Source organism: Scomber japonicus, chromosome 3, assembly GCF_027409825.1.
Source record: "Scomber japonicus isolate fScoJap1 chromosome 3, fScoJap1.pri, whole genome shotgun sequence".
Classification (NCBI taxonomy): Eukaryota; Metazoa; Chordata; class Actinopteri; order Scombriformes; family Scombridae; genus Scomber; species Scomber japonicus.
In genome coordinates, this window is record NC_070580.1 from 20985328 (window position 1) to 21124127 (window position 138800).

Sequence of the window (138800 nt, forward strand, 5' to 3'; positions counted from 1 at the left end):
TTGGCTCTTAATTTTGATCCTTTAAAAAAGATTAGGTTATGCTACACAAGTTTCCACTTAACTGCACACTTTCCATGTCCATATTTCTCTTTTTGTAGTAAACCAAACATTCAGCCCGTAATCATATAATTGAGGATAATTTACGACTGATACCTATATGCTGGATCTGGCTGGCACAAACTATTGGATGCAGTATCATTCCTAAACTGTAGGGGGAAGCACTGCCTCAAGTGGCGCTTTCCTTTTCTACACACAAAAACAATACAGTCTCAACTTCCGGGCAGGGGTTTTCAAACAACACTAGCTTGCTAGTTAGCCGTGATACATTTTCGCTCAGGGAACTACGGCAAATTTTGCTGAGTTTTGGGTAAGATTGCATTTTGTAAGTGAATTTATTTTTGTTTGATTACTTCCGTGCACATATTTTAAATAAAGTAAGTATATTTAGTTTCGCCGTGTTGTTGGGAAAGCGGTAAGCCAGCTAGGATAACAAAGCTAACAGCCGTTTGTCCTGCTTTGTTTCATTCAAGCGGCTCTGACGCTCACCGGTTTACACTTGCCCTAACCCTAACCCTTCTACTTTTAGTCCTGTTATTGAAACAGAAGATGGACTGTTGTTGTTCTCGATAACACTGATAGATTTCACGCAAATCCGACCAAAATCCAAAGTAATTTTAATCTCGTCTCACTGTTGCAGCTAGCGGGCTAGCCTGTTGTTGTTTAGACCATGTCTGCGAGCTCTAAGAGGAGAAGAGCCACTTCACCCTCCAGCAGTGTGAGCGGAGGAGGAGACCTCGACGATGCCTCCTCCTCTACTCCTGGAAGTGCCAGAAAAAGAAGAAGAATCTCCAATGTTCCTCCCGTAGACACGGTGAATACACTAGATTTGTTCATTTATCGGCGTTTATTGGTGTTTTAAAAATGTTCAAAGGATTGGATCTCCTGCGGCTTCACATGTGTGTTTATAAAAATATTGAATCTGATATTAAGGATTTTAAATGATTTCTGCTCTGCAGATTGCTGTATGCCATGAGCTCTTCAACGCTGTAAGGGACCACAAGGATGACCAGGGGAGGCAACTTAGTGAAGTTTTCCTAAGGGTACCAAAGAGAAGGTATTGTGATTGAACGGCATGGATCAAGTTTAACTTATATATAACATACAAAGCATAATGTACGGAATAATCATATAGGGGAGATTATAGTAATGTTTGTTTTGTTTTTTCCAGGAATCAGCCTGATTATTATGAGATGGTGTCCCAGCCAATTGACATGACAAAAATTCAGTATAAGCTAAAGTCAGAAGATTATCAGGATGTGGAGCAGCTTACTGCGGATTTCCAGCTCATGTTCAGCAATGCCAAATCATTCTACAAGGTAGAGAGAAAATATTACTTCAGCACTAAACCTTTTTCTAATTGAATGTTCTTAAGCAAAAATGTCAAACATTAGCTGGTTTTAGCTTCTTTGGGTTTTGGCTTGTTATTCATATTAAACAAAACATTTTAAGAAGTTACCCCAGCCTGTGGGAAAGTATAACTGACATGTCATAGACAAGTTTGAGAAACGTTTGAGAAAACCAGTAATTAGTAATTAGACATAGAGGTAATAGTTCATTCTGTTATCATTGCTATGGTATGTTGTTTGTTAAAGGTGGATTACATTTTTCTGACATCATAATATAGTTTAACGGGACATGTTTACCTTTAAGCCACTCTTTCAAGAGTCAGCAACTGTGTCTTCACATCCCTGTGACAGTCCTTTATGTTCATCAATCTAGAGTGACAGTGAGGAGTATCGAGCTGCCTGCAAGTTGTGGGAGGTATATTTGCAAACAAGGACTGAGTTTGTGCAGCCTGGAGATGGAGATGATGACGACGAAGATGGTGATGACATGATGGATACTCCAGGGATGTCAACTGAAGATGAAGTAAGTTTGTTTGCTCATTAGATGTATTGTTGCTGTTACGTATGTGCTTTATTTATATATGTAGCATATTAACACATAGAAAAATAACATCTGCATCTTTTTAATGAATACAATTTCAATCCGTTTTTCATGGAAAGTGTTTGTTGTAATAAATCATAAATCAATGCTGCGTCAGAACTAACTTTTATATAAACATCCTTTAGACCTCAACTGGCAGTTTGAAGGAGGTGTTAGAGCAACTCTTGGAGGCTATAGTGTCACACACTGATCCCTCAGGGCGCCTGGTCAGTGAACTGTTCCAGAAACTGCCTTCCAAAGTGGTAAGTCCCCGAAGAGTTTATGGACCTCAAATGATGCCCTTAAAATGATTACTCAGCCGATGAGACACTAATATCAGAATATTTACCGTAGCTGAACTTATAACTGCTTTTACTGTACTGTTGGCCTTTTTGGAAGTAGTAGTTACAGTCTTACTACATTTTTATGATTTTATTTTATCAGTCTACAGCACTGCTCTGTATTTTCTCACTCTGGGCGTCTCTGTCTTACCTAGCATTATCCAGACTACTATGCCATTATAAAGGAGCCAATAGATCTGAGAGCTATCGCTCAAAGAATACAGGTATTTCACTCACATATATTTTTGTGTGTCAGTCTTCTTAAAAATTCACATAATTCAGAACATCAGTCATGTTCTTTTCTAACGGCACTAATTTATCTTATTTGCATAGATTGGATATTATAAGAGTGTCAATGCCATGGCCAAGGATATTGACCTGATGGCCAAAAATGCCAAAACATACAATGAACCCGGATCTCAGGTTTTTAAGGTAAACTCTTTTCTTAGTCTTGATTTGTTTATTTTTGGTAGAAAGTAAAAGTAGCAAATCTAAATGTTAACAAATGTTCTGTTATCATGTAGGATGCTAACACCATAAAGAAAGTTTTCATCCAGAGGAAAACTGAACTTGAACACGCTGAACCCACTAAATCTAGTCTTCGCATCAGGTATTCACTTCAGTGAGTTTTTAGTGTATTATTTTCATCATCAACTTCAGTAAATTATTGACTGAAAAGTAAATCCTGACGATCCACTTGCTGTGTTTCTTGTGTCTGCACTGTGCCCATTCAGAAATCGCAGGTCTGGTCAGGGGGATCGACTTTCCGGCGTCAGCATAGCGCTTCATTATGGCTCAGAGAGTGAGGACGACCCCATGCTCTCTGGTAAGTATCAGCATTTTAGGCAGCAGGAAAATGTACTTCATGTTAATGTTTAAAAGAATAAAATTTTACTATGCAAATGTTTGTAGGCTCTGTGTGCTATGACGAAGTCGAGTCGGAGGCTGAGAGTCAGAGTTCTAGTATGGAGATGAGCAACCCGATCTTCCAGCTGTATGAGGCCGTGAGGGGCGCCAGGAACAACCAGGGGCAACTCTTCTCCGAACCTTTCCAGCAACTGCCCTCTCGCAGGGAATATCCCGACTATTATCAGCAGATCAAACAGCCCATCTGTCTGCAACAGATCAGGTTAGGAGAAATCATTCAGTCGATTTGGACAGTATTATTTCAAGAAGCAAAATGGCAGATTGTTCAAAAATAAGTCAGTCAATTTGATTGATTGGAATATTTAATTACATCAACTGTTGGGTTATGAGCTCACACTGAAAGACTTAGCTTTGGAGGACGTTCAAATCTTAAACCGCCTTTTGTTTCTTTTTAGGGCAAAAATGAAGAATGGAGAGTATGAGAGTGTGGAGCAGATGGATGCTGACCTCACTTTGATGTTTGAGAATGCAAAGCGCTACAACATGCCTAACTCAAGCATTTATAAACGGGCCTTTAGGCTTCAGCAGATCATGCAGGTAATGACTTCTGCATCCTGCTGCGTCAGCTTGTGCTAGAAGATGTTTTCTGAGTTATCTGAGTCTTTTGATCTGTTTGTATAGGCAAAAAAGAGGGAACTTCTGAGGAGAGATGATGATGATGGAGACAGCATTCTGTCATCTGATGCAGGCAGCATCAAGAGGAAAAGGTATGAACAATTTTTTCTCTCCTTCTGTTAGTTCTGCTTTTGCATGCATTGCTATTTCTGAGAAGCGTAAAGATGGTTTTTCAAGACAACAAAATACATCAGTCCTGATTTCTTGGTTTTCATGTTCTTCTTTTCATACTTCTGATGTCAGCTGTGCTTATAGTTGTTCTACTTTGCCTCTTTTCAAGTCACAAGAAAAACATCAAAAAGAACCGAATGAAAACCCTGTATGCTTCAGTGACTGAGGCGAGGGAGGCAGGCACCAGTCGCCGTCTTTGTGATCTTTTTATGGTCAAGCCATCCAAGAAGGACTACCCTGACTACTATAAGGTTATCCTCGAGCCGATGGACCTGAAGACTATTGAGCACAACGTTCGCAGTGAACGCTATGCCACAGAGGAAGCTCTAATGGATGACATGAAATTGATGTTCCGTAATGCCCGGCATTACAATGAAGAGGGATCTCAGGTAGGATATGTGTGTGTGTGGGAGGGTAAAAAAAACAAATTACTCAACTTTCATGTTTGCTATTAATAAAGCACAGCAATTTTTACTTGTGCTGTATTTTTCTGACTCTCTTATCTATTTATAGGTATATAATGATGCTGACATTCTAGAGAAGATACTGAAGGACAAGCGCAAGGAGTTGGGACCTCCGCCTGAAGAGGATGATTTGGGATCTCCCAAATTGAAACTAAGTATGTTTGATCATACCACTGTTTTTTTGCATGTTTACACCTAACATTACTACTGACCATTTTCTAAACACACTTAAATATTTGAATAGTGTTATTCCTAGCTTGAAACATGCTGGAGTTGACTAATTCATCACAGTAAATTTGTTGCCGTGATATTTACATTATTGTTTGGTAGAACAGTGCAGACTTTTGAAATTAATCTGGTATTAATGCAACACTGGACAGCTGCATGCACACTTCCAAGTGGAGGAACTTTGTTGAATTGATAACCCCATGAGGGATCACCCCTTATCTCTTGTGCCCACCATCAGACCAAGTTTTAACCACCCCGTTATACCATCAATACAATGGCAACTATTGGGTTGAAGAATTCAGTGGTTTCATATTGCTATTGGTTGCACTGTGTCAAATATTATCTAATCTAATTAATTCTGTGTGTTTTGTTTCTCTAGGAAAGAGTGGTGTTTCTCCAAAGAAGTCCAAATACCTCACCCCTCTCCAGCAGAGGTTAAATGAGCTCTACGATGCTGTGCGAAATTTCACTGACCGCCGAGGTCGCCGCCTGAGCACAATCTTCCTCCGGCTGCCGTCTCGTGCAGAGTTGCCTGACTACTATGCTACTATCAAGCGCCCCATCGATATGGAGCGCCTGCGAAGCCATATGGCAGCAGGCCGTTACCAGGATGTAGAAAATCTGGTGGAGGACTTTGCTCTCATGTTCAACAATGCCTGCATTTACAATGAGCCAGAGTCTCTGATCTATCGAGATGCTCTTGTGTTGCACCGCGTGCTACTGGAGACACGCAAGCAGCAGGAGGGAGGCGAGGACAGTGGGGCTCCTGCTGTGGGACCTCTGGTACGAGAGCTGATCAGGAACCTGTTTGTGTCCATGATGGGTCACCAGGATGAAGAGGGCCGATGCTACAGTGACTCACTGGCTGAAATTCCTGCTGTGGATCCTGCTGCCCCTGAAAAGCAACCACTTAACTTTGATGTCATCAGAATGAACGTGGAACGTGGCCGCTATAGGAGATTGGATGTCTTCCAGGAACATATGTTTGAAGTTCTGGAGAAGGCAAGGAGGCTGCACAGGTATGCATACATTTGCACCAGAAAACATCAAGTGTTGGCTCTGTTCAGTCTATGTACAAAAACAACATTTTCAGAAAGGGGTTAATTTAAACCTCACAAACAAACGGCTAAAATGTGCACCAATGTTTACACACTGTCCTATTTTCATTTGCAGGACTGACTCAGAGATATTTGAGGATTCAGTGGAACTACAACAGTTTTTCATTAAGATCAGGGATGAGCTATGCAAGAATGGAGAAATTCTGCTGTCCACTGCACTCAACTACACATTAAAACACCTGCACAGTGATGTGGATCAGGAAAAGAGGGAGAAAATTCCCAAAGAGATTGAGGAGGACAAGGAAAAGAAGGGTGATGAAGAGGAAGAGGAGAACAAAGGTGAGCTTTGTTTTCATTATACACAGTTTGAGGAGTATCATAAAATGTTGATGTGACAGTAATTTGAAATAATGATATTTCTCATTCAAAGACGGTGCAAAAGCAGAGGACCAGCCAGGAGACGCTTCAGAGTCCGAGTCGGAGCGGGTGTATAGTCAGGACTGTAGTTTTGAAAACAGGACCTACCGTGTGGGAGACTTTGTCTACGTGGAGCCATCAGAGCCGAACCTTAAACCACACATTGTCTGTATTGAACGTCTGTGGGAGGATGAAGCAGGTTAACAAATCATTTACTTTTTTGGCAACATGTTTTATTCATATAAATCAGCTGGATACAAATCAGATATCAGTGTACATGTATGAAACAGCAAATGTTAGATATGATCTGTTACAAGTTGTCACAAATCATAGGACATAATATATTCTGAGAACCAATCAAATTGTCAAATACAGCACTAACCAAATAAATATTTCTCATTATGGATTATTTTATTTAGACAGAAGTTGTTGTTTGTTTTTTGTTTTTTTAATACATAAAAAATATCAAATGATTTCAATTGTATTTTTGTGATTTTATTGCTAATATGACCATGACTATGTCTTTTTGTGTGAAGGTGAGAAGTGGCTGTACGGCTGCTGGTTCTACAGGCCCAGTGAAACCTTCCACCTGGCCACACGAAAGTTTCTGGAGAAGGAGGTCTTCAAGAGTGACTACTATAACAAAGTGTCCATCAGTAAAGTCCTGGGCAAATGTGTGGTCATGTTCGTGAAGGTAGGTTCCAAAGTGGAGTCTGAACCACACAAAGAACATTTAACGCAGTGATCTGTTGACCTACTCATGACTTTTTTTTCTTGTTTCTGTAGGATTATTTCAAACTTCAACCTGACGGCTACAGAGCCGAGGATGTCTACGTCTGTGAGTCCCGCTACACAGCCAGGAACAAATCATTCAAGAAGATCAAGATATTTGCCATGCCCCCAAGCTCTGTGAAACTTGCCTCTCGAGAGGTGCCGTTGCCTGTTGTCCGTGTTGCTTCCATGTTTGCCAAGCCTGACCAGGAGACATTCTCATATACAGACAACAACAGTTATGTGGACAAGGTGAGATGACAATGTGTTTTCAAGTGTTTAAATATGACATTACTATACATAATATAGCTCTATTGTATAATTCCAATTTGACCTTGTGTGCTGCTTATAATCCAGTGTGCGGCAGTGTTTAATTTATTTTCATGGGAAATGGGTCATTGTAGCAGCATATAAAATGATACAACAAAGATAAATTGTGGGTTCAGATAATTGTGACACTTTAATATTTTAGCTACTTTTGGACTTCCCAGGAGGTCTGCTAAATCAGGATGCTGTAACCCACTAGCCAAGTTCAGTGTAACACATCTGTAGTCAAGTAAAAAAAAGAAATAGAACACTGAGTGTTTTGTCGCAGAGTAAGAACCGTCAGTTGACCTCGACGACAGGGGATTAATTAACTCGTAAATGTTTATCAGGCAAGTCTCGACAAGGAGCCAGCTAGCATTCAGAGTAGTTAATACCAAGTCTAAAAGTTTGTCACATATAAACAAACACCTGAGTCCTTTGTGTGGGCATGTTTATTCATTTAGGAGAGAGAGGATGTCCCCATGGAGATGAGTGGAGCTGAGCCTGGCTGTCAGCACTATGAGCAGTTGCGCTACAACAACTTGTGGTTTAAAGTGGGAGACTGTGTTTACATCCAGTCACATGGTCTATCCAAGCCCCGGGTTGCCAGGTGAGTGGAAGTTTATTTATGCTCCCTGTCATTGAAATGGATTATTAATATTGGTTATATCATGATTATGATGGAGTCATTAACTATTGATAACATGACTCCCTTGTCTGGGCTGCAGGATAGAGAAGCTGTGGGTGCAGAATGGAACTACTTTCTTTTTTGGACCCATCTTCATTCATCCGGAGGAAACCGAACACGAGCCCACAAAGATGTTCTACAAGAGAGAGGTGTTTCTGAGTAACCTGGAGGAGACCTTGCCCATGACCTGTTTCATAGGTATTGCATTCATACTTCTTGTAAATCAGAACATCCATCATGTACTGAAACTACATTTTTACCCTGGTGTTTTTTTAATTTATGCTACAGAGTTTGAGTCCCAAATACTTCTAATAATGGTTGTTCATTAACTGTCATCAAATGTCTTATTTATGAACAAGTTTTCTCCTTCTCTATGCTCTCAGGCAAATGTATGGTGTCCTCCTTTAAGGACTACCTGTCATGCAGACCAACCGAGGTTCCAGAAGAGGATATCCTGCTGTGTGAGAGCCGCTACATCGAGACTGAGAAGCAGATGAAAAAGTTCAAGGGGCTAAAACGTTTCTCATACTCTTCTAAAGTGGTGGAAGATGAGATCTACTATTTCAGGTCAGTAAGTTAAGCAGAACACTGATTTTGATTTAAAGCTTACTTTTTTTTTTTTGCCCAGTAAGAATTTCTGTTTTCTCTTGTACTGGTACCATGCATAGGAAAGTCATAGTGCCACAGAAGGAAGCGTCCCCCTTTTTGGATAAGAAGATAGAAGAGCTTGAGGTTAAACTGGCAGATATTGAGGATGCAGATGATGATATGGAAGACATGGATGAGGAGGAGGAGGCTCCAGCTACACCTTCTATGCCTCAGATGCAAACCCCAATGACAACTGATATGGATGTCATGCCATACACACCTTCCCAGGTACCCATACATCTCCAAAGAGACTATAGCCTTCTCCTGAACCCCAAATCTTATGTCCAAAGGCTTCAAAGTCCTGTCCCTAATATTAACACCCAACCCGTTTAATTTTTAACTAGTCTTGTTAACTTTTTTTTTTTTTCATGAAGTCCACACCTAAAGTGAAGGGCTTGTCAAAGAAGGAAGGGGCCAAGAGGAAGATCAACATGAGTGGCTACATCCTGTTCAGCAGTGAAATGCGGGCAGTCATCAAGGCTCGACACCCAGATTTCTCCTTTGGGGAACTGAGTCGACTGGTGGGCACCGAGTGGAGGAACCTCGAGGCTTCCAAGAAAGCAGAGTATGAAGGTGAGAGGAGAAGATGTGATTGGGTGCAAAAGCTCTTTGATGTGAAGTGAAGTCAAGACATAATTATTTCTGTATGTTGCAGAACGTGCAGCCAAAATAGTGGAGCAACAAGAGCGTGATCGGCCACCCCAGAAGCAAGTGTCCCCAAGAGCAGGTACCCCCGTAGGGGCACTGATGGGGATGGTGCCTTCGCCTAGCACTATGGGCATGATAAACCAGACCATGACACCTGTGTCAGGTAACCCCTCTCAGAGACAGCACGAGTGCTTGACAACATGGCAGCAGGGAAATGAGGCTGGACTGTTTACGAATCGTAATCTTCTAGTTTTCTAACCATTAGACTCAAAACTACATTCTTAAAGCAACATTTTTCTTCTTTTGCTGCTGTTTCATATTTTTTGTTGTATAATTTTTATTATCATTAGCTTCATATTTTACATTGCATGTCATTGACTGCATGAATAACTTTATTTATTTATTTTTGTTTAACTTTCATGCCTGTTTTGCCTGCTAACATTTTAAAGCCCATTTATATCATCGGGCCCTTTCACACAAGAACCCTCTAACATCACCTCTTTAATGGCAAAGTTTACTGGGTTATCATGACCGTTGATTATTTTCTGTGTTGGCACAGCTGGAGAAACAGAGATTTTTTGCAGAAGTTGCATAAATAATGGACTTCAAATCATATTGTTTAATCATTTAGTCATCTGATCTACTTTGAAGTTATGTACAACCATCATCAGTAAGACAAGACAATGAATATGCTTTACCTGGGATCATTTCTGCTTTTGTAATTATGAAAGTTAAGTAGAAATATTTTTAGATATTTGAATATTCCTAAGCAAACGTAGAAAATCAGCTTGGACACATAATGCCACACCATTTATGGCTTAAGGTGAATGTGTGAAAGGGGCCGCTGTGTACAGAAGTAGTGCATGTTATTTCATAGTCAGGTGCATGTCACTTATGCATGGTTATGTTGTCCTCTCCTCGCCCTCTTCCCCCAAGGCATGATGGGAGCTTACGGCCCACCTTACATGGCCATGCAGGGCCCCCATGACGGTTTGTTGAGTGTGGCCCCAATGCCACCTCATCCCGCCGGGGGCCCCCACCTGCCTCCTCACCATCTCCAGCAAGGTATGCCTGGGTACCCTGGCATGCTTCATCAGGGTAAGGGCCACTGTCCTAGCCACACCTGCTCAGTCACATCCAGTCGTGTCTCTCCTGCTGGAGGGGTTTACCTGGTCCACAGGCTGCACAGCCTGATCCACTCACAAAGCACTCAAAGTTTTCTGATATCAAAATGTATTCACATCGCACACCTTAAATATACAGGATCCACATTTACACATGTAATGCATGGGACACCACTGATACCCAACAATTAACATTCAACTAATGTTCCAAAACTAACATTGTATACAAGTAACTGTAAAACCAACACTTAATATTTGTTTTTGCACAGTGTTAACTCTGAACATAAAGCACACCATCCCAAGTTTATCATAGTTACCAGACAGAAATGATTATTATTCTGATTTAACAGGTATGATGGGTGCTGGTATGAATGGCATGGCAGGAAGTCCAGCATCAGGAAACTTTATGCAACAGGTGAGCCCTGCTTGGCCCTACAGTTTTACATACATAGTTAACATACTTTTGAACTGTAGATGAATTACTTGCCATAAATACTGATAATTTTGTTTCCTGCATAATCCATCAACATGCTGGTCATCTGTGCTGCAGTTACAGTGGCTTTAATGATAGTCTTGTGGCAGTTATGACTAGCATGCTGACATGGTTTATGTGTTTTTTTTATTTTATAATTTAGTATTCCACATATTGGCCATGTGCTAAGAAAAAACATTTTTTTTCCACTTCAGCCTGGGATGTACAGCCCAGGACAGCTTGCTCCTCCACCGTATCCAGGGCAGGGCCAGTTAGGCCAACCTGCACACCTACAACCCACCTCGCCCATGTTTGTGGCTCCACCACCAAAGACCCAGAGGGTGCTCCACTCAGAGGCCTACCTCAAGTACATTGAGGGCTTGAATTCAGAGTCTACCACTGTCAGCAAGTGGGACCAAACACTCAAAGGTGTTGTGCTGTGTTTTGTATTCATATTTTTACTTGCGACTGCTCGGGTCATCTCATTGTCCGTCTGTGTGTGTTTAGAAGCCTCAATGTTGACAGAAATGAAACATCATACAGCATTTGCAGCACGTGATTTAATATTGATTTAACATTATTTAATATGTTTGCCGTTACTGGTTATATGATTACTGTTCACATTTAAGTCAACAACAGTGTATAATAGATAGATGCATAGATACAGATTACTTAATCGTAATTGGTGTTTTTCATAGCATGGCTGTTATGGAACATGACACTGCTCACAAAAATAAATCAAGAACTCTGTGTTTCAGCGCAAAGGCGAGATGCTCACCTGACCAAAGAGCAAGAGAGCCGTCTGCCAGCTCATTGGCTGAAGAGCAAAGGAGCGCACACCACCATGGCAGATGCACTGTGGCGCCTGCGTGACCTGATGCTGAGAGACTCTCTGAACATCTGCCAGGCGCACAACCTCTAACCTGCAGGACTCTTACCACTTGTAACCAGCTCACTCACTCACTGCTCTTTCCCTGAAGCGACTGAGTTTAGGAAGGATTATAGACCATAGAAGCAATATTTTATAGTGAATCATGATGAAATTTATATTTATTAGCTAGCCTAATGAGCTTGGTAGTTATTTGTGTGTGCATTTTCTTTTTTCTTTTTTACACCATGGGGATTCATTTTGCTGCAAAACCAGTGTTTTTGGCTGATTGATACTACCAAAATAAAATTCCGAACACCATGTTCTTATTCTGTGGGCGTGTATGTGTGTGTTTTATATTGCTTTAGCTACCAGTTACTCTTTGTGTCAACGAATGAGCATGTGTCAATGACCAGTTGCACAGATAAATCAAGAGAAACGCGTTAAAGGTGCTTTTCCATCGTCCACTCAGTCCTGCTTTATTCTGGAAGCACTTCCCGTGTGTGATGTCACTTCCGGAAGAAAGAATCCAGCTCGGGCCATTCTCTTTAGTGTTTGCCCTGTCTTCCCAATGTCCACCTCCTCGCCGCCCGCATTTTGATATAAAAATAACATAGACTGACTCTTGAAACTGGCCACTAACAAAAGCAAACGACACTAAAGCAACGTGTCCTATGGAGTAACTAAAAACTGAACAAAAGGAGCGACGAGGTGAGGCTTATTTCGTGCCTTGACGAGGGTTAGCTAGCTTAGCCAGCAGTTTGAACGGCTCTTAAGACTAACTGGGGAAAAAAACCTTTGCTTTAGTTAATAAACGAGTGTTAGATACTACCTCTTATGAGCTGAGAGTACATCCTCCTGAAGATACAATTGCTGCTGTCAATGAAGTGATACTCTTAGTTTCTGCAGAGGCTGTCCCATTATCTCCATCCCTGATTCTGTAGCTAGTTGGCTAACATGGTCCTTTTGGGAAGCTTTTAGCCACCCGGCGGCCTGACTTCATCAGAGACAGCTAATGTCTTAATGACAGCAAATGTGTTATATAGATATTTTCACACATATCGTCAAACCATTAGGAAATGTACGAGCCTAGTTAGGTGTAGGCATTACCGTGTCTGCATTGATGCGAGCAGTTTACACCCCGTTTATACCAGCTAGCTTGTATCTTGTTGAAAAACAAGCTAATGTTTAGGTTAACGTTTTCTCAATGAGTCCGGCTTGAAAACCTTAAGTGGCATGATGTAGTACATGTTTAAAACCACTGCATGCGAGTTTTAGTTGTATCATATCACAGTATGCAAAGGCTCAAACGGCCCCCAACACTGTGATGAACACCTCCCAACCCTGCACCTGAAATGAAAATATAATAATATAAGTCATATAATCATTTATCTGTCATTGTATCAATTGCATCCTTAATTTACACATGATGTTAATGAAGAAAAAAAGCATAAACCGAGCTCACAGTGTTTGTATTGTTTCAGCTAATGCAGGCTTGGCTCTATCAACACGGCATATGCAGTATTGGCCATGCCACTGGTGACACAGATGTGTCCGCCTTGTTTGCTGTGACTGATGAATAATGTTGCCTTTTTTAATGTTGATATGCCGGCTGACCTATGTTTGGTCTCTACAGTCGCCACTGGTTTATGTTTTTGCATATTTTCAGCTACTTTAAAGACCTGCGTGAATATTATGATGCAGTGAAGCAAAACTTGAAAAGGGCAGTGCTGTCATTAATTAGGTTTGTTGTATATGCATTAATTGTGTTGAAGTCACACTGAAATTTTTAACTGCATAATGAACTCTGTCAGTGTGTTCACACACGGGGGGCCCTGTCACGTGCACCTTTGTTGCTGGGAGCTCCAGCAACTGTCACCCTAAGTTGTTTAGAAGACAACTGAGCGGAGCAACCTCTGCTCTCCTTTGTATGTAGATATATACTCATCTGTGTTACTTATTTTATATCCTCACTTTCCAGGCAGAGACCATCAGACCTCCTCAATCAAACAGTTCCCCTCGCCATTTCTGCATTGCAAAATTAACTCAACTTCAGCCTACCATTGACTAAACAAGACCAACAAGGATGTCCCAGCTCCAGTTTCAGTGTCCAGCTAGCCCCATGCCTGCTGCTTCTGCCCCAATGCAGCTAGGGCAGCCACAGCCCGGCTACAGCATCCCTTGTGCCTCAGGCACGCTACCCTCGGAGAGCGCCAGCCAGCCCATCAGGAACTCTGCTCTCCCTGCGGGCTCAGCTACTCCCTACAGTACCACCACAGGTTTGTCCTTTTTGCTGCCATTTGATTATTTTTTAACATTGCTATGTTTTGCTAAGCCACTTACATTTGTGTTTGCACATGTCACATTTTTCCATAAAGGTTTGCAGAAGTGTATTTGTCACACTTTGTTGTTCAAACCCCTCCCACATATTGTACTGTCTATGCAGAGCTTTGTGTATGTCACAGTAGCTGCATCTGAAATATTTAGGATTTAATATTTATTGTTTTCAAAGGTATTTCATTCCTCGCATGTCTTGCTGATGTGTGTATTTTCTGTCCGATTTTGGGATGAGGAGGAACCTTTTGTGTTAGTGGCCATACCTATTTGTTTATTGTGAGTATTTAGGATCTTTTTTTGTTACAGTATCTAACATGGCAAACCCTAAAGAGAAGACCCCCATGTGTTTGGTGAATGAGTTAGCCCGTTTCAACAAGATCCAACCTGAATATAAGCTACTTTGTGAGCAAGGGCCAGCTCACTCCAAGGTATGATGGGAGTAGCCTTTACAAACAGACCTATGTAGTGTTTCCATCTGTGCTGTTATCACATTTTATCACAAATTCATGCTAGCAACAGAGAATCTCATCATTTTTCTTGTGGCTCTTGCCTCTGTCAGATTTTCTCAGTGAGGCTAACACTGGGAGATCAGCACTGGGAGGCAGAGGGGACCAGCATCAAGAAAGCCCAGCATTCCGCTGCTGCATCTGCCCTCGATGAGACAACACTCCCCAAGCCCACCATGAGGACACCCCGCAACACAGGCAAGAACCCAGGTGGGCTGCTCCCACTGGTTTGGTTGCAGTCTTTTTCTAATGCTTGTTCAAGATTTGCAGAGTTGACTCATATATTTTTATCTTGGCTTTATTGACCTTATAGCAGATGGCATAACGCATACCATGGAGTTGAATGCACTATGTATGAAACTTGGTAAGAAGCCTATGTTTAAACCCATCGACCCATACCCGGGGATGAGACCACCAAACTTCAACTACAATGTGCGGGCTCCAGGGCCTTACCAGCGCTCTATGCAACAGTGAGAGCATTCTGCCATTTCGTTTCATCAAGTTTTTTTTCTGGGATGGAAAAACGATTGTATCTGACAGTTGAATATGCTGATGTGTGTCCAGGTACTACTACCCATTTCCTCCAGTTGGACCAATGATATACCACATGGAACTATCAATTGGAGGCCAGCAGTTTATTGGGAAGGGACGCACGCGGCAGTTAGCCAAACATGATGCTGCTGCCAAGGCCATGAAAGTGCTGCAAAAGGAGCCAATATTGCAACATTTGCCAGTGGTGAGAACAGATGTGCACAGTCAGCATGAAATAGTGCTCGAAAGCTTTTGAGCAATTTTATCCCAGCTTATTGCTTTTCTTTTTTAATATGTTTTTTGTTCTCGGCAGATGAACGGAGAGCCTGAGGAAGAGAATCTCAACAAATCAGAAATCAGTCAAGTGTTTGAAATTGCACTTAAACGTAACTTACCAGTAAACTTTGAGGTGATGTATAAATGTATTTGCTATAAACCTTGCATACATATACTGTACATCAAGTCAGTAATAATTAGATGTTTAACTGAGTTGCTTATCCAGTTCAATCATGAAACATAAGAGCCTCTCAACATGCTAATTTGTGACATCTTGGTTTTTACAGGTTTTAAAGGAAGAAGGCCCCCCACACATGAAGAGTTTTGTAGTGCGTGTTATAGTTGGGGAGTTCACTGGAGAAGGCGAGGGAAAGAGTAAAAAGATTGCCAAGAAGCTGGCAGCAGCAGCAGTACTGGGGGAGTTGAAGAGGCTACCCCATATACCCAGTGTGGAAAAGACGCTGCCTCGCATCAAGAAGAAACCTAAATCCATCATCAAGGTAATAAAACTGCTGAGCTGAAATGAGGATAAATCAGCACAGAACCAAAGACTCTTCACGAAGTAATGTTTAACCTGTCTTGCCAACAGCTGCAGACGAGCCCAGAATACGGTCAGGGTATGAACCCTATCAGCCGTCTGGCTCAGATCCAACAGGCCAAGAAGGAGAAGGAGCCAGAGTACAGCATGGTGACAGAGAGAGGTCTACCGCGGCGCCGGGAGTTCGTCATGCAGGTGAGTCAACTGCAAATTAAACATGACTTCTCTGCCATAGCTTTTCACCTTTTCAGTTATTTGATCTGTGAACATGGCATACTTTCTGGCACAGGTGACAGTGTGCGGCCAGTCTGCAGAGGGTATGGGACCTAGCAAAAAGGTGGCCAAGAGAAACGCAGCAGAGAAAATGCTTGAGCTCTTGGGATATAAAGTGCCTCAGCCTCAACCCCCCAAACCGGCACTCAAAACTGATGAGAAGGTACTTCTAGACATTTATTAAGGAAGTTTAATAAACATGGCAGACCAGATCAACCTTGATGTATGTATATTGTGTTTGTAATATTCAGACCCCAGTGAAAAAACCTGGTGATGGGCGCAAAGTGACCTTCTTTGAACCTGGCTCTGTAGAGGATGTGGCATTGGGTGAGTTGTGTTCTTGATAGAGATCTCCTTTACCAGACTCCCAGTCAGTGCTCATAGAGTACAATACAATACATTGTACTCTATGCAGGGGGGGTCCTCAACTTTTTGCAAGCTGGGCCCCCTCAAAGCTGGTTCAATGCAGGGCCCCGCCACCCACTCCCCACACACACACACACACACACACACACACACACACACACACACACACACACACACTGTATTATTGTATTGCTCTTAATTGAGCTCCTCTTTAAAACTCTTTTGAAGGTTCCAAGGAGGAGGACTTCCGCCTGCCTTACCTGAGCCACCAGCAGCTGCCTGCAGGGATCCTGCCCATGGTGCCTGAGGTGGCTCAAGCAGTCGGGGTCTGCCAAGGATCCCAGGCCAAGGACTACAGTCGAGCTATGCCCAACCCAGGAAAGGCCACAATCACTGCCATGATTGCCAACGAGCTGCTTTATGCAGGGACATCCCTGACTGCTGAGACTATCCTAAAGAACAAAAATATCATGACCCAGCTGCCCCATGGACCCCTCACCAGGCCCTCTGAACAACTCGGCTTTCTTGCATCTGTGCAGGGCCTGCAGGTAACCACCTGCATATGGTGCTTTGATGTACTTTCAACTTGTGTGTATGCATTCCTTTGGACTAAAACTTTTGAAATTTTTCATCTGCTTGCAGGTGGAATACAAAGATTTTCCTAAAAACAATAAGAACGAGTTTGTGTCATTGATTAACTGCTCCTCCCAGCCCCCGCTCATCAGTCACGGGATTGGGAAAGATGTAGAATCCTGTCATGATATGGTGAGTTGGGGTTTTTTTTGGTTTTTTTCAAAGCTACACATGAGAGAACATCCCAGAGTAGGAATGATTAGAAATTAGAAATTTAGGAGTGTTTAAATTAATAAATGAAGCAAAGTTGAAGCATGGCAGAGAGCTTCATGAAAAATACCAGCAGATTTATTATAACTTAGTATTTCATTGTTATGAAGGCCTATTTTATCCACAGTCAGTATTGCTCAGAACAAAGCAGTGCCAATATGACTGCTTATCTGATTTTTCTTTTATTTCCTCAGGGCAGTAGGAGAAGCCCTCAGAAGTGATCCAGTTTACTTTCTCAGTGTGCACACCTTATGAGCAAGCCTTATGGATCCAGAAAGAGAAGCATGTTAGAAGTAATTTATTTAAAAATAAAAACATATTTCCCAACTGTTTTCAAGATGTTTCAAGAACATACAATGAAGTGACTTTATCATATATCTTTAGAGGATATGTGATGCCAAGTGAGGGTAACCAAAATAAGCACAGTTTAGGTCAGGCTGATGTATGATGATGGCACACAGAAGACTGTAGCACAGCTGTGTCCATAGTAGAAGCCGTACACACTGCTACACTACCTGCACTTTTTTATTGAAGAATACCTGCTACCACGGAAATGTGCTTTTGACTTTACAGAGTAGTAGTAAAGTGAGTAACCGTTCACTGCAGTTAACTCATACTGTTCTTCACCACTACAGGCTGCTCTGAATATATTGAAGTTGCTCTCTGAGTTGGACCAGCAGTTAAATGAGAGAACAGGAAACGGACCAGTCTCTGGGTAACACTTTTCTTTACTTATGTCTGTTAATAGTAGGACTTTTATTCCACTGAAAATCAAAGCAAGTACTCAGAGTAAAACTGTCTTACTTAAACACTAAATAAAATGACTTTCTCTAAAGTAATTTCTATAGTTTGTTATTTACTGGCATTTCCTACCACTTATCCAGGTGATGCATTTTTTTCCCAGTGATATCTTTTCATTTTTGGAAAGTAAATAGAAGACTCACCTTTTAATTCCAGTCATATACTGTACTTGGGTAAAACTTACTTTAATACCAAAAGCATATAGTAAAATATTCAACACATTTATTTAGATTTTACATTTTACATTAGTCTTTTCATGTGTAAAAAAATGTGTTTACACTGCACAGTTTATCAGATCACACATGTAAATGATCAGATTGTCAAAATATTATTTAAGTATTAACTATAAATGATTAATCTGGTTTCATTTTTTACAGCTGTGGCAAGCAGGAGATCGAAAGTGATCTGCACCTCAAACAGGCTAACTCAAGCACATTGGCACAGACGCTGGATGGCACTGTTTAGATGATCAGGTTTGGTTGTCTGTAAAAGCACTAGAGAAAACTCAGACACTGTGTTCTTAGTCTGTTTTAGACGTCTACAGGATGCTTCAGGCACTGTACGCTCTAAACCATCACTGTTCATATCCATTGTTTCCCAAATGTTCACAGTTAAACAAGATCGATTGGGAAAAAAAAGTTTCTTCTCCTTGATGTTGTTTAATTGTACACATTATTTATTCTTTCGTTGCTTTGTAGAAAAAGTAGCTGCATCCTAGTCAATGAATTGGGGGGGTTTACTTGGTGAAAAAATAATGAAGCGATTAACTGTGAACTCTGTTTTGTTTTGCCTAGAACTTGTTTCCTCTCTGTGAGACCTGCTAACTCTTGTTTTTAAGTGTTTTATGTTTTATCTCCCACTGAGGTAGTTCAAAATGTACTTAAAGTTTGAACCTCATCTTTGTCTAGGGTGCAGCTGGCAAAACTCTGATTTTCCTAGAGTGCTTTATATCAACAACCACAAGTGAAGTGTTATCGACATTACCATGTAGGGCTGGGAAGAATTTGTTACTAAATGTAGCGTGTGATGTAATGTGATGTCTCCACTGTGTGTGGCAGGGAAGTTTCCCTTTGGCATCAGTTTCCCTGATGCTTCCGTTTCCTCCCTCATGTCAAACTCCCTTCTCTCTCTGCTCCCCATGGTAATTAAAATTGCGTGCTGTTATGCACAAAACAAAGATGGGTGTCATCTTGTCTTTTTCTGTGTTACCTGAAAGGGTTTTAGGGTATAAGATGTCAGTGGTGTCATGTTATGATGGTAAAATGATTGTGTAAATGTTTTACAAAAATCTGTTGTAAAAATGAATTATTCCAAGCAGATTTTAAGTATAAACTAATGACATGGGTTATTAAAGACCAAGAGTTTTTTTTTTCTTCTAATTTTAAGTATGACAGTGGAACACTATTGATTGCACTAAACATCAATTAGATTAATGAGTTACTTTGTTTACAATAGCTATATTGTAATACTATAGTATATAACATTGGAAATAATGTAAACACTATCAACCATATCATCCACCCCTGGGGTCTTTTATAAGTTAGATTCATTCTGATGCTGACACATTTCTTTTAGTTATGAAAAGGTCAAAATATTGAAAGCAAAAAACACTGTTCAGGTGTCTATAAACATAATTTAAAAACCAAAAAGTCAGCTATTTCTTTTCTGATAAATGGCTTAAAACAAGAAAAATAAAAATATCTTGGCATGGAAAAGCATAGTATTTTTTGTTTTAAGTCTTGCTTGTATGCCCTGACAAGCTCATTCTGGGGCATTATGACTTCATTCAAAGCACACCATTCTTGGGTTACGCTGTACGACACACATCATCGTTAGTCATACTTTCTTCCTTGAAGGAAATATTTTGGGTGATTACAATCTTCCCAATCTCAGCTGTCTTTTGAGATTAGCCACACTTCTGAGCATGTCTAAAATTAGCCACTGCAAGCTCAGTTTTTAAGAATTGGGGTTTAAAAAAATGAAAAGTATGTTTCATAGCCATTATACAGCTGGATCCTGTTCCTAATACCCAACTCTACATAGTGTTAGCATCATTATACTGAATATCAGTTTAACACAGTGCTGCACACAAATGATCTGTTCTGGCCAGACAGAACGTGTAGAATAATTTTATTTTATGTAAACATCATACAGGACTATATTCTGGTACATCATTAAGTTACAGATATTAAAGGCACTTCCCATTTTGGTCAGTCAAGGATTCAATCACTGTCATGAATGTAGTCGTTTCACAGGTTTATAACGAGAACAGCTGGAATAGACTTAAAAGCTTAATCTGATCATTATTGAAATTGTTTTGAGGACTGATGACCACTTGGCTGAGTCGGCATCTAGGCTTCTGAATGATCAGTCTTACAATATAAAGTCCCTTCCACCTGACCTCTGTAACCTTTGACCATCCACATGTGATTGAATCCTGGCTGTAACTGGGCTGTTAGGCCCTCTGCTGTCCAGACAAGCAGAAGGATTTTTTTCTTTTTTTTTGCATCATCTGATCTTTTCAATCATTTTAATTTTAGGTTTTTTTTTTAACTTTTTTCTTCTTCTTTTTTTAGGTTGTCTTACAATACAACGTTAGTGACACCATTTGACACTTGTTTCTTCATGGTATCAATGAAGGGGTACATGCACTTGTCAGACCCCATGAAACGATACACAACTGCATTGGATTCCCATGGCAATAACCTGAAAGAGAGCAGAACATAAACTCATTGTCTGCAGAATACTGAATATTAGCTTTAAATCCATGCAGATACATTTATGAAGAAATGTTCAAAACCCTGCAAAGAACAAGTATCAGTCAGCTGTCTTGATACTCACGCTCTAGAGAGGAAAGGCAGATAGGTGAGACGCGGGATGCACACCAATGGCTGGTCTATCAGAATGGCATTCATGGCCTGCTCAACACAGTATTGGGGATCCAGAGAAGGCAGAAGCAGTTCCACTTCCTCCCTGTTAGAGGCACCAAAGGACAAAGCCTGTCACTTATTAGTTGGTAGAGTAAGCCCATATTCCAGTCAGTATTCAACTCTAGTACAGAGACCATTGTCGCTGCCTATTATAATTGCAGCCAATGCAGCAAAAATCACATTCAGCTCAAAAAATGAATAGAATTGCCCCAGTTTCATATTTCAGCATTTCAGAACGACCAATTAAAGAAACCTTTTATATGAAATACATCATACACGTATTAGAAAACAGCAACCAGGCATTCTAGGATGAAGGAACATAATGCCAAAGTTAATTATTATTTCTTTGTAATTTGCAGTTGCTTTTTTTAAAAGCGTTTTTTAACTTATGTTAACAACAGAATAATGCATATATTCAAATTACAATCAAATGTCTTACAATATTTTCAGATTGTATGTTTGTGGTTGAATGTGATTAAATGTGATGAATTAAACATAGGATAATAATATAATGTGATTATTTTGTTGACATACCGTATCTTGCAGCCCTCAAACATGCCCGTGTCCACAATGTAGGGGCACACAAGAGTAGTCTTCACTCCTTCAACCTCATCAGCCAGCAGCTCATGGGCCAGAGACTCGTGGAAGCCCACTGCAGCAAACTTACTAGCACAGTAATCCTGTCTCAAATGATAAAACACACACACACATCAACACTTGTCTACTGTATCATTACAAGTAATGAAATATTTATGAACCATTATTTACAAGTGGTGTACTCAGACTGCTGAATGTGTTATTGTATGAGTTCCTTAATTTGACTGCAACAATAAAAGTGTCATATCTTGGTGTTGTAGTGATGTTTCTCCCTCATTGGTTCACCTCAACACAAGCTGTGCTGAAGAGGCCGAGGACGCTGGCAATCGTCACAATGTGTCCGTGATTCTGGGCCTTCATTTGAGGGAGGAAGGCCTTCACAGTCTGAGGTGCGCGCACACACACACACACACACACACACATATACACATATTATAATAGTGCAGTAAGCCGTTGTTATACTATGAAGCAACAAACAATAGTGACTTAAATGTTGCTCAATGTGAAGGAAGCTTATGTTGCATGAGCAGCTTCACATTAAGAGGATTGATTTGGGAATCCAGTAGTACATAGCGTGAAGGGGATAAAGCAAGACGGAATTCATTTTACATGTCATGTGGTGCATTATTTACAATAACCTGCTCTGTATAGGAGTTAATGATGGAAACCATCTTAACTCATACATTTTGCAATTCAAAGCTTTAAATCCAACTTTCCAAATGTCATTCAGTGCTGAGTCATTGTCTGCGTTGGACTAAAAGGAGTGAATCACATACAAAGCAGGCCTAACTTGATTGAAAGACTAATTAAATCGTTTTTGCAAATCATTTATCATAGGGGGCACACCATCATAAGAGTCCAAGTCTCAGAGCATGCATGTGTTCAACAGCAAGTCACATGTCATATTAACAAGACAATTACTCCACATGTGTACTTTTCTTGATTGTCTTATGTAACGTTGAATGTATATTTTTGAATATACATTCAAAGAGGACAAATAAACAAAATACACAGAGCTTTAATCAATATTTGTCTGTCATTCACTACAAGAGTTCCTGATCAGAACACTCAGGCATGACTTACTCTCTTAAGTATTGTTTTTTTCTGGACAAACAGATCTAAAAGACAGTTGCAAATAAAAGTGCCTGTACTGACTAAACATCCAAAAGCACACATTGACATCCATATCCATATGTATGTCCTGCAATTTACAGAAAATAATATTCTTAAATCAAAAGCATCCACACTTCCTGTGTTGTCTTGAAGATGTTTCACCACTCATCATGTCTGGTCTGACATGACAAATGTCTTCAAGACTACATGTAAATTCACACCGTGACTTAATAGGCCTCACCCAGAAGAGAGCATGGCAGTTGACCTTCATGGTCCTCTCCATCAATTCGTCTGGACAGTCCAACATACGTTGGCCAGCCACCACTCCAGCGTTGTTCACCAGTATTGTAACATCTCGGCCCAGGTCCTTCCTCACAAGTTCTGCATTGCGATACACATCCTCCCTGTTGGTCACATCCACTGTGTAGGTGTATGCCTTACCCCCCATCTCATGCACCAGCTTGGCTGTCTGCTCATTGGAACTGCTGTTGATGTCCCACAGCACCACTTCTGCTCCGTGCTTGGTGAACTCCTGAGCAAAGAGACGACCCAGGCCACCACCTGCTCCGGTGATAAGGACCAGCTCACCATCAATAGGTTTTGTACGTGGACGCAGGAATATGCGTACAGTATTGCGCAGAATAAAGTAAATCACATCCAGCAGCATCATCTGGAGGTCCATTAGAAAAATCATTTTGCCCTAATTAATATGCTAAATATCTTGATTGCAAAAACGGTCTAAAGGGGATTTAACTTCACACCTATGTGTTTCCTACTGCCTAAAGTTTGCAGACAGCCAAGCTGGTGTTTCCTTCCTTCTGTGACCCTCAGCCTCCATAGCGTTTTTAAACACTCTCCTCCCGGATTAGAGAAAATACTTTGAGCTCTTAATATACACACTTTTGTTGTAAGCTGTGAATGTATGCATTTTTCACCCTTACTGAGAAAAAAATAACGTGCTTGACAGTATTACAATGAGTACAGATTCTTAAAGTTTGATGGTCTTTGAAGGTCATTTTCAAGTTCATAGCTTGCACATATTGCACACGTGAAACTCACACACAATATAGGCTATCTATCATTCTTAGAGAAATGAAACACTTATCTGAATTACATGGCTGAGTACACATCAACCAGAATAATGAGCAGGATTAATGAGAATTTTTCATATTCTGAAGTAATACAGAAGTAAGAAAGTGAGCTGAGTAAAAATGAGTAAAAATGTAGAGCTGCTAATTAAGCATCAATGCACAAAACCTTGTAGATTCCAAGCCATTTTATACACAAGGATAGTACAGTGCTGCTGCCTCCCAGCAAAGTTATGCAGTGAAATAGTCATTTAAGGACAATGTTTAGTCTCAGTTCTACCATCACCCTTTAGCAGTGAGCATCACATTAAATGAGAACATAAGGAGATTATGTATATGAACTGTAAATCTCTGCAGAGTTACTTATGCCCCAAGAAGGCTGCTCGTTGTGTATCACATTCTTGTTTTTCTAGGTGAACACTGCCAGCCTTGTTTGCTCCCAACACTGGCATGTGGGCTATGAGTTTGCATGTTTTAGCCAATTATAATTTATTATATAAAATCATCACTCATCACTGACCATTTCCCAGAGCGTCGTGTTTACCTCCCAACCATCCATTTTTAAATATTTTCTGTGCACAACAGAATTGGGAGAGACTGGTCCGAGAATTACACTACTACAATGATCATTATCATAACATCTTATATATAGTACTATATTATATTATAGTTGTATATTAATGTATTTATTAATGCAGATTACCATGCAACAGTAATATTTACAGTATTTGATGACAATAAAAGCAGATTCTCATGTAACTGGTTACCTGATAAGCAACTAGGTTATAAGAATCTAAATAAAAAACAATGGTACAATGAAAAGTACATGTGCACAATATGTGTATGCCCATAATGAGTAATGAGATAATTGTTTTTACCAAACAGCAACATCTAGACAACAATATAATCTTTCAATAAATGTCCGCTTTTAAAGAATATCCAATATATTTACAGAAAAGGGTGAAGGCTATAAGAGGGAGAATATTACCCTATTGTGTGTCTATGGAGCAACACTTGGAAATAGCAGCATTGATCACGTTAAAGCGAGCACTTTAAATCTAGTGGTAATACCTGATGTCGCCATGCAGCTCATGTGATGTAGATCCTATGTGGAGTTGTATCTGATTCTTTGCTAGTCAGTTCTTTAAAAGATTCATAAATGTTTGTGTATTCTACTAATGGATCAACCCTCGGCTGAATCTGTGCCACTTTCAAGGCACTGCGTTCACTCCCAAAATGACTTTCACCTGCCTTGATTACAAAAACAAATTTTATTTTAAAAATGTTTGTGACTTAATTGTGGTATTATTCTAAAAAGAAAATCATCTTTTACTATTAAAAATATTTGATAGGATGAGAAACACATTACAGGAATGGGGAAGTCTATATAAGCTGTGGCTGTATGCAGTTCATGCTGACTGGCTCTTTACTGAAGTGAACGTGGTCCTGTCCCTGCAAGTATTACAGTTTTGTACATGCACATTGGAGCCACAAGGTAGGGCCACATAGGGACAAGGAGTCACTGCTGTCACATTCATGCTTTTCACTGTGTCTATACATATGTTTCTGCCCTAACATATACAAATCTTTGACTTGTGATGGTTGTGTTTTGAGCAGTATTTCAGCTGCACCCACAATTGCGTATCTCTACCTCTTTCTGTTTTTCATCTCCTCTCTTCCCCTCTTCCACACACACACACACACACACACACACACACACACACACACACACACACACACACACACACACACACACACACAATAGCAGGCTACTGGGAATCTGAGTTTGAGTGAGTGGAGGCCTGCACTGTCCGCAGTGTTGTTCTTTTTGCATGAATAACCCCAGCCATAGGAGTTTCATTAATCCACCCTTTTCACATGTTGAGGCACACATGGCCAGGGAAGCTTGCTGCTTCACCAACAGATCTGTAGAGAGGCCACAAAAGCACACAATTCAAGCAAACTGAATTATTATTTTCTATAGACACACTTTTTATTCACTAATAAACAACAATAACAAGCAAGCAACGAGGAAACACAGACACGTAGTGAGCATTTTTTAATCATATTCATGAGGTCAAAGAAATATGAGAGTACTATACAGTTTTACGTCACATTGCAAGAGGTTCCATGAGTTTGCGGCACTAATACAAAAAGTTCAGTCCTGGCATGAAGAGCCAGACAGTCACTGGAACAGAGTTCCAGTGCAACAGAGATGGGTTACATGACAGTCATTTTACAATCGGGGTTTTACAGATAGACACAAGTGATCATTGTGTCTCTCAGTCAGACAAAAGCCAGCTGACCTTTTAATAAAGGATACAGTCTGTCAGATTATTGTGGCTCATTGTGTCATAAATCTAAGGGTGGAGTGATAAACTGAGTCTAAAGGCCTAAGTGTGTAGGCAGCAGCATTCCTGTAAATTACATCACAACAATTTGATACTGGTTCAACGATCCTCTTCCTACAGATCGGGGGTAAGTTGTATTTATTTCTATGAAGCCAATTCTGTCAGCAAGGTTCTTGATATGATAATGAAAGTGAATTTTTGTCAATCCAGATACTAACATATTTGTATTCTGTGACCCTTTTGGTGATTGAACCATTGATAGTAGAGAAATGCAGATATGATTGCTTTTGTCTGAATTTTTGGACCTTGAAAAATCATTAATAGACACAGTATATAAATGGGACCTAATAAGTCTAAGCTAATAATTGTCTAACAAGTGATTGCAAAGTGTCAAGAAGTTTAGTTTTGTGGGTAGCCTAAAGCACTAGACAGTCTGCGATCTGTCTAGTGCTTTAGGCTACTTTATCTATATTGGTGAACTGTTCCTTTAAGAGATGTGAAGCTGACACAACCCACTGACCTGTGCTTCAGCCCTTGTAGGTCGCAGTGTGGCTGACTGACTGCAGATGAGAGGAGTAAGTTTTAAAACTATTGGAGATTTTATCAGGACCGTTTTTTAAAACCCTCTTCAGGTGCATCATTGTTCAATTAAGTGCACTACACCAGTTGGAGAGCATCACCAGGTTGTCATGATGACAGTCTGGAGGAGCAGCTCTGTCACTTTGGCTTGTCTTGGTGTGTTTTTATTCCTCATCTCTCCGTGCCAGTCAACATGTGAGGAAGCAGGGATTTGCTGCACCGGCCGGGACCCATCATGCATCAGTAAAGGATGGAGATATGACCGATCATACGGCACCTGCTACTGTGACCAGGCCTGTATGTCCACCCTGGACTGCTGCCATGACTATGAGACAGCCTGCCCAGGTACTGTAGCTGACACTATAGTGCTAAAGAGAGTTTATCACTAAAATATTGAAACTTCACATAAATGTTCATTATTGGACAGTGTAATTATATTTTGTCAGTAAAATTATAATTATATACATGAGGAAAAACATAAATAACTCAACATGTAACTACTAACAAAATTACTTAACAAAATTTTATCACACTATTGTAAAAATTACATTTTAAATGCTGTTTTTGGCAGGTTAGGTTCACCGATACGGTATCAGTGATACCTTTATTATATCTACCTCCACTAATCCTCTCCAAACACAACCAGTGAAGCGTTTCAGACCTCTGATGTGAAATGCTCTGACTTCCTTAAATTCATGTGGAAAATTGATTTGTAGATATATCATGAAGAATATCAAATGAGATCTATGATGCAGTTTTGTTTTTCTCCTCAGCTGTGTCCTGTGTGGTGAGTGAGTGGACACAGTGGTCGGGTTGTGCTGAGCCCTGCAGGGCCACAGTCCGCAGGAGGAGCAGGACTGTCCTGCAGGAGCCACTCAATGCAGGCACACCCTGTCCACATCTGGAGGAGCACGCTGGCTGTGCAGAGTACTGGTCTCAGCATGGACACTGTCACAACTCACTTGGTGAGAAGAAATCTTCCTTGATCCTTCTACTCTCAGCAGTCCTCTCATAAATGATCATCATCTGACAGTTTTTAAAATCAGAATGAGTTTTTTGAAAGTTATATTATGAAAAAGTTGACTTTCCCAAATGGTTGCTCAGTCAAACATGGTGACTGTATGTGTAAAAGAGTGGGGTCTGTTTTTGTCTGTGTACACAAAAGTAGAAATAACAAAAGTAGTATATATAAAGTACGAATAGTAGACACTGCCCTCTGCAGGTCAAACATCTTATACAAGAAATAACCAGTAGATTTATAGATGAAGCCTATATGAGTGAATGTGTTTCTCTCCTTCCAGCTTGCCAGAGCGCCATTTTTCTTTCTTTGAAATAAATCAAACAAAATCTCAAAAGAGCATTTTTTCCTTCTTCCTTTATCTGGGAATGACCCACCAGAGTATCCTACTTTTCTCAGCTCATGCTCATTTTAAATGCATAAGGCCCAGTATTGAAACATGGTCACATGTAATGTTGTTATCATGGATGCTCTCCCTGCAGTCCCAGCACTCATTACCACTGGTGGCTATGGCAACGCCAGGAAGAAACGAGACATTCCTGACAGCAGCGACATTATAGGGTAACACAAAAAAATGTATTGTTCTTGCCCTTTTGTCTGAAGTACTGTCACTGTGTACTTAGGCTCAGTTGTTTTGTGCATGTATGTGTGTCTCTATCTTAGAGATAAACAATTTCAGTTTTGACCAGTCCTCAAAACTTTACAAAAAGGCAATTTTAGGGCTAAAGTTAATGTTAGAATTGGATTTAAGTTCAGTTTAGGGTAAGAGTTAGTTTTAGGCATCTAGTTGTGATTTTTAAGGTTAGAGATGGTTAAGGTTAGTTGCATTTTGTCAATGAGTGTCCTCACAAGAACATAAACACAAACGTGTGTGTGTGTGTGTGTGTGTGTGTGTGTGTGTGTGTGTGTGTGTGTGTGTGTGTGTGTGTGTGTGTGTGTGTGTGTGTGTGTGTGTGTGTGTGTGTAAAATAGGTATTGTGTCCAGTTCCAGTTGACCTCTATGACAAAAGGATGCCAGCAGAGTGCAGGCCCACACACTCGATGGATGCAGTACCTGATGGAGGGTCACCATGTGTGTGTCGAGTGCCAGCCGCCTGCTCTCGCTGCCGGACAGAAACACTGTGCTGGAGACGGAGAGGAAAACAGTGAGGAGGGCAGGTAAGAATAGAGAATGTGGTTTGTAACAATGTAAGATTACTTGTACTGCATTAAGATTGTGGTTGAGGTACTGTCACATCACAGCTTTGATTTCTTCATAAAGAATCCTTTTTTGTAACAAGTAATACAAGTTATGTTTGACATTATCAGAATTCAGAAAACATCATATATAGTTTGTATTTTCCATGACTTGTTATTGACCAAAAGAGACAGATGAGTTATTTGTTTTTGAACACCAAGTGTTTATTCAACCATGAAATTAGGTAGTTAATTCTGCTCATAAGTAAAGAAATTTTATTTTAAACATAATTAACCACACTAATGAAATGAAGCAATGATCCTGTGGCACAGACATAAATATTCAGTAATTACCATCTTAAAACGGTAAATTTGAAGGTAATTACACCTGCTGGTGGTACTGAACAACACACTTGCCCCTCAGCAAGCCTAATTATTAGAGAAAGGTGATCGTATTTACACAAAAAATTTGTTACTAATGTCCCATATTGGTTTAAATGCCCTGAATATTGCTCATAACACTCTTTTGTTTGGGGCTCAGTGCACAGGAAATGGGAACATGATGTAGTCTGGGAATGCTGTTCACATTTTCATCAGAGAAAATCACACTGTTTTTGTTCATGTGACAATATTTACATATTATGGTGGCAGAGAATTACTTTATCCTGCAGGAGAAAGGGAAAAGGTGCACCAATGAAATGGGTCCCTCTCTGTTGCCTCTGCCTTGTTAAGGGAGCAATGCAGTTTAACTATCTACTGTCTATGACTCAAAGGAATACTTTGACATTTTGGGAAACTTATTCACTTTCTTGCTGAGAGTTAAATGAGAAAATTGATGGAACTCTCAAGTTTGTAAGACAAAACTGAAGCTACAGTCAGGGCATAAGCATCAGAAACAGAGGAAACAGCCTGTCTGGGTCTGTCCAATGGTGAAAGAATCCATCTAACAGCACCTCTAAAAAGATCAATAATTGACAGATCACATCTCTGTAAAAGAAAAAAAAAGTGTAACAGTGAGAAGTGCTGGTAGGTGTATTTTGTTACCTTTGGGAGCTGTTTAGACTAGTTGTGTCCTACTGTTTCCAGTCTTTGTGCTATGCTAAGCTAATCGGCTGCTGGCATTAACTTCATATTTATCATTGGTAAGAAATTGAATAAGGATATTTCCCAAAATAAAACAAAAGATATAAATTAGCATTAGGATACCTTATCACATTACCATAAAATGCAAATCAAAAAAGACCCAGTACAACATCAGTACTGGTATTTTCTGTAACTGAATTTTTAGAGAAAGGTGATTGGACAATGCCACCCATCTGTAGGCCTCACTCATACTTGTTTTAACTTAAACCACACCTGCATTCAGTGGGTATGTCTATGAGTGTGCTTTTATTGAACAGAGAGTTTGCACACTGAATATACATGAAGTTACCTATGCTACCAATAATAGCTGTCTCACTTTATTAAAATAAGATCCTGGGTTCAGACCCTGGCCCATGTATCTGCTAGTGGATGGAATATATAGGTCAGTTGTGATGGATCTCATTTCAAGGATTTTTTGTTTGTTAGTTTCTTTTTCATCTCTGGACAGGATTGATCTGCACCCTATATCTTAGATTTAATAGCTAGCGGTGAGGACTACCACTAGATGGCAACATTGTTTATCATTTAGATTTAAAGAGAAATCTTGGACCATTAACTCGTTCCTCCCTCCCCTCTGCAGAAAACAGTCTCTCCAGTGGCAGGCAGTGGGAAACCCTCAATGCAGGGGTGTGTGGAGACGTGTGGGTAGGTTGGAGGCCTGCTCCTGCCCAACAGTCCACAGCTTCCTCTTTATCTGACCTCCTTCTTCCTTCTGTTAGCCATCTTGCTGAACATACCTACTCAGACGCATGTACAAAGAATAGCATAATTAAAAACACTGGTCTATTGTCACTAAATCTATTAGTAATGGTCAATGGTCAGTTATGTCTTTTTAGTCATAATGACCTGATCTAATCTTCTCAATGTTAGTGCAACTTTGTATAAACCTTTTCATTAATATGGCTGGTTGAGTGTGTGCCAGTGAAAACTCCTATTTCTTAGTCAGGACATAATACAATTACTGTCTTTACCGCAGAACAAAAACCTCAACAATAAATACTCCTTATTTCATCAACAACTTAAAATGAAAGTCGACCATTCTTAATCAAAATGTAAAGTGATCTGATTTATTTCATTTAGAGTCATCCAAGGGAAATGTTGCTTTTCTTAAGAAATAGAAATATTTTGGGACATTGAGACACTTTTTTTTTAACATGACAAGTTCTGGCATTGTGTGAATCACAACCAGTCACAACGCCAAAGTTACAACATGCACCGAACAATAGAACATTTATACAGAAACAACAGCATAGAAAGTCAACAGGTAAAAATGTCTTTTTTACAAAACAGACAGCCTCGGGACCTACAAACAACATTGTATAAGAGCTGGCTAAGGTCGTTCAAATATCTTTTTTTCAATTCCCTGGAAACAGTGTACTTTACAAAGACTGATGGCTTAGGCAAGGTTGGGGTCAATTCCTCTGAGAGTTTTAAATGTAAAAAAAATATATAGGTTATGTTTTTAATTTGTACTAGCTTTTTAATTTGTCTAATGCTCTAATACTGGTTCCTTTTATAGTGTTGTGTATGTATTTGTTTTTACTCTATCAAGGCATCCTGAATCGACCCCAACCCTGTAATACAGTGTTAGATTCAGTGTGTGTAGAATTAAGCTACTTGCTAAATCAGTAGTTCGCACTGGGTTTTCGTCACTACCTCATCTTTATCCATGTCCTTGAAAGGGCCCTATCGGTTCTAATGAAAATAAAAAATGTAAATCTCTTAATAGTTAAATTTAGCAGCTAGCGCAACAACCAAATCCTATTTTAAAATTTAACTAAATACATTTACTGTACAGTTGGAGTCTTGTTATGGAAAAAGTTTGAGAATCTGTGCTCTTCATTGGAATTTGTATTACTGAATGAGAAATAAAACAAATCACTTAATTGTTTTTCATAAAGTATGATGTTTGAGTCCTTTGATTCATGCCAGAATCTCTCCACAGGGATCTCAGTAAAATTAAAAGCTCTTTTATACTATTAGATTTCACTATTTTGAAAGGCTCCCTTGAAAGTGGATGGGAATTAAAGTGCCCAAATAAAATGGAAACAAGGATGACTTGTAAAAATAATTTTGTTTTTTTTTCATTATTTTTTTGTGGTGATATTATGTCACAGTATCACAGTCTAGGTATCAAATCAGAACATCATGCTTGATGTTTCTTTGCACTACCTTTTCTAAAAAGAGTATCAATACTAGTGTCAGGAGTTTAATACTTGTGTATGTGTTTATGCACTTGGGTGCACAACTGTGTAATATTTGCCCATAATGAATGACAGTTTCCTTCAATAATGCTTGCTGTCTATTCATGAAATATTGATTGTCATCGTTGTCGAGAGATAATGGTCCCTGACTACCATAGTATAGTAAACCTAAATGATAGGACAAAAGCTCAAATGACAGGTTCGGTCTCAATGCCCTTTATCTGTGTTGGAGAATTAAATGTAATCATCCAGGTTGTTGATGATTTAATGTAATGCAGTCAGAAGAACATTTAATATCTGACCAGTTTGTTTATGATCTAGAAAACTTTTTTTTATTAAAGTTTCAATGAACGTTTTGATGAAACGGAGTAAAATATGTTTGAATGTTTTGCATACATTGGCCTTGATTTTTCATAATATTGTCGTCAAGTCAATCAGGAACTAAAATCCAATTTATGGTCTATGAACCACATGTTTTACTATTAAGCCTGATGCACACAAAACAAACATAAAATGTATTTGGAAAACGTAATGGACCAAGTTTGCATTTTTATTACATTTAAGGAATTTAACCTGTGCCATGTCTACCTTATAATACAACATAATTATATATGTCTACTGGAGAAAATAATAAACTGATGACTGAATATAAGAAGCAGCCAATTTTACATCAAATTGTAAAAACATGGGTCTTTCTCTGGGCTTTTTAAGAATAATTCAAGCTGAAAGTCCTGTATTTAGAAAATGCAACACATTAGCAGTTAATTGACATGTGATTTAAGCACTTTTTTAAAGATGATACCCAGATTTATGTTTTAAAATTCCTTTGAGTAAGATCATTTTTCTAACTTGTGAACATAGTTCCTAATATTATCAGGTACGTATTATCAGGTAGTTTACGCTCAGCAAAGGCCTCTTATTTCATAGACATACTGAAGAGAAAAATCAAGTCAAAAATATCTCCTGAATACAAATAAAGAAGTGTTTTGACATGTAATAAGACTGTAATGCTGCATAAAATGATTTTTCACCAACTCAAATGGTTCATCCTTGCCTAATTATGTATTGATCTACACTAAATAAGACTCATTCTCTTCTCAGCTGTAAATCATGCTGAAATTCAAAAACTGAATTTTTGGGAAAGTAATCATATTAGAGATCTCTTGGCATTATAGTCTGTTACTGCTGCATATCATAGTAAGAACTGCAGATACAATATGGAGAAAACAACATGTATACAACATGTATACATTCATAGTGGAAACAGTTCATTCCTCTCCATTAAGCAGAACCCATACTGCTCCAATGCCCTGGCTTTACAGCAGTCAGTCACACACACACACTCGCACGCACGCACGCACACGCATGCGTGCACACACACACAGGCACACACGCACACACACGGTTCCCTCTGCTTCTCACAGTCATTGCTATTCCTTTCACACCTCAGCTTCTCTCACTATGCAAGAGCAATATGAAATGGTTCAGCTCTGTGATTAAAACAGGAAATGAAATCAGGGTTTGTGATTAGACTCTTAACCACAACACACAAAAATGCAATGTCAATCACCTACGTTCGACTCTTGAATCAAGTTTTATTCAAAGCATATATTTATAATAGTGTAATGACTTATTTTCAATACTATCCTTTACTGATATATTTGTGTCAGGAAGTGGGTAAAATAATTTGTTTTGTTGTCTGTGAAGTTTTTTTTAGAGACATTTGTGATGATAGAAGATGCATCTACTTTAGATATTTTTAAAGGCATTACTGCTTTACATTTCAACTTATATTATAAGGAGTTGAAGGGGGAACAGTTATGGATAGGTGCTAAACTGTGCCATTACCAAACCATTTTTGTTTCGTCATTAATTTCTGCTTCTCTCTGCTACACAGCGTTGTATTTTTCTTCTATATTACATGTGAATCAGACAGCAAAAAGTATTCTTGTGATAAAAATTAATCTGTCTGTAGTTTTAATAGTGGTTGTGTGTTATTTCAGATGCTATGTAGAAATATAAAAAGATCATAGAGAATGCATTGTGCAAACTCATTTATATTGTGCAGAATTATAGTATTTATGGGATACTATTTTAGACATAAACCTAACAATGTACAAGGTCATTACGTCATAATGTTTGCATTTATTAGTCATGAATATGCACAGTGAGGAGTGGCTATGCTATGATGTGACAACTGTGCATATCTGTCACTTTATGGGTGCATGCCTATGTGTGTGTTCTTGTACATGTGTGTTGGAACAAGTTACATGCAATCAGGCCTTCCCACCCCAATTAACAAACCATTGCTGAGCTGCTGCCAGGCTTTGAGATTGTCTTTCATACCTGTATGTATCCCTTGTGGGCGTGTGCTCAAGCATGGGTTTCTTCAGTTCTGGCATTTACAACTGATTTGTGGTAAAGTCAGCCTGGTTGTGTATAGTCACTGCTGCTTTTTTGTATTTTGTAGATTTTGTTTGGATGATTTAGATAAGAAAGTAGAGATGCATAAATCCTCTGCTTTCAGTATCGTATACATACATATTTCATCTTCTAAAACTCATTTCTTTGGCTGCTTTTATGTTGGTTAAAGGAAGGCCAATGCATGCTGAACATCTGTTACCAAAATCAAAATTTTATGTCAGTAATCGTATGCTGTAAACATTAAAAAAAAAAAGTTATTTATGTAATTAATTCTTTAAATATGGAGGATAAGTGACTAATGTTGCTGTATGTTGATCATTTGGGCACATGCATGCTTCATTATGTGCGCTTTATGCAGCAATCAAGATTATCATTTCTGGCTCTTATGTTAGCCTATATATAAAAGTCTTGGTCCACCACTATCCTCCTTTATAAATTATACTGAGGTGCTAAGACAACATTCACTGGTAGATTTGAAAGTATCATCCATTCTCACATTACATAATAACATAGGGGATAGCAAAATACTGTTCAAGAAAGAGCACTCATTATAGTGGATGATGGGCTGGAACCGTCCGATATCTGCAGCCTCTGTGCCAAGACACTGAACCTTATACAGGACTACTTTTCACATATAATTATGACACAGCAGACTAGCAAATCACATATCTCTATAAGGAATTTTCTCTTATCTATATAAAAATAAATCAGGTAAGACAATCTCAAAAGTGTGTATACATGAATTAACATTAGATCACCCATCAGCATTCACACTCACACACATGCACACACATATGCAGACATGCACACCCCTAAAAATGCAAATGACTAAGGCCAGGTTTAGGAATGGAGGGCACAAGTAAGTAGCTTATAGGCTTCTAGGTCCTCTCCTGTATCTCCAAGACTACAAAATTAACTGGGACTCAGTAGTGGGACAGTGGACAGCTGGGTTTTTTTTTCTTAGAGAATGTAGAGATAACTCCCCAACACATCATTCAGTTGGGTTATACCGGTAATAACCACATTTCAATTCCTCCGAAGACTGTGCCTCCATGGGGATCTCTGAACAGACCTGATGGCTACCTGGGAGTGCTCCTTTGTTTTGTGGCTGTGGAATACCTCTAATAGGAATGAATTGAAGGAGGGGCAGTGGCATTCTCCAATTTAGAAGTGTTTTTCTCCCAGAGTATTCACCACACATGTTCACCTTGAGCTAATTACCCAATTGCATGCTCAGGTAAATTGTGAAATGTTTCGCTAAGACTCCTTCTCTCTCCCTCTTCTGTTGTCTCTGAGTGTTTTGTTGGTTTGGTGTACCTATCACAAACACTCCTGTCCTAGTTTCCTGTTTGCTCTTCTCTACTTGTATCTCAGAGGCTTTTATCCAAAGTGTTTTGATGCCCCTTTGGTCTGCGTGCCATCTCAGGTCCCACATGGTTCTCGTGAGCAACCCCACGAATCCCTTCAAGGGGGAACAGACAGTTTTGCCCCAGCATTTTCTGGGCTGCTTCTAAATGGTTGTTTCCTCTCTGGTAATTGATATTGATGCTGCGCTTGGGGCTTGAACCACACAACAGGCGCTCTGAGGGACTGGCGTCAGAGATGTCACGGAGGTGCTCATCCTCATCTGTATCAGCGTCAATGTATTTGCTGATGGAGGAGTCGTGGAAGGTGAAAACAGTTGGTGCCAGGGCAGTGCTATCTGGGGACTTCGGCGGGGTCCTGCTGCTGGCAGTGGTGTAGACAGAAACTTCCGGGCTTAACAGAGAGTGGTCTGACAGGACTGAGCTGTCTGAGAGTGGTGATGGTCCTGACTCCCCATCACTGCGGCAGCCTCCTTTAGGGATAAGGGTTTTTGAGGGGTTGCTGGAAAAGAAGAATCTTCTTGCATTTTCTGAGCAAGAGGGCTTGGTGACAGACAAGGGAGTCAGCATAGGCCCACGCTCCCCAATAGTTTGCTGGCCTGCTTTCACATTGGTGTGCTGGGACAAAGCTGTAGCTGGACTATGGGAGAACCTGTTGCTTTCCTGATTACCAAGATCCATTGCTGGACTATGTTGGAAGCGTGTATTCTCCTGGAAGTCTGTAGCACAACTGATGTAGCTGTCAATACTTGACAAGCTTTTCATGTCCCCCACTCCTTCTCTGGTTCCTAGCACTGGTTGCCCGTGATCTTGGATGGCCCCCAGCTCTATCTCATCCCTCTGTTTTCCAACCCTGGAGCCTCTGTCTTTAGCATTAAGGTTGGGTTGTGACTGTGTCTTGGCCATTTGGTTGTACATCTCCTCCAGCTTCTGAACATTTAGCCTTTGGGGACTGGTGTTTTTGTTGGGAGAGCCTAACTCCTGGGCGTTGAAGGAATGGTTTGAGCTTGTTTCTGATGTGGCCCTCTTGGGAGTCCATTTCCAACGGCTTGGAGAGAGGTGGTTGTCATGAGGCCGCTCACTCTTCTCAACCACCACATCCATCAGCTCTGCACTACGAGCAAAAGCCTCTTTCAAGTTCATTGAGACAATGCTACCATTTCTCTTTGCCCTTTCCAGAGCCTCCCTTCGTTTAAGTGCTTTTTCCTGCCTCTTCTGCTCCTTGTAGAATTCAGAGAAGTTATTTACAATAATGGGAATGGGCAGGGCTATCACCAATACTCCAGCTATGCAGCATAAACCCCCTACTATCTTTCCCAGTAGAGTTTTTGGGTAGATATCTCCATAGCCTACTGTGGTCATAGTGATAGTAGCCCACCAGAAAGATGCTGGAATGCTTTTAAACTTTGTATCCTCCTCATCTTTCTCAGCAAAAAACACCAGACTGGAGAAGATCATGATGCCCATGGCCAGGAAAAGAATGAGCAGGCCCAGTTCATTGTAGCTTCTCCTAAGAGTGAAACCAAGAGACTGAAGACCTGTTGAATGACGAGCCAGCTTGAGAATACGCAGGATACGCATAATCCGGAAAATCTGAACCACACGACGGACATTCTGAAACTGCAGCACACTTTTGTTGGATTCTGTCAGAAAGATGGTGACATAGTAGGGCAGGATGGCCAGCAGGTCAATGACGTTCAGAGGACCTTTGAAAAACTTCCATTTGTTGGGGGAGGAGAGGAAGCGGAGCAGGTACTCCATGGTAAACCAGGCAATACACACGGCTTCCACATGGGCCAGTTGTGGGTTGTCTGTGGATTGGCCAAACTCATCTGTATCCTGCAGCTCTGGAAGGGTGTTCAGAGACAAGGCAATGGTGGATAGCACGATGAAGAGGATGGAGATGATGGCCAAGATCTGAAAGACAAATTTTGAAAAGTAATCAGAGAATGACAAATAAGTAATAAAATCACACATGTCTCTGGTCATAAATTTCTTACTCCAATTTGACAATGATACCTCACATGCAAAACATATTAAAGTGTTATGATTACAGTGCGAAAGTGCTGACTGGAAGTGAATTCCAATAACCTTACAGTGTAAACAAACCTCCAGTAAATGCCTGACTAAATGTGTGATTGGCTGAGAACTAATGGATTGAATTGATTTGGACCACTTATTTATTCATGACTCACTTATCAGGCTTATCCACATGAGTGAGTGTGCTTGAGTTGAAAATAGTGTTTAGCAACCAGTAAGCAAAAGCAAGGGCATCACAGAGTACAGTATATCTGACTTCCATTGTGAAAATCTTAATGTACTATATGTCACCAAATGTTAGATTTTATGGAGGATGAAGGTAACCTAACTTGCATAAAAACCTCAAGAATGAGTATGGTCAAGTTGAAGCTAGATGGCAAATGCAGGTTATGGTCTATGGCTATGGTGTATGATCACTAAAAGTGCCCTCAAATAGATTCTAGACCACTTTCCTCAATAGTGGAATTTGCAAGAACTTGGTTAAATAATTAGACAAGCCCACTATTTTCATACAGTGCTGACCCTACTCAATATCCACAAAAATAAGTGAATGCTGGATAAAACAGGGTGAACAGGCTTCAGGGCTCTGTCTGTGATCATTGAACTGGGCTTACAAAGTATTATTTTAAAGCTATTTCATCCACTAATAGGAGAAACATATCACTGTCTGTTTCTTGCATGCTTGCTGTGACAATACCATGACATGAAAATTAATATGCGGTAGACATATAGGAGTAGGATGTCCCCAGAATTCACTGCACTAGACAAAGCCTGATTCACATTGTACAGTACAGAAAACTGGGAATTCATGCTAACAAGCAAGAACGGGGTTCTAGACTACACGTCTTTTAGCACCATATGGCACAGTTCTCCTCTCAACCAGCATTCATGGTATATACAAAACATTTGCTTGTTTGATCTAAATAAGTGACTACTTCTGTATATCACATTGAGAAATGCCAGAGAAAATGCTGTATTGCTATTCAGCCTGTCAGTCAACAAAAACCCTATTTTCTCTTCACCTCATGGTTCTGAGACTTGCAAATCTGTATATTTGTTTTAATTTGCATGTTCTGAGCTGACCTGCAAAGATATCCTACCACAGCTTTCTTTGGAAACATTTGTAATTATACGATTTGAGTCAAATAGCCCTTTAAAATTTTGGCTGCCCTTGTATGCTTTGCATAGATAACAGTTTCATAAGAATCAGCTTTCCTTATACGTGGAAATACAAGTGCACAAATCCAGCCATTTCCTCTTGATCCTAGTGCTGTTTGTTGACGAGTCACAGAGACAGTATAATCCAGTGGTGTGTGTATTGTATGTTCATTATAAACTGACATATGCTCTGATATGCTGGTTTACAATAATTTTAATACTTGTGCTTATTCTGATTACTGACCAGAAAACCTTTTTATTATTGTGTCTCCATAATCCATGCTGAATGTACCTATGGGAGGCTTTGAGACTGAATATGGTGCAGGGATGGTAATGTCACACAGAGGAGCACAGAGGAGCACCTTCAGTGGTCCAAGGACAAGATTACTTCATGTCTGCATTTGTTATATTAACCCCAAATGACTCAAAAAAATCCTGACACGTGACCAAGCAGCATAACTTGGAGGATGAGTAGGTTGTACAGTATCTAGAACACAGAGCCTGCTATGGCAATAGCCCACACAGAGAGGTCAGGATGTTGTACTGTATGATGAAATAAATCATAGACTGGTTCTTTCTCTAAAAATAAGTGCAGCTAAGCCTTAAATCATAATGCAGTTTAGACATGAGGCATACAGTATTCATAAGACACTGATGTTGCATTTACTTTCAATTAAATTAATGATTTCAGTATGTTTCCATTTGAATTATAAAACAGCATATAAAACAGTCGTTGTCTCTTTGCTCTTCTGAGGTTTGATCTAAACTGGTTTTGCTGGTTAAACACACCCCGTCACTTGTGTAAACAAACAGACCAAGGGCCAGCATCGAGCACATGAGGCAGGGTTTCCCTATAAATTGGAGAGAAGAAGAAATTAAGGCACAGCAGCAGAAATAGGGCAATAGCAACTGTTGTTAAGAGGTGATTGACAGTGCAGGCTTTGACAAAGATGTAATAATTTGGAGTACACTCCCAAGAGTAAAAGTGATGGCTAAAGAGGCAACCTTATCTACAACCAATCAGAGCAGGAGGACACTGTTGCCATAGCGTCATGGCAGACATGAATAATGACCCTATCAGTTTACTTTCTTCTCTCTGTGCTCCTCTCCTCCTGCCTCCTGCCCTGGAGAAAATCTATTTGCATCAAACACTTCAAGAGCAGAAAGGTACTGGAACCGGAACATGAGGGTGGAGCCAATAACGGCAGCACAAAACTGAAGGGGTAGAGAGGGCACAGGGCTGATAGGAACGGAAAATTTCATGATTGAACTAAAAAATGTAATGTATTGCTCATGTAAGATTGTGCCAATTTTTGTAAAAACAACCTAATGAGCAATAAAGTTCACTCATTACACAATATACTTGTAATGAGTCAGAAAAAGAATGGATAGACGCTGCTAAAAAATCCCAAACTGTGGGAAATGTTAGGTATGGAAGAGCAGGTCAAAAAAGGGCAGTGGTAATAGGATTGAGATGCTATAAAAAGGTCGCTAATGAAGGCACGATGGTGCTGCTGTGTAACATTACGGTTATGAAGTCAAGTTTCACCATGAAACCATGCACCATCTCCCACTGGCCTATGTCCCTGTTGCCCCTGCCTCTATGCACTGTGCACTCTGTCACACTGCTTGGCTGTCTTTATCTCCTTCTTTCCTAGGTTGGTCAATGTCACAGGGTGTTAATTTCAACAAACTAGTGTACTGTAAATCTGAGATAAACCTTTCAGAGTACATAAAAGAGACCACAAACAAACACATGTCTAGAAAAAGGTTGAATGGAGCTCCAGACATGATTGTAATGGCATCAACAAAATTACTGCCTATTTATAGACTCTCAGTGGAACTAGGTCCACGTAATAAAAAAAAAGATGTTAATAGTGGCCGCACCCCAGATTATGTACTGTCTGGCTGCAAATTCTGTGTGATGAATACTCTATTATTGCAACTAGATTATATGGACACAAAAAATGAAAGTGACTCCCAGCGAATGCTCCTTGGTGGCCTTCTAAAGGGGAAAAAAGGATGAAGGGAGGGAGATATTTATATCTGGAGGAGAGAGAAAGAAAACATGTGTGCAAAGGATAGAGAGAGAAAAGAGCAGATTGGCAGGAAATCCCACTGTGACTCTAAATAAAGCCAGATCTCACTGGTTTGGGTCTCTCATGGCACATTGTCATGTAGCTCAGACACAATAGTCCACGCTAGACCCCCATTCTGTAAGACAAGGTGACACCAACCCTAATTAGGCTGTTTGAAAAGATGTCCCGGACACAATTGGTGTGAAGAACACTCACAAAATCACTGTAACACATGACCAAGTCTGTGTCACATTCTGTGAAATTGAGAGAGATAACATGTTTTTTTCCTATGTTATAGGGAGTAAGCCTTCAGACATGAAAGTCATTGTACATACTCTTGGGTCATATACTAAACATACACCAAACCAATCTCTGCTCACCAGAGACATGTAGGGCCAACACTCAGGGACTGGAGCCGAGAAAAACTCATTCATTTAAAATGATTCCTGGGTATCTTACTGTACTTGCTCTCACTATTTGCTCCACCAGCAACTCTCATTCAGAAAGTATGGCCTGGTTTTATGTTGGCAGTTGTAATTAATTGCCTTTGTGCTACACTGGTTTTGTCAGGGTCAGATCCATTCATCTACCTTCTCAGCAGTCTTTCCAGCAAGGATGGAACCTTGAACTTAGCCTTTTTTATATAAACCTTGAGAAATTTACAATAGTTATAAAGCAGATGTTAACCATTAAACAACGTGATGAGAATGTTAGCATGGACCTAAAGGAAATTGTGGCATCAGCTAGTAAAGAGTAGAAAAAAAAATACGATAAGTAGAATTAATTAAAAAACAAAACATTAAAATCCTGATGGGCAATTTTAAAGCAGAATAAATAGATTCTTTTGGCCACTAACCAGTAAAGTTATGGGCTATAAAACCAAAATAATTAGCTGAAAGATGCTAAAACACTCTGTAGCACATAGTCAATGGCATAGTCTGATAATTCTATGAAACCTAATACACATTTGATTCATTATTATAAAAATATGGATTAGTGCAGCTTTAGTGGGTTTTACACTCAGCTTAGACTGAGATTCTACTTGATTTAGTTGTTTGTTTGGTTCAGCCACTTCTGGTTGGGTGCTGGCCAGGTTAGTGTTCTCACACTGTATTAAGTCTGGTGGCATCCCAAGTGACAGTTCAGGAACTCCCAAACTCCCAGTGCTCCGGCTTGCAACTTTCTCATTAGCAGCAACAGACACACCACTGTGCTTTAGCAGTGGAAGTTCCTCTTCCTGTGAGTCCCAATGCCACTGTCTGTTAACTGTGCCAGACACATACCCTAGAAAACACATCTGACCTACCTAATAATGACAGGTAGTACACTCAAACTTCCACCCAACACTTTAATAGGCATGGACTGAGAAAAGGTTGTGGTAAAGGTGTATCTGTTTTTCCATCCAAGTCCTAGCTGACTTGCTTTCCCATCGTCCCCTGAGCAACATCCGAGGCCACAGGGATACCATGCAGCACTCTCCCGGCCTCGACTGCCAGCCACTGTCACCATGACAACCCCCTTGAAGCTCGACAGGAGGTGGCTACGTGGACCTGCTTGTGAAAAGCCAGTCTGACAGAGTCTCCTTCTCTCCGTCTCTCCCTCCCTCTCTCCCTCCCTTCCTCCTTCCTTCTGATTTGTACCTTATTCAAAGCTCACTCAGCTTTGAACCATTTGTTTTCATTCGCTCTTGTCTCTGTTCCATCTCTAGGTTTTTCTCTCATTTATGTCAGATTACTGCCTTAATTTCAAATGCTGTAATGTCTTTTTAACATGTTTAAGAGGTTATCAGTTCAGTTCAGCTAATATTGCCTGATTATTTTGGTTCAATATTTGAAATTAAAGCAACATGCAGCATGTTTTGAAAATGGAAACAGTATTTTATAAATAAGTCCCCATTAGTCTTTAAAAAGACTAAGACACCATCTTCAGTTGCAAACATTTGCAGTGTTTGCCCCATTTCACATTATGCTGTCACATAATTTGATTGGATTAACAGGCATCACATGAGGCATATAAGGCATTGATTTTTATCTTCATCAGTCAGATGTTATTGCCAGTGATCAATAATATGAGTAATAATGTGAGTGTTAAATAATGTGGAATAATTCACATCCCCTGATTCTGAATGTAGAAGGGCTCTGCCTCTCTGCTGCCTGTGAAAGAGATGGGGTTTCCATGGAGACGGGAGGAGACTGTGTCTTCCACATTTCCCCCAGCATGATAGCTTGACACACACACACACACACACACACACACACACACATACACACATACACACATTCACACACACACACACACACACACACACACACACACACACACACACATACACACATTTGCAGTGGCTCAGCTGTAGTCTCCCCACCCTACATCACTTCTGCTTGTAACTTTAAACAGCAGAGCCCCATTTATCTTTATCTCCTACATCTTGCAGAATTGAATAAATTATATTCTGTAGTTCTTTAGGAAGGTAAAGCCAGTTCAGTTTTCAACACAAATGCACATGTAGATTCAAACTGGTGACCTATGACCATGACCAAGCCTCTCTAACGTTAAGCCTATTGCATGTTTAACCTCCTGTATATGTCTTATTAATGTGCAGTGCTTACTGCAGGCTACTTGTCTTAGATGTAGAACAGAGACATTTATTTAAATAATCTGCACATTTATTGCAAAAGGCAATCTGAAAATCACATTAGTGTAATAGTTTTATGTATTTTTTAGCCCAGTGAATTATGTTAAATTTAATTATATTACATTGTAGGCCCTTTGACTTTGATTAAGCTCATGCTCCACACTTTTGCTCTTTGTTCTTTTGATATCTTCATCTTTTATTCAATTGGATGTGTGTAAGAGTATTCAAATGATTATATATTAATATATTTAATTAGTTTTTATCTTTTTTTTTATTTCCAATTGTAGCCCCTTAAAACTGTATATTTTGAGGTCATCTGAAACAAGACATATTTTGGGGCTTTAGTCAAACTTTTCCCTAACTCATGTAGTGCTAGCATGCACAAAGTGCACCACAACCCCATTCAGTAAACCATTAATGTAGGTAGGAAATCTATGCTTGGACCATCCATCTCCTGAATGAATCCCACCTCATCTCCTCTCCCTCTAAATTATTCATGCATTTCAGATGAAGAAGAGAATCCAGACTCAGCATCTATATTTAAACTCTTGCTGGTCTGTGGTGGCTATATAAATAGAAACAGTACAGGGTCTGGTCTGGCACTCCAAAGGAAGCTGTTTTTAATCAGGGAATTTTAACACAGTTTATGAGAATTGGAAGGAGATGAAAGACAGCGTAGCCAGTGCTGTGTCAAGGCATTTCTGGATTGAGGAAATATCACAGAGCAGTAACAGGGGTAAGGGAATGTTTGGAAAAGGTCAACCTGTTTCTGCTGTCCATTAACAGTTTTTAAAAAGTGTCTTATCTCCACAACAATTTTTCCTCTGCACACAAGAGTCTCTGCCTACATATACAAATACAAAATCTACACAGTATATACTAAGCATAAAGAGGCAAGAGATATTTTTGTGGAATATAGCTTCCATATTGTCTAAGAATGAATTTATAATGCAGTTCAGTTCATGCAGTCTTGCAGTCCATGATAGCTCATTTATTGCAGAAATCAGACACCATCATGGTACACTGTGCAGACTGCAGCATAGAGGGGAAAATGTAAACATGAGAGAAGCATTGATTTGAAACGCAAAGAGAGACACAAACACACAAAGATACACACATTACCCAGCTGCACACACACACACAGTCTCTTTCTCACACACACACACACACATACTCATACCCCCAGTAAATCAACAATGATGCCTGAATAGAAGGCAGCTGCAAGTCTCAGCATCACAGAAATGACAGTTACCATGGTGACAGTGACACTGAACTTTTAAACATTTTAGTGATGGCAGAGAAAATGGAAATAAAGGAGGAATAGAGAGAGTACAAAAACATGAACCAGAGAAACAAAGACAAGGCTTGGATAACCTAGACAGGAAGATGTGACTGTCACGTATTTTATTCACACAGTAACATACAAAGCGAGATTACTTTTAATCCTGAATTCAAAGACATGCTTACTGCAGATATGCTACTTACCACTGAAGTGGTGCAACATTACACTGAACCTATAGTTCACAGTTTGTGAGAGCTCAGATCAGTGGCCATTCAGGCCAGTGCTGTTAATCCCTTTGAAAATTACACTCAGATTAATGTACTGTAAATCCTTGAAGTTTTGGTAATTGGACAGCTACAGTATAAGTATATGATTTCTGTACTTATAACAGTTTAGTTTCTATTGATCCTGAAACTATTCAATAGCCAGACTGTGACATATCCAGCTGAATGTGTGAGAACATATTGAGGCATTCATGGAACAACATACAGTATATTGTGTAATTCAATTACTGCTGCGTGTACAGGAGGCCCTGTGCTGTACTAATGTAAATAAATATGGATGAAGATACTTAATTGTCCATTAAGCCCCACCTCCCTTACACTGATAATGATGGGAGATTTACTGCTCAGAATTATTAGAACTTTTTAAAACAATGCAGATCCTTGATTTCATACAGAGAAAAGAAATATTTCTGAAATAACAACTGTCAACAACTAGCAGATTTGAGCTATCTCACTCCTACTAAATATTTTCAACTGAACCATTTCAAAATAAGAACCCTGTAAAATGGTTAAAAATGTTTGGCTGGGGTTGCTGGAGTGTTAACTTCCCCAAATACAAGAAAGATCCAGACAGAGGTGCTAATGTTACACTAAACACTAATGTAGCAGCATCCAAATCTAGCTGACACACAGTGGTGACATACTACGAAGTGGATACTGCTGTGAACAGGGTTGTAACCACACCAAATAATGCAGTATAAAATGCTTGCTTTGGAAAAATACTCCCATAGGAAATAAGATAGTTCACTTGATATGCTTAAATAAGTGCAGTTTAATCCATTGCTTATACTTTTGCTTTTGTATTAAGAGATGAAAATGTGGTATTAAGTATTGGTAGTAAGAAAAAAATGGTTTGTGGGATGAAGTGTGAATTTGAGACTGTGTGTCTGCACTTGGGCTTCCATGAAGAAATCTCAAAATAGTCCCAGGGCCAGGTGAAAGTGCTCATCAAGGGGAAAGGCTTCTCGCACTAGTAGTCAAGAGCCCTCTCACTACTCTCACAATCAGCCATTGGCTTGATGAATGTTTCTCCTTCACCTTCGTGGATTCTATTTTTGCTTCTGGCCATCCTCAAAGTCATTCACTCATCTTTCCACACAGCTTGCACAGTGGAGTAAAATCCACCAATGAGGAAAGCAACAATGACAAGCACAGCAGCATGTGGACCTTTGAGCTCTGATTTATAGATCCTGCATGTTGTTCTATGCACACATATATTGTAGATGTTCAGAAGCTAATATGTTGTGCAGGTGGTTGCATATCAAAGTAATGGTGACATGTTCTTTCTGAAGGGCCATTTCCTGCAGAAAGGGTGCTTCAAGGTGAGCCGTGTGTGTAACAAATGGTAAAGAAAGAAAATGATATATATAAAATATGGGTTATGTGTCATACATCACTGCATAGCACAGATATAAATGTCATAATATAGACTGGAGCTTTTATGCACAAACTGGTTGGCAGTAAAAACACATCACAATATATTGTAGAAATCTTTTTTTAATGGAGCAAAGCCTGTGAGCTAATTCAGGCAGACAACACCAGTTGTGCACCTACACTCAGCTGCATGACACACTCTACGTGATGCAGAATACAGTATATCCAACGCACCCTCTGCAGAGTAGTCTGACAATGTCTTGTCCACTATATTACTCTGCTGCAATGCTCATTTGCAAACTCTCGTACAGCATTTCCCCATCTCCACCTGTAGGGTCCGATGCTAAGAGGAGGACACTGACTGTTTATTGTCCTGCACAAGACCCATGCATGCTGCTATTGTTATTATCATTAATTATACTTCTAATATTATCATTATCATTGTTGTTACTGTACCTCTCTGTGTTTCACTCTCTCAGTCTCTCTCTTCTCTCCTTATCTCTCCTTCCCTCTTTCTCTTAACCCAACCGTTCAAGGCAGATGGCAGACCACAGAGAGCCTGGTTCTGCTTGAGGTTTCTTCCTGTTAAATGCAAGTTTTTTCTTGCCACTGTCACCAAGTGCATGCTCATGGGGGAATGCTGGGTCTCTTTAAATGAAATCAAACAGTCTAGACCTGCCCTAGGTGAAAAGTGCCTGAAGATAACTTCTGTTGTGATTTGACACTGACAAACCTCTGCTGTGCTGACCTTGGTCTAAACTTATAGGGAGTGGTGTGATCAGAACCTTGATACCAAATATCAAGAGTACCCACAATAAAAAAAAAAAAAATTCATTTCACATGGGTTAACTGACTGAAATGTTTATTTTCTACTTCACTAGACAGTGTGCAGTGGAGAAAAAGGGAAATGACATCTCACAACAGTCTCATGTCAGACCTCTAACTCTCAGGCTGGGCAACCTCACATTCTCTACAATGACCCTGAGTACAGGTGTCCCCCAAAGGCTGTGTTTAGAGCCCTGTGCTGTCCGTGTCTGTCCGTGAATCTACACCATCATTAAATTTGCAGACAACACCACAGTGGTAGGCTAGATATCTAACAATGAGACCGCTTATAGGGAGGAACTTCAATATCTAGTGACAGGGTTTTCCAACAACAACCTTGCCCTCAATGTTAAAAAAAACAAGGAACTGATAGTAGATTTCAAAAAGACCAACAAAGGCAGACATGACCCCATCTTCATCAACAAGTTTCAAGTTCCTTGGTGTTCACATCGCACTGTATTATAACATCTGCATACTGCATAACAGTATGGTATGGCAACTGCACCATTGCTGACCATAAGGCTCTGCAGCCGCTGAATGTACCATTGGCACCCAGTTACCCATCATCAAGGACACCTAGGGTTGGATGCACTTACACAGTTATTATTAAATGTCTTTTAATTTAAAAAAAAAAAAAAAAAAAATCTTGTCTTTTTAATTTGCACTTTTTGTACTGTACTGCTCTGATGACGCTGCTTATTTCATTGTACATTGCTCTGCTCTGTGTAATGACAATAAACAGTATTGGACTGAATTGAATGTCGGACCCAGATCCAACATGTTGTGCAGGTTCACCAACTGAGCCAAGGTGATACAAATGTTTGTATGAGTTTATCATTCACTGAATGCGATTTTCTCAGTGTGTATTGCAGTGACTCAGTTTTACAGACATGCCAGATATTATTATTGATGATAAGTCTGTTTGTAATGATAACACAAAGTAAAACTGATCAAATCTGGGTTTGTCTTAGATTAAAAAATGTGTACATAAAACTTACACTTTTCTTTTTTGTTTTTGATTTAACTCCTACTACACTTTAAGTCCCCCTCCACTGAAAAAAGTTATTTTCTTTGTTCCTCTTGTTGGATGTTTGACCTTCACTGAACAGAATGATGCATGTACAGAATTTGAGACTAGAAGGCTGTTTTCAAATTCATCTCCAGAAAGTGGAACATTTCTCTGTGCTGACTTTAAACCTCACTAAGGCATGATCACAACACATCTAGTTTGGTAGACAGTTTTGGTCCAGTATGCAATTTACACAAGCATGATATGGAAACCTGAAGCCTCAGTGCACACACACTGAGTTCTGACTCTTCAGTGAAGTACAAGATGTGTAAATCTCCAGTACTTTTGAAAAATAAATTAAATATTTATAGATTCAGGTTTTTTCAATGAAAGAAAATTAGTATATATAATTTAAAGAAACAACCTATATTGGGATATTGTATTTTTGAGGGAAAACTATATCTGACACAAGTTAGTATTAAAAGAAGTGTACTTTTCTATGTCTTAAAACATGCATCTTCAATGCTGTGTTCATAATAATGACAGTGCTGTTTTAAAGTCACCCTCCATTTTCTCTTGTTCCTACAGTTGGATGTTTGAGCTTCACAATGCTGAATGTATATATGCAGAGTTTGACACTAGAAGGTTATTTTCACATTCATTTGCTGAATGATTAAATTGTCTGTGCTTACTGACTTTTTTTTCTAAGGCTGGGCCTATGAGCATGATTTGTGACAACATATCCAGTGTGGAAGCTAATCTCAGTTCAATATGCAATTTACACAAGACTTCAATGCACAAGCACTAGACTTTACAGTCAAGAAGGAGATCTCTTGTGTCCAGCAGTTAAACTTTTAAAATAATATGTGCTTATTTATATATTATGAAGAAGGAAGAGATGTAATTTGAAGAATTTTAAGTTGGCAATTACACTTTGTGGAAAAACCAAATAAGACACACAGTATTTTATATGTTTTAATAAATGTCTGGAGGGGATCTTTAGCAAATGTATAGCCTCTTCATTCATTAAAATGTAACCACCGTTTTGGGTGAGAGCTCAGGCAAAAACAAACTAAAGCAAACCAGCAAGCACACATTCCAGGTAGAATAGCTTGTTTCTGCCCTGCAGCATTCTGCTAATTTAATGTTTACCTCACCATCTCTGAGTCACAGGATACATTTATTGCTGCCATGCTAACTTCCCAGAATTGTGAAATCAACAAAAATGTCAGCACTTTTAATTATTATTACACACTCCAAGTTTCCTGTTGATCGTGAGAAAAGGGAAACACTTGTTATATGAGACAGGATTTTACTGGCCAGTACAAAATAGACCTGCTATTCTGTGCACAATCACACATGATTTAGTTCAGTTCAGAAACATCGAACTGAGGTAACTGAAAAACACATTTTTGAGTGGATGGTTACCGTAGCTCATTTCAGTTCAATAAATGTCCTTACATAGCATCATATTAGCCTTCTGGACACTTGAGTATATCATTACAAAGTTGACAATCTTTTTCATATCTATGTTATAATAACGATCTAGAAAAACTTTACCCGTATGTATGAAATATGGATAAAAACCTAGGCAATGCTAAAATGAAATTAGCTCATGAGTAATATGATTTTATGCAGGTTGGCATACATTGGAAAAACAAACAGACAGTTGAAAACACGTATTTCTATCGGAGCACCATCAGAAACCAGGTTGCCTCAAGCCCTGTAGCATTACATTTTGCAGAAGCAAATTATTATTATTAATTATATCGGTATCAAGGCTGTTAAACATCCACGCAGAGGGGATGATATAAACTCCATGCTTCTCAAACGTGAACTGTTTTGGATCCACACATTGGGAACACTGGCCCACTGGCCTAAATGAGGACTTTGACATCAGACATTTTTTGTAGATATTGATGTATTTCCTTGTGTTGCTGTCTGTTGGAATTTAGAGTGTACTTTTTGAGGTCAATTTCATGACATTTATATCATTGTCCTTGCTTCTTTCAATGTTAATTGTCATGACATTTATACCAATACTATCTATCTCCTTTCGGTTTTTCTGGTTTATTGAGTATTATCTGAGTGATATGGACCCTATATTTGATATGCTTAAGAATTACCTCTGATAGTATTTTTATGTAATATGATGGCCTTTACAGCTTGAGTCATGTTTTTTAAGGAACATAAAATTCTACTTAGATTTTTATGTATATATGTGTATATATCTATATTTCTATGCATGTTTGCTATAACTGTCTCTAGAAAGGTTTTTCTTTTCTTTTTTCTATTGATGAATTATTCGTCAAATTGAGACAAATGTATCACAGGTATGTTAGGTCACATTACTGGACCAGTAGATGGCGTGTCTGAGCCTCCTCACTTTGTTAGCATCTGAAGAAGAGACAGTATGGCTCAAAACGTCATGCTTTATTAAATTATACCTGCATGGGAGTTCCTATGGTGTGCAGACTTTTCTTTTTACTCTTCTTGTAGTTGTTTTTTTGGTCCAGCACCCATTCCTAACTGGGTAGTGGATGTGCGTGTTGTTTATTAATTATGATTTTGATGCCATTATAAGAATATACTTTTTTTTCATAAATATAGCAATATTTCTGTGTATGACGAATCCAAACAGGATAACAGTAATACATTTGGCTTGTGATGATCACAGTCATGATTCTATGACGCATTTTGATTCCCATTTCCATAAAAAAAAAACAGAAATCCAAGAAATTATTAATTTGAGCAATGCTATAACGTCATACACCGACAACCTAGAATGTGAAGTGTTCTTCCTTGTTACTCCTCCGAGTGAATATTTAACTCTTCATCTCCTAGGTTCTATTTTTCTCTTAGTCATAAACCTGCTTCCACATTTTCTGTTTCTCTAGCTCAGCCTACATGTCTCACAGTAATTTTCTCTTTCATGTTTACAGTCGCAAAATCACCAGCTCTCTTGATCTACAGTATATCTGTTTTTTCTCTCTTACAGTCTTTGCTCCTCAGGCTTCCCTCCTCCTGGGGACAGTGATGTCTTTGGCTCAATGTTCACATTACTGCTCAAAATTGAATGAACAACAGAGCTGTCTAGCTTTGCAGCAGCACGATTCATGACCACCTCTCATCCACTACACAACCTCAAAGCTATTTCTATGGAAAGAGGATGTATTGATATTTATTATTTTCAGTGCTGCAGAACTATGAAATTTGCATTAGCTTTGTGATTGTTGCTCCGATGGCCACTGTCATGGAATTTACAAGACTGCCTTTAGTTATAGTTATTTCACTCACTATACAGGCAGAAAGATATTCAGCAATAGTAAATAGAGCACAACGAACAAACTGCTGTTACAAAATGTATTCTGCAGAAGTGAAACGTACCACGGCTGGGCCCCACTGCAAGCCTGCAAAGCTGAGATGACACAACAAATTTTGAGCAATCCACTACAAAATGCATGACACGACTTATGAAATTCTCACAAACACGACTCAACCACTACAGTGTCAGACAACTGCACGTTAACAGTGAATGAACATTAAAACATGCGGTGAATGAGCATAAAAAATGTCACAACAGCAACTTAATACTCCCAATTTTGTTTCCAATCCCCCCTGTCCAACATTAACCAATAATATTACAGTAATAAAATAGGGAAAATATATAACTGGAAAAATAATCTTGATCATCATAATTGTCTTTGGTCTTTCTATCTTTAGTCATAATGACATGCGCTCTCATCACATCAAATTATAATACCATCACCAGGGTGGTTATGTAATCACTTCTGTTCACCCGTTTGCTTGTTTGTTTGTTTGTTTGTTTATTTGTGTGTTTATTTATGTGTGACAGAATCAGCAGGGGGGTATTCCAGAAAGCGGGTTATACGGAAAACTCAGAGTATGTAAACCCTGAGATGAGGAAACTTCGTGTTATCCGTTCCAGAAAGAGAGGTAACTGAAACTCTGAGTCAGTCACCATGGTAACTGACTCTGTGAACATAACCTGCTCGCTGGCAGGTTTTCTTTAAGGAAACTCTGAGTTTCTACCTGTCTCCTCCTACCTGAAGCAAGCTACCAGACATGGACGGTCCGTTTCTTCGCAGTCTCATAGATATCGAGGCAGAATTAATTCTCAATGTCTTATGTCAGGAGATGCGGTATCACTGTTCATTACACTCAACCATTTCTTAACATTCTCCGGCCATATCTGCCTTCTTGTTGATCTTACTTTTAGGAAGTATTTTATTGTACACATCGTCACATTTTAGTCTTAAAATCAATGACTCCAATATGTATAATAAGTAAAATAGTGTAAAATGTTAATCTACTAAGCATAGGTGAGATATTAGATGAGAGGACATACGTGTTAAACAGCTTTCTGTTGGGGGTTTAAATTACTGCATGTTGAAATAGCCACTGAATTCATATTTAATTTGTTTAATAGCCTACGTCATCTATGAATAAAATCAGTGAGGTACAATCATAGCCCAGCAAAATGTGCCTTACTTTTCTGAACTTTGTTTTTTTATTTCATTTTTAGTTGCTTCCAAATACGTTACACCACTTTTTCACCTATATGCTACAATTTTAAGTGAGGTATGTTAGTCAGTGGAGTGGTGCATTAAAACTTAAGCACTGACTCAGCAGCAGCTACTTCTCTCTCCTTAGCGTCTGCAGCTGTGTTACTTTTTGTGAAATATATGATCATATTCGCCACAGGCCTGCAGGGGGAGCTCCAGTTATAGTGAGGTGACGTAACTCGAGCTTGTTTTCTCAGCAGTTGCCATGGTGAATCAAGGTATCGGGGCTCCATTGATGATGGCTTTTTATAGCGGCCGGGCACACGCCAAACTCAAGGTGAACATACTCAGAGTTGATTGAACTAATTCAGATCAGCTGTTCTGGAATCAGATACTCAGAGTTTCCCATCTCAGAGTAAGTCAACTCAGAGTTCAGGGTTAGACTCAGAGTTTGTTGAACCTCCTACCTGGAATACCCCCCAGGATAGTTTCTATGAATATTCAGTCTCTTAAGAAGAAACATCGATTCTGGAGATCCCAGATGGCCTTACCACTAAAGCCACTATCAGCTATCCCTTTCCTACAGTGTCACCATCAGACACAACATTCAGCTTTCTGTATCTCTTGAACTGATGCACATCCATACTCCCAGCAGGAAGGAAACCATTGATACTGAGAACACCATCACTTTTCTCACATTGACACCATCATGCCAAACTTCTGCTACTCCAAAAAAACTCCTATTGTTTAATCTAAACACCAAACTGTTGACTGTGACAGTAACAGCTAAGTGGGGGGGATTATCAGGCCTTAGTGGCCATCTGCAATCTAATAAGGATTTTTTCTTTTTTTAAAAACTATTTAATTTGTCCAGAGATTCTTACAGCAAACTGTCAGACCAAAACCAACAAGTTAATAAACAAAGACAATAGCTGATCAGTGCACACCTGCTACCATTATCATTGTATGAAAATGGAAACTGTACTGTATTAGGAGCCTTAAAGCTGCACTAATCAATAATTTACATCAAAAATGCAACAAATGACTACCTAAAATGTGAGGAATCACTCATAGTGACCCAGAAAAATCATCTCATAACTCTCCATTTCTCTGCTCCATTTTTTCCATTGTCTTTTTTTGGCTTTATGGCCCACAACACTACAGTTTTGGTTCACATTTCACTGCTAGCTTTAGCATTGTTTTCTACTGTATAGCAGACAGTTACTTTTGGTGAAAAGAGTCTGACAAATGCAGTGTACATTTCCTGCTCAGCACTAAACTGCCAACCAGACAACTAGCAGCAACTAGCAGGTGAACACAGCTAAGCGAAAGTGTCAGATATTTGTCAAAGACTTGATAGATGTGTTACATGGCATTACATGTTAGTTTCCTAATTTTAAACCTGCAGGGCTTGTTTCCCCTTTCTGGCAATGAGAGTAATTACACAAACACTGTTAATGCATGCTAACATCATAGGCTCCACTGTAGCCTATTCCGTGACTACTGTTGAGGCTGAAAAATGGTGGATAAATTGTTTTGAGCTACACACAACCAATGCAAAATGACACGTTTCACTATCAGAATTTGATTAATTTGGTCCATTTACATGTGGAAAGTGTAGAAGAGCTGCCCAATTAAATGATTTACTTCCTATTCAAGTTAGCGGAGGGCTACATCAGAAGTCAGCTGGTGTACATGCTTTATGGTTACCCAAAAACATTTGAGCAAATTTCGATGGATAAACACATATTGGAAATCTACATGGTTACTTTCTAGCCTGAAAAAATTAAAAAACTTTATAAAGTGACATACTACCAGCCCTACACTGAAAATAATCGTGATTATGATTTTTGCCATAATCAGCCCTAATTAATGGCAATCAAGATATAGGAGGAAAAGAGCAATTGTCAGGTGCCTTAGCTACATAGATCAGGATCTTGTTTCTAGCTTGTACTGTATGCAGCACCTGGAACAACTGGAGAAGAGATTGCAGAGATAGCCATCAACATCCTTTTGAGATTTAACATTCTCATATTTGGATTTCATGGTCAAACCTCTGATGGTGCAGTAAATTTGAATTGGAAGTACACAGCAGTGCAGGCAATGTTGAAGAGCCATTGGCTTTTTTTGTGCAAATCCCATTACACAACATGTCTGCAATGCATCTCCTGATCTCTTAGAGTATGTATGTCCAGGTGGACAGTTTGAGAGAGGGCTGTTACTTGGTCAGTATGAGAGTCTGTTCTTGAGTTTGGAGCAATGGCCCGTTGTTGTCGGTACGTCGGTTCAGATATTGGATTCACGGCAAACCGTCTCCTAGACTGTTTTCAGAAAGGGAAAACTGTCCTTGGTCTATTTCTAGCATGAGAGGTAATTGGGGAGCTAGAATGCTTAAACAAGCCACTGCAAAAGAAAACAGACATGCAGACTGCAGCAGAATATGTGAACTCTACACTTTCATACTCACAAGGCATTGTCCATGGTGCACTCTTTGGATATTGACGCTATCCAAACCCCTCAGCAAAGATAGCCCCCCGAAAGATTCACTGATGGAGCAGCTCAGTGTAGGCCAAAATCACCAAAAGAATCTTACAAGGTGTTAGATACTGTGGATATGCAGATCAAAGAATGGTTTAATCAGGAAGACATGCAAGTCTTGCACAAATTAGAGAATGTTCTTCTCACTGGGGAAATGAACAATGTTGTCTCTCAATACCCAGAGCTTAACAAAGAGAATTTGAAAGTCCAAGTACCCATGCTCATCTCAAAGAACAAGTCCACCAGTGAAACTGCAGATATTCTAAAAACAATGAGATTAGAGGTTTGTTTGATGAGGTTGAAACTCTTGTTAGGCTGCTGTTGGTTATCCCTTTGATCTCAAGCTAGAAGAAGCTTCAGTGATTTTAAATGACTGAAAATATGGCTAAGGTCAATAATCTCACAAATGTGTCTTAACAACATCACAGGGTGCTATAAGTAAAATGCTGTTTGTGTTTTTTGTTTGTCATCTTGCTTATACGTCTCCATACTTGTTGGTCTGGCACTTTAATGGTGCATTAGGTATAAACTGGTACACATCCATCACATGATGCTAGGATACTCTATTCTAAAATGTATTTCTGGTTTCTGTTCCTACCTGTGATTGTTTGTTTTGTGTGAACTTTGCATCACATGTAGCTGTTAGCATCTTGAAATAATATGCCAACATCCATCCGGCCAAAGTCACCTTCTGGTTCACAAGTTTGTGTGACAAAATTAGAACTTCAATGAAAAATGAAAAAATCTGTAAGGAAATCTGTGTAACTTTGTTAAAAGAATATGGTCTCCCAATTTTGTCAAATCAGCTGCCACGATTTTGGTTTGTCACAAACTTCACTGTTAAAAACAACCTAAAAACAGCTTGGGTCCTATGCTTTAGACCTCAAATATTTGAGTCTGCAGGTGTGCAGGCTCGGTTAGGTATTTTACTGTCACAGTTCACAATCATTGTTATTCATGAATAGATTTTTGGCACATACAGTAGTAATGTAACTAATTATGTTCATCTAAAGAACATTTTACTCATAATGCCAGCCTTAACCCCCTGAGGCCTTCAGTCTGTTTGACTGAGTTAGCTGTGTGTGTGTGTGTGTGTGTGTGTGTGTGTGTGTGTGTGTGTGTGCGTGTGTGTGTGTAAGACAGGAGCTAGAGAAAGAGGAAGTAGTGACAATGGATGATTTAACCTCATAATAAGACTCCATTATGAACCCCATGGGATGGTGGTTCACTCAGTCAGAAACTGTGTACAATGCAAATAAACTGTGTACAATGCAAATAAAATCGGTCAAAGGTCAGAGCTGTAAATCAATAGTTCAGCTCTTCTCTGTCCATAAATCCACACCTTCAGCACACTTTAGCAAAAACTGAAATATGGACCAAACAGCTTTCATTTCACTTTAACCTTTGAAGGTTGCTGCTCACTGTTTTTGAATCTAACTTCGGGGTATGTTAGAAGAGACATAACCAGTCAGAGTCACTGCTGTTGATGAGTAGACACTGTGACAAGCAGAGAGAGCAACCCGTATGAAAGCAATCACTGGGGCACTCAGTCTCTGAGTACACATGATCCCAGCTCAGCACCGGAGTATATCTGAGTATATCTCTGCACCACACAGACTCAGAAAACAGACAAATAACCTGGGAAACACTGATATTCCCTTTAATCCCCTATCAAGCACAAATTTGCACCGCATGGTCACCCTGCAGCTTCCTGCCGGAGAAATACTTGATACTCACTGTATCACTGCTCTGTCTCTTTGCCGTCTATGTAAAATGAAGGAATTAAAGTGTTTTCAAGAAGGTAAATCTTGTAGCTACTTCAGAGACACATACTATAGTTATAATGGTCACAGTAAAAGAGGAGCAACTTCAGCCCAAGCACCAACTTCACTAATGTCATGTCCAAGAAGACACATTAAAGGTAGAATATGTAGAATGAGCAGAACAACGCCATCTAATGTCTCGAGATCGTAGTCGCAACAACCAAAAAGTAATTCCAGCAGTCGGGTTGCCAGGTCCGGTGCCGGATTTTATTTTAGCTCTAACTCTGTAAATATACCACTTTATCCACATGTCTAACCTTTTTAGGCCAGAAAGTATCCCTTTAGATCCACAATGTGACGCTAATTTGTCCAAATAACATCTGCTTAAAGTTTTGTTCCTGCGAATTCGGAGCCACTCAAGTTAGCCGTAGCGAGTAACGCACTTCCGGTCATTTTCACAAAATAAAACACCCGTTACCTTTTATTATTAAGAAAACCATAACGATAGAGTTGGTGCTTTTATTTTGAAAACAGGAAGCGAACATACCCTCGCTGTAACTGACTTGAAACCACCGAGGTACATTACATTGTAACGCCAGTGGGAGTAGCAGCAATGTCTCTGTATGTGCTGCCTAATCCTAAGCACCGATTGGTTTGTGTGTGGTGTCGTCAGAAGCAGGAGAGGCTCACGGTCGTAAACATCTAGTCACGTGTACTCTGAGATGGACGTGCTGGTCAGGAAATGACGTAAAAGGGACCGTATATGGTTTGTTATTTGTGTTATTACGTTACGTGTTGGACTAAATACATGTTGACATATTGAGGAAAATATTCCGGTTTTATGGAAACGGATTTCATATTTCACAAGAATGGATACTTGGCGAGCTGTACAGAAAGTCCTGTGTCATAAGATGATCGTTGTGGATAAAGGGAAGACTTTGAAGGTATGTAGGCATTATAGCTTTTCTCACTTAGCTGAGTGGCTAGTCGAGCTAATCGCTAATACTATTACGGCTGTGAGCAACCATATAAGTCGTGAGTGGTCTTGAATGAATCAGAACAATCTAAGCTTTCCAACAATGTACGGCATAAGTATATATGTTTAAGGGTTGGTGTTTAAAACATTCAGAAGACCGTGTGGCTACCTCCTAACATCCGTCCCGTCCCGTGAACGGAACAGCGTGCGTTAAGAGGTTAATGATCAAATATCAAAATCCGAATAGCGTCAGAAAGTCAACCCACTCTCCACATTTCCATTGCTACCGTTTGGATACTTCATGGTACACAAACAAATAGCATCTCATATGAAAGCTAAGACCCTGGCGAGTTCAACAGTACCACTATTATTGAGCTAAAAACTCAGTGAACCAGCAGCCAAACAATACAAAGGTCAATAACCACTTATCTACAGCTACAGATATTCTGTCTTACCTTCGAAGTTTTGTGATGAAAAGTTGTACTTGAGAGCAAAAAACGCTGGGAAGTCCAACACGGCTCTGCTTGTTTACAACTCCATTTCACCCAGTGCCAGCCTACAGTAGCTGCACCGGAACAACAGACAACCCTGGCAACCCGCAATTCCGGCCGCTAAATGGCTGGTACAATGTACACAGAACGTGTCAGAACGTCATTGTCGAAACCGTCAAAAAGATTTAAAAATATTAATTCAGACTAAATTTTTTTTTTATGGAAAAGCAATACTTTCATTCTGTACCCCTCAAAACGCCCCGTGGCTGTATTATTTTTTTTTTTAAATATAGCTTTTAATAAATATTCTACATATTCAACCTTTAAGTTATGTTTAGTTTTGTCTGTCTCGTGACTTCCTGTTTTATTTTGAAATCTTACTCTCCTCTCATTTCTGGTAACGTCCTCCTTCCCCTTGTGTGTTTCCTGGTCTGATTGTGTGCCCCACCCTGATTGTTTCCACCTGTTTCCCATTACCTTGTGTATGTGTATATAGTCTGCGTTTCCCTTTGTCCTGTGCCAGTTCATCGTGTTGTCAGAGAACCATGCCAGCCATGTTATCCCAAGTCAGGTTTTAAATGTTCCTGTGTTATGTTTTTGCCATAGTCTTGCTTTACATTATTTTGATACTTTGTCTTTGCCCTTGTCCTGAATCTTTGTTGGTTTTCCTCGAAAGAGTGATTTTTGTTCTACAGTTTTTCCTCTCTGTGAGTGATTTTTATGTTTATTTGTTACTTTGAATATATATTCTTCTGTAAGAGTGATTTTTCTTTGCTACTGTTATTAAAATATTGTGTATTTGTACTTTGTTTCGGAGTTGTGCATTTGGGTTCAAGTCCTAGTACAGTTGTGACAACTAATGCAGATGTTGGATGGTAACAAATCTGACAGAGGTGTTGAATCATCAGTGTGCTCTGGAATTGTTATGAGAACATTGTACATTACAAATGTATTTATACTCCTTATATAAATATGCAATATGTGTCAAACAAAAAAACCCATTTTGTATAATTTTTCACTGGGTTTTATTTTATTTTGTTGTATTTATTCTTAAATACTTGTTCTCACTAGTATTGGTCTGTATAACATTGGTCATTATTGTTTTCATAACCTGTCATTGCCCACAATGAAAACAAGTCTATATTGTGTTATCCTGACCTGTAGTACTGAACTGCCAAATACCAAGCATATAATGCTGTATCAAATCTAGATGAAAGTAACCAGAATTGTTGTCAAACGTAAACCTCCTTTAACAACAATCCCCTTAGTTCTTTAGTTTAGATGAGTTTGCAAAATGTGGTGCATGACTGTTATAGATTGTTAAAAATGGTAATGTGAAGAACTCAACAGTGCTTAGCTGGATATCCATGAAATGAGAGCATTAATTGAAAATAGGTGATCCCTTTCCTCTAGTCCGAAGGCTAAAATTTCCACATACATATGCAACATTTTAAAATATAAAGGACAGATTGCCATAATTCACCCCAGAAGATGAACCCTGGTTTATGTAATCCATGAGCATTCTCCTAGAGCCACCAATAAGAAAATGTGTTAAATTAGTACATAACATGTTCCCTGATTGAATAAGCAGATTGCAGAGAAATTTGGAGGGAGTTCTGACTGATGTCAGTGAAAAATACATCACAGTAGTCAGCAGGGAGGGGGAAAAAACAAAAGTATGTGCAGTAAAAAAGACTGCACATAAAAATGTACTGGACAAGCAGTCTGCTCAATACTTTGATGTGCCACTTAGTTTTATCATAATCAAAATTTTAAGAGGTGTTGGATCACAGTGGAACATACAGTATAATTGTGTGTTATCCACATAGCAACAGAATAGGACGTCATGGCTTTGTATCACCTGACTGATGTAAATTGAATTCAAAATTGTACTGAGAATGGACCCTTGATGAACACCACAATTAAACTTACATACAGAGATAAATTAATCTTCTATCATAACAGAGACGAGTCTGTCTCTATGAATGTAACATTTTTAAAGCAAATACCTGTAAGATGTTACTACAGTGTGGGATATTGGAGAGACAAATAAGGTCAAAAGCAACACTCTAACAAAAGTATGATTATGTCACCTCTTTAAGCTATCAAAAGAAAAGTCATTTGTGACCTCGACTTGCTCTAAAAACTGGCTTCAAAATATTAAAATCAAATCAAGGCTCAATCTTCCACAGGATGAACCTGGGCTTCCTCCTCAGATGAGGCCATCTCACCTCCTGAAGATGTGAGTTGATGAGGATTTCCTGACGGCTCCAATCAATGCACAATGTATAATGAGGTGCTAAAAACAGCAAAGGATACACACATCCAAATTTAGGCAACAGAAAGCTCTATTCATAACAGACATTTATGGGATATGTGTTGTTGGCCTTTTGTGACATACACAGTCTAGAAATGCATATTTAATAAATGATTTAGCATCTGAATTGCAATATAGCATTTTGGCAGTTGTTCATATGTCCGCCTTGTATCCATCATCATCCATTTAACTGGCTGTGACTTTTCAGCTGTCAGAAATAGTAATAGATTCCAGACTGGTTGCTTCGTGTCTTGGACTGTGCAGCAGACTGATAGGAATATAGCCAACCCACATTTATATGTCATCTTTAGTGTAACATGAGAGGAGCATAACTGAAATTAGTTGCCTGCCATCTGACGCACAATACCCACTGAAAGAGTGGGAATTGGTAATTCTACATTTTTTTGATGCATGTTGGACAAAAATGTTTCACATTCAACATTCATGTTCGGCCCCTCCTTAAATAGTTTGAAGCTAAACCCATGTTGATACTATTGACTCCATTAAGCATCAAACAGAATCTTAAAAATGTTAGTGTAAACTATGGTCAGGGTTGATATAGTTCAGTGCTTTAATAATGGATGGCTTCAGAGGGGGAAATATCTTTGGATGATGCCCCTGAAATTACATAAAATTCCCAACTAAATATCAATCAAAATCCAATTTTATGCTGTAGGCTACAAAAGGAGAAAAGGATTTATGCTGACATCACTACTTTTCACGTTTTGTTTGTGGGTGACAGTATAAAGAAGGAATATTTGCCTATTAATGATATACTCAGCATCCTAATCTGGTTAAGTCTAACAGTCCTGGTATTATCTGGTATTATTAATGACAGAAACCACCCCAATCTGTGATGACATTACATAAATGCTACTGCAGGTGGAAAAAAGGCTTTTCTTAGCACCAATCTGACTGTTACCCATTGCTTTGCCAGCGGTCAGACACAATCTTATTTTTGGTGACTCAAATCTGATTTGAGCGAGAGACAGACAATGCTGTGGCTCACAAAGAATGTAAACAGAGGAGAGGGGAGCTTCAAATTGGGCCTGGAGTCTCCCAGAGAATAATTAATGTGACATTTCCCTGACATTTAGTCGGAGGTATAGTGGAGGAGCCTGAAGAACGTGAGGAAGGAAGCCTGATATCAGCCAGTAAGAGAAAAGAAAGACAGGAAGGACAGCAGAACAGAAAGAACACAGGCAGCGTTACAGGCTTTTTCCGACGAAATACTGCAGCTACTGCTCGTTTCCATGTGTTGCTTGGTAAAGACATTAAAATACAGGAACTAAGCAGAAGTGTGATCACACATGCACACACACGCACACATGCACACACACACACACACACACACACACACACACACACACACACACACACACACACACACACACACACACACACATAGACACACAAAAACACACACACAGAGGGAGAGAGAAAGCAACACAAATAGACCTACTCTAATGTTCAGTACCCTCTCCTTCAATGATGATAAAATTGTACTTTTGTTGCTTGGTAACCATTTGTTTTGTGCTTGTCTCTAACATTCACCATCTGTTACACATACATTTACATCTCTGACCCAGGATAGGAGAGTACAGCTGATGAGCTAACATTGGGACAGTTTATGGTTGAAGCTCGGCCACTCAACGTGCCCACACTTTGTTCCAGCCTATTAAAAAAAATGGCTTAGACAATACATCAATCCCTATCAGTGCTTTTAGTATTTTGGTTTGTGGTTTTACTTTGCTCTTTTAAGCTAATAACGGACTGATAAACTCTTCTTGCTGTGTTGAGGTTGCTCTTTTTTTCTGGCCTTGCAATGTCTGCTGTAGGGCTTATGATTACCAAACCAAGATAATGTTTAGCTGTGTTGTTAATTTACATCAACACTTTTAATAGTAAGCACTGCATCCACTTATTAATTGGTGGCTATTGAGCGCTATACATTCGCTGCTAACAATCGCAGATTTTAAATTAGGAGTACCCATAATGATTAAGTACATCAAAACTGTTCTCCGGTGATATTTTGATAAATTGCAGACATGAAAGTGCAATAATGGAGATAACAACGTATGGCCTCCTCAAAGTGGTCATCTTCTTTTTGTAGGCTACAGCACTTTCTTAGCTCTAACACAATAAACATTGATTTTGTATCTCTTTGATTCCCATGAAGAAGGCATTTTACTGACAGACTCGCAGCACTCATCTCAGTCAGATTGTGGGAGGCATTGACAGCTCTCACCAAACCCTCACCGCAAAGCATCATCCAACACAAACTAATAGTTTCATTTCCATTTCCTATACAACGACCACTGCAAGCCCAATAAGGCATTCTGCTGCCTTTAAAACATTACAAGCAGCACCGGAAAGACACAGTGCCCTCTTTGATCCCGCCAATCCAGCATAGAAGAGGGTGATCAAAGGCTGCTTGTGTTTAACACCTCTGTGGTCTCCCAGGTTGCAGTTGCAGGTGTAGCTCTCTGAAAGGACTGCCAAATCTGTCCTTTTGTACAGACTAAGACTGAGCACAGCTGATAAAAGTCAGCACACTAGGACATGGCCTTCAGACATGGAAATAATGTGCAGTAGAGTGAGAATCTCAATGTCTAGTTATGACTGGGGGCGTTTAACACACAGCAGCTACAACCAGAATGCAGGGTTACATGCTTTTTCAACCAAGTAGTACATAATGTTTAACACAACCATGTGGGTTTTCAATTTTAACAGCTATATGTTTGCACAAGTAGTATGTTTTCTCTTACTCATAACTGACTTGAGCTAACTCCAGAGTTACAAATTCTTCTCTAGCCTCTAGTCTTTAACATTTCTTGTTCACTTATGTTCAGGAAAATATGAATGGTAATGGCTTGTCAAAACCATCTTCTATTGATCAAAAAGTGCCCATCCCAAGCATTGATTTATCAGAGTAATTCGAACAATGCTCAGTCATTTCTGACTTGCTTCATATGTGCACAACAATATGATTCAATATCCCAGCCTCCAGTAGAGGCTGAGTCCCCTGTCTCAATACAGTTGGCATAGGGTGATGCAGGGTGTGTGTGTCCCAAACAAACATCTGATAGAATCCAGGGAATATTACTTCAATACTCATACATATCTCAAATATTAAGCTAAATTGTATTTAAAGGGATTTATTGTGATGTCAGATATAATCTAAGCATGCATTTTCACTTCTGGATGCATGTGCTTTTGTACATCTGTGTTTCTGAAGTTGGGTTTTTCTGTGTGTGAAAGGTCTGGATGGGTCTGATTTGAAAAGGTGAGACAACAACTAACTATTGTAACAAGTTTGGTAATATGAGAATTACAGGAGATTGAGATAATGAACTGTGTGTCGTGTTTTAAAGGTGGTTAATAGCGATACATCCATACAGCCCTTTCCACTGTTACAAAACTCATCTGGCTGTCGCAGTAACTTGTATGCCCTTTTCTGGTTGTTGAAAAGCAGTAATGGCACATAATAACACACAAATCTCATACTGATAAATCCCATCCACTAGCTTCCTCTATGATTTCCATACCTCACTGTGTTCCAATCTTAACCTACAGTAAAGCAAACAGTAAAAGCTACTTTAAATGTCCTTTAAAATGTGTTTGTAAGTCTGAAAAGAACAAAGTGCATTTTTAGTGGTGCTCTATGAGTAATGGAAAGTGCAATTATCTATGTTCAGTTGTCAATGTTTCTCACAAGAACACTTAGCAGTCCACGGTCACATAAAGGTTGTGGTCTTGTGCTTGAGTATTGTTATGGTGTAATAAAGCCTAAATGGTCTGAAAACCAAAACATCACTCATGAGGTCATTTTAAAATGCCACACACAGCCGGAGGAACTTAGTTTATATCAGGACTGTGTTCATACCACTCAACAATATGTCACAGTTTTCATGATTCTCTCTGTGTTTGTGGGTCTATGTGCAGGCCTATACATGTCATGCTGGAATCAACCAATTACACTCTTACACCCAATATCCAGTGACAGTTACCTTTGCTGCAACAGAAGAGCTTGGCTTTTCCAGCAGGTCCCAAAGTTTCTTTCGCTTTTCAGCACAGCAAGTGTTGTCGAACTCTTCTCCCTCTCTGTCTTTCATATTATCTGCTTCTCTTTTGAGCTCCTCATTCATTTGCTCCTTTTTCTGGTGATACCTTGCCTGGCAACACGACTCCAGGTAGATCTCATCAATGCCCCAGTAGTCAAGTTCTTGACTGAATGACAGGGCACACATTTCCTCCATCATGTGCAGCTTACCCGTGCGGTAAAAGTTCAGAATTGATGTGAACGCCCCAGGGTGCCGGTCGAAAAAGTACTCATTCTCCTCAAGGTTGTAGTCATCACAAACCTCCATCAGAGATTCATGGGTGTTGCAATCTCTTAACTTTCCCAAACGTGTTCGTGGTAGCCTATCTAACGTTCGCCACAGGACTTCATGTGGGAGGCCCCCAACATTCAGCCTGACTCTGCGGAAACCTGACTTGCTGCGAATGATGTCCACCGGCTCAGGTGGAAGTGATGAAGTTGAGCTGGCTTTATTGAACTCTGCCAAGGATTTCTCCATGATGACTTGAAGATGAGGAAGCAGGTGAAAATCCAGGGTTATGGACTACAGTTGGTCCCGTCTTCTTTCATTATTGTATCTAAAGAAGTCCAAAAACAAAACAAAACAAAAAATCATTAGTATGCTAAAAATAAACACCAGATTCTGGATTCATATAGTGTTAATAACTTGTGGCTTGGATCCCAGGAGTCCCAAGACAAGTTGGAGGAAGTCACAAGAAGATTTGGGTAAGAAAATAAAACATATTTCTGTTACACAAACATACTGACTTCCAAGTTTTTTCTTCTTTTTTTCCCTTTTTCTCATATAACACTCGGTTCTTTCACCTCTTCGTGTCTCTAAAAATGACCCAATCCAAGAAGGCAAAATCACTCTTTGGTTTAACCTGCTCATAGGTCATGTCCACATAAAAAGATGGTCACAAGTAAATATTGCTTCATTTCAAGTTATCACAAGCCAGAAAGATTGGAAACCTATTGGTTTAGAGCAACTTATTCAATTCTAGTGCCACCTGGTCTCCTTTGTTAGTTGCCGATTAGATAGATAGTTAAAAAACCAGCAGGGAACTGCAGGGTCTTGAAGACCAGACTTGACAATCACTTGTTCAAAGGGCTTCTGGGCAGCAGAATGAGAAACAAATACAAGTAAAGAATTTGACTGTAATCAATTCAGGGTATTTTACTCATTACTGTTATCATGTCATCTGCAGTGTTGTTCCAATGAGAAATAGCATAGAAATAGCAAAAAGTTGAAAATCACAATTTTGAAGGGCTTGAGGGCAGAAAAACTAGAGACTCATAAATGATTTATTATCTCTGAATACAAATTACTGTTATCAAAGCATCTGTAGTACTATCAAATCCTGAGAATCCATAATAACTATACCCTCAAATATGAGTTGACTCACACCTACTAAAAGTCAGCAGAATCATACATTTCTAATTCAGGAGATCAACTAAACCAGGTATGACCATATATGGCTACACACAGCACAGAGGGAAAACATTTCCGATTTCCTGATGTGACTTTGTTTGTTTGTTTGTGTGTTTGTTCGTTTTTTTGTTGTAGTGTGTCACCCCTAGCATTTTGGTTGATCTTTGCCCCTGCTCATTTACGCCCATGCAGTGTGGGTGGGGACGCGGGACACCACAGTGAGTGTGATACAAAGTGTGCGCTGTCCAGTCTACTGGTGCTGAAGCGCCAGGAAGCGACGTTCAGTCTCTGCACCGCGCCGAGCTCTCCTGACAAACAGCCCCAACATGTTATAAACCATTTAAGACCGCAGACGTGGCACGAGCTGCACATTTTGCACGCAGTTTATTTTGTTCAGATGGCATAAAGCAACACCTGCAGGCCTGCCGATCTGATCATTGAACCCTATCACACAAAGTTTCTGATACTTCACAAACACAATCAGGCCTCAGTATTACACGTAACAAATTACGTATGCAAAATAGGAACGCGAAATTCATAACTGAGGGTGTCAAAATTGTTATGTCGGTTATGGAACATGCAGTAACATGCTGCAGTGGAGCAGCAAAAATAAATGTTAATTTGAATGAGCCTCCACCCTTCGATAAAATACACAGAAAAAAAACATCATTTCCTCCAGTGTACACATTGTATACATGCGTAGCTCAAATGAGAAAGGTAATAAAAGCTCGGTGTGGTGTTAAATAATCCCAAACTGCAATGTTATGAATGCAAATCTTCAATCGTTAAGCGTTTCTAATGTTATTCAAAGGCTGCCTGCTCCATATTGGTGCAGTTTTTATGCAAGGTAGTCCTGCATGCCATTGTTAACCTATTGCAATTGATAGTACATATAATTCAAAGTCCAGAGATTGAAAAATAAGCTTAAAATACCGTAGTGAGTTGTTACCATCATGCACTGAATCAAACCAGCACGTACCGCTCTGTGAACAATCAATCCGCTGGTACAAACGGAGAAGAAGCTGTAGCATTTTTTTTTAAAAAAAGGAGGCGCCGTTATTGGTTTACTATTGCCAGGGTTTAACCCAATCCATGTCCCCCTCCTCTGCCTCCGACATGGCAAAGAGATCCTCGGCACGATCTACTGCCTACCCGCTGTTTTTCCTGTTCCGCACATCGCCCCAATGTTTTACCCGAAGATCAACAAGTATGCCGTGAGCCCAGTCGGACAGAATACCTGTGTTGCCAGTCAGCTGTGTGAGGAGGCGCAGCATCTCTCCGAAGGTGGATTCATGGCAGCTCGCCGCTCTTCTCTTCCACATCTGATTTAACGCTTTCAGCCCCGCCTGGCTTTAGCACTGACCAGATTGATGTTGCACCGTTGCTGTTGCTGTTGCTGTCGATGTTGTTGTTGTTGTCGTCGTCGTCGTTGTCGTGTTTAAGCAGGGGTGTAGTGTTTGATACAAGCATAATGTAATGATATAGTGTAAATAAACTACTACATGACCTCAGGTCATATGATCTGAAGGCGCAGAACAACAACATGAGCCAAAATCAATGACAGTATATGCTCAGAGAAAATGATTGAACCCCTATAATAAGGATTTGAGGTCAATTTAGTGCTCTTTAATCTGATATGTTGAGGTGTGTTTACCCTCTCCACTGTATCTACACATATAAGTATTGGGCAATAAATAAATAATTCTTCTATTTCCAGATATGAAGCAGCACTTGTCCAATATCATACTCTACTCATTATTTTCCCTGTTTCTTCCCATCCCCTCCTCTTCATCAAGTTGTCAAAAGTTAATGTCATGCTGTAATGCTGTTACTAATGTTACTGCAGTGTTTTCTGTTTCCCTTTATTTTGGGGATATGTTTTAAGACATGCTTAGAAGGATAAACATCAACTCTTTCTCATTCATTGAAAAATCCAGCATCTGAATATAATGAATTTTCTCATTACAAAACCTGAACTAGACAACTGTCCCTGTAAAATATATTCTCAATGTGTGTGCCCAGAGGCTTAATGTTTCCATGTCACACTCAAGTAAGCTGAATACTTGACCAGAACCGGCTTGAAAATGATTTTTGATGTCACAAATCTTACATGCTTTAGACAACTACAACTTAGATTTAAGGTGAGCAAAGAGAAACATTCCCTCTTCAGCAGATGAATGCAAAAACCATCCTTCTAGTGTCAAACTCGGCACATACATCATTTTGCACAATGAAGGTCAAACATTCACGAGAAGGAACAGGAGGGGGAAGCTGAAGCCTGGAAATGTTCGAAGGTGTAACCAAAAGTATGGAGGGGACTTGTAGTCATTAGCCAAAAATGAGAAATGTCATGACTCCTTTTTATTTTTATTATTTTTATTAAAAAATATTAATTACACACAACTAATTTAAATAGTTATTTACATATAGGAGCATTGAGTAAATACAGAATAAATAATTCTACATATGAGAAAAAAAGGTCTATCACTGAAACATTTAGCATAAGTTGAGTTACAAATCACATGTCATGCAGCTTCCTCTTCAGTCTGTACCGGACTTGCAGTTCTCCATCTGGCTTGAGCATCCCAAAACCATAACGACTGGCATTAACTGGTGGCAGTTTAGCCTCTGGGTCAATCAACTCCAGATCAAGATTGGTCAAGAGCAAGAACACGAATCTAGACAAGACCCGAGGGGAAAATCAGTTTAGAACAGATACAAAAAACAACCACCAATAAGCATGTCTAATCAAAACATGCAGGTTCCTCATATACATGGTTGAATCCACTTGAGGAAACACAATGATGTGATGGAGAATAGCATTAGGTAAATCAATCAATATGATTAGAAATAGCAAACTTCTAAATCTCTAAACTACCCTGCTCCCATTTTTGAGTGATGTGAATTACAACGATTGACCTTTAACCTTTGTGACTGGATATGATGTCTGCCAAAGACATGCTTTCCCAAATGAGTGTCCTCTATTACCCTTAGCCTCTTTCATGCAGCTCATCACAGAGCATAAGCAATTACTACATTACAGCTTGTTGCAAATAATGATAAAGAACATGAAAGCAGGACTGAAACGATAATCGAGGGGAATATTATGTAGAGATAGATTTGACCAGTTCTGGTCTAGTTATCGGGATGAAATTGCAGGAAATGCTTTGATCATGAACACATCATTTGAAAACTTAAAATACATCACAGAGAGATATGAATCTAAAAAAGACTCACTTTTTAATGGCCGTTACAGCAAATTCTTTCCCAATGCACATATTATTCCCTGCGCCCCAAGGCATGGTGTAGTACTTCAGCCTTTTTCCATTCTTGTAGAATTCATCCTTTGCTGTCAGATCTTCATTTAAGAAGCGATCATACTTGAAAACCTGTTAAAAGATTGACAACATATATGCATCATAATATCATACAAACATGCTTCAAATGCATTCATATAATGTGCTTCATTACCCTCATTACCATATTATATGAGTATTGAAGAAAATGCAGATTCTCAAACCCTTTAAGGAAAATAAAATTGATGAATACTGGGACTGCTGAGATCTGTATCTCGCTCTCTCACTGGTCAACTTCTCATTGATGAACTTGTAGGCATTTACCAGATTATCTCCAAAGGATGTATTCTGTCAGTGATTTAAATCACACCACTTAATCCTGCCTCCTCAAAATGGCTTAGCAATGTCACAGTGGAGTTATACCATATGTATAATGATTGTGGAGGCTCAATATATTCCACAGAATGTTAAGCGATGACAGTAACAGTGCAGTTTTATGAAAGTGTATACCTTATTCACTTTTGTGACGTTAGTACACTGTGTGTAGGTGTTTGATCAAAGTACCTGTGGTTCTTGGTGTATCTCTGGGTCAGTTTGTGGGCTGAGGAAAGGGAACACACACACTCTGTCCCCTCGTCTGAGGTGGTATTCCTGTCCATCGGCCATGCGCAGGATCTTGTCTTGCACCACCTCTCTACTGATCATAACCGCAGCGGTGAGCCGTAGGGTCTCACTCAGAACACTATCTGCAGAATGGAAAGGACAGCAGAGTGGATGATGTCAGAGGCGTGTCAGTGCGAGTTAAATCAGTGATGCCGTAATTTAGAGAAATTTGGAGAGGTACAAACATTTGCACAGATGAATACATTAAAAAAACGCAATCATCATTTAATTGAATCAAAGGTCAAACTTTAATTGTCACTGTCAGTGTTTCAGTGCTTTTCTTATCTTGTTATTTCCAACAAGTCAAATGAGCCTCTTTTTTCCATCTCATTGGATTGGCTAAACCCTGAGGCAGAAGAGCTGAATGAAATCCTGAAAAGGCTGCAAGCAGCTGTTACCTACCAAACACAGGTGTGCTGCATGTCTCCAGTGGGTTGATGGGGGGATGCTTTAGGGAACTGTCCTGGAGAGTGAGGCCTCTGATCTCTGATTTAACAGCCTCCATGGCATCAGGGTGAGTAAGGAGGAAGCCCAGCAGCCAGAAGGCAGCAGGTCCAGCATTACACTAAATGGAAAAAGATCTAAATTAGCATGCACTCCATACATTTATTTAAACTGCACAAAAGTTAGTGTACATTTTGAATAATCAATTATATTTTGTTTATCTGTGTATATGAGTTATTGCTTATTTACTGTTAGGAATATTCTGACTAATATTTCCTCTCAGAAATCTGTAGTAGTGCTGTCTGAATATGACAGATATGAGGAAAAGCGAGTGAATGAGTGTGCACTTTGTAGACGCTGCTGTCAGCTTCTCAGGGAGAGACACCTGAGCCTGTCAGATAGTAATTGCTATGGGTTAAGGGAGCTGTTCTCTTTAACTGTGCACATCTCAGGTCACCTCCCCATTGACAACCAGGGCAAATGCGCAAAAGCGACTACGTGCGCATCACATTGTCTCTTTGCCCTCTCAGATCTCCAGATCACCTGATAATATACGTCTGGTTACCCTAACAGCTGCAGGGAGGTACTTCTTGGTTCACTGGGTAAAAATAGGAACACAAGATTCACTCAAGATTAACGTTTCAGTTAGTGACCTGCTATATTTTACATTAACTTTGACTTTCCACATATGGTCAGCAATTCATTTTAAGTTGGCATGAGAGTATACAGACAACACATCAAATCTCTTCTTTTTTTAAAAACAACTTTTCTCTTAAAAGGAAAGTAAATGATAAATCAATCTCAGTCTAAATATGTTTCAGTCAATAACATTGATTGTTTGCAAATGGAAAGAGGAGAGCAACCTCCAGTTTGTACAGATCATGTACAATCCCATGATGAGGTAGTGAAATCCTAAATTTTGAAATTTCCTCTGAAGTACGTCAGTCTGCCTGTAACACATAAACCATATTCACTCTGGCACCTTTCAGTAGTCTCATATCTAATCCCTCTATTCTCTGCAGTGCTGTTCCAGTTTCCATCCCAGACTGAGACTGTGTGCTCCCATATCCCAGTAGATGTGATAAAGCACAAACAAACACTGCAGGACTAGTGGTCTCGCCCAAACCAGTAGAGCATCTGAAAATGGTACCCTGGCCAAGGTCTTTCCTCACACTATGTACACTAGTGCTATAGGGTGAGCAATCGTTGTGTTAGTGAGTATGGCAGGTTAATGGAGGGCTAAAGCTATTATGAAAGCTAAACTGTAGCATATCTGAACTGCATACAATAGGACACAACAAAACAGCTTGCTATCTCCCCCAACTGGCAAAACAGAGCAATGGCAGTATAATTCTGGACATGTCTGGAGTGGTGAGACCAAAGAAGCAACATTTCTGAATTTACAAATGTGACAATAATGCTAATAATGTAAACATGGACCCAGTAGTCATTTGAAACTAAATAAACAGACACTATTTGTACAAGAAGCTTAATTTATGGGTATTGTTAGCGTTTCTGATTAATCCAAAGTGAAAGCTGTCACTAAATCTTGTAAAGATTTATTAAGGCTATCATGTTTCAAATGCAAATGAGTAGAAAACCTGAATGACAGCACATTTTCCAGGTATGAGTACCTGAAACTGTGATGTATGAAAATAAGGAAGCAACTACAGCTAACTAACACATGTGTAATCACTAAATGTCATGGAAACCGAATCACATGATCAAAACTGGTAAACTCCTCTCTGAGCGACAGGTTGAGGCAGGTTTTTCTGAGTAACTGGCAGAGAGGAATCCACTGCTGCATTGTTGTCTGTTTGAACACTGCCAAGTGGAATTCAAGCATGCAGTCTGGGTGTGGGGAAGTTTGTGTGCTTTGGTTTTATTGTGTGTGTGTGTGTGTGTGTTTGTGTGTGTGTGTGTGTGTGTGTGTGTGTGTGTGTGTTTGGGTTGGGGTTAGGGGGAACCAAAGCTGATTAATTGGTAAAGGTTAGGGTAGGGGTTAGGCTTAGACAAGTCTCCCAGAACTTAATGTAGTGTCCACAAAAGTGACCATGATCTAATGTGTGTGTATGTGTGTGTGGGGGGGAGGAAGACAGTAAAACAGCTCTAACCTGTGTGGTCCACAACTGCAACAATAAAGCTCTTTTCTGCATGTCAGCGTCTACGCCCGCCTCCTCAAGGAAGCGATGGTAGCTCCGCTGCCAGGAGCTCGACTCGGACCCTCCACTCAGCCAGTTTGGGGACAGCAGCTCACACAATTGCTCCCGTGCTGAGTTGACTGTTTTGCTTTCCTCTGATAGAGATCCAACATACATTCATTAACTTCTTGCTGTACTGTAACAATGTAGTAGTCTTATAAAAAGCTGAAATCTTTGCTATTGTGCAACTTGCCTCGCTTTAGTGAGCAGTGAGCCAGTTTGGTGAGAAGATCATCAAACTTGCGGAACTCTTTGTAGACAGCAGCAGTATTGTCTGTCCTCTCAAACAATGTCAGATATCCAGCCCTGAGCACAACAATACAAATGCTTAATTGATTGATAATAATAATCTTTGTCACTTTTGGTAGTATAAACTCTGACATCCTAACCCTAATTTGATTAATAGTATCTGGCTAGGTTATAGTCATGTATGTCACCTAAAAAGAAGGCTATAACAGAGGCTGAAGAGGCCCTCCTGACTCCACTCTGATGGGCTGCAGCTTTTTTGTTCATTCAACAGCAGGTTCTGCAGGTGAGTGGTCATAGAAGTGCTGAGCTTGGATAGACTGAAGCCTTGAAAATGCCTGGGGAAAAAGCCAAACAGAAACAATATTTAGATCACAGAACTCACTCAGTGAACCACAAGGTCTTAGGTCGATATGGTTTGCATGTCAATTATGCATCCATTACATTTCCATCCATTTCCTTTCTGCTGAAGGCCTGAGGCTTGTTGGCAGCTGTAGACTGAATATTCTTTTTTTGAGATGGTTTCTGTTGCGGGTGAAGTCCAAGAAAACAGTGTCATTCAGCACATCATCAAAGGAGTTTGGGTCCAACAGCACAGTCACGTAATGACCAGCAACACAGACCTGAAGGGACATTATTTTAGATGTTCAAATATTCATTGGTTTTAGTTGCATTCTTGAGTTGGTTTCATTACTGATATTTTATCCTAAAAAAAGGTTCATCTTTGGTCTGTGGGACCACATGGTGTGGCCATTTACTTGCAAGGAAGCAATTGTGAAAGCGTTGTGGGAGACAAATGAATCTTCTAGTATGACACATGCAATATATTTTTAAAAGGAGCATTTTGTTGCTTTCCCATGAAGGCCTGATTTACATTTCATATCATAATTTGCATTATCAGATCCATATACAAATGTCCTGCTCCTGTATACACAAACATTTTTTGGCATTGTTCAATCAACCCATGTGATGTTTATCAGTTTCATCAATTGCAAAATTTCAGAGCTTCTCAGTTACTTAAAACAGCCTTCATCAGAACTTACTGTAAAGATATCCCCATGTTTTTCTTTCATCCTGGCCAAAAACTTTGCAGCATCTTTTCCAAATTCAAGTGCATGCCCCAACCATGGCACAAAACCTTTGTCCAGAGGTGGTTCATTCTTTTGTCTGTCAAGTACAATATCAGGAAACACATTAAAACAACTACGATGTAATAGAGTTGGTTTACTTACGTCTTATAAATCTTAAGGCAGGTTTGGAGTTCACACAAAGTCATACCGTAAAGCGATGTCTATTGTGTGGTTGAAAAACCATGCAACGTGTAATTAGGCCACAGTTTAGACCAAAATAATTATTTTTAGTGTTATTTTCTTAAGGAATGTTGCTTTGATAAAGCAGTTCACTTGAATGTGAAAGCGGTCTCACACTTTTGGACCCTACTGTATGTTTTTGATTAATATTACTTAACTTTAGTAAATTACAATAAGACACCTTTTTCTAAATGAAAACATTCATAAAATATGATTTTTCAGTAATTTGCAAATCTTCAGACTTATACAACTTGTTCAAGAAACTCGTACTAATAATTTAATATCTGCAAAAATCTACATATTAATAAATGGCTTTACCTTGTGCGAGTGGAGTAAAGGAGCGCTAGTACAAGCAGTCCATTAAGCATTAAGAATATTATCCACAGCATTTTTTTGTAAAGTCTGATACTCGTGCTGTCCCACAGATAAATTACTCTATAGCCGCTGCCACCTCACTTATATTCTGGAGCCTCAACTGTGACTATTACTGTATTTGTTAGAAGGCGTGGAAAGGTGTGGCTGGTGACACAGTGTTACACAATACTCTGCAGTCGACACTGTCAGATTATATCCAACCACAAACAAACCACATAAGGCACAAAATGAGAAAGCAAACTGAAAGCACTCAAAAACTACTACTACTGTCAAGAACATAGCTTATATGAAGTTACACATTTCAGTATACTGTCAAACAGCTTGCACAAAATCTGTCTTTTATACTTTACTCTGTATGTGGCACAGACACCTGCCAGAACATTTCACAGCACTGACATCATCAAGGTAAAGGGCCTTTTCACTCAGTAAGGGGTGATGTCAGGACGCACATATTTCATGGCGAATGTCATACTCTCATGAGGCTTGTTGATGGGAAATATTTTTACGACAGCATTAGATATCCTTCTAACATTGGGAAATCCCTACTATTTTTACCTCCAGATGACTGTTATTTCAGAGACAGTTACAGGAAGTACAAGTACAGTATCAACAGATGACGCTGCCACACCGAAACCTCTGATTAATGTGCTTAGTTCTACAGAACAGATAGCTCCCACTAGTTTTTTTAACTCCCATATATGATACTATGAGTCTTCTAAAATGAATACTTGTGAATGAATGACCAATGACTCATATCTTACTGGACTAAAAACAAAAACAGAACAAATGGAATACATGTAAATTGTAATTATGTGTGTAAAATTGTTAAGCCCACAAAAGTTCTAAAATAACATTTAAAAAAGTGTGTTCCTATCTAATGGACCGGTACTGGTTCCCTGCTGCTTGCAGATTTAGACTGAATTACATAGGCCGCATGCTGTACATAAACCACCAGCAGAGGGTGGTCACACACTTTCAGCCTCTGCTTCTAACAGAAGGAGAAGTTTAATAAGGGACACTGAAGTAAATTGATGAAATTGGTGGTTTAACAGCAGTCAGCTTTAATATCCAAATTCTGCTGAGCCTGGTTAAACATTTTTTTGATAAAACACAGAATTAACATGGTATCCTTTGGAATAAGTTTAATGAATATATAGAGAACATAGTATCCACTTTTAAGCCAATATCATGGCCAAAATAAGAATTAAACTATTAAAGCTACTTTGTATTCAACGACCAATTTTTTTTTAAGAGACAGAGTCACTGGACATCAACAAACTGAACTAACACAATGACTGAAAAAACACATTTTAACTTTACTTTTTACTGTAAACTGATCATTTGAGGGCAACTCAGTAGAACACTGCTTGTGTGCTCTTACCTAAATGACCAGTGTTACACCATATTTGGTCACCCATCAGATTATGTGACATGCAGGGCTGGAAGAAGTACTCAGGTTTCAATCCTAAAATGTAAAAATACTTAATTCCAAGTAAGAATTCTTCATTTAAATACTATTTAAAGTACTAAAGTAAAACTCAAATTTTCAGCAAAATTAGAAATTTTACTCCAGTAAATTTAACTGATAGTACTTTATACTTTATACTTGTATAAGTATGGTAAGTAGAATCTTTAATGCATTTTTACTTGTAATTAAATATTCATATTGTTGTATTGATACTTTTAATTAAATAAAGGACCTGAATACTTCTTCCATCAATGAATGCCACAGAATCAGACTATCTATAACAACACAACTTTGAAACAAATGGACAAATATGAAACTCATGGGCTGTTCCTGCTGAGAAATGTCACATTTTATAAATGACATCCCAACTCTAAAAAAATTATGTTTTTAGCTAATTTAAAACACAATAATAGTGTATAACAATGATGACAAAGACATATATGGGTCCTGATAAAACCCCATGTTACCATATTAAGATGATACATTAATAATCTTAGCATATGTAAAATTGTATATTCCATCAATATTAATACCTTTCTCAGTCTCACACACACACACACGCACACACACACACACACACACACAATGCTCTCTAACTTATAGATAGTAAGATGTATCTAATGTTTATATATATTTAGAAAATGATAAAGCAGTAAAATTAGTGGATGACATCATCAACAAAAATGAGTTCTCCATGTTCTGCTGATTTTTTAAAAAGTGATGAATTGAGCACCACTTACCATGCTTTTCAGAACTACTCCCTCAATGTGATGTTACACATGAAAAGAAAGATATTCATTGTCTAATGCTTTCCATTGAATCAGTCTGAATCAGGCTTAAAGTCTTTAGATATCGCCCAAGGGCAGGGAAGGGACCATATGCCAGCCAATAGGGCCTGTATCTAAGGAATCATGCTGTTATTATGTTAATGAGCCTAAACAGTCTGTTTCGTAAAAGGTGGGTGTGGTGCGTTCGAAACCAAATGACTTAAAGCAAAATAGCCTCTGGTAACAACAAACATCAAGTACAATGTAACAGTTTGTCTCAAAACATTTAGACCTATATTTGCAGTAATGTATAATCTGGTGATCTTTGAACTGTCTCTCTCACCCACTGTCTTTTAAATATCTAGCTGTTATGTCTTCATTATCGTAGACACAACCCTCACAGGCCGAATATATTACTGTTGGCATTTAAAATAAAATATACCCTAACCCTTTATTTCAAATTCAGAGTGCAACTACCCATTTTCATGCAAGGGGTCAAATAACTCTTATCTTATAACTCTTATAACTCTTAACTTTCTGCTCACCATAGACTGTGTATGTGCATTGATCATATTTGTTATTTTCCTTTACCTGCTCACCTGCATAGTAAATAAGGGTGTGTGCAACAATGCAACCGCCTTGCAACAAATCCTACAGTATATACGTGAAGCTCATAATGTTCTCTTTTTTGTGTGTTTGTTACTACAATATCTATTTATTATTATTATTATTATTATTTCCGCCTTTAAAAAATATTGGTGATAAAACAAAACAAAAATAGTGATATTACAGAAACATCAAAATAGGAACAGACGACGACAGGAAAAGAAAAACAGGTTGATGTGCAGAACTTAACATAATACATACATAAAACAAGACAAAGCATGCAAGAATGAAAATAAAATAGTAGTCATTATAATAATAACAGCAGCGTTGTTTAAAGTAGTAGTAGTAGTAACATAATGCCTCAGGGGAAACTGTTAATAATGACATTGATATGATAACAATGATGATGTTCTCCTTTGTTAAAACTGTGTCATACAGGTGTTGGTTCACTTCATAATTGATGAAGCTATAGTTGACAGTGTTATTGCATTAAACTGAAAGGTTTTTAAAGAATGATGCCTTCCTCGTGCACACATAAATGGTGGTAGACAACACAAAGCATTACAATAATGTCTGTTATAGTTAATGTTTAACGTCATCACAGACTCTACAAACTGATACAGTGAGCATTGGATATTCTGGACAATTGCAGCATAAAGACTTCTGTAATTTTTACATTTACACATTTATTAGTCTCCTGAAGGTGTCTAATCTTTTCTTGGTGATCATTCCTCCAGTAAAGACATATATGTGGATCGTGTTAAAGTTCCCATGGCCTAGTTAGACACAGCTTTTTCACATTTTCAAACCACCCACCCCAACTTTTATCAGGCCCACTCTGGGGTTAAGGATTGGTGAGTAACATTTGCTCAGGAAATTAGAGGCTGGAGTAAAGCTTGCATGGTGGGACTGATCATTTCTCCTGCAGATTTTTCCTGGGCTCTCTCCCAGCTTAAGCACTGTCTTGTCACGGGCTGACAGTAGCCCACAGATTTCCTGAAAACTAGGATCTCTTGACACAGATCAAAATGCAATCTTCCCACAGATAGGCCCAGAAAGAAAGTGTTCAGTTACCCCTTGCCAATACATGAATTCACATTCCATTTAGACAAAAGAAAAAAACCTTGGCAAGGTTGTAAGATCAAAGACGCAGCACACAGTTGCACATGAGAAGACACAGGAAGTTGTTTGTCAGTATTGCCTGTATTGAGTGAAGAACACATTGAGTCATTCAGACTTTCTCAGGGGAAACGCTTCATCATCTTTGTCAAAATGTTGCAACTGTGAGGGGAGAATGGGCTCAGTTGTAAGCCAGATCTGTTTGTAATACATCAGTTTCCTCCACAGTTAGAAACAAGTTTAAAGGATAGATTCACAATTCTTCAAGTCTGTCTTAAAGCAAATGAACATTGAAACTTTAACTTTCAGTAATCATTCCTTCTGTCTATACAGGCCTGATCCCTTCCCAATTCACTTTCAATGTAAGAATCCTAACTTTATCTGAACACAAGATGAGGCTGTCCTTCCACTACAGCTTTACAGGGAAATACTGTCCAGGGAAACACAAAGAATGACTTTAAAAGCATTGTAACTCTGGATCATACACACTTGATTTAACTAACTCAGACTGCTGAAGCATATTATCTTCAAATAGACCTACATGTTTTCACTGAATGACTCACATTAAAAGAAGGGTTCTCTTAAATGGTCAGGATGCCCAAGAGGAGTAATCACAGCGGGCACCTGACTGTTGTTTTAAGACAGAAAATTGAATAAAAAATTATTAATTTATTTGTTTCTGAGGTAAACTATTATTTTAATTTTCCACATATTTTGGATAGCTGCCTGAATTTGTGTGACACCGATATGTCCTAAATTTCAGTCACTAATCACTTAATCCTGATAAATATCTCATCATTATGTGACAAAGATCCTATAGTTGTTTTACCATTTTCTCATAAGTAGGCTACTGCATCATTTTGTGTTATGGAGATCATACAGACTCCAAATGGTGGAGTTTCAGCAACAAATATTATACTATATTTAACTTCTTTTTTTTATCATCTTCTGGCAGTTATGATTATTTCTAACTTGCTAGGGTTTGCTATTGTCTGGTTTGGGGATGTCTGGATGAGGGTCTCCATGGATATCCATGAGCCTAAATGTGACTGATTGCAGACATTGCAGCTACTCCTGTAGCAAACCCACCCAACTCTACCTGTGCTCTGCAGTCAGCTTCATGCTCCGGAAACAGAGCAATCAAATCCTGATCGCCAGTAAACTATGTATAGTCCTTCAGCTGTGAAAACAGTTTTTGACAGCCTATTTGTTATAAGCAGAGGTTTGCATACCATTTCACTCAGACGAATCTTTAACCATCCATGAGAAAGAAAAGTGGTGAAAAAGAGGGGGATTAGGGGAGGAGTCTCATATTGACTTTCACATCCATTCACCCTTTTTTTCTGCAGCAGCACTGAACTTGCAGGGAGAGAGATAGAGAGATAGATAGAGAGACAGAGAGAGAGAGAGAGAGAGAGAGAGAGAGAGAGAGAGAGAGAGAGAGAGACAGACAGAGAGAGCGAGAGAGAGAGAGAGAGATTGGACAGTGTTGTGCAGCAGCGCTATCATAGCTGAGGCTACCATAGCTGTCTCTTACAGATTTCACTCAACGCTTTGTGAAATGATCATCAAACGCGAACTGTTTTCCGATTCACTAAAGAGTGCTGGTGAAGAGGAGTGGTCAGGGTCGGGGATCAGTATGCACTTTTAGGTCGACGTCGCCTTTTACGCAGAGCAGCAACATTGCATGAGCCTCAAGTGCGTTTTTAATATCCGAAGTTGTGTCAAGCGGGCGATGATTCGCATCTGATTGTTGTTCAACTGTTCGGGGAAGACTGCAGACGGGCTGAAACACTGCATTGTGGCAAAAAGAGACGCTGATTCCTGCCTGCAAGGACTGCACGATCCATTCTCCCCCTCAAAATGTCATCTCAGGCGAAAGTCAAGAAGGACAAAGAGATTATTGCCGAATATGAGACCCAAGTGAAAGGTTGGTAACATGCAGGCCCGATCATATTGTTATTCCGTGTGTCAAGCTACTATTGCGTAACTTTACCACAAGCTTCATATGTGTGCGATGCTGTAGGGTGGGACACATTGCATAGTTTTAGATGGCAGTTGTTTATTTGTAAGCAATTCCAATAGAAATATCCAATTGCTGATAAATCAATGGCATTTAACCCAACCATTAAATCCATAATACAAAAATGAAGGTGTACTTGGCTGAACCGGTTTCTCTGCACTCATGATGACTGTGTGCTCCAGATCCTGGCTTTTAACAAGCCTAGCCCTGCATGTGTGTGGCCAGCCAAGCTACTTCATAGAGCTTCTTGTGTCAAAGTACAGATTATATTTATTTGAGACTGTACTGATACTGAACACCCAACATGGGAATGTAACAATTCACCTTGGACAATTTTTCCAATAGACTGGAGGTCACACACCTCAGGTATTCATACTTGGAGGCGTCTGGTTACAAATTACAGTCGTTTCTTGGGAAAAGAAAGGTTAAAATGTGAAGATTAATTGTGATAATCTATAGTGAGCATTGATACTTCAGGACAAAGTGTAATATCAGGAGGGTGGAGGAGAAGCTTGAGAAGGTCACACAGCAAACAGTTCAGAAAGTCCATCAATAATGTATGCTGTCTGTATGAATTATGAACCATGAAAGGATTTTACTGTCTGCCACTAAATATGAGACTGGATAAACCACCCTGAGAGAGGAGAGTGTCAGGACCACTGAATTGTATTGGAATAGACAGTGCAGGATGTATATGGGTGGGTTGTCTGCTCAACCTTTTAAAGACAACTTTGTGTTGTGTTAACTGTAACACTTAAGTGCATAACCTCAGGGTTGTGGTTCCAGGCTTCAAACAGTGCACTGAAACAAACAAGGCACAGACAGAAAATGTAACTATTTTGACCTGATTATTTAAACTTTTCTTATCCTCGGGTTCTGGACTTTTGGTCAAACAAAACAAGCAAGATAAAGACATCACATTAGGATCCAGGAATTTGTGGAGGCTGTTTTTTTTTCTTTCTTAGTTTTATTCTTATTCTTATTTCTGACCATGTGAAATGAGTGAATACAGAAAATAATTTGTTGAAATAATTGGCAGATTAAATTATAATGAAAATAATCACACAATGACCCAACATTTTAAATCATACTTTGAAAATCTACTGAAAGTTAGAATTAATTAAATTGTAGAATTGGAGTTATTAAATCTGCATTCTTTTAACATTATTATCTAGCACACAATGCTGGAAACCACATCACTAATGCTCAATCAGTCAGCCTGCTGCAGTGTCACTGGTTAGCCATTACATCTACCATCTTTATTTCAGACTATATGAAGCTTATTGGTCTAAAACAGATGAACTCAGATAATCCTGACTATTATGGGATGAAATGGCCCTTTCTTTTCAGACTGTGCTCAAAATAACCCCAGCAGGACTGCAGTACTCAAAAAACACCAAACAACAAAGATGACTGTACAGAGCAAACATCAATTGAAATGTCTACTGTGAACTGAAGGTGTTTGTTGGGGTCTGTGTACTTTCCTGTATAGGACAGTGACATCTTAACGTGTTTGTTAACACTGTGTAACATTTGAATGCATGCCAGGCAGATGTGTAGCTGTAATTGAAATGCAGATGTTGCATTTTACATTAGTGGTACCAATAGATAGTTTTAGTTTAGTTTAGTTTAGTTTATTTGCATATAAATATTCTTTGCAATTTCATCTTAACTTTAATATAATGACCTCGTTTGGTTTAGTCATTGATTGAGTTCGGCCTGGATTTAACCATATCAAAAGTAATACTTTCTCCGTATTGTGATATTTCTAATACACATTAAGCAATAAAACAACACTTAATCTGTTTGTAGAGGTCTTTGCTTTGTTTCTTTAGAAGATATTGGCTGTGCAGCATGGGAACAACTAGCTCACATGTAGGCCAAATCAATGAAAACATGTAGAAACTCGGTTTTCACTATGGGTAATACTGTTGTTGATGAAGTCTTTAGGGTATCTGCGCAAATATGTACATTAAAATATTCCACAAAAGCAGCCACACATTACAGAGAGGAAATGACCAAAGCTCGTCAGCATGTGTCTGGAATGAAGAGTATGATTAGCATTTTGCAGATAGAGGTGCGGTTTGCTTTTTCCTTGTCGCTTTCTTTGTCTGTTTATTTGTTTGACTCTTTCAGTTTCTCTCTCTCTTTGACACTCTCACTCTAACTCTCTCTCTCTCCCTCTCTCTCTCTCTCTCTCTCTCTGGTCTCCACACCAGCTTTGTGGCTGAGAGCCATCACAGCTCCGTCTCTCTCATCTCAGTTTCAGAGAAAGCTTTTAAGCTGACATCTTAAGCTCATTTGCAAACTGGGCTTAGATCAGTTTGGAGCTGTGAGGGCTTACTCTGACACTGACACTGGCCTCCGATAATGCTGAGTTGCTGACTGCACAGTGGTTCAATCGGGCACAAACCTAATGAGACATTTCAGCTAACTGTGTTTTTTCTGCCAGCTTTACAGGTCGAGGCCTGTATTTGCCTTTATTGTCGCAAGCCATGCCCGATTCATTGATGAGTGATGATTCATCCATAAACAAGAGATACAGCTTTGTATCAAAACATTAGTCATCATTTAACTGTTGGTACCAACTGACATCATGTGGTTTTTCTATTATTTTTTGTTTGTGACAAAAAATTTGTCTTCCTGATTTTTTTCAACAATTTTCTATTTAAATAGTATAGTTACAGTAACCAGCCTGAAGTATCTCCAAGCTTCCTGCTGAACCCAAACACAAAACACACAAAAAAGGGGATGCCCCTCATTATGCATCACACTAGCTCCAGGCCACATTATCTTCAATGCCATCTGGTTTGTTTAGAGTCTTATGCACAAATTGCTCTAATAGGGTATCATACAAAACCTTTATTGTAAGATTTGCTGTTGCAAAGGAAACATATGGCACTGCAGAGTTTGTGTGTATAGGGATAGTCATCCATGATGTACAGATTACATTTACACCTGTTTGATGACAATCCAGTGACAATCGCATAGCATCTCACCATAGGCACTCTTATCCCATCGCCACCATCTTCACTGCAGATATGCATTTCACTAAAAGCATGTAGACACACCCCTCTGTGTGTATTCCTCATAAAAGAATGCTCAGACTGATACTTTCTTGAAATGTCAAGGTTGCATTACAACTGTGAAACAATATCTTTGTTGCCTGTGTGTTGGCAACATGTATGAGACACTACATCTTGGATTTTCAAATAGTGACACCTTTCCTTGTTAGAAGTATTTGTATCAGGAGAGGGGGAGAAAGACATGTGAGCTCAAGCAAATAAATAGACTGTAAAGGCATACCATAGCCATTACTGCATTCACAAGACGTTCACAGAACACAGAGTTGATTTGTACTAAATTATGTCAACGTGTCAGTCTGGGTTAGGACACATGTGACTAGCCACGCATGGATAACTGCAGACACAGCCCTGGAGAATGCTGCTGGCCATTGCAGTAGCTGTGCTATGCTAGTTTGAGTAGGCTACTGTGGTGACAGTCATTCCTCACTATGTGATATTTGGTGCTCACTACCTGCTGCAGCAGTCCATCAGTCTAAATGGTAAACCTGCAAGGCAACATGTAATTCATTACATTACACTACAGTCTGTTAGACATCCAGGAGTGTGGCCCCTACAAACACAATGTTTTTGAGATTAGCAGGAGGACATGGTTTGTCTTTTTGAATTGACAGGGTAAAATAGGAGCACTATTGAAATTATGTTTCATTGTATATTTGGATATTTGGATGGCTTTAGTGGTTGTATCTATATGTACTAAAACCTTTTATTGTTTATATTTACAGCATGACCTGACAATATCTCATTGCTCAGTCACAACCAGATTGATGACTTAAGCAACTAAAAAAGTTACTTTTCATCATTTTCTGCTTCAATGTTGCCCTCAAGTCTCTGGAAGCAATTAATTTATACTCAAAATGGTTGTTAAAGTCACCAGCACATACCAGGATGTTAACCATATGGGTTAGGAGAAAAATAAACATTAGAAATGGCTGAAGTCCTATTAGTGAAATTTCCACAGGCCTTTGGGTGTGGAACATTTTACTAATTTTGGCAAAAAACTGTTCCCAATCTGCATTTAATTTAAGGAAACCTTCTCTTTTGTGTAATCAATAAAAAGAGAGCAAAGAGGCTGCATTTAGCTATTGAGGCTTACTTCTTGCTATATTATTCACTTGAACTCCTTGCCAGCTTCCTTGTAATTATGCATTACTCTGCAAAGGCTTGAATCATTCATCGAATGTAGTGCAGTATTGCACAGTCCCTAGTAACAGTTTAAGGTCTAAAAATAACACGCTCACAGGAGAGTGAATGCAAATATCATGAGTCTATTTGATGTCTCGCTGATAAAATTGCAGTTAAATCAATTTAGATTTGCTCGTTATATTATCAGCTTGTTCTTTTATGCTGGCAGTGTATGATTAAAAAGGATTAAAGTCATGTAGGCCTACAAATTTTGTTTTTCTGTGGGCTATTTTAGCACAGTACATCAGTGACATTTCTTTCAATTTTGAACTTGATTGCTGCATCATTCATCAGCACAGACTGTTGTTTATTGAGCATTATGAAGCAGAGAAAGTTGCCCTTGTCCTTGGCCATTATGCTAAATAGACTGACTGCTGCGACTGTCAGAACAGGCAACTAGCCTGCTCTCAATGAGATGCCTCTAGAGGCATGTAACCAGGCAACTGGGCAACTATGGGGACCATGAGGGGTACATCTCCAAACAGCAAGGGACTACATATTTATTCTGTCTTTCTTTCTCTCCTTGCTCCTTCATTCACATTTTCACTCACACACTCATAGACAACAGGAGAGGAATTTTGGAAATCCTTTATTCTAGATACAGAAACAGCATTTTTAACTGAACAAAAGGTCTTTTCTTCTGCTGGGTCATCTTCTCCATTGATACATTTCTACAAAGTTCCTTTCAGTACACAGCAATCATATGCATGGAATCTCCAGCCATCTCAATATTGCTCAACTGCTTTTCATTGTCTTGTAGAGAGAGAGGCCTTGTTTATACCCTCGTGTAAGTGAATAATCCCACAGATTTGAACTCGCCAGTTATTTAAAATAGTTGTTTATTGACTTTCATCTTATTGTACCATCATTCAATAATGTCTCATTTCAAGCAAGCTTTAATTAAAAACTAACAAAACAAGTTATTTATGTTTTAGACTAGGGCTGGAACTCAGGATTATTTTCATCATTGAGTCATCTGTCAATTAGTCATTCAATTAGTTGTTTGGTCCATAAAATGTCAGAAAATTGTGAAAAACTTCAATCACTGTTTTCCCAAAGGCTGAGATGACATTGTCAAATGTATTTTTATTACAAACATATGAATTTAATTATCGTTGAAGGGAAAACAATCACATTTGTGATGCTGGAATTAATTTTTTTTTTCTCAAAAAATGACAAAATACTCAAATGTAATTTTGTCATACATTTGCCATTATCCTCATATGTATCAACATTGGAAATATCCTTATTAACATCCTTAAAGTGATACTGCTTCCAACCATATCACTCAGCTCTAGGTTCTGATATGATTTATGGTTCATCTGCCAGCGCACATTGAGCAGCTACTTCGCCACTGGATTTATGACAGCCTTGTAATAAACAGTACTGTATATAGGTGAAATGAAATGTTATTTGTATTTCTCAGTGTTAATGTAAGGCCATAAAAGTGATGTTATTGCTTTTGTAGACGTTTTTATTATCTGCAATCCCAGAGGTCTTTAGAAACAGCCAACTACCAATACAGGCTGTCCAGCAGGGAATCTGTATTTGCAGCCTTTTTGAAATCTAAAAGGGAATAATTACACTCCTAACACTCAAGCTACAACAGTGAAATCAGCCCATTTGCCTTCTTTGGCTGAGCTGTGTGTCGGGGATATTTAGCTGCTATATGAATGAATAAATAAATACATACAAGTAGCAATTTCTGAAATTAGACCAAATTAGTTTAAAACCATATAGTCCAAACTTTTATTACTTTTTGATTAACGTGCCTCTGTGTTGGAGATGGGAGGGGCCCAGAGCAGAGCCACTCAATCTGGCACAGGGACAAAATCAGACACAGAATCAAACACGGATATCAGGAAGATGCATAAGTGTAGTCTGACACTGTTGCTGCTGTTACGGCACCGGGTGAGTTTTGACGTTGTGGAAATGATTAATGATGGGTGGCAGGGGCAAATCTAGGATCAGACCTTTAGGGGGGCACAGCTCTTAATGAGAATTTGACATACAATGCCCTGCAAGTGTTCAAACCCCCTGCTAAATTACTAGTTTCACTGCATAATGTAAATTACAACAAGAAATATTAATATATAGTAGAGTTGTCTACTATAATGTATAATAGTGGTTCAGAATAAACAATGACAGATTTCTACAGAGAGGACCCTAAGATAGTTAATGAACCCTGAGGGAAAGACTATATTAATGACAGAACTAACCAAAGTACATTAAAACTGTCCAAAGTAACATTTGAACCTGTAGCATAAAGTTTGTCCCATCTCTAACAGGTGGGCTCGCAAACTAATTAAAGAAGCCAGCTTGTCACGTTTGCATCATGTCGCGGTCTCGCAATAATCCCTTTTATTATATATTATATGTATATTATGCTTTCACTATGCTATCGCTCAGCTAGCTTTAGCTTGCGGGATATATCAGGATAATTCTTCAGCTCTGTTCTAACCATCACATGAAGTGTGACTGTTGAATCATGCTAGACAAAAGATGGTTTACAGTCAGTAAGAAGTTGTGTGATGTTCAGCTTCTTTCTAGCTTGAGACATGAGCTGCTGCTTTGTTCTTGAACTTTCATTCAGGTTGTGATTCATTTTTAACCAACAAGCAGATGTAGCCGATAGAAGTTGCCTTATTATTATGATGATGATGATGATGATGATGATGATGATGATGATGGGTTGTGCAACTTTACAGAGCTGGATTCAGATCAGCAGGCCAGCAGGTGAAGAAAATATGTTCATGGAATCCGTTACATAAATTCTGTCTATTCTAGTACATATTTTTATGTACAAAACTACATACAGTATACCCTACTACAATCCCGCAGTAGTCCTGGGCTTCACCAGGAATCATTGATCTGACAGTTGATATCTGTGCACGTCCCACTATATTCAACAATATTGAACAAGAACATGTTAGCAAAAAGGCTTTGAACTCAGAAGTAATGTTAGCTGGTTAGCTAGCCAGCACATTGAGTATTAAATGTAAAGAAAGCTCACAGACATGTTTCTACTAGGGTTGGGCAATTGAAAAATGATCGAAACCGACATTTAGAAACTCTAATCGACTTAATCTTGCTCATGTCAATCAATTGTGGTGTTCACTGTTGCCATGACAGTAAAGGTTGCATATCTTTAAGGAATTTAAAAACTTGTCTCCAGTGATCATTTTAACCCAAACCATGATCTTTACATAGTTCTAAACAACTAAACTAGACATTGACCACAGCGTCACACCTTAAAACATCATTATTTTCAATCCCTAAAGATACTCGTGTGAGGGCAGCAGAGTAAAATACTAAACAAAAGAAACTGAAAATACATAATTGTTCATCAATGGTGGAGATAATTGTTCATTAATCATAATCGAGGTTAAAAGTTCAATTAATCGTGATTTTGATTTTGCCATAATCGCCCTAGTTGCTACTGTTATGTATTTGCATAATGATAGCTTTTAGTCAGAATTCTCATTATATCCATCCTTTGTTTTGTAGGTCACATTTCGGTTCTTCATATGTGTTTGTTTGTTTGGTTGGTTTGATGATTAACATAGAAGCCAAAGCTGACATTTACTTGTAAGAAATTGGTTTAAGGGTGCACGTGACCACTCGAGTCAAATGGCCAAGATGCCTCAGAGTGAAATGATCAGTGTTAGAATTACATTTAAATTAATGTTTACTTGAACTAACTTTTACGGTTGAAACCAAAATTCCTTCCGCTTGCTAATATTAACTGTTGTACTCCATTTAACAGCTGAAACTACAAACAGGAAATACCTTCCCAAAGTGAAATATTGTTAATAAGCTTTAAAACATTTAAGTTTTGGAAGTATTATATCTGCCTATTTGTAAATGCTTTATCAACCATATTTTCAGAATTTACACCACAGTTAATTTTCCCTCATTCTCAGACTATGAATAGGAGCAGTGAGTTTCCAAACCTCATGAGCACAAAACCACAGCGATCTTGTAATCGAAAGAATGCCTGCAATTTGTTTCTTCAGGACAAACTTCTCTGAAGGCTCTCTCAGCACAATGCATTTTGAGAAGCTGACCTATTTTACATTTTCTGTGCTGTCTGCTGCAATCAACAGACATGCATCTCATATGCACGTGATATCCCAGCATTCAGACACCCCCAGACCCCCTCCCACTACACACACACACACACACACACACACACACACAGACACAGACACACACACACACACACACACACACACACACACACACACACATGCACATACATACAGACAGCAGACAAATGCACTTTGACATCCAGTTTTATCCCATTATGATGACTTTGTTCTTGTAATAGTGCTTGTGCTAGCTTGACTGTATCCTTATATATTTGTATGTTGCCACATTATGTGCTTTGCTGAGGGCCTGTGGGTTAAATGCTGACTTGCAGCAGTGTGGCAGGGTAAAGTGAGGCCAAGCATGTAAGCCCATCAGAGGCTCTATTTATTCTGAAGGTGGTCTCCCTCTTTTGATTGCTATTTTGTTGATATGCAGAGATCCGAAACCAGCTGGTGGAGCAGTTCCGTTGTTTGGAGCAGCAGTCTGAATCCCGACTACAGCTGCTGCAGGACCTACAAGAGTTCTTCCGTCGAAAGGCCGAGTTACAGCTTGAGTACTCCAGGAGTCTGGACAAACTGGCAGAGCGCTACTCCGCCAAGATCCGCACCTCCAGAGAGCACCAGCACTTCAAGTGAGTCTGGCCACTGACTGTCTGCTAAGCACTGGAACATCTGTATCGGATGTGTTTGACCCATAAAAAACATTTACATGACATTACTGATCACTGGCATAGCACGAATAGATGGAAACAGAAAGAAAAAAGAAAAAAAGGGGAAGGATAAGAAACAGAAAAGAGAAGAGGTATAAAAGCAGACGAAATGACCTGAAATGAATCCAGGGCCAAGGAAGCTTGTGGCCTCAGGCTGCTGTGTTTCTCCCAACTAGGTCAGACTTTTTATCCAGCCCCCTCCCGTCTTTTCTCTGTGGCTGTCATTTCATTTCCATTCTCAAACAGCTTCACGCTAGACTGCTACTCAAATACTCATATTTTCTCAATAGCCACTGAAAATAAATCAGAGTCAGGAGTCTGAAGAAAGTAACAAAAGGGGGGTTAGGGTACATACCCTTCAGCATGTTGAGGATCTGCTCAGTAGATACTCTGACCAGCCTGCAGCTCTCACTGACTTTTAGATAATTTTCTCATATTTTGTCCAATTTGGCGATCTGGGGTGATCAAATGAATATCAGAAATAATACAGTACATTCAGCACTCAAGAGCACTCTTCACCTTGAAAACTACAAATGAGGACCACAAGGGGTTGAAAGCTCCTGAAATAAATAAATAAAATCTATGTGAAGAAATCTGCTCAGTAATTCTCAGTGTATAATTTTAGGATTAGCAATGCAGGAAATTGAACCTACCTTAAAAATGGCTACAGAACAGATGGTATAATTGATATGTAGGCAGTTGCACACCCTTTGATGTGACCTGGCTGTGTCAGTCATGTGGAACAAACACGTTGGTATATTCGAGAGAGGTCTTTCCGTTTTTCTTTTAGTCTCTGCAGCCAATTGGATATAAAGCGTAATCATGGCGGAGAGCTCCCGTCACTGGCAACATTGATAAATGGAGCGTTCCCTCAAAGGGAGAGCCCTGTAAGAGATTCACATTGCATGACTTCTCTCTACACCCTACTGTCCCAGATTCTCCCCCGTCACATTAAATGGACGTCATTATATCTGTCTGTCAGAGGCTAGATTTATACTCACAGACTACAATGGGCTGACTAAGTCTCTATCATTAATAATCCCACGCGGTCTTCTCTTCTTGAGTTTCTGAGCTTGCTCTGTCTGCAATATCTCTCTCTGTCTTTTTTTTTACATCACAACCTCAGTGCCCTTCTTTAATATCAATGATCCTTTCAGATTTTCAGCTGTAGTGTCACATCTAATAAATGGGTTGGCAGAAGACTGTCAGGGAGCATTTTCAAAGCACAGAGTAGCTGCAGCAAAAATATGATTATAATGACTGTCTTGAAAAGACAATGTATATCCTACATGTTGTACAATAGTTAAAGGGTGAGGGTTATTCTATGTTTTTCTTATTGTCAACAGATCTTATGCTACATGTGACACATTGTGAGTTTCAGTAAAAATGGAGAGGTTGTGAGATGTAAGCTAGCGAAACTCTGTGAATGTATTCCTGTGCTTGTGCAGTGGCATCTGCTAAACAAGGAACTACTCTCTGGAGACTGAAAATGTAATAGCTGTCTATGAAACCGTTTCTAAACAAACTGCAGTGATCATAATTTTCAGGGTGAAAGAACATATCACCCAATGCAGCAGTGTCACACACTGACAGGTTTCAATAGTTAATAGTTTTTGGACAAAAATGGAGATTCACAACATAGAGGAATTAGATATATCAGCCTTTGGATACACACACAATAATTGTGAGTTGGATGAGGTCATTGTTGGTTTGCCTCTACACATGAAATGTGTATCATCTGCTTTATCCTTTAATACAGCCAGTATGTGTTTGAAATGTCAGCACACTATAGTTCAGCTGAGATTTGCATTTGACTTTATGATGAAGAGACCTTGTTGTGAAGCAGTTGTACTTTTTGTAGGCTGTCAGGTAGAAAACCTTCTTCTGTCATCTTCTACGAACAGTTCGGCATCAGCTCCTTTGAGTCCTGAACACTACAGGCTCATCCTTATTCAAGAGCAGCCAACAGCCAAAGATTTACAGTCAGTTTCCAGGCATCTCCTGTCCAGGATCAAACACCTGCTCTGCTTGAAAGACGGGCGTATAGGGATAGCTTGTTCATGTTTTTAATCAAAGTGTCACGGGATGAAAAGAAAAAGCAGAAGGTGCTGATGCCCAGCACTGTGGATTACCTTTAGCATCACATACGTGCAACACATTGCAGAAACAGAACTTTTCAGATATCTTTTCTGTTGTACTATGTTTGCGCTACTTTTCAAAAATCATTCATCCAGACAGAAGGATAGAGTCATAAACTAAACCTTGGGTCAACCCATGACAGATATATTTAAGGTGCATATACAGACTTGTTCACATTGGATATCAATATTACAATAATATAGTGGGGCTGACTACTGGTGCAGTAGTCTAAATATTTTACTAAATGTATACTGATTATTTACACAATGAGGTTTTCAATAAATAATCATCAGTAATGTGGATATAATGTCTAAGTGGGTAAAGACAAATTATATAACAGCTACAACAGTCTGGTCAGACATCATTCTACTTTAATGCAACCTTTGAAACCAGGAATAGACAATACTGCCATATCATGATATTATTAATAGAAATTCATTTCTAGTTCTAATTTCTGGGATGACTGAATGTGGATTCATCTTCTTCATCTCGCTTCTATATGTTATAGTATGGAAACAGCTCCACAAAGATGGGGAAACAGAAAGTTTCCATGTTCACTTAAAAAAAAACACAAGCAAGAATACAATTCTCCATTTTCCATCATCATTTATTAGATATTCTTTTATAGACAACATTTGCAACACCTAGACAGTTTTCAGAGGAGTCATGTATGGTATGTGAGTTTTTGGGCTCATCCAGTAACATGTTGCATGCACAGCAGTACAAAGAAATGCCATAAACATGTATGACTTGACCAAGTGACATGCAGTTACATAACTATTAAGGAGCAAGGATATGACCTTGAGGTTCCCCTCCTGCAAAAAAAGAAGGATGAAGAATTAAAAGATGTTGTGATTATAATTCTGTCTTAAAGTTATTATTGGTCACCCATAGGTTGATTGGTAATGTGTGTTAGTGGCAACCCTTCAAAAAGAAACTGAAAACATGAATAAAAGTCTCAAAGTATAAAAGTCATCAAAAGTTTTGAAAGCAGTTGAAAGGAAACGCGTCTGGACTGCTCTGTTGTATATTTTACTGTTAAATCACAACATGATACTATTACAAGCCACAACACATTGTATTCACCATGACATGTTAGATGGAAAAAAAGAGTTTCTGTGGTGGCTTTGCTCTACAAAGCAAAGCAGGCAATTCAGAGTTAATCTTTCAGTCCACAGCTACTGATCAGTTGTGTGATATGATAAAAGGTTCTGCGGGTGCAAATACGTAGAGATAGCTATCTAGGTCTCAAATGACTTTTGAATGTCCTCTTCCCTGTGTGTTAACATCATTCATCCACTCCCACCTCCTTTCACTAGTCATTAAAGAAGAAATAAAGTTGGACTCCCAGCATAGGTCATCTATCAGCCAAGAGCAAAAGGTGTTTCGACACATCGTTATTTAGCAGGCTGTAAAAAAACGTAATGTGAGACATCATTTTTATATTTCAGTCACTATTGGTAGAGGTTAGAAAAACAGTAAAAATGTTCCCTAAAGACAAAGAAGAACACAAACAAACTGTTCAGTGTGAGGATAATTGAACTCACATGCTCCCTCGAGCAAGGAGGCAAGTGCAGTCAGCATGCCTTCCATGCATGTGCATGCGTGTGTGTGTGTGTGTGTGTGTGTGTGTGTGTGTGCACAGCTGTCTCCTTTTTTCCTTATTTCTCACCACATGTGCAGTGACCCTTTGATGTATAATATGTAAAGCCCTTGAGCTGGTACCAATTGATAGAATGTAAGATCTGTGTAGTGTGTAAGGCATGTTCATGTTCACTGCTAGAGTCCCAAGTAATTTCAGGAGGGGTGAATTAATGGTGCAACAGTTGGTCCATTTAGAACTTTTGCTCTTTCTATATGACATTGGTCTACAAAGAGATTTCAAGAAATTGATTGATGAAACAGGACTGTCTTTGTGGAAACATTCAAGCACCCCTAAAGTCATATTTTCCAATACCAACAATACCCTTATTTAATATTTACCATTGTAAAAACTAATAAAGTCTTGCTTCGGTTTTTGCAGAAAGGACCAAAATCTCCTGTCCACTGTGAACTGCTGGTATTTGGTCTTGGACCAGACCAGGCGGGAGAGCAGAGACCATGCCACTCTCAGTGACATCTACAACAACAACGTCATTGTCCGTCTGGCGCATGTGGGCGAGGATGTCATCAGACTTTTCAAAAAGGTCAGAATTGGAATGAAATGGATGAGAAGCATGTAACCCTGACCGTTTATAACGCACATAGTCACAGAAATCATCAGCTCAGATCGCATGACTGATGCTCTCAGCTGGGAACTTGACACCACACCAACACAAATATGAATTGAAATGTATCAGGACTTCCAGTATGCTTCATGATGTGAGGCTTTTATATGGCATATTCCCTCTGAGGTCGGATCACATTTTAGTGATGTCATTAAGTTCACTATGTCATTATCTCTTGATATGACCAATGGTGCTTAATTAGTATTTCAGTTACCCTTCAAAATGGCATTTTTTTTGCCTGGTACAAATTCCAGCCATTAGGTTGATTTTGAGAGTACTCCTTCAACCCATCTCTGAGGTTTTACCTGCTTAAAATTACATCACTTTAGCCTTACGCTAATTCCTTGTGAGAGTAGAAAGTGTGTACACAGTAGAGCTTAACATGGTTGGTGCGATTTTTTGACCTCCCCTAATCATCAAGCATATTGTCATTCTCAATATCATGCTCAGTTTGCTCCTTATTTAGATCGCAAACCATTTCTGATGCTCTTTACACTGCATTTCTCCTATCATTCTCACTCTTTCTCACTTAGGTTGGATTTATATAAGTTTTATTTTTTACAGCAAATTCATTAGTTTGCAGAGGGAATTCAAATTAATGTGCTTTTCTCATTCAGAAATTTAACATCATTGGAGGTTTGGTTATACTCTCACGTCTCATGAGGCTTATGCTTGGTATGTGTGAGGATTGCAAAGTGCCTGTGTTTCAGGGGCTGTGATGAACAATTCACCTTAGGGATATTAGATCAGTATCGCTTGACAGCAGCAGGAATCTCCCATAATTTATGCCCTCTAGGGGGCTCTGCACTGTCACAATGGGAGCTGTGATTGGAATGGGATGGCTTGGGGCCAGCGCAAAGAGGACAAGGACTGCTGAAAATGTCTCCTATGCAAGAAGTTAGCTAAAATCTTCTTCGAAACAATAATCCTGTTACACTGTAAGTTCAACTGCAGTGCTGTTTTGTTGCTAATAGATTGCACATGTGGGAAGGGAATGAATCAAACTCTGGCGTTTGTTAAGTCAAAGTTTAAATGTACTGAATGTGCTGGAGATTAATTCTTGTCACATGTGAAAACACAAGGTTGCTGTTTTGTCAAGTGGCCCCTGAAAGGTGGCAAAAAACAAGATTGATTGGGCTAAGCGTCACTCATATCCTCTCAACAGGATTTCTAGAGTCACTCTCAACTGGCCCTCCTCATGGGCTATAAGCCCTGTCATGGGACATGTCCAATTCATCATAGGCTCTCAGGCTCTGTAACTGAGCTGAAACTGTGACACAACTGCTTGAGAAATGTTCTGAAGTCACTGCTCTGTTCTATTTTTGTCTGCATGTGCACTTTGTATTTGCAGCATTGTATTAAATGTTTTCTGGTGCAGAGTGATGACAGCATTTTAACAAATGGTGACATCCCTCACATGCAAAATTGGCACACAGCCTTTAAGTTTTCCAATTGTAGGAAAGCAACTCTAGTAAATAACCCAATTTCTAGTTTTACATGATTAAATGTCTGCCTTCATTTTCCTTTTTAAATGTGGAATTATTGTCACTTGTGAAACTGTTACCTGCTTTTCTTTTCACAGAGCAAAGAAATTGGGGTGCAGATGCACGAGGAGTTAGTGAAAGTCACCAATGAGCTCTACACAGTGAGTGAACGAAATATCATTGTACTGTCATGCCTATCCTTTTTTTCTGTATGTAACAGGCTGAATGCTGTGCCCTTTCTCCTGTGCTAGCTGCCTGTAGGTCATCAATCTCAAATCCTAGCTTTTTTTCAGTTGTCAGAGTAGAACTTGTAACCTGTGAGCTGGCTTGACACTGCACATAGCAGATGTGCCTTATCAGCAGTGCAGACTCTAACAGGTCATTTCTTCCTTCTTGATGAGGTCATGGAAGGAGAACATTTTCATTCTTCCTCCCACTGTGAATTTCTGCATCTGTTGAAGGGGAGAGCATTCTTGCCCCCAGCTGTGCTTCAAGCGGACTCAGCAGTCTGGTGCTGCAGAGGTGTATTGTATGCACAGCTAACATGAGCTACTGTAATATTTTCAGCTAATGTAATATGTAATCAGACTGATTTTTTTCTGTGTGTCTGTTTGTTCGCTGATAAGAGTTAGTCTGTCCTTTTTATGTGTACATACAGAACATGTATGCACACAGAAGGCATTTAATGTTCACTGACAGAACTTGTCTGTGTGGTGATGTAGATACAGGAACAGCTGTTTTCAGTGCTGATGCCTCTTCTTTTGGCTGAGGAAAATGAACTGATGCAGTGATATCATCTGCTGTATGCTGGACACAGTGACACAAACAAACCAGTGTGCTTCTTCATGGGACTCACTGCCCATGCTAACTGTCATATTATGATTTCTTGGTACTGTCTGACAGCTAATTTGCAAAAAGAATATGATACAAAACATACAGTTAGTTGACATACCAAAGTAAGGCTGGAAAATATATTGACATTATGGGTCCCATCTTGCCCCATCTTGCGGTTAAAAAAAAAGTGACTTGCCACTATGTATCAGAATCAGTCAATCGCAGTAATGATCAATGAAACTGTCAATGTAGTCATGTGACCAATCCTGGTAAATCTGTCATCAAACTTACAATCCGCCAAGGTATAAATAAGAGATGACACTCTGATTGGTTTACCGCGTGTTACGCCCAAAACACGCCTATGATTAATGTGGGGACTTAAGTCCATCCCTTTTAGACCATGCATCTGGCGCAGTGACCATTATTCCGCTGTTAAAATAGCAAAAGTGGATTTGGATATGCCCAAAAGGCACTTGTGCCACGCGCTTCACGCCATGCGCCCTATATGTGTATTGTATCATATAATATCGTAATATCTTGTTATGGCATAATTATTGTCTGCTCCTGATTTTAAAGGCTGATATTTTAAGATGACTATCAAGTCATTTTAAAAGGAAATTCGAAATGAGTGGATTGAAGTCGAAACACTTGCATGACTTAAACCATGAGGAATATTCTCACATGTAACATTATACAGCACTTCAGTGCTTTACTGATATTGATTTTTCCTCCTCCTTTGATTCATGTATTATTAAATGCCGGTCTACAGCTCCTATACACATGGCAGAAGGGATTGCAGTAGTCTATTCAAATATGTGCTTCATAAAATTACACTGCTTCAACAAAAATCACATAAGTTGTTTGTTTATATTAAGAGTATGTGTGGTCAATGTAAAATGAGGTACTGTATAGGTCTGTGTTTGGCAGCCTGCTTGTCCCTGCTATTGATCTGCTGCTGTTTTTTGTGGGAATCTAGAAGTTTCTTGTTTCATGGTTTGCAGGGAAAATTGCTCACTGTCACTTGTAACCTCCTTCCACCCTTGCTGATCGATCTCACTGTCCTATGCACATCACGTGACTTTACAGTCAGGGTTGCTAGGAAACCAGAACTTGAGAGTGTTGGAGGAGCAGCTGTTTAATTTTTTCTGCTGTTTCAGGGTTACTAGTTACACATTTATACATGCTCTCTTTTAATGACACTGCAATACACAATTCTGAGTTCAATTTGTGATTATTTCTTCTTAAGCAAACTGAGTAGGAATGAAGATTATGCAGGAGTGAAATACTCATGCAGTACTTTCTTTTACCCTTTTAAAAAAAAAAACTTACTAGAATGCTATGGTAAAGACAAACGAACAGAACTATGTAGGCACATCAGACAGACGCACCCAGCACAACACCTCGGGCTCAGTAGGGAAATGTCAGTCAAAATGTGATAATGTAAGCAGGATGAATAAGCTGCAGTGGAATGAAAAAAAATCTGGGGTAACATGAGTTCATATGGTAGCATGGAAAATATTTGTAGTAATTTAGTTAATCAAATTATAAATAATTTTGTTACAAAAATGATATCCGATACCTTACATTGTGATCCATACTATGATGCACACGGAAGACTAGATTGTTAGTATAATATTTTTTATTATTTCCTTTACAGTCACATCCCTTCCAGCTAGTTTGATGATGGTGGAGTTTTGACATTGAATGTATGTTCTTACAGGTGATGAAGACATACCACATGTACCATACTGAAAGTATCAGTGCTGAGAGCAAGCTGAAGGAGGCGGAGAAACAGGAGGAAAAGCACATTGGCAAGGCCAATGACATTAGTACCAGCCTGCTGCGTTACGGTCATGATGAACGTCCGCAGAGACGGAGCTCTGTCAAGAAGATGGAGAAAATGAAGGAGAAGGTCTGTTTTGGTTAACAGGCCAGTACATTATATTGTATTTTCTGTACACTCAAATATAATACTTCCTAAATGTATCTGTAATAATCTTCTGGATGCACTTTCTGTGTGCACAAATGACATTGGGGAATGTAGTAATTGCTAAAAGGAGCCATTTTCTACATTGTGCGAAGTATTATATACATATGGTATACTGACTGATTATGCAAGATAGAATCTGATTGGATGTAGTAATGTATTCTCTGAGTACATTAGGAATCCATTTTACGTCCTGCATTGATGTGACTGTCTCTTTTTCTTGTTTCCCTAGAGACAAGCCAAGTACTCTGAAAACAAGCTCAAATGCACAAAGGCCCGGAATGACTATCTTCTCAATTTGACAGCCACCAACGCCCTGGTGGCCAAATACTACATCCATGATGTCTCAGATATGATAGATGTAAGGACATACACCCAGAACCAAAATATGCAACCACCTTCTTTTGCAGTTTCAGTGCTAGTTCTTGTAATGAAAAGATTGTGTTTGACTTTGTGCCCTTAGTGTTGTGACTTAGGATACCATGCTAGCCTGGCACGCACCATGAGAACCTACCTGTCTGCAGAGTATAGTCTAGAGACTTCTCGCCATGAGGGTTTGGACTTGCTGGAGGGAGCAGTTGATTCCATGGACATTAGAGGAGACAAGCTGAAGTTTATGGACATGCACTGCCAGATTTTCTGCCCTCCAGCACGCTTTGACTATCAGCCACACATGGGTGATGAGGTGAGCTGCTGGAGAAGGACTGGGCCGTTCATGATTTGTTTACAGTTCTTAGGTCACTGATGTTTTTGTTAATTCAAACTATGCCTCATCACGTGAGTACTCTCTATGTTAAATCCCCCTTGGTTATGTCTCCTTTCTCCTTTTATGCCAGGTGTGTCAGGTGAGTGCACAGCAGCCTGTCCAGACTGAGCTTTTGATGCGCTACCACCAGCTACAGTCTCGCCTGGCCACGCTGAAGATAGAAAACGAAGAGGTGAGATTTTCTGTGCACACAAGTCTTAGTGGGTTGAAGTGCCAGCTTCAGTGAGTGCCAGCGTTTAATTTCAAAATGAAACAAGCTCACTGCAAGCATGCAAATCAGACTATCTTTCTGCTGATTCAGAGAAGGACACATGGCTAAATATACTGAGTCATGTATAAATACAAAGCTGGTCTTTGTGGATCAATAATCAAATTACAGTAAATGGTACTATATGTCTATATAGTAGCAGTATTCATTTGGGACAATTAAGATGAAATAACTTGTTTGTGCCCCTTCTGCATCTACCAAAGCACACTAATGAGAACAATAAGGTAATTGGTTAAAGCTTGAAGGAATCATCAGGAATGTAAGTGAAAAAAATAACACATGTTGTAGGGTAAGGGTAATATGATTTGCACATAATAGTCTAAGTTATTGAGTGAAATGTAATGTAATAATGCAGAGACCATTGCTTATCAACAGATGATTGCAAAATACTGTGCCAGGAAATGAAATGTATTATCATTCAAACCATCAATTAAGTGCAGCCACATGTAGCAGAACAGGCAGGTGACACATCGTTTTTCATTTGTGAGTTTTGGATGTACTAGTTGGCAGATTTTTTCTAAATTTGGACTCCTATTCTCCCGTACTCTATGCTAACCTAAGCCAACAGACTTCTGGTTGTAGCATCGTATTTACTGCACAGACATGGGAGAGATGAGACACACTTCATTTGAAATGCTGCTTCTCTACCTTACTGGCAGACTATTTCTATCATCACAGTTTATCACTCATCAAAGGGCTAGTATTTGTCTTACTTAGTATAGCACCAAATGCGTTTCAATACCTCCTTTGGCAATGCTTTATTTTAAACTGATATTGGCAGCCAGCACCCGCAGTTCTGTCACTCCATCATGTAACAGCAAATAGGACTGTCACCCTGCATTTGTATTCATCTTTAATCTGACACTGACTGTGGGGTCGTCTCTCATCCAGTCTCCTGCCCCCACTGGGGGTCAACCCAGCATGCTTCCTGGCTTGCTGGGGGGGTCATCGTAGCCACAGTGACTCACACAGACCTGTAAAGGTCACAAGGGTGTGTATACGTGTCAGTGCCTGTCTGTTATGAATATGGAAATGCACAATCCCTCCCAGTCCACATGAAAGGAACATAGTTAATGTTTCATGTCATGATGCTTCATGCTAGGAAACTAATTACTCTGTTGTTTACGGTGTGTCAGTCAGACTGCTGTGAAAATGGCCTGCAGTGGTATAATCTTGGACTGTGCTGGCTTGTTTACACCATACAGCTTGCTTGTGATACTGAGGAGATTTGTGTATATGTACATTTTATTTTATTAATATATAAAATGAATTGCAAATATATTGTAATTGTACATACTGTTAAAGTTATAGTCACATATTTCAATTTGTGTTTTTATGCTGTGTGTGTCAGGTGAGGAAGACTTTAGATGCCACCATGCAGACCCTTCAGGACATGCTTACAGTGGAGGACTTTGATGTTTCAGAGGCCTTCCAGCACAGCCAATCCACAGAATCAGTCAAATCAGCTTCCTCTGACTCCTACATGAGCAAGGCAAACATTGCTAAGAGACGAGCCAATCAGCAAGAGACTGAGGGCTTCTACTTCACTGTGAGTCCTTGAAAAATTGAGGGTGCAATGACACAGCAGCATGAAGCAATACTATGGAGCCAAGACACTGCCATGATGCCAAACTGAAAGAAAAAACTTTGATAGTTTGGAACTAAGTTTTGAAGGTGTATGTAGTGTTTTGAAAAAATTCAAAACTCTGAAAACATTATTTTGTATTTGAATTTTCATTTCGAATCTCTGCAACTTTTCTTTGTTTTTTTCTTCACAACTAATTTTAGAAACACTATATACACCTTCAAAACTTAGTTCCAAAGTTTCAAATCTTTTGTACGCTTTCAAACACGGAGTTTCAAACTTTCAAAGTTTTTTCTTTCAGTTTGGCATCATGGCAGTGTCTTGGCTCCATACAATACAGTACAACTACAAATAGCCCAATATATCACTCACTTTGTCTTTTTTCTATTTCATCTGCAGAAATACAAGGAGTATCTGAATGGCAGTAATCTTATTGTCAAACTTCAGGCCAAGCATGACCTTCTGAAGCAGACACTAGGAGAAGGTGAGACTTATCAAAACAGTATTACTGCACATTAGTGTAGTGGAAGCTCAGTGTTACTGTCAGTGGGTAGCTACAAATAATATAAAAACATATGTAAAGAGAATCTTCCAAGACAAAATAAGACTGGGTATCCTAGCCTGGCAGATGGTGTTACATATCTGTATTTAGTAGCTATACTTTCCATTGCAATGAATGAAGAGTAAAAATGCAGTATATCTCCATCTAGAGATCTATGATGCTTTTAGAGTTTAGAGTTCAATAGAATTCAAAATGTTGTTATGCCGAAGCTGTCATTCTCTTAACAACTTGACAATTCTTAGGCCTAAAACAGGGCAACAGACCAAAAAAGAAAATTATTTGATTAAATGTACTTGACTTGAAGGCTATGTCATAGTTTGTTTATATAGAGAATGTGCATTAACCTGAGCCAAAAAGGTGAATTAAGATGTATGTTTTTTCCATGTCAGTGTGTTGGTACTTCAAAATCTTGCGAGCATCTGCTGTTCATTATAGATTTAGGTTAGATAGGTTTTTCAGGTTCGTTTGTGGATCATCAATAACATATAGTTAATGGTAAAACTCTTGTAGATATGGTGACATTTGATTGATCAATTGAATTTAAAATAGAAATTCAAATTGTTTCCTGCTCAAGTCGTGTCTACCAAAGCACACCAAACTGGAAAAGCAGGAAAATGATATAATTACATTATGAAGGTTTGGGAATCTAATCTACATTTTATGATGAGTTGTGCCTGAGTGGTAGTATTTATTGCCCTACTTTATTGCCATGTAGTTGAGTTGCTACTTCAAACTCATGCATATGTCTGCTTCAGGGTTGAAATTATGTGTGTTTGACATAAAGAAGGATTGTGCTGGAAGCTGCTTTACACATGACATGATCCTCGAACAAACATTTCTGATTGACTGATCAAAGTGAGGCCTTAATTTGTTTGTGTGCACGAATGTAGTGCACAATGTTACATATCACAGAATCATCACACCGTACAAATCAGCGCTCACTAATTCTCACTCTTGTTGCCCCTGGATACGTTTTTACTTTGCAGAGAGAGTAGGCAGGCCATCCCCTTCTGGGGCTCTTGTGCTGTTTCTAGGGCGACCGCTGAATGACCACTGCTTGGCTGTGAGTCAAATGCAGCCATGGCGCTCACCCCATTGAGCCTGTCTGAATAGATGCCCGTTTTCTCATAACACCCCTTTCCGTCTCCATCTGCCAGCCTTGTATAGTCAGCCAGCACTCAACCGTACCACAAACGCCTGTGACTGTAAAACTAGCGTATACTAATTTAGTCTCTTTCTCCTCTGCCTTTCCTTTTAGGGGAGAGGGCTGAATATGGAACAACAAGGTAAGATGTCCAGTGACAAGGGGGTGAATAAAGTAGGCGATGATGTGTAAAATCCTTCCCTTCGTATCCCTGGATGTGGCAGAATTTAGATCACTGTGTCCCAACTTCTCTCTGAGTTGTTGAACAATGGGTGATCCCAATTAGAGAAGGTGGTGCTAAGAGTACTTCCTAGTTTGAATTTATAAAAATGTGTTAAGACTTAGAAATGAAATGCCAATAAGATGGATAATGTCCTGCTTTTGTTCTATTTATTTAAAAAAAAAATGTGAGAAGAAAATGAACAATATCTACAAGTCAGTCTAATGCATACAGTGCTTTAGCTTTTACCAATTTTGATATATCTTGTATTTAATTACATGCTGACAAATCTCTTTTTGTGTGATAATTGCCTGTAGTTTTATAGCTAAAAGTGTTCAGCAGCTGTGTCCATGGGTCAATTTGAAGGAGTAGTTTGACATTTTGGGAAATACACTTATTTGCTTTCTTGCAGAGGGTTAAATGAGAAGATTGACACCACTGCTATCTGTATGCTATATATGAAGCTACAGCCACAGCCAGTTTAGTTTAGCACACAAACTAGAAACCACTAGCCCCACTGAAGTACACTAATTAACATCTTATGGGGGTTACTTCCCTGACAATTTCTTGGCCAAGTGCATTCACTTTCACTTATTAAGATGATGTAAAGACTCATGAGGATTAAACAAGAAGACATTTTGAAAAAAAAGGCTAGACTAGCTGTTTTCCACTGTTTCCACTCTGTTTGTGCTACACTAAGCTAACTGTCTGCTGGTTGTATAGCTTCCTATTTACCATATGTCATTGATGTGACATTTGATTCTCAAGGAAAATCCTTTATTTCCCAAATTGTAGAACTAATTTAATGTTTTGGAAATTGCAAATTACAGTGGGACATGAAAACAAAATAATTTAAAAGAAGCTTTTAGAAAACATATCATAATGTTTAATATGTTGTTATTCCATTTGCATTATTATTCATAACTGCCATGTACCAACCATACAACCCCCACCATCTCCCCAGGCCCCCCACTCTTCCCCCTAAACCTCAGAGAATGCGGAAGTCTAGACCTCGCTCCATTTTTAACCGTAAGCTGTTTAACGGCAATATGGAGGCCTTCATCCAGGTATCAGCCCATCTGTGCGCTTTGTCTCTCCATGAGCTCAGCTGTCTCGCTAGCAGTCCTTGGGGGTTCTCTTGCCTTTGACCACTCTTTTACCCAAATATTGGCTCACTCATGCACTGACTTTCTTCTTGCTCATTGCCTTGTATTCACAGTCTTGTGATTTAGGAAAGACAGGATCGGGTTAAAATAAGACACACATTTAGGAGTGGAGATGGTTTGTTTTTTAATAGCACTGCATAGGAGCAAGGTTTGCTTTTAACGTTCTTTCTCCTGTGAGCCTGAGCCTGAGACGCTGAATTAATTTGGCTTTATGTTCAGTGTGTCATTTGGCCGTGCACCAGCCATGTTAGGCTATGCAAATAAACACATGGACATATCCACTCTCATCAAAGAGGCAGGCAAACAGAGTGGGCACCAATAGGACTGGAGATAAATATCAGAATTCAGTGTCAATAAATCTATAAGCTATTTTGCTAATGAATTAATCTTTGATTTTTACAGACCAAATTATTAATAAATCACTTGAGAAAATAATGGACTAGAAAAATTGATAATGAAAATCACGTGTTCAGAGTTTCCCTCTTGGTAAAGCAGTCTTATCTGGCTTTAAAAAGTGCTGTATGTAGCCCTCCCCCCATCCTCTCGGGTAGCACTCTCCCTTCCACACACTATCCCTCCCTCCCCTACTGTAAGTCATGTCCTCATGTCTCACACCCCACAAGGCACTGATGCTTTGGCTTTTCTCTTAGGTCAGGCCTTCTCTTTTTCTCTCTGTAAGATCTGTCTTTCTCACTAACCTGTTGTGGTTGTTGTTGCTTCTCTTCCTCTGTCTACGTGCCTTACTGCTCTCTGCCCAGGGGAAGAAGGAATGTCCGTGCCAGGAGTCAGGTACTCTGTCTTATAGCAGGGCGGGATCATCACACTGTGTTCAGTATGCTAACCAACATTTCTATGCTTCTGGCCTGTTGGCGTTCCTGATGAAAATACTGTAGTTATATTATTACATGGTGCGGTTAACACTAACACATGATTGTTCTGTACAATTAGTCAATTAAAAAAAAAAAAGAAAAAAGATAAACAATGTTGTTTTTTTTAATTATGTGAAGTTAATTCATTGGCTTGGTGGTGGCTCTATAGGTCTCTGATGATAACATCCTGCTAGCATGACTTTTTGTTTTCTATTATTTTCTGTTCATGTACCTCCAATAATGATCATTTGAATCTGTCTGGTAGGACTCAGGTCAGCCTATACCAGTGGTGGTTGAGAGTTGCATTCGATACATCAATCTGTATGGTAGGTTCCTGCTGTGTCATATGTTGTCTTTCCACAAACTTACTGTCTCCACACAAAGACCTGTGCTGCTTCATCATATTCTCTCTCCCTTTTTGCATATGTAGCATTTTTCTTTTAAGAGTTAGGGTTAGGGTTAAAAAATTGTTGACTTAAGCAGTTTTGTCAGACTTTCCCAGTCTAAGAATATATCAACCAAAGCACAGTATCGTCCTCTTTTTAATAAGGCTTGTCAAATTCTTTCTTCAGTGTGTCTTTGGCATTTCTGTGAGCATGTAAATTGTAATACAGTTTATTACAGAGCTGGGAGTTCATACATTTACTTATACATCTGTTTTTGTCATTATATGGGATAAAGCCATTATGGTTCAAAAAGTACATTTTCCCTTAAACTGGACCAGAAGAAATTTTCTTTATCTTAGCTCTGGTCTTTCAGTGGATGTTTCATATGCAGTCTCACACAATAGTATACACACTCACAAAATATGGTATACCGAAATGTGTGATGAAGTTATATTCTCTTTTTGTTTGTATGCTTCATTGCATAGTGTTTAAGTGCTGTACCTATACTGAGGGGATTTTTTGGTCATATTTCAATTTTAGAATCATCCACCACCATAAATGTGCTGGAAAATTCAACAACGTTACTGCTGGTGTATTTTATGTTTCGGTGTGTCCATTTTTAGTGATACCCCTATTTTATGTTAATGGTGTTTCTGTCCACAGGTCTTCAGCAACAAGGTATATTTCGAGTTCCAGGATCCCAGGTCGAAGTCAACGATATTAAAAATGCATTTGAAAGAGGTTAGTCCCAGTGTGCTTGGCCATCTCCTCTTGATTGATTTTAAATTGCGTTTTGTCCACCTCAAAAGCCACAGACTCTCCCACACACATTTGAAGTGGAAATAAAGAGCCTGTGTGTCACTTGTAACCCTGTAATGGATATGTTATACCCTTTTAGATGCATAATGCCTAAGACTAGCATCTTGGAGTGGTAATAAATGAGGAAACATAATTGCACTCTCAATGTTTATATTAACCTTCTAACTTGCAAAAAAAAAAAAAAAGCATCAGTGTCATTTGAAGTGAATGATTAATAAGTGGACTTCATGTATTTATGTCTATAGGAGAGGATCCACTTGTGGATGATCAGTCTGATCATGACATCAACTCTGTGGCAGGCGTTCTTAAGCTCTACTTCAGGGGGCTGGAAAACCCACTGTTCCCTAAAGAGCGTTTCCTCGACCTCATATCCACTACTAGTGAGTCATATTCCAGGAAAACATTTTAACATGAAATGTAATGTTTTTATTTTGTGTGGCTCCCTATAATTGTTTCATTCATTCATTCTTTGTTTTTTTTTGTTTTTTTTCTCTCCTTTGTTTTTTGTTTTTTTTTGCAGAGCTCGACTTAGGCACAGAAAGATCTCATCACCTCCAGCAGATAACTGTGACTCTTCAGCGGCCTGTGATCATCGTCATGAGATACCTGTTTGCCTTTCTGAATCAGTAAGTCATGTCAGCACAAATTTAGTCCTTTTATTCTAGATCAAAGTGGTACTTATCGCTTCTGTCTGCCCAGCCTTTCCCAGTACAGTGATGAGAACATGATGGACCCCTACAACCTGGCTATCTGCTTTGGCCCCACATTAATGCCCATACCAGATGAGCAGGATCCTGTGGCCTGTCAGGCGCATGTTAATGAGGTCATTAAGACTATTATCATCCACCATGAGGTCATCTTCCCAAGCCAGCGTGAGTTAGAGGGACCTGTGTATGAGAAGTGCATGGCTGGAGGAGAGGATTACTGGTAAGTGAAAATAAGGTGTCCAGCTCGCGTCATGTTAGTTTTTCTCAACACTTCATTTTAAAAATAATTTAAAACCTGACATACATTCTAATCCTCAAAATGGTAATATCTTATTCATATTGGAAGTGTTTGTAATCAGTGTTGAGCTGAGTACAGATTGTAGCCGGTGAAACTTTATCCACTGCTTAGGTGAAACAATGCGTATCCTGTAGACATGATATTGTGGCCAGAAAGAAACCTGTGACAGGATGTAGGTGTCGTTTTCTACTGCACAGTAGTACTGCTTTTATAGTCGACACTATGTACCAGTATGCAAATGTCTTAACAATATTTAATTACATTTCTGAGTGTATTGTTTTATTTTTTTGCGGTAGACTTGAGATTGTGATAAGATTGTGTTTATACCTGGACACTTCAAATAGGATTAAACTTAAACAATCCTCTGACAAATGGAGATATTTGTAGTGTTAAGGACATACATTATGTACTCAATTGGTTCTTATAAAATGTGTGCATATAATAATGTATGTGCATCATTTGAATGTACAGTCCAGTTCACTGCTTCAATGTGGCATGAATCTTAATTAGTAGACTGCCAGTGCACACCCATACTTTTCTTTAAACATAAATTAATCTAGTCTTAGCTTTTTCCTTCTTTTTTTTAGAAAGGTAAAGTTGTAAAAACCACAACCTTGTCTCCACTTTTTGGGTATTTCTGACTGACTCCATATTCTCCATATCTATCCAGTGAAAGTCCCCACAGTGAGCCTGGTGTGCTTGATGAGATAGACAATGGTACCGGACCCAACACTAGTGATGAAGGTGAGTCACAAAACACATTCAATCCACTGTCACAACTGTAACAATGGCTGACGGACTTGACAGATTATATAATCAGATTGGATTATGACACACACTTTTTATTGCAGAGTTGGAGCAGATAGAGGCCATCGCAAAGTTTGACTATGTTGGCCGAACTCCGAGAGAGCTTTCCTTTAAGAAAGGGGCCTCTCTGTTACTCTACCTGCGGGCCTCTGAGGACTGGTGGGAGGGCCGACATAATGGTGTGGATGGGCTGATCCCACATCAGTACATTGTGGTACAAGACATGTAAGTGAGATGTATTTCTTGTGTGACGCTCTGTTGAAACTGTATTAGAACAGCAATCCAGTCAAGTCAGTACCTTGGTTCTGCTGCAGGACAAAAGAGGGCTGTGTTTGACTTGGTCATCATTTATTTTTATTTTTTTCCCCAAAATGCATGTTTCTATTCTTACTGCACCATACTAGCTATGTTGTGGTTTCCAAAGGTTTAACTTAGTTTATAAATCTCTGCCTTCCTAAAGATCAGCGTGAATGATCAGCTGCTTTCCTTGTTTTCTTGCCAGTTAGTTGACAAAAAAATAAAACAAATGGGCCCCTATTAGCATTTAAGAGGAGCACTTTCTTAACTGTGTGAACACTTAGGTCACTCCTCAAACAAAACATTTAATTTAAACTCTAGCCACTTGCCTGGTAACCACTTTTGCAGCACAGGTCAGATAATAATATTAAAGCCTGATTAAGAAGAGGAAAGAAAAGTCTATTAAAAAAAGGAGGCTTACTGTGCTGATTATGTAATGGTTTTCATGGCAATTATGGAATTGTGAAGTATAAGCCATTATGAACATTTCCCAAAGGCAGGCACCATTCATTTAGAACAATATCTGTCTGTCTGTATCAGGGATGATGCATTTTCAGATAGCATTCAGAGGACTGACAGTGAGGCCAGCAGTGGACCACACCATGATGACCGAGCACATTCCAGGAATGATCGCCAGTCTCCTTGCGAACACACACCTGAGCACCGCTTTGGACCAGCAATAGGAAGGTAGGGCTTAACCCTAACCCTAACCCAGAGGTAGTGGGAGGACACCTATAAATGCACACATACTGTATACAGAACTGGGGCTCATACATGCAATAAAAAAACAGAATTTTAAAGCCATTATATGTAGAACTTTTTTCATAGCATCTTTCACATTAATCTAATGGCATAACTCTTTGTTTATAGAAAAATGCGACAAACCTATGAAAACTACTGCAGTCTATGTGTATATATGTATGTGTGTATGTGTATGCAGCCCAGTCATGTCAATGTCCCTGGGCCAGATCTGAGTAAGACTTGTAGTACCTGAAAGCAGTGTGTTTGGTTATTAATAATAATTAATAATGATCATAAATAATTATTAATTATTAAAAGGAAATTAAAGAATTATCGATTTCAATCACTAGTTTGATGCACCATCCGGAAACCGGGACCGATAACCAAACAGGAGAATTAGGAAAATGAAGGATTAGAGTCCGAGCTCTGACTATTTTGATCAGCTACTTACAATTACACAATAATCACAAGATTATAAGACACCAATTAATTTTTCCAATTAATTACCAACCATCAACCAACAAGTTAATCAACGACTAATTATATACTGTCCTACAACTATAACTAATAAACCAATACTAAACAACAGCTGTGTATGATTGAGACTATACAAATACGCAGGTGTGTGATGTGTAGGTGTGTGCCTGACATTGTTTGAATCATGAACATTAAATGCGAATGAACTATTTAATTAAATAGTTGATTTTTTATTGCAAATGGCATACTTTTCATTTCTTCACATAGAGCACAAATAAATCTAAACAAGTTACCAAAATCACTCTGCCTTTCATATTTGAAGACTACATAAAATGAAGAAAAAGTCTGACTGGAAAAACAACTGTCGGGAAGATAAAGTTTCATTTGAAACATTACATATTATTCACTATTAAATGCTCACTGTAAACTTGTAAATTCAAAATGTGGAGAGGAAAATACAGTTATCTACAGAAGTACAAAACATTAAGGGCCATATGAATCCGTGCACCACTCGTTCTTCTAAATACGGATTTAAAAGAGTGCATATTCAAAACTGTGGTTTTGATCATCACAAAAAAAATCAATCCACTGAGATACTGGAATTTATTCACCTCAGAAGACTAAAATAACTTGCCTGCACTAATGTGAAGGGTGATACTGAGATCTCGACTGCAGTAAATTGGGCAGGTCTGGCTCAAAGACAGTGGTTTTGATGCACAAGATGTCACGCAGGTCAGAGTCACTGAGACTTGTCCTCAAGCGGTTCTTGTAACAAGCTCAGAATTTTCTTTGCAAATGTTCGAATCTCTTTGAACCTGCCTTTATCCAGCTAGCGGTAAAAGTTCACAAGAGGGAGCTGCTGGTGCCGACTACAACACTCGGCGTCACACTGCAGCTCAATGAGCTCCAGCTGCAGGTGATCTGGAGTGTTGTCAGGCACCACGGAGAAAGGAGAGGAAAAAAGCGTGATCTCCTTTTCATTAGCTGCAAAATCCTGAAAGCGTTGTTGAAACTCCTCAGCCAGAGATGAGATCTCTGCTGCATACCTCCTCATTTGTGCACTGATATTGTTCTCTGGAAAAGTTGCAGCTTGGTCCCAAAGGCTTTGATGTGTGAATACAGTTGGCTTACCACTGCATTTTGCCCATGAAGGCTTGTGTTCAGCACATTCAGATGTCGTGTTATGTCAACTAAAAATCCAAAATCAGCCAGCCAAACAGGATCAGATAGTTCTGGCATCAGTTGTCCCTTTTTTTCCCAAGAATTGTCCGATTTCTTTCCTAAGAGAGTAGAAGCGCTGCAGTGCAGACCCCTGACTGGGCCATCTTATGTCGTTGTGATACAGAACATCTCCATATTCAGCCTGGATGTCGAGTAGAAACTGTTGAAACTGGCCGTAGCATAGGGCTCTGGAGCGAATATAATTAATCACCTTTATCACCGGTTTCATAACATGATCATATTTCAGATGTTTGGCACAGAGAACTTGTTGGTGAATAATACAGTGGAGTTTTATAGCTTTGCCTCCGTCTTCACTGACTTTGTTACAGACAAGGGTTGATAATCTACTTCACTCGCCAGCCATGGCTGGTGCGCCATCCATGGCTGGTGCGCCATCCAGAGCAAACAGAAACAAATAAATCTGTTCCTCTTGTTGGGTCCTTAAGGCTCTGGAGGTCAAGTAGCTCTTCACTCACGTTCATTTCAGTGGCCACTCCTCTCAAAAAAATCAGTAACTGAGCAGTGTCAGATCCGTGCTTTCATCGCAGGCTAACGAAAAAAAGTCAAACTCCACTCCTTTTGCTTCTAACTGTCTCTGAATATCAGATGAAACGTCTTCAGTTCTCCATACCACAGTGTTACGAGCCAGACAACATTGGCAAACTCCTGCCTTTTCTCAGGACAAATTTTCTCCACCATTTTCATCACGCAGTCTTTGATAAATTCACCCTCAGTAAAAGGTTTGCAGTGCTTGGCAATCAACCCTAACCCTAACCCTAACCCTGAAAGTGGTGGCCCTTGCTGTCAACTTTCCTTTTTTTAGTAAGAGTTGCCATTTTAGAGCTGGGCTGGAAAAGGTCACACAGGGTCACGCAGGGTCACGCAGGGTCACGTGGTCCGTGGCATGTCCAGTGAGTGGCTTTGGGTGGCACGGACCACCCCAGGTGCATATGTCACAAGAGGTGCAGTCAGGCACGATCGGAAACTTCACAATCCGACAATCTGTGCCAGCGGGTGACAAATAACCTAAGCTTTTTTTATACTTGTGTATTTTATATTATTTATTTTATCACAGAGCCTGCGGGCCAGTGGAACATTTGAACACCGGCCGCATTTGGACCCCGGGCCGGACTTTGGACATGCCTGCCTTACGATGTAGCTTGGCTATATCCTGCGTTACCTCACCAACGGCTGTGTGATGTGGGATGTAAATGTATGTTGGTGTGTGCGGTTAGATAGAGAGAGGGAAAGACAAGAACAACGTAGGGTCGACCCATGACGGGGGCTCGCGATCGATAGATAGAGAGTAAAGGTGGTTTTGTCCACAGACAACGTGCGACACAATGGGAGGCTATGAATGCGTTACAAAATGGCGTTACAAAAATAGTCCCAACTAACCCACAAGCAGCTAGAATGAATAACAGAGGTAGAGTCGCGATCATGGAGGAAAAGAAGTGGCAGCTCTGTCCACAGATGACGGGTGACACAGCACGGCCTGTGGCTGCGTTATCTGATCTGTTAATCGACAAAGCTGATTACTTTTCTTTCATGCTGGCGCTAACATGGGTCCTTGGCGGGATAACGGAAACAGTTGTAAACAGCATGTAAACTATACTGGCATCATTAAACACTGCGGTTCATATAGTGTATGTATTGCCTCAGCTGAGAGCCTCTCACACAAAATGCTACTTTCAAAGGAGATGATCAGTGAAAAAAGGCACTTTTTAAGCTGATTTCAAGCTAAAACTGTAAACAGAATTCGGTTCGGACGTAGGCTATTGCAGGTTCTAGACAAGGTGCTTACCCAGCTGTCCAGGAATGATATTAATTTTATTAATTAGTATTTCATGCGCACGTTATACCTATTTCGTGGCCACAAATTAGTATTCCGTGTGCACTTTATAGCTATATTGTGGCCACAATTTAATTTTTTTTTTTTACTATGTCACCAGAGGGGTGCCGTAGGAAAATGTTGCGTCTCTCTGAGGTATTTGTATGCCTTTGGACAATGTGGATGGAGTGTGAGGGCAAACTCTGTAGGCCTTTGTGTACTCATGGCCCTGCTTTGCCATGAACGTTATCTTAAGATCTGAAATTTTATGAGCAAAAATTAATAAGTCTCCTTCAGATAACAACTAAGGAATTTAATAAAGAGTGTAAGAATAAGATGTAGATAAATTTCAGTGACTTTACTATGTAAGTATTCAGCATCAGGAAACTCATAACTGATCAGATGTACCAAATATGTGATTTTTCATAGGGTGAGAGTGCGATCAGATGGAGCTGCAGTTCCAAGGCACAGGAACGGTGATGGTCACAGCCCCACCAGAGCTTCAGACCAGCCCCCTAGAGTGATGCCTCGGCCCTGCAGCCCACATAAAATAATTGTTAACAGGGGTTCAGCAGAGAGTCCAGAGAAACGGCATCTTGCCACATTTGGCAGTGCTGGCTGCATCAACCACCCTGACAGAAAGGCCTTCGCCGACAGCCACTCTCAACGATCCTCACCCATCACCACCCGACATGCAAGTTTAGGAGACCATAAAGCCCTGGAGGCTGAGGCACTTGCTGAGGTTAGTCGTGTCATTTGAATACACTTTCAAGTGGTCAAATACAAAAGAAACTTCTTTTCATTTTTTTATTACTTTTTACCTGACATCAGTTTCTAAATATCAACAGTATCTCATGTCTCCTTATGTTTGTCAGGACATAGAAAAAACAATGAATACAGCCCTCCATGAGCTGCGTGAGCTGGAGCGACAGAATGTAGCCAAACATGCCCCTGATGTTGTTCTGGACACACTGGAGCCTCTAAAACACCCCGGTGGAGCCCAGGACCTGCCAAGGAGCCCTCTACACACCATGGTGATCAGGGATCCAGATGCAGCCCAGCGACGCAGCAGCAGCAGCTCCTCCTCTGAGACCATGACCACTTTTAAACCAGCTCTGTCAGCCCGTAGGCCGAATGCACCTCTCAGGCCCCCACCTGTCAGACCTGTCCGGCCTGCTCCTGTGATTGGACAGGGCCAGGGACCACACCGCTCCAGCAGCTCTAGTTCCTCTGGTCTTGGTAGCCCAGGCATCACCCCTACTGACAGGGTCTTTCCCAAAGCACCCTCCCCATCACCATCCACCTCCTCCTCATCCTCAGACAAACAAGGTAACATGTAGCGCCAGTCAATCACAGATCGAGTGGTTGAAGAACACTATGGATACAGAGTGACTGTGATTATCATCACACCCCTACACCTCTTTTTGCCAGCAGGGCAGACATCGACACCTGGTCTGTATGATGAATATTTATAATTAATCTCGTAATAGGGCAGCTTCTGCTGGTTTTTGACAACTCTCTGCCCACACATTGACTTGTTGCTGAAGAAGTCAATGTTCTGTTACAAAATATTACACAGACATAGGATTTAAATTCATACAAAATCATTTTATAGAATGCAACCATGCTGGATAGCCATGCTGGATAGAAAAAGGGATGCACTGGAAAATACTTAACTGTTTACTGAAATCTGAAAATGAAACTCTGAATCTCTATTAAATGTCATTAGGTTACATATACAGGTATGCTGTGAGCTTGGACTTTGTGTCTGGTTTCCTGTCCCATTATGAGGGAACACTTATGGGAGCATTATACTAATGTCTATGTAGACATACAGTCTGTACTTGTGGGTTTATGTATTGACAGAGAAGTTTCCTCAGAGTGCCAACATATAGGTTTTCAGCAACATGCAGACACCATGACTGAACAGTGAAACCACAGTGGGGTTGCCTTAAATTGCAGTTCCAGTAATGGCCACTAGATTCTGGAACCAAGGAAACTGCAACCGTACTAAACAGATACTCTTATGTGTGTCTTGAAATAAATGCTCACTTTGGTGCCAAGTGGTAGTATGAAAAAAAAATCTAAGGCAAACAGCACACCGCACAGGGAATCAAGAATGAAGGCTGAAAGCAACACTTAGACTAGAGTGGGATTGTTTAATTTTTCTACAAATAAAGATATATGCTGTAATTATTTAAAAAAATCTTAACATAGTAGCTGTGCAATATAAGATACGGAAATATCTCCCAACCTTTCTCTTGAATTTGCTACATTTTTGTCCACATGAAATTTGGGCAAAAGAATCCCAAAAAACATTCCTAGTAAAAATCACTGCAGCATAGTGATTTAGTTTCAGTTAACGTTGGTCAGCAGCTGAACCACAAATATGACTAGTCGTCTCCTGGCACCTTCAATCATCTCAGCCAGCTGTCTTGCCACCCTGGCACACTATCCAGCCTGGCCGGCTGTAGCAGCACCACTGGCCAATAGCCTACTGGTTGTCCAGGCTGACTGGTAGCAGCGCAACTGCACAATAACAACCTGTGCCTCTGCCTCTCAGTGTTGCACTTCCTGAGCAGTGTACCAGGACTCACACAAACCCACTGTGACTCTGATATTTGATAAATCCAGACTGTTAGGTACTTTTGAGTCTGATAACAAGAGAAAAGAAAATTAATTTAATCTCAGCCAAACCTATTTTTTTCTTTCATTTATTAATGTCAAATAGGTGAGTCGCTGTCAGAATTGACCAAGCCACACTGATACAGATGTTGACAGTTATTGTGGATATCACAGACATGCCATTCCTATAACTAATATATGAAAATAAAGATGAAAATCAGCAAAAATGTCCTTATAACATTGTCATCTCTGTATAAAAAAATGTAGCTGTGTTACCTCAGCAAACAAGTAAAACTTCAAGTTACTAATGCACTTATAAACACTACAGGGAATTGTGCTGCATTTGTAGACAGTTCTATGTTTTCATTTCGATGAAGTTGTACTAGAAACATGATATAGCACATCAGTATCATTGAAGCTTACATAATGTCTAGATTGCACACAGTCAGTTCGGGCTGTGTGGGTGTTTAGATGAACGTGTTTACTGTTGGTGGTGTTTGTCGTCTGTTGTATGAGGATGATCAATATATCTTTTAAGTGTAATAGGTACATTTGATTGAATATATATACATACTGTTAAAGGATACTTGTATAAATAACAATGTATGATAGGAACAGGATATATTATCATCGCTAGTCTGTAGATTTTGTAACTCTTATCCTTGCACAAACATTAATAAAAGAATAAATCAATAAAAGCTCACAAACTTGTCAGTGTCTTTACCTTTATTGTAACTTCAAATTAAAATGCACAGTGGAGTTGACTAAAGATGAACAGTTGCCATTGATAGTTACAACAATGCAACACCCGATTAACACACATCACTATTCCTCATGTATTTACAGTCCTTGTTACACTGACCCTCTGTGGTGGAAACTTGCATGAACATACAACATGAGCACTGTTCAGTTCACTCAATATGTACTGACTCAAGTGGTTTTGCGGTGCCATCTACTGGTTAGCATAGGTTTAGTAACAGGTAAAATCCAAGACAACATTAATATGAGTTTTAATTATTTTGTATATTCACTGTTACGATAAATATCATTATTTAGTGGACTTTTTGCCCCAGCCAGAGCTTGCTACCATATTGAAATGTGTTTGTAATATGGTGAATGTCTTACATTTATGAGCTATTCAATTACCACTTGTGCCCTGTGGATGGAGGCATTATCATCCTGGACGACTGAGCAAGAAAGAAGCACTTTACCATTTGATGAAAATGTCTGTTGTTGATTTTGTACTTGCCCTTGAAGATCTGTGAACCTAAACAATACCAGGGGAAAAAAACGCACCAGAGCCACAAAATCCTTATTACTGTATGCAACAAACATGCACTTCATTTTATACCACTGACTTTAAATTGAGCACCACTTAGGCTGCAAAGGTGAATTTTACATGTAATGTGAATGTAATGCATTGCAGATCAGCAACATTGTCCCTTAAATTCTATAGACACTGTTCTTAACTAAATTCAGTCTGCCCACACTCAGCTGTCAACTGTCAGAGTTGTTTGTCTGCATGTGCATACATATTAATAAATAAATACATATTGTTGAGTAAATACAGAATACACATTATTTCAATACTATACTTCAACACCTGTTCTTTAAAACAGTTTATTCACGTGTTTTTGAATCATAAATACTGGTGAACTCATGTGTAGTTCTCCATAATCACACCCTCCCTCTTAGCTCAGGCACACATAGGTTCAGCTGTTAAATCGGATAACTTGCCAGCATGAGGGTCAGTGCGCTGAGAGAACCAATTACTGTTTTATTAATGATTGTCTACAGCTAAAACACGTGATATAGATTCAAAGGATAGACAAAGAGAAATTAATGTGAATGTATAAAATAGACACACATTAAGTTCAGCATATATAATGTTCCACTTTAAAAAAAAAACAGCAACTTTGAAATGCTTTGTTTTCCATATCCTGATCAAGGTAATTCTGGTTTTACTCCTTCCATGGCCAGCACTAAGAGTCAGGCTTAATTAATTTTGGTGTGTTCGCTGAGATTAAAGTGAGAATATAATCAGATTAATCAGATCATAATCAGATTATGACCAGGCCCAGGGCCTGAATGGCTGCCAGGAAGGGAACAGACCACCCATGGACTGACACCAGGCTTTCCAGCTGTGGTTTCCAGTTCAAAGGGCCTTTTCATTAATGCTGTGATATGATTAGTAAGGCCACCAGAGTTGAAGCTATGGCAAGGTTGGAGACTGAATTGTATCAATCCTCTTGGTACTTCAAAACAGTACCTCACTCCGATCCCATGTTATTAGGATTGCAGTGTTGTAATACACATAAAAAAGTTTTATTTATTTCTTGCCCTATTGCAGTTTATGTTATGTAAGCAATTTAGAGTACTAACCCTGTGACTAAAACAGTGATGTTGAGTTTCTATATGAGAGGTGGAAATGAGAACAACAGTCCCTCTGAAGGCTACCTGTCTAATGCAGGAGTATCCAGTTATTAAAATCTCAATTGAACGTTGGAATATCTCTGTTTTTTTGTACTGTTTCAAATACATTATTATTACAAAATAATTACCCATTTAAGTTGATTCCTGTTTCTGTCTGTATCATGCCCACTGACAATGATTAACTTGTTTGCTCTCACAATCATAATGTATCAAGTGACCAAAAAGCCCAGTTAAAACACTTCATAACTGTTTCTAACCATCTGTGATTGGATTTCTTAGGCCACTTAGCGGCAGCAGAAACGAGCTCTAAACACAAAACATCACCTTTTAAGTTGATAGGCAAAACTTGTTAGCATGCATTCGCTTATTTACACATCTGGCAGATATGGATTAATGTGAGCATTTAGTTGGAGTCATGTTTGTTTCCATCTGATGAATGTATATTCAATATTCAACTCTGATTAACCTACTCCAACACCAACTCTGTTGGTAAATATCTGGCTCATAACCACTAAATGCTTCACTGTGTTCATCAGCTAGCTTTTGCTAATTTTGTCTGTGTTCCCTTGCAAATATAAATAAATTCAAATATATATAAATATATTGATTTTAACTGCTGCAATACAAAGAATGGTTTTCTTGTGACTCCTTGTCATAGGGTCATGCATATGAGCTGTGCTCAATTTAATCAAAGAGATTACCCCTCATCAGACCGTTACGTTTAGAGGATTGTAGAAAAATTGGAGAAATAAACTTTTTTTGTGCATCAGGAATTAGATTTTCTTATTTCCTACTCCAGATTGTCTCACAAACCCTCAGATTTAACCAGTGTCCCCTTCTTGGAGTTGGGATTCCGGCCACTGTCCTCTATAATAAGACTCTCCTCATAGTTAGTAATGAAATTTAATACAGCATAAAATAAACTAAACCATGACATATTTAGCCTTGTTATTTGTAAGGGCTGCTAATGCAAACTCATTTCCTCCATTTATAACAAATCTTTTTGTGGTTACATCTCATCTGTTTGTGTGTTGGTCAGAGCTGAGATTGGTGTGCATTTGTCACTTGTTTTCCCCCCCGAGGTATGCAGTTTGCAATTTCAGTTGCTGCTTATTTGATCAATTGGTCTGTATTAAATCAATTAAATAAAGTGTCTGATTCAATACCACCCATTGTGGTCATCTAGTATGCAATTAATTGATAAGATGCTAATCCAAAAGTGACAAGCAGCTAACTCTTGAGGCTGTAATTTGTACTGGCTCGCAGTCTGATATTACAATGAGATTTTTGTGTTAGTATTCCATTGGTGAAATAAAAATAACGCAGTGTTAGAAGGGAAATAAGTTTCATAATTTCATAAGGTTATGTAACTTTAAAATTCAGATAATCTCTTTTCAAACTTCACAAAATGAACACATTTTCTATACAAGTACAATATGATTGTTCCAAGAAACATAAGTATGCCTTATTTTTAAACAAAGAATAAATACTGTACAATTAATGCACTTATATCTAGTGTTTATGTACAAAAATGAACCAATCCATAGTAGCTGGTCCAGTTTGAGTTCATTCTAAAGCCCACAGTTGGCTCACTAGCTGGAGCAAATACCCCTGAGTCATCTCCATGTCATAAATGTGATTAACTACTTATTTCTCTTTGATCAGTGGATGTTTAACAAAGTTCAACCTGACCGGAAAAACTTTTTCTGATTCACACACATGCATGAGTTGAAAGTAATTAGAGTGATTAAGCTTGTCTCCAAACTGAATTTCTGAAGCATAACTTTGATGCTCTGGATTTTATTTATTAATATACAATATATTACTATGTTACATTGTTCACTAAAGATGTACATTCAAAATAAGTAGAACATTTTTGCAGCAGTGTGGAAAAAACATCTTAATATACTCTCAGCAATCTTTTGTTAAATATGCATCACAGTTTGCCCTCTGCATGTCCCCACATCCCATCTTCCACAGCATTAGGTTTCCTTAATCCATATAGCTTCAAGTGAGCCGAACTAATTGTTGACCATGCACACGACCACTTAATCTGACTCATTCATTCAGACAGTACACACGAATGTTTGCATCATTCATTACCTGCTGTACTCTCTTTCATCCACCTAACATTTCTTACTATGAACTTACATTTCTGCACATCAACTTTTCTTTTTGTGTTACACATAATGTTAAAAAAATGATAATGTTGCAGCATCAGAACTGTATAGCTCTTGCACTTGAGACAACACATGAGTATTTTATGCAAATGCTTCACTGTTTTAAACAGCCTCTTATTTCTTATTCATGTTTACACACTGAATAGTTAGACTTTTGACCAACTTTATCCATATTATATGACCATGCAGGCATGGGCGGGGTGGCGCTGCCTGCAGCTTTAATTCAATTTTATTCCCTTACTGCAGTCATGGTGCTGACAGAACTTTTTTCTGGTTACATAACACAGTTAAAGTGGTGTTTTGACTATAAAATGATCTACAGCAAAAGGATACAAAAGGATTTGAAAGCACTGTCCAGACCAATTAGTGGAAAAGACACACTGTCTCCTGAACATTGGTACTCGTACAAACAGCTTTTTACTTGTCAAAGGTGAATAGGAAATTGCAGAGCAGGGTCAACTGTGCTAAAATCATGTTTTCTTTTCATCTAATTAAATAAAATGGGAAAGAATATTATTAGTGTAGCTGTGAGAAAAAAAAATCCCCTCTTCAGCCAAGGCTGGATTCGTACATCCATTGGCTCCTGGGCACAGAATGGCCTGGGTAGACAATTTTTACGGCCATTGGTTCTTTGTCTACATTTCTTTTTCTTTTTTTTTCTTTCTTTTGTCAGATCCCCCTGGGCTTTTGGTAACTGCTGCCAGTGTCCATTTTCCACTAGTTCATAATTTTTCCCACACACTCGCTGATACACCCACCACAGTGCATTGTGACCTGCTAACCACTCATCGCTTGCCCAGCAGTCAAATTGGCACATAAAAGAGACTTAATTTTCTTGGAAACAGCTTTTATTTTGTGGAAATCTCGTAATTCCATATTTTGTACACTCTAGGTTTTAGACAGCAATGATAATTATCATAGACAGAATAGGTTAAGCCTTGTGTCATATTTCTGTGGAGCCTGACAAACAAAAAAACGCACACATTTTTTCCCCCATTGAAAGGGTAAGGGGCCCTCAATGAGGGGCACTTGCCCAGATTGCCTGTATGGTAGATCCGGCCATGTCTTCAGTGCTATTACTGAACAACAGGCAGCCAAAAAGAAAGTGTGATCAAATCTACACAGCATAAAATTGACCTGTGAGTTGAACATTTTGAGTTGCTGTAGCTTACTTGAGCGTGTCTCATACTATTGTGCCAAAAGCAGGTTGGAAACTAAATCTGAATGGAATGAGCCCCTCCATGCAACCTCTTGCTTGTCTTGCCCCCGCAGTGCGAGAGGCACAAACATTCAGGTGTCTGTTTCCAATCAGGGGGACGCGCTGGGGCGAGCCACCCCCCTCCCATCTGTTCCCCCAGCTCCCCTAGATATTACTTGCAACAACTGGAAGGTGCTGAGGTAATTGTCGGGAGACGTAGGGGTCTGATGAACTAAATCTCTCAGAAGGCAGGAATTGTGGCCAAAGAGGAAGAAGAAGAGAATATAACTGATGAGTGGAGTCAAAAAGCCAAAATATTCCTGGCAGGTCACAGCATAAATATCTCATTCAGTGAGTTTCAGGAGCCATCACCAGTGAAGCTAATGCACTTGTGGAAAAATGCAGGCTCTGCGTCCTGAAGATAAGGGGGATAGAGTTGGACATATACTGTAAAACAAAATCTTCATTCAAATTATTTTTGTTTTTTAACTATAAAGTGAGGATAGCCTTTCCTCTGAGAACTGATTTCATTGTACTCCACATGTATACACAGTACTCAAGAACTGATACTTTTAATTTTTCCATTTCTTCTCTGCTACATTTTAAGTGATATTGATATTTCCTGACTTTTCAACTAGCGCCACAGATGAGTTTGACATTTGTGGCCCTGAGTGAAATGTCTTGACAACTGTTGGAAGGATTATGATGAATTATGATTTGGTGCAAATATTCATGGCCAAAGTTTAAATATGTTCAATAGTTTGGTTTAATCTATCTATGTGGCTTTTCTTATAACTACAATATATACCTGACAGCAATCTAAAATCCTCTCTTTCTTTCTTTTCTGATTTGTTCCTTTTTAATTTATAATGCCAAGGAATGTTTACCTAGAATCACATTTGGATGTAGGAATTGTGTATTTTTCTGCTGCTGCTTTTACTTAAGTAAAAGACTTGAGTAACCTCTTCCACCGTGTGTGAGGTAAAGGTCAAGTATCTTTCAGAGGAGCTAAGGTGATACTTCCTCTCTAAACTGTTCAGGGACACATTGTAATCTCAGCAGCCAGCATGGGACCAGGGGCAGGAATCAGCCTCTATTTTATTGCATGCAATACCTTAACTGTTAGCATGAACTAGGTTTCTCTTTGACACATTTTATCACTCTAATTATCTCACGGTATGAGAACTCACCCACCTCCATCTGTTGGACATCTAACTGGAATTTCTGTCTTATAAGTATGGCCAGGAGCAGCACAGACTGATTGGATATGGATGAAGTTTAGAAAATCTCACGAGTAGCTTGAAGCCTTGTCACTACATTACAATGCTGAGAGCTTCCCCTCTATTGATTTCATGGATATCAAGTATCTCTGTTTAATATGTGATGCAGATGTAGGATCGCTTTCCCACATTGAAGATGCAATGCTTTACGTAAGAAATGCTGTAGCAGGGGATTGTTTATTTGCTTAGCCTCTGCTCTTCCTGTGGACAAGTAGCAGCAGACACAGTAGTGGCACCAGGCAACGAGCGTCTCATGGGTGAAAAAAAAACAAATCACTGAGGGATGAAGCAGTGAATGTGTTTAGACATCCACACGCTATACCACTGTGAACATTTCTGAGCTTGCCTAAGGATACTCAAAGAAAATAACTTATTAAGACTATTTATTTATATTCGTCATATTTTTCATTTCTGTTTGAAGTTAAATAACTAACCTTACCAAAACTAAACTTTCCCAGAATTCAGGAAAGTTCAAATTGCTGCACACGCAAAGTGCTTTTTTGTTCCTCAACCAACTGTAATTCTACATATGATTTGCTGTTTGTGTGTCCCTGCAATAGAAACTAGTTTAGAACCCATTCAAATCCATTCAGATAAACTAAAATAGTTGCAGTGGTAATGTTAGAAATGAGAGTGCTTTCTCTGAAAAATAAACAATTATTGAAGTTCATGCCTGATAGATGTATTTTTCTTCAATTTAAATACTGCAGACAGTAACTGTGTTTGTTCAACTTTCCCATTAAGGCCATCCTTGGAACATAAAAACACATCCAAGCCCCCCTCATGTCCAATTTTCCACGGCTGCATTCAAACAACTCAAATGCTCAAGCAAATTTAACCTATCATGCTTACAGTAATGACTTCTGAAGCCTAAAAAAGCCATTTCAATGTCTCTTTAGGCTTTAGTGAACATGATGGAAAATAGAGATCATGTCAGACCATATTCAACTGGTAAAGATGAAAAGTAGATCTATTGGTCTGGTAAATAATGAGGATCTGAAGCAGTTACAGCTAAATAACCATACAATGGTAATCCTTGCAAACAGTTTGTCCAACCCAGCATATAAATATTTAGATCTGTTACCAGGAGTTGACAGCAAAAATGTTAGAGATTTCCTTTCATTCCTCGGCTTCTTTGTGCAAATCCAATCATATAAACTTGCTCGGCAGAGACAGCAGATGCAGTTATGAACACTGTCCAGAGTCACTCAGCTCTAGAAAAGTCATGAGGTATAATCACTAGACTCATCACAAATAAAGAAGAACTCCTTTTATATTGTCTGGAGCAGGTGTTGGTGGTTGTCACAGTAGAGCAACGTTAACAGGATTTGTCCTATCACAATTTTTTTTTTTTTTAATTCTCTAGTATTATAGTAAGAATGATTTTAATTTAGCCTTTATAGTTTGGTGCTTACAAGTATAATTTTTTGAAGAAGAACAATAAGAAAATGCTGTATCTTCTTATGTTATTTGTAAATTCTTACCCTATATGCTCTCCTTTTTCTGTGGTTGTGATGATTTATTTATTTTCACAGGAAGTCCCATGGAGATCAAAAGGTGGTCAAGGTAGCAGCTGTAAAAAATCACAGCATATAAAAATGCAACATATTCAACATGATATAAGAAAAAGTCAGAGGAACAAGAAATGTGTGGATGGGTATACATGTTTGTAATTTTAGACCTTAGATTATTCCATGCTCAAGGTGCATAATAGAAACATGCTGTTTTCTTCAGATCTGTCAAAATCCAAGGTACAAGTGCAGCTGGTTAACCAGCGCTTAGCCCAAGAGCGTAGGAGTGCTGTTCAGTGTCCAAAATTGTTTGCCGAGATCTAAAGAGGCAGAACTGGAAAAACGGATTATGTTTACTTATTGAAATGACCACAAGTCTGTGGGGAGAGGATGGGAAGAGACTCAGAGAAATACATGACACCAGGAACTAAAAATATATTTTTTCTTGTTTTTGGTAGAAAGCTTGATTGCATGTTAAAGGTGGTTTTGTAAATCAAATTGTGCTTTTTCTTTAATCTAACTGTTGATGTTACACCATGACAAGGTGTCTGATTGAACATGCACATGTTATTTGTTTTGCATATGTTTCTACATGCAAAAAATAAGGGTAATTTGTTATGTATAAAAAATGTTTGTTTGAAAAAAAAGAAAAAGAAAAAAAAGCTGAACACGAATAGCATGTGAAATTGGAAACAACAGTAAAGTTTAGCAAATTAAAATCTCTCCCAGATATCGCCTTGTAGAATACATGCTATGAGATGTGATCAGCTTACTAAAGTAAATAAGTTATGTCATTTGTTTGTCAGGTTGTGCAGTACTGGCATACCTGCAGAAATTTGATCGCAGCTATTAAAGAGATTAGATTTCATTTCAACCCGTCACAAAGGGATGCGTGAGAGGTTGGTCCATCAAAGTCAGTTTCAGGGATCCCATCACAGCGATCAACTTTAAGCAACAGTCCAGAATTGTTAACATCAGGCAGAGCAGGAATACATCACTAAAATAACCTCTAAAAGAAACTACGTTCACTTTTAATATTCATATCTACTACATCAGTTACAGTAGACTGATAGTAGATATAGGATAAAGTTACTCTGTTAAATAAAGAGGTATTAATGAAAATTATAAATGTCCCTCTCTTCAAACCAAGCAGATATCAAAGTTCAACTCTTTAGATGAACATTCTGTTGGTAGCATGGTTCTCCATGCTGTGGCAGGCAGCTGTTATGGGCACAAGCTTAATTTGTGTTTTTTAGGTGTCAAGATGTTTTCTGCTTTCTAACTTGAATAACTGAGCTAATTCATTTGGATGCCATTGGTGGATATGTCCATCAGTGGCCAGTCACACTGTATCTAAGGAAAACATTGGAGTTTTTTGCTAAACAGGATCAGTTGTCAACCAGCTTTCAACACAACCAAGCTGATTGGTGAATGTTTTGTGTTTCTTAGTATATGTATGGAGATGTGAGGAGGTCTGGTTTTGGTAATAATTTGGCAGAGATTTATTTCTGTTGTATGACCAGCTGTATTAAACCAACAAAGAGATGCATTCAGTCTGGGAAAAATGCATTCAACCTTTTTTTGTATTATTTTCACATTATTCACGCTAAATGAAGACATACTATTGTAATCACTCTAAAACAGTGCTTTTCCAGATTAAATTATCACCATCTATATTTCAGTGGTCATTAATCACATTGCTATGATTCAATGGAAATTTTGACACATTGTTGTTTTACAGTCCAAATGTGTGCAGTAAAACAGGAGGGCCCCACATACTGCAGATGTTTTTAAAAGAGACCTAAAAACATATCTTTTTACAAAAGCATTTTGTCTTTTATACGTTCTCCTTTTAACCTTTTTTTTCTTCTCTGTAGCACTTTGAGATTGCTGAAATGTAAAGTGCAATACAAATAAAATGTATTATTATTATTATTATTATTATTATTATTATTATTATTATGAATCCACATACCTCTCCATGTCTTGCTGAGCAAGGTGAGTTACTAAAACATGCTTTAAGTGAATCAAGACATGTGAGAGGATCTTAGAAGAGGAGTAAATGTGTAAACTGTAATTTCCTCTGTGCTGGCTGGTTGGTTGCTATCCTATTTGACTCTATAAACATAACAACAGCCTGTGACAAACTCATTTCCTCCAGTATTGCATGATGTACCGATAAGTTACAAACAGAAAATTAAAAGTTGATGAGAAAAATCTTTAAATGAAACCATGATGATGATGTAGTTTCATAGCAGCTTCGGCAAGGCTCAAACCAGATTTGCTGACAGAAAGGAAAAATCCCTTCATACCTGCTTTTAAATTGGCAGACACAAAAACAAGAGCAGCATGCCTGCTACTTTCTCTAAATTGAATTGCATTGTATTTTCACTCAGCATTATTATATGTATTGTATCATTATCACCATATCTTCTTTAATAGCCCAGATAAGATACATATTACTGCTACAGGGTATGATTTGTGGTCAGTTCGAATACATTATATTGTATTGTATTGTATTGCTGTAAAGAGAGAGACAACACAGGAAGAGGCTATTTGGCTTGAGGCATAATGCTGTTAGCAGGCTGCTTTAGGCTCTGTTAAATCTTCTCATTACTCAGTTGCAATGAAACCTTTATTGCATGACTGTTTTTATGCTAATATATTTGCAACCTAGATATAACATTTGGCATAACTTGAATTAAAATAATCAAGATTCTTGGAGGTCTTCATGTGTCTTTCATCTGTTCTTCACAGAACCACAGAGACACAGTTAACTTAGAGGATATCATAAGAGTTCTTTCTCTGCCTGGCTACTGAACAGTGTTGAGCCAGCTAAATAAATAAAAAATTGAAAATGTGAAAATGAGGTCTTGCTCTGAGTGAAAGAACTTTAAAATATATCCGTATTTTAAAAGCAACTGTCTCTTTTTGATGTTTCGGATAAGAAAGAAAGATTGTGATTATACTTGGTGCAATTTCTGCTTGTTTCATGGATGACTCAAATGTATGTCAGATATAACAAACCCTGTTCGAGGTGCCAAATTATTCTACGGCTGTGCAGCCACAAAGTCATAAAATGTTTTGGCTAATTTATTCAATAACCTTAGCTTAGATTTGAAACTCTTACAGTCACTAACATACCATTCAGTTGTGAGTAAATACTACTTGTCTTTATGTGAATCACTTCTTGGTGCACAAGTAAAGTATTGTGTAATAAGATTACATATCTTGCTATCTAACAATATTTCAACATTAAATAAAGATTTCAGCTCACTCAGGTGGATTGAAATAGAGGATATGAAACAGGCTTGCTGAAGGAGAGGACATGAATGGGCAGCATAATGTGCACCATGTGTAACAGGCCTTGAGATTGCATTGAAGATTAACCACTTACTCTCAAAATGTGACTTGTAAATTGAATTTTTCTGTTAAAATTTAATCAGTCCAGAATGTTAAAGAAAGTACACATCCTTCTGGATTTTATTTTTGGCCCATATTCTGATAAATATCTACTAACCAATGTACCCGAGGAGCAACTAGTGTTAAATTGAAATACTGCTTCTGTGAAGTATGTCTGTATAATTGTTGATAATATGATACAGACCCAGAATTTGTACGTGTGCCAAAATACGCACAAGACATTGTGAAAATTTCCATTTAAAGTAAAGGTGCAGCCCTAAAAAAAAAAACTGTCTTGCCTTTAAATGGTTCATGCAATGAAGTGTTGGAACAGCCAGATACTAAATATGTAATGTTATCATGCATGGACAAATATTATTACTGTTTGAAGGTGCATATGGGAAATTTTAAGAGGAAAGTTGTAGTCCAAAAGGTTGGTTACTTTCCTTGCAGATTTGCTTATCAAACCAGCACACTGCATGTGCTGTCATCACATTACGTGACAAATAACACTGATTTATTTTAGTGTTTTCACAGATTGGCCGGGGTCAACCCACACCCACACTTTCCATTTTGGTTATGGTCTGACTTTAAGGAAAACATCTCAGAATATCTTTGGATAAAGCTAAATTAAACTGACCTCAGAGTGACATGTTCCGGTCAAATCTGACCGATTTAAAAGTTTTATCTCTGAAAAATGTAGTTAATTTGATCAGACTGACCTAAGATTCCATGACTTTGTTTACAAAGATGATTTAAACACACAAAATAAATTGTATTAATTTGCATACAATTTTGTGTGTTTTATTCAACTTTTGTACACTCTTGGTGTTCCCGGTCAAAAATGACCTGTCATTAGAAATGAATGGGGGAGACTACAATTAGTGTAAAAAGCTGAGCTCAGGTACATCCTCATTTGTCAGATGGACACACACACACATGCATGCACACACACACACAGGGTTCCCTGGCAACCACTACGGGAACCTTTGCCCGGTAGAGTCTCTCTCCTGCGGGAACAATACCTGTTGGCAGTTCTCACAGAAAGTTGCAACATTGTGTCAATAATACTGAACTTTTCTCATAGCTTTGGTACCCTATTTAATGCTTTTTTGAGGCCTTGCTCACAGTTCATTGTGCAGCAGCAGCATGGCAGATCGATATACCGTAAGTGAGGCTCTTGATTCTATATTTGATTACCACACAGGTGAGGAGGAGAGAGGCCAGGAAACTGACAGTGAGGATGAATTAGAGGAGGAAGTGTGAAAAAGATGAAGACGACACAGAATCCAAACCAAGAAATAACTGATGGGGAGGATTCCAGTGATGAAGAGGATGGCCATGCTGAGGCTACTGTCACATTCAAGTCAAAGAATGGGAACTTATCCTGGTCTTCATCCCCACCTGAGAATCAAGGTAGGCTTTCAGCTGAAAATGTCATCAGGATAACCCCAAGACCTACAAAATATGCCGTATCCCGAGTTGATGACATCAAATCCTGCTTTGAACTGTTCCTGACTGAGTCCATTGAAACCATGGTGGTAAACATGACCAACTTGAAGGGGAAACAGATTTACAAAGACAATTGGAAGGAGGTAACCCAGACAGACATGAAAGCATACATGGGTGTTTTGATTTTGGCTGGTGTGTACAGATCCAGAAACAAATCTACCAGCAGTTTATAGGATGCAGAGTCTGGTCGGAAGAAGCAAGATGACTTGCTGTAACAACTTTCTGGACAAAAAGAAGAGGTGCAGTCTGTGTGTGCCAAGAGATGTGAAAACAAGCATAATGTGCCATAAATGCAATGCATATGTTTGCAAGGCACATGCAACAACCTGCACATATTGCCCAACATGTGCATGAGAAAAAACACCATTGAAGTTTGAGTAAACCCCCTCCACCAAGTTTAGAAGCCTGACTTTGTTATCAGTTTTCAGTTGTTTTCTTTTATCAGGCAAAAACACATCGGATAGACTGATAAACATTGTAATGTTATTGTTCTTGTTAGTTGTTCCTCTTGTATTATGACATTAATCTTGGAATATTGTGAAATTGTCAAGTGTAGTTTTGGGATAATTTCCTTTGTACACAATAAAATGTTCCCGGTCACTTTTGACGGGGAACACGACTGGTGTTACTTTATGTGACTGTGTAACATTTTTTAATGATTTCAAAACAAATGTCCTTAGTAACTTTGACCCAAAGTAGTCTGTGATAAACAATTTACTATGTTTCATCTGAGTATTTCTTATAGTCAAAATAATCCAGAAATTATGCTTTTTAGAACTCAAATTCAAGATTTATACGCTCAGATCTGTGAGGCATACAGGCCATAAATAACAAATAGAAGTTCAAAACTTGTAATGTTCACAAGAACTGAAGTTGATAAAAAGATCTAACACAACAAATAGTGATAATATATGTATTATTACTGTTTTTATGATGAGTCATTTTCGACCAGGAACACAAAATTGTTTAACATGAAATGAACAGAACATGAGGGTTAAGCATTGACACCCACCCATGAAAAGAAGAAGAGTTAAAAAAACAGGTCCCCAAAATTACAATTCATTAATTTATCTGAACATGCACCAGTTTAGTTCATCTAAATGTTAGTAAATTTACAGTATCATATACTGAAATATAGTACATTAAAGGTGTCATATTTCAAGTGTTGTAGAATGATATGAGTGGAAATTAAGTCTAGAAAAGAACATGAGCCTACATAGTGTCAAGTAATGAAAGAAATGATCTCCTACTGCTTTTAAAATGACCTCTGTTGGGGTGAAAACAAAACAATAACCAACAACATAACAATCCATAGATAATAATGCATACAAAAAACTGAAAAAGTATATGCATCCACAAATAAAAGAGATTTCATTGTTTGTTAGGAATCATTTAACCCATGGTTAGGTCTGTTTCCCACTGAGAGTAGGTTGGTATAGCATGAATCAGAAGAGTAGTTGCTATGGTTACCCACAATCATGATGCAGTGTGTTTCTCTCAGGACAGAGAGTGTTGTGTGCTATACAACTCCTGTAAAGCCTCTTAGTGCAAATTTAGGATTTGTTATTTGGGACTTTTTAAACATTTAAAAAAAAATGACTTAATGAAAGATGGATTAAATGAAATGAAAAGAAAGACCAACTTAAAGTACTGTAATAATTTGTATTTGTAATATGTACTGTATATATAATTACAATGGTTATTGTAATACTGAGTTTTAAGAGGCAGATTCTCTGACTCTCTGAACTATGTGGGAGGGATGACCACCATTCTTTTTTCTGACATGTTGGTCCAAAATGTCCCATTCTGTAGGTGTCCAGTAGAGTTGAGATCTCTCACAGAGTACAGGCATTGCTGTCACTATTCCACAGTATGTTTTTAGTTCATGAACGTTAATGGTAATATTTTGGTAGTCCTCTAAGGAGTCAGCTGTTCAGTTTTTCTGGGAAGGACATTTTTGGACATAGTTTTAGTTTTATTTTTCACGAGCAAAAGTTAACATTAGCCTTATTACAGTTAACCGTAGACTCTAAATGCACTGTGCTAACTGAGCTAGCAGCTAGCACTAAGGTTAGCTCCATCCTCTTGTCCAAATATGGTCACTCATGGCTCCAAAAATCAATATGGTTATGGTGAATTCCACGATGGCAACGGTCAAATCACTAAACTAGACACTATGGAATGGAAGTCCACAAGCCAGTGGTCGACATCATGGTGGTTATGTCCACATTTTTTACAGTCATTTTTTGTAGACAGTTTCTCTACAGTCATTTTGTTTAGATGCGATGAGTATTGAGTAATAAGATCTTTTTTTTGCATTTACAGACTGATAGTTTGATTATTCCCTTTCCATCATACTGATTGTAGGCTATGTGGAGAACTTTAATTGCATCCATTCAGTGGTCTTGTTCAGCTCCAAGTGTTCCAGGATTGCCTTTTTATTGCAGCAACATTAATGTTTCATTATCACTAAGTTGTATATCACATTTAATTTTTTTTCTCTCCAATTTTTAGCTGATAATAACAAGCTATCAAATGGACATCTGTGAAGGAGAAAATTTGCTTGTTATGAGTTCACAGTTAGTGAACCCTCTTAACTTGCTTTGAAAAAGGCATCTGAGCCCAAGTAGTCCTCAGTATTACCTTCACATGGTTGGAATGATGGATAATATAAGGCAGACAAAATCTATTAATAAATATATTGTTACAGTGTTCCTGAATAACTCTGATTTAAGATTTATACCTGATATACTGTATGTTATACAGTCTATGATGTTAAGTGATAATATACTTTTGAATACATTGGTAATGAAAATGTATCTAATGATTAGCTGCTATACTGTGGATTCTGCATGGTTTGAGTCAATTTCATGGTGTTTCGTGGTACAAATTAACAATATTACTAATTGTTAGTCAGTGACGTCAGCCATTCATTATATTCAGAGTACATTATTCACATTCATATAACTTGCTAGCACCACCATGTTTTACCTGCTGCGTTTTACTTACTTTGATTACCAAATAAAACTTTTTGTAATATTAGTTTCATTTAAGTTTTGCCCTGTTATTTCTGTGAAGGAGCATATGGGAGCTGCAGTTTTTATTTATTTATTAATTTATTCATTATTACATTTTTTTTATTATTATGGGTTATGGTGTTGACAGGACTCTAGATATTGTTTGTTCCAGCATAATATCCATTCGGTTTCTACCACTGCTTTCTCACTGATCATGGGAACACTCAACTCTGAGAACACACCAGTGGGCTCTTCACACAGGAAATAATTATACGCTACCCAATTATTTTAAATATACAATTTGGCAGCATGTTGGTTTCCCAAAGAAAACAGGTCATTTCTGCTGTGTAACTTCAATTAAGTACTGTGTGAATACTGCTTAAACAATAACACATTTCTGCCAACTTAAGGGACTGAGTGTCTTGTTTGACAAGTTTCTATCAGTTATGACAACATTGTACTTGCCAAAATAACTACTGATACTTGAAAAAGATACAAGTTGATAGTTGTAACTGCATCCTCCTAGCTATACTGGCATACCAGCAGCAAAATCACAGTACAAAGTTCTTCAAAGTTTATTAAAATTATTGTGTAGTCTACATTAGAGCACAGTTTGCTGTACTTCATTTCAGTACTGAATCAGAATTTAATATTATCAAACATCAGCAGGAGTGAACAAGAAGGAGTATAAGGTTTTAGAAATAATCACTGTGCTGCATTCACCACACCACTCTGGGACTCTGGCTGTAAATTAAGCACCTTCCATAAAAATGGAATAATAATTTTGTATTTATGATAGATTTTCTTTTAGACTAAGGTTTTTGAAGCTGAAGCCACCTATATGGATACACATGTTTTGTTTATCCATGAAGGTTAAACAGCTGCCTCAAATTTCTGGTTGGTTTAACTGATACATATCAGATAGAGCCCCCGTTGCAAAATGAAAATCCTAGTCTTCTTTAAGATTCATTGCCTGTGGATTTCTTTAAAAATTCAAATGTAGTCCCCATGTTGTTTTCATTTTACATGGTGCCTCTGTGATCTGCAAACACAATATCTTCTTTCAGTTTGATCAGGAGAGACTTTTTATTGACATGTGCACAATGTTTATGAGAATGTGAAAAGGCATTAGGAATTACACCCTTTTGTGTCACTGTGTTTATAAAGGGGGTAGTGAGTAGGATATTTGCTGACAGAGTCTAGACCCTGATGGTGTTAGTGGTAGATGAAGAGAATGATGAGATGTGGATGATGAGGAGGTGAGAGGGCAGAGGAGGGTCACATCAAATTGCACTGATATGACAGCTGATTGAGATGGAGAGGAGAACATATTTTAAGTTTGACAGCTAAGACATGATTGGCTGATAAAATATGTGGAGTTAAGGCCCCTGATCAGCTGATAGACAGCAGGAAAAGCAGGGGAGAAAGAAAGGGGGAATGAGATGAATACATGAAAACATAAAATGTCTTTCTGCTTGAACTTACGTTAAGCTTCATATATGACTGAAATCACGTGAGTGGTCTCAGTGATATGCCTTGCTTATCGTGACAAAGTGTCCCGCAACTAAACCAAATGAATAAGGTTTGAGTTATTATATTATGGTGAAATTTACAAAGCCTGGGTATGATTGTGATGGACTTTTAATAGACAAGTGGAACAGTCTGTTTCTTATAAAGACCACAGTTACACAAACAAATCTAGATAATCTAATCAATCAAATCAAATCAATCTACATATTTTTTTCTCAAAAAATATGCTTTGCTTTGCAAATTTTGCTTTTATCGTTACAAAAAGAGAAAATACAAATTCTGTCATAGACTTATTCCAGGACATATACTCTATATCCCAAGGTATTTAACTGGGACTTGTAGTTGCTTTACCTCCAGTTGTCTTAGCATCCTAAAACATTCTTATCCTTTTGAGACTCATTATTTCATTAGAATATCTCTGTTATGGAACCAGTTATTCCTTTAAAGAGACATTTTCAGCATTTTTCCAAAATTTAAGAACAATACGTAACGTTTAAAATTCAATCTGATTCAGCTTTATCTGGAGATTTATCACATTACAGATTCTCTCTTGTATTTCTTGGTATTGAATGCCTTAGGCCATGCCCCATGTACTGTAAAATCCTCTCCCCACATTGGTTGTATAATATGACATTCCCACACTTCATGAAGGGGGATACAACTCTCTGTGCCTCGCTGCACCTCCACACATCTTATCCCTTCAGCTCAACCCCATCTGGTATATTTTAATGGGCGTGAAGTAGACTATCTTCAAAGCTTAATTCTGGTGACCTTTCCCCTTTCCCTAGGCTTTTATAGTGGATTATGTTGCATATAACTGTGTTTTATTGTTTATAAATCAACAGGTGTATCATTTTGTCATACAATTTAGAAATAGTTCCAAATATGGATATTAAAAAAAGAAAAAGAAAACGCTTTCTTTGGCATTAATGAGAAGTGATTATATAACTATGATAACCTGAAGCCCAGACCTACTTTGATATACAAATTGCTTGTTTCCAAGGTGCTGAACCCTGGCTGCCCACAGCTACCAAATAACAGATCACTCAGTGTGAAATGCAGAAGAAGAATGTGTCCTCTGGTACAATGTATGACTGTGGAAAAATCACATCTTTTTTAACTTTGGCACCAATGTGACACGTGCAAAGACAAAAACCTGTATTTGAAGAATGAATACTCAAAATGAATGATGAAACCATTTCCATCTACTCTATACCTTGTTGTGGGAAACTGATGCTGATGTGAATTAGTGAACTTGTAATTAGTCTGTATCAAGCAGAAGATAGTCATCATTTTGAGGCCAATATCCGACAACAGATTGTAGTCAAGCGACAACCTCTGACAAATGGTCACTTGAGGCTGGCTCAATACATCCCCGTATTAAAATGCCCAACTTTACAACAAAAATAAACACATTCACCACCTGATAGAAAAAGTAGTTTTGGTCTCTCTAGTTAATTTCACCATTAATGGCAACTGTACTGTACTGTATTGTGTTGTTTTAAAGAGTTTTTCACATTTTTATTAAGGCTTAAAGTTATTAATAATTAAGGCCATGGCCGCTTTAAGTGTCAACATTGTTTAAGTGTGTTTTCAGTTAATGAAAGTTAAGTTTAACATTTTGGTCACTGAAAAATATCTTGTTCAGCTTTTGGTTGTAGTAAAGGACCCTCTAAGGAGTCGGAAGTTTAGTTTATTCTGGTAATTAAACATTTGATTAAAATCTTCATATTCTGATGCCCTTGAGGTCTTTTTCCATTGCAGAAGTTTGCTTGGTAAAGGCATCATTGGAGCTCTATAGCATTAGAGAATAATGAAGCACACTCTTTAAAAAGCACGTCACTGTAGCAGTTTGCATGGAAACCTGATTTAGACACATGCATGTGACTGATTTTCCATTCACTGAGCTCAGGTGCAGACATTACAGATGCTACAACTAGTATGTTATTGTCTAAGTAAAGTGCTAGAGGCTGTATGTTTTATGGATTATCTGTGGACTTGGCTTTTATTCCTGTAACTTTAAATTGAGTCCACATGCTGGAGCAGTTGTTGAAACTGTTGGCTCTAAAACCAGTTGATTATTATTTTCTCACTCATCCAATATAGTTGTACAATTACAAAGATCTCATGGAAAAAACATCATATTCACAGAAGAACAGTTTTCTTTTGTTTTGCTTATGTTAGTAGCGCTGCATGAAACATATGGTGCAAACTATTCATGATTAATACAATACAACTATGCAAAACCACTGCACTTTCAAGAAGTCCTGTAGAATGAAACAGGAAATAGTCTGTACTCTTTGGTCCACATGTTCTATGCAAAAAGTTTATGTCACTGTCAGATTTTGGATCACATTTTGGGCCTTTAATCATTAATTGTGACACTATTTAAGATGATTGACATGATGACACAAATGGCATTATTAACAAAGAGAAAATATTATGAGTATGGCTAGTGTTCTATTTTGATATACATGTCTTCCATTTCATGTAATCCTTAAAGCAACAATAATCAGCATTATAATATACAATAGATGACATATGTGAAAGGAGTTATTTATTTTTGATGAACTCACAAAGAATTATCACCTGACTCTGCAGTTTCCTTGAGCTCTAATTGAACTTGCATCTAACTCATAACATCATTATTATCATTGTTATCCTGTATTTTAATGTTGCTCCACAAATTTGCCATATCAGGTAAAAAGTTGATATGTATGTCAACGTTTATCACTTACTTTTTTCAACAGTAGTCATTCAGTGTATCTATATTCTGTAATTTCCTCTCTAGTAATTTTCCTTGATATAGCAACCATAAGGGTCACCAAGGCAAAACCAAGACCAATGTCCTTTAATTACACACATAAGAAACTTTTAAAATAGCATCTCCTACTTCTCCCACATTACAATTTCTAGAATCTACTTTCACTTTCAAGTTAATGTTCAGTTTATGTGCACTGCAGCTTCCTAGTTTCCACATCACACTTGTGTAAATTGAATATTGGAACAGGATTGGCTTCAAAAGTACTTGTGATGTCACAAATTAAAAAAAAAAAACACAGAGAAACTTTCCACTTTCAGCAGATGAATGTTAAAACGGCCTTCTAGAGTCAAACCCTGCACATACATTATTCTGCACTGTAAAGCTCAAACTTTCAACTGTAGAAACAAGAATAAAAACAAATGTATTAACATTTACATCTAATAAGAGCTATCATAATGTGTTTACTACTTTTCTATTTCAGGTATGGTGGAATTCAGGCTAGCAACTTTTATCCGTCACCAATGACAACTAAATTATTTAAAAATATTATACACATTCTATTCTTTTTTCTTAAAGTGCTCCAGAGAGAAAACGTGTAAGAGCAAATGTAAAACCATCTTTGAACATATCCCACATGCAACAAGCACACTGAAGTGAAAAAATACTTTTAGAGACAGTGTTTGTTTTGCCTGGCAGCGATCACACAAACCGTGTGTTGGTCACGCTAACATGATCTGGTTCTGAATGTGATTTCTGACCCTTTCATCACCACACACATGCTTCAGGTTAGGAGTAAGAGAGTGACTGCTGGTTTATACCTGTGTGAGTGCTTGGAAACCACAGGGCAGCTGAACAAACACGCGGGTTTGTTATCCTTGTATTGCAGTGACCCTTGTGTGTTCAGGAATTCCCACAGCAGGCTGCCTCTTCATTTACATCACGGTGCAACGACTGTCACAACACGCCAACTTCATTTTAAAATATTCCGATGAACTGATGTGCGTTTGAATCAATGTCACCTTTTGACATTGATGTGTTTATATGTGGTCAGGATTGTATCACTTGGGCCACTTTCTGTCTGTTTTGATTGTTTTTCCTCACTGAAGAGCCTTCATTGTAAAATTCTCCATACAAACCACATATGTATACACTCCAATACTCCATGTTGGGAATATTAAAAGAAGAAAATAATAATGCTGTAAAGCCAAATAACAGTGTTAAATTCAGTGAATTGTATTATGTATAAACAACCTACACACAGTTTTCATGCAAAACAAAATAATGAATGTGTCCTGCATGTTCTAGATGTCTTGCCATTGTACCAACATCCACCATTGTCAGCTGGCTCACACAGGTAATATTCCAATAGATTTCTGAACTGGATTCTTTTTTTTTTTTTTGGTTCATTTTATTGTATACAGTTTTAGGTTTGTGTTGGGTTCGGATTTCGTTACTTTCAAATGGTCCTAAATGGTCAAATAGGACAGTTAGAGAATGTAGTACTGACAAGATAATAGTCTGTAATGGATTAAAAGAAAATAACTTGCTAAAGGGAGAATCTCCTCAAAATCCCAAATGATACAGCTGGTTTACTTTGGGGCAATTGTGACCTCACCTGACTTGTGATCATGTCCACACTCATGGTTTTACTACTGATATTCAGATGAGGCAATGTCCTGACTTTAACAATATCAATCAAATTCCCAATATTTTGGGACTTGATATTGACAAGTAATGTAACAGTGGTCTGTTATAATGAAATGTTAAAGTTTAGTGAGCTAATGTCTGGCTGCAGTTTGTTTAGTGATACTGAAACTAAAAATGTAAGCTGAATGACTATTTGTATTTTTTTGCCAGCATGTGTTGTTCTGTATAGGCAGTGTATGT

General features: G+C 38.8%; 7 protein-coding genes across 10 annotated transcripts; 4 read left to right on the forward strand and 3 right to left on the reverse strand.

The window, feature by feature from the left end:
• The first annotated feature begins 288 nt into the window (after positions 1–288).
• pbrm1l (polybromo 1, like) lies at positions 289–12061 on the forward strand. Of its 2 annotated transcripts, none has more exons than XM_053315135.1 (30): positions 289–367; positions 698–871; positions 1017–1114; positions 1229–1376; positions 1780–1929; positions 2133–2249; positions 2483–2551; positions 2661–2759; positions 2852–2949; positions 3062–3153; positions 3240–3456; positions 3650–3791; positions 3876–3961; positions 4150–4429; positions 4554–4659; positions 5112–5751; positions 5906–6129; positions 6221–6406; positions 6744–6901; positions 6994–7230; positions 7749–7894; positions 8013–8170; positions 8356–8539; positions 8641–8848; positions 8995–9193; positions 9276–9431; positions 10205–10366; positions 10743–10807; positions 11080–11293; positions 11623–12061. In XM_053315135.1, the coding sequence occupies exons 2-30, from the start codon at positions 728–730 to the stop codon at positions 11784–11786; spliced, it is 4947 nt and encodes a 1648-aa protein (XP_053171110.1). In that variant the 5' UTR covers positions 289–367; positions 698–727; the 3' UTR covers positions 11787–12061. The 2 variants fall into 2 exon arrangements, with proteins under 2 accessions (XP_053171110.1, XP_053171111.1); XM_053315136.1 differs by having other exon boundaries at positions 2852–2937.
• Positions 12062–12276: 215 nt separating this feature from the next.
• Positions 12277–19380, forward strand: stau1 (staufen double-stranded RNA binding protein 1). 2 transcript variants are annotated; one of them, XM_053316142.1, is made up of 15 exons: positions 12277–12443; positions 13714–14011; positions 14376–14497; positions 14629–14785; positions 14889–15045; positions 15140–15311; positions 15420–15515; positions 15670–15882; positions 15972–16115; positions 16210–16356; positions 16445–16520; positions 16788–17107; positions 17202–17324; positions 18038–18117; positions 18581–19380. In XM_053316142.1, exons 2-15 carry the CDS (start codon positions 13819–13821, stop codon positions 18666–18668), a joined length of 2088 nt encoding a protein of 695 aa, XP_053172117.1. In that variant the 5' UTR covers positions 12277–12443; positions 13714–13818; the 3' UTR covers positions 18669–19380. The 2 variants fall into 2 exon arrangements, with proteins under 2 accessions (XP_053172117.1, XP_053172118.1); XM_053316143.1 differs by having other exon boundaries at positions 14629–14773.
• Positions 19381–20785: 1405 nt separating this feature from the next.
• On the reverse strand, positions 20786–23537 carry rdh20 (retinol dehydrogenase 20). Its single transcript, XM_053315532.1, has 5 exons — positions 23085–23537; positions 22016–22114; positions 21668–21813; positions 21045–21176; positions 20786–20909 (listed from the first exon to the last, which is right to left on the reverse strand). Exons 1-5 carry the CDS (start codon positions 23535–23537, stop codon positions 20786–20788), a joined length of 954 nt encoding a protein of 317 aa, XP_053171507.1.
• A 1747-nt stretch (positions 23538–25284) lies between these two features.
• si:dkey-7k24.5 (somatomedin-B and thrombospondin type-1 domain-containing protein) lies at positions 25285–30896 on the forward strand. Its single transcript, XM_053315533.1, has 6 exons — positions 25285–25389; positions 27050–27206; positions 27635–27826; positions 28362–28440; positions 28852–29037; positions 30779–30896. The coding sequence occupies exons 1-6, from the start codon at positions 25285–25287 to the stop codon at positions 30894–30896; spliced, it is 837 nt and encodes a 278-aa protein (XP_053171508.1).
• Positions 30897–36196: 5300 nt separating this feature from the next.
• Positions 36197–68273, reverse strand: kcnb1 (potassium voltage-gated channel, Shab-related subfamily, member 1). The gene is made up of 3 exons (XM_053315534.1): positions 68193–68273; positions 65497–66111; positions 36197–38107 (listed from the first exon to the last, which is right to left on the reverse strand). The coding sequence occupies exons 1-3, from the start codon at positions 68271–68273 to the stop codon at positions 36197–36199; spliced, it is 2607 nt and encodes an 868-aa protein (XP_053171509.1).
• Positions 68274–69517: 1244 nt separating this feature from the next.
• On the reverse strand, positions 69518–75584 carry ptgis (prostaglandin I2 (prostacyclin) synthase). The gene is made up of 10 exons (XM_053316133.1): positions 75478–75584; positions 74893–75016; positions 74294–74472; positions 74041–74187; positions 73797–73909; positions 73517–73698; positions 71361–71523; positions 70860–71041; positions 70237–70388; positions 69518–69677 (listed from the first exon to the last, which is right to left on the reverse strand). Exons 1-10 carry the CDS (start codon positions 75546–75548, stop codon positions 69518–69520), a joined length of 1473 nt encoding a protein of 490 aa, XP_053172108.1. The 5' UTR covers positions 75549–75584.
• A 5572-nt stretch (positions 75585–81156) lies between these two features.
• On the forward strand, positions 81157–115191 carry LOC128355599 (SLIT-ROBO Rho GTPase-activating protein 3-like). Of its 2 annotated transcripts, none has more exons than XM_053315906.1 (22): positions 81157–81424; positions 90313–90508; positions 94749–94911; positions 96575–96637; positions 99031–99222; positions 99530–99658; positions 99761–99982; positions 100134–100235; positions 101683–101880; positions 102316–102400; positions 103737–103764; positions 104807–104909; positions 106143–106203; positions 106927–107004; positions 107328–107462; positions 107603–107708; positions 107782–108009; positions 108758–108831; positions 108939–109119; positions 109732–109878; positions 113891–114203; positions 114337–115191. In XM_053315906.1, exons 1-22 carry the CDS (start codon positions 81358–81360, stop codon positions 114799–114801), a joined length of 3336 nt encoding a protein of 1111 aa, XP_053171881.1. In that variant the 5' UTR covers positions 81157–81357; the 3' UTR covers positions 114802–115191. The 2 variants fall into 2 exon arrangements, with proteins under 2 accessions (XP_053171881.1, XP_053171882.1); XM_053315907.1 differs by lacking the exon at positions 104807–104909 and adding an exon at positions 105767–105797.
• The last annotated feature ends 23609 nt before the right edge of the window (positions 115192–138800 follow it).

Bases quoted from the DNA above. Each gene is read 5' to 3' on its own strand.
- pbrm1l (XM_053315135.1), top strand. From the start codon at position 728: ATGTCTGCGAGCTCTAAGAGGAGAAGAGCCACTTCACCCTCCAGCAGT. The intron at 3,154-3,239 runs GTAAGTATCAGC...AAATGTTTGTAG, and splicing joins GGACGACCCCATGCTCTCTG to GCTCTGTGTGCTATGACGAA. The intron at 9,432-10,204 runs GTAACCCCTCTC...TCTTCCCCCAAG, and splicing joins GACCATGACACCTGTGTCAG to GCATGATGGGAGCTTACGGC.
- stau1 (XM_053316142.1), top strand. From the start codon at position 13,819: ATGTCCCAGCTCCAGTTTCAGTGTCCAGCTAGCCCCATGCCTGCTGCT. The intron at 14,012-14,375 runs GTTTGTCCTTTT...TTTTTGTTACAG, and splicing joins TCCCTACAGTACCACCACAG to TATCTAACATGGCAAACCCT. The intron at 15,883-15,971 runs GTAATAAAACTG...TCTTGCCAACAG, and splicing joins AACCTAAATCCATCATCAAG to CTGCAGACGAGCCCAGAATA.
- rdh20 (XM_053315532.1), bottom strand. From the start codon at position 23,537: ATGATTTTTCTAATGGACCTCCAGATGATGCTGCTGGATGTGATTTAC. The intron at 21,814-22,015 runs GTGAACCAATGA...CATTTGAGACAG, and splicing joins TCAGCACAGCTTGTGTTGAG to GATTACTGTGCTAGTAAGTT. The intron at 21,177-21,667 runs GTATGTCAACAA...TGCCTCTAACAG, and splicing joins TTTGAGGGCTGCAAGATACG to GGAGGAAGTGGAACTGCTTC.
- si:dkey-7k24.5 (XM_053315533.1), top strand. From the start codon at position 25,285: ATGAGAAACACATTACAGGAATGGGGAAGTCTATATAAGCTGTGGCTG. The intron at 27,827-28,361 runs GTGAGAAGAAAT...CTCTCCCTGCAG, and splicing joins ACACTGTCACAACTCACTTG to TCCCAGCACTCATTACCACT. The intron at 29,038-30,778 runs GTAAGAATAGAG...TCCCCTCTGCAG, and splicing joins GAAAACAGTGAGGAGGGCAG to AAAACAGTCTCTCCAGTGGC.
- kcnb1 (XM_053315534.1), bottom strand. From the start codon at position 68,273: ATGCTGCGCCTCCTCACACAGCTGACTGGCAACACAGGTATTCTGTCC. The intron at 66,112-68,192 runs GTAAAACATTGG...GACCAACTGTAG, and splicing joins GCATACTTGTTGATCTTCGG to TCCATAACCCTGGATTTTCA. The intron at 38,108-65,496 runs GTAACTGTCACT...TTTGTCTTTCAG, and splicing joins GCTCTTCTGTTGCAGCAAAG to ATCTTGGCCATCATCTCCAT.
- ptgis (XM_053316133.1), bottom strand. From the start codon at position 75,548: ATGCTGTGGATAATATTCTTAATGCTTAATGGACTGCTTGTACTAGCG. The intron at 73,910-74,040 runs GTGACATACATG...TGTTGTGCTCAG, and splicing joins TGTTATAGCCTTCTTTTTAG to GGCTGGATATCTGACATTGT. The intron at 69,678-70,236 runs GTGAGTCTTTTT...GGTCTTGTCTAG, and splicing joins GCTGTAACGGCCATTAAAAA to ATTCGTGTTCTTGCTCTTGA.
- LOC128355599 (XM_053315906.1), top strand. From the start codon at position 81,358: ATGTCATCTCAGGCGAAAGTCAAGAAGGACAAAGAGATTATTGCCGAA. The intron at 109,120-109,731 runs GTAAGTGAGATG...TGTCTGTATCAG, and splicing joins TACATTGTGGTACAAGACAT to GGATGATGCATTTTCAGATA. The intron at 114,204-114,336 runs GTTAGTCGTGTC...TATGTTTGTCAG, and splicing joins AGGCTGAGGCACTTGCTGAG to GACATAGAAAAAACAATGAA.